The sequence below is a fragment of the Lytechinus variegatus genome, chromosome 3 (assembly GCF_018143015.1).
Source record: "Lytechinus variegatus isolate NC3 chromosome 3, Lvar_3.0, whole genome shotgun sequence".
NCBI lineage: Eukaryota > Metazoa > Echinodermata > Echinoidea > Temnopleuroida > Toxopneustidae > Lytechinus > Lytechinus variegatus.
Window position 1 is genome coordinate 31,007,337 of NC_054742.1, and position 144,179 is coordinate 31,151,515.

The 144,179-nt window shown below is 35.8% G+C and overlaps 5 protein-coding genes across 6 annotated transcripts in view; 3 read left to right on the top strand and 2 right to left on the bottom strand.

The window, feature by feature from the left end:
* Nucleotides 1-5,189: 5,189 nt before the first annotated feature.
* Nucleotides 5,190-34,721, bottom strand: LOC121410756 (fibrillin-1-like). The gene is made up of 11 exons (XM_041603040.1): nt 34,485-34,721; nt 33,955-34,112; nt 22,509-22,635; nt 20,652-20,815; nt 12,342-20,006; nt 11,747-11,907; nt 11,187-11,362; nt 7,574-7,983; nt 7,104-7,203; nt 6,605-6,815; nt 5,190-5,695 (listed from the first exon to the last, which is right to left on the bottom strand). The coding sequence occupies exons 1-11, from the start codon at nt 34,533-34,535 to the stop codon at nt 5,571-5,573; spliced, it is 9,348 nt and encodes a 3,115-aa protein (XP_041458974.1). The 5' UTR covers nt 34,536-34,721; the 3' UTR covers nt 5,190-5,570.
* Nucleotides 34,722-38,595: 3,874 nt separating this feature from the next.
* On the top strand, nt 38,596-61,545 carry LOC121410757 (methionine synthase reductase-like). 2 transcript variants are annotated; one of them, XM_041603042.1, is made up of 12 exons: nt 38,596-39,012; nt 50,489-50,666; nt 51,181-51,331; nt 53,425-53,542; nt 54,292-54,805; nt 55,585-55,728; nt 56,330-56,572; nt 56,971-57,194; nt 57,954-58,170; nt 58,615-58,838; nt 59,119-59,307; nt 60,068-61,545. In XM_041603042.1, the coding sequence occupies exons 2-12, from the start codon at nt 50,529-50,531 to the stop codon at nt 60,210-60,212; spliced, it is 2,307 nt and encodes a 768-aa protein (XP_041458976.1). In that variant the 5' UTR covers nt 38,596-39,012; nt 50,489-50,528; the 3' UTR covers nt 60,213-61,545. The 2 variants fall into 2 exon arrangements, with proteins under 2 accessions (XP_041458976.1, XP_041458975.1); XM_041603041.1 differs by lacking the exon at nt 38,596-39,012 and adding an exon at nt 41,066-41,140.
* Nucleotides 61,546-63,720: 2,175 nt separating this feature from the next.
* On the bottom strand, nt 63,721-77,024 carry LOC121412198 (sulfotransferase 4A1-like). Its single transcript, XM_041605107.1, has 7 exons — nt 76,920-77,024; nt 72,983-73,155; nt 69,522-69,790; nt 68,229-68,346; nt 67,273-67,370; nt 66,777-66,966; nt 63,721-64,234 (listed from the first exon to the last, which is right to left on the bottom strand). Exons 2-7 carry the CDS (start codon nt 73,152-73,154, stop codon nt 64,125-64,127), a joined length of 957 nt encoding a protein of 318 aa, XP_041461041.1. The 5' UTR covers nt 73,155; nt 76,920-77,024; the 3' UTR covers nt 63,721-64,124.
* A 9,840-nt stretch (nt 77,025-86,864) lies between these two features.
* Nucleotides 86,865-114,816, top strand: LOC121410758. The gene is made up of 4 exons (XM_041603043.1): nt 86,865-87,350; nt 110,626-110,981; nt 111,506-111,608; nt 113,260-114,816. Exons 2-4 carry the CDS (start codon nt 110,666-110,668, stop codon nt 113,891-113,893), a joined length of 1,053 nt encoding a protein of 350 aa, XP_041458977.1. The 5' UTR covers nt 86,865-87,350; nt 110,626-110,665; the 3' UTR covers nt 113,894-114,816.
* A 9,475-nt stretch (nt 114,817-124,291) lies between these two features.
* Nucleotides 124,292-144,179, top strand: part of LOC121410759 (pheromone-regulated protein PRM7-like) — a 43,017-nt gene continuing 23,129 nt past the window's right edge. Inside the window, exons 1-6 of the mRNA XM_041603044.1 lie at nt 124,292-124,598; nt 130,816-130,925; nt 135,485-135,613; nt 140,754-140,783; nt 142,585-142,602; nt 143,858-143,917. Of these exons, the coding sequence (XP_041458978.1) occupies nt 130,835-130,925; nt 135,485-135,613; nt 140,754-140,783; nt 142,585-142,602; nt 143,858-143,917 (328 nt within the window). The 5' untranslated portion in view covers nt 124,292-124,598; nt 130,816-130,834. The remainder of the gene's footprint in view (nt 124,599-130,815; nt 130,926-135,484; nt 135,614-140,753; nt 140,784-142,584; nt 142,603-143,857; nt 143,918-144,179) is intronic.

Below are 144,179 nucleotides of genomic sequence, written 5' to 3' on the forward strand. Positions count from 1 at the left end.
TGCATGGCGTAATGAGCCTAAATTTTTGAGGGGCACAATCTGACGCAGGTCAGGACAAAAGATCTCTGTTTTTTTTTTTACTTCTCAGAAAATAGGTGCCTAACAAAATTATCAAATTTTCTATCCCTTCAAATTATCCACCCTATACAGTGCGTATCAAAAAAAAGTTTACACTTTGAAAAAGCCCTGGGAATTAAAAAATATACAACACGTGGGTAATTTTTTCACATATAATCTTGGGTTTGGGTCTCATCTATCCAATGAAAGTAAAAGTTTTGACAGAATGTCACATTTGAGTGAGCACTGTCCATTTTTGTAAAGCTCGCAGAAATCTGTTTGCGCAGAAATGCTCGTTTTCACGCTGTGTCAAGGTGAAAGGGCAAAATCTAACTTACCCTGCGAAACATTTCTCATGCATTTTTCTAGCACTTTAAGTCAATTGAAATAAAACGGATACATTCAAGCATTTTGTAACACTTTTTCCATCAAAATTGAAATTTCAACACTTAGTAAGCACAACCTTTACCATTTTGTGCCAGCTGGATCTGAGGACGTAATTGAATCTGAACAAAAATTTATATCAGACATCTCCATCATTTTTTCACTAATTTTTTATCATTTAAAGTGGTTTTATATTTTATTTTTCATTTAATACTTGTTTCTCCACATTTTCCCCAAGCTTGACAATGATTAACAAAATAAAAATTAAGCCTAAACCATTTCATGTAAATCACAGCTCAGTGTAAAGCAAATATCGTCACGATGGAGTCGGTGTGTCGGGGAGTGGGGTGGGGCTCAATGCACTCTTCGAAGTGTTTTGGGCAAGGAAACGGGTTAAAAACATAAAAGATATCTTGAAATCAATTTACTAGCTAAATTTCATGTGCTTTTAGTGATTTAGGTATACTTTTATTCACATAACTATTTTAAAGTTCTGCGCAAATCATTTTTCACTAACTTTTTAAAAGTAAGTGGTGCTCACTCAAGCGGAAATATTTTTCGACAGTTATGTCATCATTGCTTAAATGGATCGGTACCAATGTTAAAATGTGGAAAATCTCCACGATATTACAAACATATAATTTTACAGGATTTTTTCTAAGTGTAAACTTTTTTTGATACGCACTGTAGAGCAAAATTGCCGAATATCGTCATTGAAAATGTAATATTTTGGTCTCATCTTCACCCCTCTCCTTTTCCTGTTTTAATCCCCCAACAACCTTTGTCAGATAATAAGCGCATGTTCCTGAACAGATTCTTCTTTTTTTCATGAAAGCTCAATATGTTCACTTTTCATTTACAATCATTATTATTGACTATTAAACTATATAGTTATATTTGTCGATGTCGCGATGAACTGGAACAAAATTTATTGTGATCCTTAATTAATGATTTTCAATTAATGTATCTAAATCAATTGAAATGAATTACATGAAACAATTTAGTGCAGCCATTTCCGGTCTCTTCCTCCCTGTATAATAATGTTTCTTCTCTTTTTTTTTAATGAAGTCACGGCGTTCACGAGAGGAAAACAGATCAAAATTCAGATTTGGGGGATGAAATGAAAACAAATTATCGATAATGAGATTCAAGATGGCCAAAATAGTACTTAAGCTGTCTAAGAATAGATGCTGTCTCGACTGTCCTCGCATTCTCGAATATCATCTGAAATGCTTTTCAAGGAAGGGATGCAACGCTCTCACGAGGTCAACGACCGATGGTGTAGTTTGATTTCTTGCCTTTCTTCAATTTCTGCACGATGACGTCATCCAGTGCTGCCATGGTTTTATAGAAATTTTATTGACTTTGTCAGTACTTGCAGTATTTGTCCTTTTTTAGCTTCAATCTTTCAGTTAAGAAGGGAACATCCTATTATACTTTGCCTGATATTTTTTCCTCAATTGTTGTTCATGATTTTTTTCCTTTTAACTTGTTGTTTTTGATGTTTTAATTGTTTCTTGTTATTTCGATGGATATAAATGTTGTACATAATTCAGCACACCACTCTTTTAGGATGAATATGCAAGTGTCCAGTTTGTGTCAAGTAGAAACGGATACAAATCAACACTGAATGATATAATTGATATACATCCCAAGTTTCTTAAACTGGCTGCTCCCTTTTTTTAGTATAGAACCATTGGTATATTTTTACAATATGACATTGCGAACATGAACTATTCCAAGAGATTTAAAGACGGCAAGAATTACTCCAATACATAAAGGAGGGTCATATGTTGTTGATAATCTGTTCTACCTGCCTGGTCTAAGATACTAGAAAAGGCAATCCACAATCAACTTTATGAATACTTGAATGAAAACAAATTGCTAACGAATTCTCAGTCAGGTTTTAGACCTTTGCATTCTACTACTACATGTCTAATTAACTGGAATTACAGACTATTATTTTGTTTGATAAAATGGATCAGGGGCGAATGGTCGGAGGTATTTTCCTCGATTTACGTAAAGCGTTTGATGTTATACCACACAATTTCATTCTTGGAAGACTGAAGTATTATGGAATTGAGGGTAACGAGTATGATGTCCCTCACTCACTATTTCTTTTGTTTTGTATTGTTTGAATCATACAATATTTCATTTTTTACAGATTTGACGATAATAACCAAGTTGACGGAAACATAAAATGTTAAGCAATGGTAATTACACATGTTCAGGGCGAAATAAAACTTTGTTTCACAGGACAATGAGGAGAAAATTAGAATATTTCATAATATACAAAAGAAATAGTGTGTGATGTCATCAGTTCCCTCATTTGCATACCGACCAGGGTGTGAATGTAACTATTTTGTGAATTTAAGCGAAATTTTAAAGTGTCATAACTTTCTTAATTTCCATCCGATTTTGATGAAATTTTTCAGTGTTGTGCTTGTTGGATTTTTCTCTTTTTATCCAAATCCACTTTTGGTTCGCGTGGACTTGTCTTTTAAACTGCAGGGCGCCTTTGGAAAGCAGTTTTGCATAACTGAAGAGGCCTACCCTGCAGTATAAAATAAATAAAACCAATAAATAAATAAATAAATAAATAAATTCCAATTAATTTTTGTGTCATAGTTAACGCGACATTTCAACGATAGTTTGTACGTTGTAATTTGAATGGATAAAAACACATAATAACAATTTCCTTCACTTCTTCACCATCAATTTTAATTACGATAACAGACAAGAGGTATTTTGACAAGAAAAATGAAGGATATTACTTTTGGAGCTGGGAAGAACTCGCCCATGAGAATGATGAATTCATGAATAATCTGGTTTAATGGCAATTATGAGTTTGAACTGAGCAACCGATATTCCGTTTTGATTTGTGGAGAGGTTACTAGCAAATGAATAACCGATGTTTTTTTGTCACATTATGTTAGTTTCTTTGTAAAGTCATAATAAGACTAAAGACCGCATACATGTAAATTTGGTTCTCTGGTTGCTTTTTTTCACTTTCCTGTAAATGCACCACCCGCATCCTTCTCTGTTTTACACCCAAACACCCTGTCTCTTCACCCCCCCCCCCTTGTACACTCTCCTTTTCCTTGCGGTCTCTCATTGTATTGAGTCCGGATATCTGCCTCATGCATTTATCGACTCTCCTTTCATCAATCTACAACACTTTCCCCTCTGATTAATCCCGTGATTAGTATGTGAAAAAATCTTTATCATGCATTTTCCTTGTTTGTATAAAGTCGTTCGGACGGCATCTGCTACGGCAACTGTTCAGATGAAAATATTTCTGTATTTGTGTTACGAAATGTTGGCCGTCAGTGATTTTATAAATGTTTATTGTCTGATCATTTGTCATCATTCGTTTGCCTATAAGCCAGTTCGTAGTTCCTTTCTGCGCATGATCAAAAGATTCTACGCATGATCAGAAGAAGGTCATTTCCACTAAAGTGACATGGTGCTTTAAAATCTAATGAGATAAGCACCAACTTTGATGTCTTGATTATTCATATATTCGTTTGAATTGTCGTTTTCATTTACATCCACAAAAAACAACAATGCTTCCACGAACGACTGGTATTTCAGTTTGTCAAGTACATTGTGCAACATGCTAAGATATGCATTCAAAGTAGGAATGCAACAAATACCTTCATTAAGTGTTCATTGGTTTGCTATTCTAGTCACCTGGTCTATTCAATTTCTTCATCCTGCTATGTAAGGCAAGCTTACGTAATATCGTGCTTTGAAATCTGCCTATCATGATGAAAGAAATGAAAGGTCATTTGACCAAAATTGCCCATGAAGTAACTACGAACTGGTCTATTCCTGTTGTCTTTTATCATTTTGATTTGCAACCTAAGCTCATCCAGTTAAAATCTGAGGCCTCGAGAAACTCAATAACGGTGTAATGTAGCCCCATTAAATGAATCGAGTCCTGCCCGGAGTCCTGCTCATGTCACGTACATACCGTCGTCCTTGATCACTGACTTTTAACGATATTCAACGATGAGGGAGCTACAGAGATTTTATTGGAAGGTAGGCCTATGCTATGCTTTAAAAAAACACGTAAATATGATGGGCAAATCTCTCTCCCCCCCTCTCTCTCTCTTAGTTATTTATAGGAATATTTTGTAAAAAGAGGCTGCATAGCCTGCACCAGACAACCTGTTTGTATGATTTTGGCTATATTTGTACTTTTTTAGGTAAAAAATTTGCTCAAGAAGTACGAAACAAAACATTATGTTGTACTCAATAGACATTGAAATAAACAGAATGAAATATATTTTGACGTTAATTTCCTCACTAGATGTTATTTCAATACAAATGCCTGTCGTTTTTTAAAGTTATAATAATAGCACAATATAGGATTTGGATAGGGCACGTATTAACCTTATTAGGTGCTCAAATTAATGATCTTATATAATGTAATAATGCCTTTCCTTTCCTTATAGATTGCATTACCTCCCATTTTTTAATGTTTTTTTTGTCAAGACGACAACGAATATCAGACTTCTGTTATTGAGCCAAAATATCTACCCTGAATACTTTCAGAATGATCATGATAATACTAATAACCATAACTCTATGCTAATAACCCAATTTCGCGAATGCGCACATGTCCACTTACAGGAATGCTCACGGAGTCGGACAATTCAATATAAATTCAACATAATGACATAATGATGAACCCTTTGGATTAAAAACAACGAAGAAAATAAAACCATGAACAGCTTAAGACCTTTATAGTAAAAAATTCTTCTTTATGTGAAAATATTTCTAAGGTAAAAGTAAAGTAAGAGAAATTAAATGTCGAAGAGGTAGTTCAACATGCTTTAACGTATCGAATCCTTTTCAATCAGTACTGATTTTGCAAGGACCATCATGGAGTTTGAGGTACATCAAGTGTATACATAAAAAAATCCTGAATTAAGACAACTGTCTAAAAAAAAGGCAAATAAACTAATTGCTATCAGATAGAGTAATACGACATCTTATTTGGGTCGATTGGTGGTTGAAGCATTATAACTAAACTAACATTCACTCTTGTTCCATAATAGACGGATATCCTATATTTATTATGATTTTTTTTATTACTGAGGTAGGAGATGGCCTATCAATCCTCATGGTATGGACTTGTTGGCCTTGACTGGAAGAATAACCATGGCAACGACGACGAAGGCAACAGCAACAACCAGTATACAGCCAGCTACGGCGAAGATTGTGAGTTTACTAACTTGATTCAGATCTGCAAATATAGAGAGGGAGAGAAAATATTCAGAGGGCTATTTCTAAAGCACATCATTGGCAGTAGGTGCGGTTTTACGTTTTAGAGTGTTGAAAAACAATGAATAATAATACCAAAAAAATCGGCGTTTGCTTCGCTTGTGAAAAAAATATTAATATAAGAAATTGTCCTTTCATTTATATGAGTACCAATTTCTTCTTTTTCATCTTTACTCGATTATGACTAACGACCCTCTTCTTTTCTCTTCTTTTTCCAGATTTATATCGCGAGCCTCTTCTTTAATTATTATTAGCGACCCCCTTACTACATCATAACTTGAGGTATTCTTATACTTTATTATTTATACTAGCAACACTTATGAATAATGATTTATGAAAAGCAAGCCTTTTCACGCGAACCCCTAGAGGTCTAAAAGTATATTGGGCCAACAATTTTCTTGCCCGAAGTATACACAACCGAAGGTGTGAAGCAAACAAAGTTATCCGTTCCTCTGCCATTTACATCTCTGAGATTTTTACCTCTGCCATTTTAACCTCTGCCTTTTTTTAACCCTTACCGTTTCACCAGGCACGTTACCCCATCCCATTTGGTAAAAAGTGAACACTTACATTTATTTCATGGAGAGAAGAAGCTGTCCCTTTTGTATACCATGTTGGTAATAGGGAAGAAGATACATTTTTAATGAAAATCTTTTGGTTTCTTCTTCCTTTGCTTGTCATTTAGGTAATTTTCAGTAGCAAGAATCCGTCTTATTCCTTTTTTTTTTTTTGGGGGGGAGGGTCAATGTATTCTCTTAGCAAGTTTGACAAACAATAGAATAAATTTTCTGGGACCAAAAATTGCGGCAAAGGGAAATCAGGGATCCGTCCTGGACCTAGAAAATGGGCGTTGTGAAACCAAGTTATATACCTGATCTTTCTGTGAGCGCAGCTGCTTCGTGCAAATCGGAATCACGACGAGCTCGAGTCGTCATTGGTCCATGAGAGAGTGACGCGGTCAATGATACAACAGCAGGGATAACATCACGACGACGTCGACCGCCACGCGTCAAACAACCCATTGAACAGCGGCTATTGTTGTCCAAGGTATTGCACACATGTGCTTGACAATGCAAGTAGACCTGTTAAGTAAAATATGAGTTAAATTTTAACATGAAATCCCTGAAAATAGAACTAAAACTTATATCTGGTACTTTGATAATTATAATAAGATAAGGTACACTGATCTTATTTGTCCGTCAGCATGAATATAAACATGTTTATGTATTTTTTGTTAATTCAAGTTCACGCAGCTATTGACACTTTGAGTAAAATCTGGTGCGGGTTCCAATGATAAGAAGTGTTAATGAATAGGAAAAACGACCTCTTCCCTATCTGTTTGAAATTACAATAAATCAGTCATAATTTACCTGCGGGAGACTATGTATGTAATAACCAGGTTTGACAGAAAATTTTCGGTCCTTATGATCATCAAAGGGCAGGAACTGCACAGAATCGTCCAAGGGGCATCTGTGATACAATCAAATGAAGAATAGGATATATAAACTACGTGTTTTTGATATGAAACGTTCATACTGATATATTTCGTTCTCTGTATTGTCTGTGACGCTTGTAATGTGACTAGAGCATTAAAAAGTACACATAGAGGAATACTGATTATATTTATGTTGACATCGTAAGTGAATTCAAACATGACTCCATAAGTAATTATCACAGTGTGACCAAATGCCACATAGAAGTGGTTAAAAACAACAATTCTATGTTGTTTAAAAAAAAATTACAACAAAAGGTTTTTTCTATTTGTAGCAAACCCAATGATAAGTACGAATACAAGATTAATCGAATGTCAAACTTGGAATAAGAATTGTAATCATCATACCCATCAGTTATTATATCGTGACGAATTGTAGCAGTTGACTCGGCAGATTGCGACATCCAACAAGACTCCAAGAATATGTCGAACCCGTCCACAGGCGCTAAGCTCACCTCAAAGAACAGTTTCTCTCCCACCTCGACCTCCAAGATGGTATCTTCCCCATTCTTCATGGGAACATTGAAATCCTGATCACGATACTGCCTGATCTCTAGTGAGAAGTTCCCCAGTCCGGTAAGCTCTTTGGTATTGTCCTCTGTGAGGAAACTGTCAATCTGACCCTTGGTGAGTAGCTCTCGGGTAAGAACACATTGTACGGGAACAGACTGTTGGTCACCGTGTAGGGCGGGGTCATGACCATGGTCACCCTTCGGGAAATACACGACGTTGTGGAATTTTAATGCCGTTAAAGTGGTCTGGGTGAAACAAAAGGAAGATGAAAAAGTGAAAAGAATTGAAAAAAGGAATGTACTTTTCAACAAAAATATTTTAAGATACATTGTCAGCAACAATTTATACAAGAGGCCAGGCGCGCCGGAACACTTTTAGTTTTTTGGGGGGGGCAAAATCCCGAAGGGGGCACGATATTTTTTTACAGCGTGAGATACCGAAGTGATCGAGCGGGAGAGGGTGTGGGACCCCCCCCCCTACGGTAAGGACTTTGTGTAAAAACTGAGTATAAAAGTTGCGTTTCTAAGAGCGTTCAAAAATAAATTTCTTGAAATTCAAACATAGAATTCACTACGAAAGACTATACTCACAATCTATGAGAACCTATGAAATCTACGCGCCAAACGATTGCTTCGGAATAAGTTTTTTTTTGTGTCTGATCAATTAAATTTCCTATATTAACTCAAAATAGCAGAAATTACATTTTTCATGCAATATCCTTTCAGTGATATTTATATGTACATTTACATAAACGGACGACACGAGAGAGCACAGTCATCATTAATTTCAAGTAATTCCTGTCAGAACAAGGAGCGCATTAAGCAGAAGAAGCGCAACAACAGAAACAAAATAAATTCTAATGAATGTCTTTTCAAGTTCAAAATGTCATACTGTTTTGACGTGGCAGACGTCAATAAGCACTTAAATACCCATTCTATGCAAATCATTTCTGACATCAGCTTTGGAGATAGTCCCTGATTATCCATGCATGGGCAATACATTTCATATTTTGTAACTGAAGGAAAAAGAAATATGTCAAGCTTAATTGTCTAATAATTTAAAACTTTTCTGAAAATCATTATAGTTTAAAACATTCATTACTCGATTTTTGTGTTTCCTTTTGCATGTTTTGTATGGCTGGGAAGCACTTTTAGATGACCCCTTCAAAATGTTCTTTTTTCTTTACATATTTTCTGGGGAAAATGTGACCATAACGGGAAATGATGATTATCAAATTCCAGGAAATATTCATTTATAAATAATCATGAACTGATTAAAGGGATGGTCCGGGCTGAAAATATGTATATCTTAATACATAGAGTAGAATTCACTGAGCAAAATGCCGAAAATTTCATCAAAATCGGATAACAATTAATAAAGTTATTGACGTTTAAAATTTAGCAATATTTTGTGAAAAACAGTCGTCATGAATATTAATTAGGTGGGCTGATGATGTCACATCTCCACTTTCTGTTTTCTTATGTTATTAGATAAAATCATATTTTTTCATTATTTCATTCTTGTGTGAATAATATGTCTCCCTTATATTGAAATAAGTTGCAGCAATAAATATCTAATGCACTAAATCGGATGTCAATCCAATTTTTGTAGTTCTTGGAGGAAAAAAAATGTGAATAAACCTATTTTCATATAATAAAATACAAAAGAACAAGTGAAGATGTGACATCATCAGCCCACCTAATGAATATACATGACGACTGTTTTCACAAAATATTGCTAAACTTTTTAAATTCAATAAATTTGTTATTTGTTATCCGATTTTGATGAAATTTTCAACATTTTGCTCAGTGAATTCTACTCTAACTATAAATACTTTCAGCCCGGACAATCTCTTTAACAAACTACCGCAGTTCATAATGTACATTATGTAACATTATTAGAAGAAAACAATTACATTCCAATAGCATACAGATATGGTTGTCGGTACACCATGTGGAGTTTTCGAAAAAGTGGATAGAGGAAGAAGTGAAATCGATAGGGGAGGAAGTGAACAGTTGATAGTCGAGTAATTTTTTGTTTAAATGCGCGTAGTCCTGAAAAAGACAGTAAACCTGAAAAGGTAGAAGAGGATTGAGTATTTGATAAATAAGTACTCCAGGGGAGTGTTTCATCAATATTTTCATCCGACAAGTTGTCAGATCTGACATCTTTCCATGATTTTGATTCGCTGTTCCTATGGTAACTGTCGGATAAAATGGGACTTGTCGGATAAAACGTCCGACAAGTCCTTTCATGAAACGCTCCCCTGCTCTGCACTCCATTCGCCGACTCAAGCTAGCGTCTTCTCATTTATCCAATAATCCAACTACTCAAGCCTCTTTAACTCTTTAACCTTTTCTGTTTTACAGTCATTTTCGGATTCCATATGTTGCTCGAGTAACTTGCGTTCACGCGCGTTAGTGATATCGGGTCCGGTCTGAGCGTTTCTGGGCGACCGCGCGTTTGTTAGACGACACAGCCAGCATTGCATTGGTGAACCATGCACTTTCAATTTGCCATTCGGTTTTAGTCTGAAATGTATTCATTAAAAGGTTAAACGTTATCACACTGTAATAAGATGGAAAAGGGGCTTCTCAAAGGTATGTTTCACAGAGGGACATGTTTGAGACGCGAGGCGTACTATGATTATGTAATTGCCCCGTCAGGGACGAAATTTTTTCATTTTTGACAATGGAAATGACAATTTTTAGGCAGAAAAGTGCCTTCATCGTTTACTTTTGTCCTTGAATAATAATTATTATTTTTCTTCAGGGGGGCACGTTGGGGGGGGGGCAAAATCTCGTTTTGCCCTCCCAAAATTTTATTTGGGGGGGGGGCAAGTGCCCCCCTGCCCCCCCCCCCCGCTTCCGGCGCCCTTGCAAGAGGCAATTATTGTGCTAAGTGGGAAAAGAGGAATATATATATTATTATTACTATCTCTTTACAATGAAATGGCTATTGGAATAACTTTCACCCTTTTGAAGTAACAATGTTCTCTTTTTTTCTGTCACAGCAATACGATTTCTTTGTGACCATCACAATGGCGACTCAGTGACATAAAAACTTTAACATTCTAAAATCTCTATCGTTTGAGTTTAACTTGGTGTGCCAGTATTTTTTTTTGGAACTGTTGCCCCAATAACACAAAACCTATTTTAGCATTTTTTTTCTCATCACAGAACATTTTTGTTTATTGAATCGGTAAGAATGTACAATGAATTGTAAAAATCAATCAAACAGTTTTGTATTGTGGGGCTCTGGATCCCATTCACAACTTTGCACCCTCGCCATCCCACCTAGTCTGATCTTTATTTTTCAGTCGAAATTTAGACAACAAAGATGCCATAAAACACTGAGTGGTTTTTAAACTCTTGCCCTATATACGTTTCGCCCCAATAAATACGCACAATGGAGCGTTATTTTACTTTTAAATAAGTTCGATACTAACCTCAACTTGAGTACCACATTGATCATACAATGTTGATAGTCGAGCCATGTTGTTTCCAAGAGGGTTTGCACGACAGGCCGGGTCTGTGAAACTGATAGACTGGGGAGAGTTGACACCGGGAATGTTTGTTGGAACAAAGACAGTCATAGAGCTTCCGGTACATCTGACAGACAGAGCTTTTAAAAGGCAAATTAGTTATAGAAACAGAACACTATATGAAACAGTTTTTTTTTACAATATACATGATATAACACAACTGTATTCGGATAATCGAAAGTATGTTTGCAACTATAAGATATAGAATACGGACTTATAAAAACACAATTAAATAGAAGGACTGCAAGAAAGGAAATGTCTTCTTAAGGGAAACACCGTGTACACAACCTGTTCTTTAAAGACAAATAACAAAAAACATAACCTCATCATAAAGGTATACCGCCAATGAAAATATCTAAAATATTTCAGTGCTTCTATGTTCAAGTAACATTTACATAAAATTTATGATGATAAGATATAGAAATCACTGGCCCCGCAACAACAAAATCATGTCTGAAACTTACCGACGTCACAAAATGGTCCAAAGAAACCAACAGGACACCTACATCGACCATCATCAGGTGAAGAAGGGTTACATTCCCCACCATTTTGGCAAGGGTCTGGATGGCAAGGATCCAGTAGCACTTCACAATTTTCACCTCCCATGCCTGGAGGACATGCGCATCTAAAACAGATATTTAAAAGAAAAAAATAAGATATTAGGAGTAGGATATGTGGTTTTGTGAATTCTACCAATATATATTCTATTCATGGAATAAAATCTAGGAATATTTTCCTTTTTAAGTCTATAATGTTTATGTTACACTTCTATGTTAATAACTGAGAAATCACGAACATTTGAAATCAATCTGAAAAAGAGTATTCCTAATGAACTTCATGTATGAAATATCATCAAAGCTCGATGTAATGATGAAGAGCATTGTCCTCTTCCCTTATAGATTGCATTTTGATTCGTTAAAAGATTTCCATTAAATCTTATAAGCAATAGCAAAGACCATAAATTATAAATATATGTATGTATATATATATATATATATATGTACGTATTTTCATTCATTACCAAGATTAACAAATTTGGGTACTATGAGATTTACTCACGTATATCGACCAGCGTCGTAGTTCACACAGGTTCCAGTTTGGCATGGTGAAGAGACACATGGATCTACAGGGATATCACACAGTTCTCCAATAAATCCTTGCTGACAGACACATTCGAAGGAGCCAGGTGTGTTTCGACAAACTTTGTGTTCTGGACAGACAGGACGATTCTGCATGCATTCATTCACATCCTGGTCACATTCATCTCCTTGATAACCCATTGGACATACACAAACGAAAATATGCTCTATTGGCTGGCAAGTACCACCATGATGACAAGGTTGGCTCTGACATGCGTTGACTCTCATCTCGCAATATATTCCAGTGAATCCCGGAGTGCATGCACACCTGAAACTATTATCACCTTCAATACATGTTGCACCATTTAAGCATGGATGATTTTGACATTCATTCTTGTTTATTTCACAGTTCCTACCTGTAAATCCTGGCATGCACTTGCATCTGTAATCATTATCTCCATCATAACACGTGGCCCCGTTTAAACATGGCTTTTCTCGACAGTCATTGTGGGCATTTACTTCGCAATACCGTCCTGCATATCCTGGCTTACACTCACAATGGACATCATCAATTCCGTCGTAGCAAGTTCCCCCATGAAGACAGGGATTGCTTGAACACTCATCTATATTTATTTCGCAATACATTCCACTATATCCAGGTTGGCATCTGCAGGAATAGTTGTCGATGCCATCGACACAAAGTGCCCCATTTCTACACATGTGGTTGATGCAGTCATTTCTATTGATGTCACAGTCCCTTCCTTCGAATCCAGGTGCACAATTGCAGGTGTACCTATCTGTTCCATCCACACAAGTTGCTCCATTTTTGCATGCGTCTGTGCTACAATCGTTGATGATAAATCCGCAGTCCGTTCCATAAAATCCAGATAAACAGTGACATTCATAACGGTCAGGCATGTCTGTGCAACTTGCGCCATTTTGACAAGGATGGCTATCGCATTCATCAATGTCAACTTCACAGTCCCTTCCAATGAAACCGGGGTTGCATTGACAAACGTAACCATTTATCTGATCCTGACAGGAACCCCCGTTTAGACAAGGATGTGAACCACACTCGTTTCGGTTGATTTCACAATTACGCCCTTCAAAACCCGGTGAACACTGGCAGTCATAGCCATCAATCCTATCCAGGCATGTCGATCCATGTCGGCATGGTATACTCATGCATTCATCAAAATTTATCTCACAGTTATTTCCAACAAATCCAGGTAGGCAATGACACATATACTGGCCTGCTAAGTCTATACAGGAACCATCATTCAAACAAGGACTGCTATTGCATTCGTTCATGTCAATTTCGCAGTTGCGCCCTTCAAACCCTACACTACAAACGCAGTCATAACCAGCAACCAAATCCATGCAGGTGGCACCATTCATGCAAGGGCGGCTGTGGCATTCATCAGCATTAATTTCACAGTACATCCCAATATAACCCGGCATACACTGACACATGTAACCACCGATTTGATCTATACAAATGGCACCATTCAGACATGGGTGACTTTCACATTCGTTAATTTCTGACTCACAAAACGAACCATAAAATCCTTGAGCACAGTGACATGAGAAACCACCAGCCATGTCACGACACGTGGCTCCGTTCATACATGGCATGCTTTGACATTCATCTACATTAATATGACAATTTTTTCCTGAAAATCCATATGTGCAATTACACCTGTAGTCATTTATCGCATCATGACAAATGCCTCCATTTTGGCATGGATGACTAACACATTCATTAAAATTTGTCTCACACATCATCCCAACAAACCCTAGTGGGCATGTACATCTAAATCTACCAGCTTCATCGGTACAGGTACCACCATTCCTACACGGATGACTTGCACATTCGTCAATATTGACTTCACAGTTTACTCCGACAAATCCACTTGGACAAATGCATTCGTACCTTGCCACTTGATCCACACATGTAGCACCATGGATACAAGGGTTGCTGAAACATTCGTTTTCCTCTATTTCACAGTTCATCCCTATATAACCAGGCATGCAGTTACACCAGTATCCACCAGGACCATCCATACAAGTTCCATTGTTCAAACACGGATGACTTGCACATTCATTGATATTTTGCTCACAGAGACGTCCCGCGAAACCATTGGGACACACACACATATAGGCATTGAAACTATCAACGCAGGTAGCACCGTTCTGGCAAGGCAAGCTGATGCATTCATCACGCTCAAGTTCACACATTTTACCGACATAACCGGGTGAGCAATGACACATGTAATCATTAACTTTGTCCTCGCATCTTGCGCCATTTTGACAAGGGTGACTCGCACATTCATTCATTTCAAATTCACAAAGTATTCCGTAGAAGCCAGGTGCACAGTGGCACATGTATCTGTCGATCTGATCCTGACAAGTTGCTCCATTTCTGCAAGGGTGACTTGCACATTCATCAATATTTTCCCCACAGTTTTTCCCTCTGAACCCTGGAGTGCAGTCACAATGGTAATCTGCTATCTGGTCTAAACATACACCACCATTCAAACATGGCATACTTTGGCACTCATGAATATTGTTATGGCATTTTTTACCATCGAAGCCAGGGGGGCAGAGGCATCCAAAATCAGCAACTTTATCAACACAAGTCGCCTCGTTCGCGCAAGGATTGCTCCTGCATTCGTCTCGATCAGTTTCACAGTTCCTCCCTTCAAAGCCAGGACTGCAAATGCAACGATAGCCATCAATACCATCTTCACACGTAGCTGCATTTAAGCACGGCGAGCTTATGCATTCATTTTTTTCTATTTCACAATTCATCCCAAAATAACCAGATGTGCAATTACAACGATAACCATTAACGCCATCCACGCATCTAGCTCCATTTTGGCATGGATGGCTCGAGCATTCGTTGCGATTTGTCTCACATTTATCACCAAAGAAACCAGGAATACAACTACACTCATAGTAAGCGAGTCGGTCTGTGCAGGTAGCACCGTTCAAACAAGGGTTACTTTCGCATTCGTTTATTTCTCTCTCACAGTCACGACCAACATACCCAGGGACACAGAGGCAGTGATAGCCAGCAACTTGGTCAACACAATGTGCACCATTTTGGCAAGGACGACTAGCACAGTCATCATGATCGAACTCGCAGTCACGACCATAGTAGCCAATCGGACAGTCACAACTGTAACTGTTCTCAAGATCCCTGCATGTCGCTCCGTTTTGACAAGGCATACTTATACATTCATCCCATTCAAATTGACATTCTTTTCCAAAGAATCCAGGTCGGCATAAGCATCTATATTCTTCAGTGCGATCTTCACAATAGGCACCATTCTGACAGGGTTGACTTAAACAATCGTCTATGTTAACTTCACAGTTTCTCCCCATGAACCCAGGCATACATTCGCATTCATAATCATTAAATTTGTCTTGGCACATTCCTCCATGTAGACATGGATGTGAGGCACATTCATTCTTTTCGAATTCGCAGTTTGACCCATCATATCCCGGTACACACTGACACCTAAAACCCCCTGCTACATCAACACATGTAGCATTATTCTGACATGGCAGACTGGAACACTCGTCAATATCAGTCTCACAATTTAAGCCGAAAAACCCTTCGGGACATACACACTCATAACCATCGACCCTATCAATGCACGTTCCCCTATTCAAGCATGGATCGCTCCAACATTCATTGATATTTGTTTCACAGTTACGACCACTGAATCCAGGCGAACAATTGCAAGTGTAATCATTTACAAGATCCGTACAAGTTCCTTCGTGTCTGCAAGGAGAACTTGAACATTCATCCCTTTCTATTTCACAGAAGACACCCATGAAACCGATCGGACAAACGCAGTGGTAACCGTTCGCTTGGTCAACACACGTTGCGCTATGTAGACAAGGTGAACTGTTACATTCATTTATGTTTATTTCACAATCTCTACCGTGAAAACCAGGCATGCAATCACATGTGTAGTTGTTAAGCAAATCTATGCATACACCGTCATTTTGACATGGCACACTGCTACATTCATCAATTTCACGACCACATTCCGGCCCTGTGTATCCCGGTGCACATTGACAACTGTACCCATTGACACCATCTACGCAGACGGCACCATTTCTGCACGGCTGACTTATGCATTCATCAATGTTTATCTCACACCTTATTCCATCATAACCATCCTGGCACAAGCAAGAAAATTCGTTTACTCCATCGAGACAAATCCCGCCATTTTCACAAGGAAAGCTTTGGCATTCATCTATATTAATTCTACAATTCTGTCCATCAAACCCAACAGAGCAATTACATCTATATCCGTTGTCCATATCTATGCAACGGCCACCATTATCACATGGGTGGCTGGCGCATTCATCAAAATTAATCTCACAAAGTGGTCCTTGGAAACCGGGAAGACATTGACATGAATAACTATCCAACATGTCTTTACAGAGAGCGCCGTTTCGGCATGGGTTACTAAGACACTCGTTGGTCTCGTTCTCACACCTATTTCCCTCGTACCCAGGAGTACATACACAAGTGAACTTGCCAATTTCATCGATACAGGTGGCTCCATTTTCACACACATTCACACGGCATTCATTGATTTCATATTCGCAATTTCTACCAACAAAGCCTGGTGTGCAAGCGCAACGATACTCGTCAAATCCATCAATGCATCGTGCTCCATTTAGGCACGGATTGCTTAAACACTCGTTTTTCTCGTACTCGCAGTTTGGTCCATCATACGGTGGTAGACAACAACAGGTGTAGCCATCAAATTGGTCTACACATTCCCCTCCGTTCTGACATGGATTACTACTGCACTCATTTATTTCAAGCTCGCAGTCTTTCCCTTCGTATCCGGAAAGACAGTTGCAAATATAGTCCCCAAGTAAATCTTGGCATTGTCCCCCATTTCGGCATGGATCACTTTCACATTCGTTTGTCTCCCTTTCGCAGTTGATTCCCTCGTATCCAGAACTGCACTGGCATCTGTATGCATCGATGACATCATCACATGTTGCTCCATTGTGGCATGGGTCACTAGCACATTCATTAGTTTCATTCTCACACCTATCGCCATAAAAACCTGGAACACAGAGGCATGAATAACCACCAGCTTCATCTACGCATGTGGCTCCATTCTCACACATATTGACAATACATTCATTAATCTCAAACTGACACCATCGACCAATGAATCCGCGCGGGCAATCGCAGATGAAACGATTCAGACTATCTCTGCATGATCCTCCATTTAGACAAGGTTCACTCTCACATTCATCTGTTTCGAGCTCGCAATTGTCTCCTTCGTATCCTGGTTCACAACAGCAGGTGTACCCTGCTAACTGATCGACACACTCAGCACCGTTCTGACATGGAGAGCTCCAGCATTCATCTATTTCCACCTGGCAGTCACCACCTTCATAGCCTTCGGTGCAGTTACAGAAGTAACCATTGACCTCGTCGAGGCATTGGGAGCCATACTGACATGGATCACTTACACATTCATTTACGTTGACTTCACAGTAATGCCCCTCAAAACCGGGAACGCAATCACATGTATAGTCAAGTAGTCCATCGACACATAGTGCATCATTCTCACAGAGGTTATTCTCACAGAAGTCGATATCAATTTCACAGTCACTCCCTTCATAACCCATCGGACATGAACAATCATATCTATTTAAATAGTCCGTGCAATTACCTCCGTTTTGACATGGATTACTGTCACATTCATTGATTTCATATTCACATTTGTCCCCACCATAACCAGAAGGACAGATACAAGTATAGCCATTAGCTCTATCATCACACGTGGCATTCTGCACGCAAGGATTACTAAAACATTCATCTATATCAACCTCACAGCTATCTCCTTCAAATCCAGCGGTACAGGAACATAAGTACCCATTAAGAATGTCCTGACATGTAGCACTATTTTGACAAGGCGCACTCTCGCATTCATTTATTTCCACCTCGCAGAAGGTTCCTATATACCCTTGGACACACGTGCACATAAAATCAGCCACCATGTCTATACATGTAGCTCCATTTTTACACTCTATGCTGGCACACTCGTTTATATCTATTTCACAGGTGTCGCCTTCATATCCAGGATTACAATCACATTCGAATCCATCTATCATATCTATACATTGTGAGTTATTAACTGAACATGGGTTACTCGCGCATTCGTCTATTTCATCCTGACAGAGAACACCCTCAAAGCCGGAAAGACAAGAACAATTATACCCCGCAACATGGTCATTGCAAGTAGCATTATTTTGACACGGCATACTCTCACATTCATTTATGTCTACTTCACAGAACAGTCCGTCAAAGCCTTCCCTGCAGTCGCATTCGTATCCAGCGATCCTATCTAAGCACACAGCTCCATTCTGGCAAGTATTGTTTGAACATTCGTCAATGTCGATCTCACAAAAGATGCCATCATACCCAGAAGTGCAATCGCAGAAGTAACCGGCAATGACATCTACACAGGTAGCTCCATCCTTACATTCGTTACCAACACAGTCATCAATATTGTCCTCACAGAGATCTCCTTCGAATCCATCAGTACAGATGCATGTAAATTCATCCACTCCATCCTCGCAAGTAGCGCCGTTAAGGCAAGGGACTGAAATGCATTCATTTATGTTTATTTCACAGTTGATACCATTAAACCCACCAGGACACACACAAATATAGCTATTCACAAGATCCTGACAGGTGGCACCGTTACTGCAGGGGTTGCTGTCACATTCTAGAATTTCACTGTCGCAGTTGACACCTTCATATCCGTCTGCACATGTGCACGTATACCCATTAATGATATCAGTGCAGGTACCACCATATTCACATGGTAAGCTTGCACACTCATCTGTTTCTGCTTCACAATCAACACCAAAGTATCCATCAGCACAGTTGCACTGATATTTGTTGATCTGGTCGATACAAGTTGCTCCATTTTGACAAGGACTGCTATCGCATTCATTGACTTCTGTCTCGCAGACTGTTCCTTCATAGCCACTGAGACAATCACATTGGTATGTAGCAAACAAGTCCTGACAAGTAGCACCATTGAGACATGGGTTACTAGCACATTCGTCGATTTCTTCACTGCATATTTCTCCCTCCCACCCATCCACACAGTCACATCTAAATTCACCAATCAGGTCGACACATGTAGCCTCGTTCACGCATGGGGAACTCTCACACTCGTTGATCTCTATTTCGCAGTTGGTCCCAATAAAACCAGACGCACAAGTACAGCTATACCCACTGGTAGCCAATTCCGTACAAGTTGCACCATTTTGGCAAGGAGAGCTGAGGCATTCAGATGCGATTTCACAAAATTCTCCGCTAAAGAAATCGAGACATGAACAGCTATATCCAAGGAATCTGTCTTCACACGTACCACCGTTTAAGCAGATAACGTTATTCGTAATACATTCATTTATTTCAGTGGTACAGTCCGAAGATGGGTCTTCATAGCCCTCGAGACATTCTTTGGATCCATCAGAATCACATGTGTAGTGGCCGCTATCCCCATCCGTATCCTGGCAATATATACCGCAAGAGATGCCATAGTAGTAGTTGTCACAATAAAAGGCATACTCAACTTCCAAACTAGAAAAGTGATAAGATAGAAAGAAAAAATACATCTGTCAATTTGATGTTTGTTTGGTTACTAGTTAATAATAATAATAGCCAATTTTTTTATAGCGCTTTTCCCAGAATGGATCAAAGCGCATTACAGCATATCATTACCCCGGTCATTGGATTCATTTCAATCCCGCACGAAAAGTACACAATTTCCATTCCCTGGGCAGTATTCCTTGCATCTATCGCAGCCTCATTATGGCGCTGGCAAATTCAAACATACAATATCTTTCGCATCCTACCGGGCACCCATTTAGCACCTGGGTCGAGAGTGACAAAGTGTGGATTAACGCCTTGCCAAAGGACGCTAGACCGCGGTGGGATTCAAACACACGACCCTCTGTTTACAAGGCGCGAGTCAGAACCACACTCCACTGCAGTTAATGCAGAAACACACACACACAATCATGATACGATATGCGCTACACATGAACTGTGTACTATCATTTCGTATTTAAACACATAGTCAAATTAAGTTTTCACAATTTCATAATCATTGTAATTCTTTCAACACAGAGACATGCTATATACATTGCCTTTTGCTATGTGCATTTTTTTTAAACAACCGCACAATTTCATTAACACAAATAAAAGGTTTTGTGGCCAACTTACCTTGTTTTCGAGATCGTTCTAGACCCGGCAACGAGTAAAGTTTCCACAATGGCGAAATCAACAGATGATTCTGGTGTACCCGAAATAATCGTTGTGTAGCTGTCTACCAAAGTTGTGTCATCATTGTCCACATCAACCACTGTGATGCGAAGTTCTACAGTACCCTTCGTAAAAATAGAAATTAAGTCTGACATTATTTATTACAAAAATAAGCAAACACAGGAAGCGACCCGTGTAAAATTAAGATTACCTGCAGGGGCAGCGGAGGCGGGGGAGGGGAGTGACCAAAAAAACTTCACCGGAGGAAAAATGTCCTTATTCACAATGGAAAATGCCTTTTTTCAAATAGAAATGTGCCCTTTTTCAAAATTAAATACTCTTTTTGAAGTAAAGCATGAAACAATTGAGGTTAGAAAATTACAATTTTTTGGCTCGCGTTTCGCGCTCGCATCAATTATAATTTGTCTTTATTAAGGTACTCACTCTGTTCCTGGTAACAGTGTTTAGAATATCCAGTTTTTCAGATGAGAAAATCACAATTTTCTTGCTCGCGCTTCGCATCCATAACTGTTAAGTAAGATACATATCATTTTTATACAAAAATGCCTAAAATGTCCAGTTTTCAGGTTGGAATATTACACATTTTTGGCTCGTGTTTTGCGCTCGCGCCATTTATTGTTTATTAAGGTAGTCATTCTGATCCTGGTTAATTAAAATGCCTAGATTGTCCAGTTTTTTTTGTTAGAATATCACAAATTTTCAGCTCCCGATTCGCACTCGCATTATTCGCTTGGTGAGGTATGTAGCCCGTATCCTATTCACGAGTCACTAAATACAGTCTTTAAAAGGTTCCTTTTCTGGTTAATATATTAGAAATTTCAGCTCACGCTTCGCGCTCGCGTTAATTCTTTAGTTAAATTCACGATCCTTTTTCTGCTAGGAATGTTTACTTTTCATGTCTTATTACATGAAATTTCTAAAAGTTTAAGCTCGTGATTCGCACTCGCAACATCTCGCAAGGATGTCCCTTTAACAATATATTTAGGTCCATAATTGACCAAAAGGCGAGTTTTACAACCTTGGATTTAAATTTCTTTCCAAAGCGTTCGCTAGCGAATAATAAAAACCTAAATACATGTATATATCAATCACAAATCACTTTAAATTTTTTTGCTCATCTTAATCACTACAAAACACACAACTTCTTCACACAGTTGATATTCTCATTGTGAAAATATCCGTTTGCAACAAAATGCCCTTTTTGGCATATAAGATCCCCTTTTTGCCCCTCCCCCTCCCCCAACGTAAATACGTTCCGCCGCCTCTGAATACTAGTAAATTTCCTGTGTCATTTATCTTATTTTAGTTCTATGCAAAAGATACATACTATAGATGTAACTTTGTTCCAAAGGAATGATTTTATATTACCAAATAATATTTTTATATTTTGTTTGTACAGTATATGCACTACATATTTTTTCATCATTGAATTAAATATACTAATTGGTTTGGCATGATCACCAACACAAAAAGTTTTTGTTGCATCGAAATCGAAATATTTTTTTGGTGAATATCTGAAAAAGTCAGTTAAAGGAAAGTTCTTCGATAGAAAATACTATTGAATGTCTTTGTCTACTTATGGTCGTCTAATTAAACCAAACCTCATGAGTAATGAGAAAAGCCGTTATTAGCTATCAGTTGAAAGTCCCAATGATTTCATTTCAGTATAACAAAATCATGCCAGACAATGAACTATTATCGATTAAATCCTAATCCATGCATATTGAATATCATCACCATAATATTGTTTCATGTGAATTATTCAAATCAAAATTATCCTTATGAACGAAAACTTACCGGCCAAGAACTGAAGGTTGAAAAGATAGGGTTGGTCGTATTGCCTATCAGGGAACTAAAATTTAGAGCTGAAATGTCTTCTCCTAGAAGGCCTGTATAAACATCCATGTAGGTACATGATCCAGAGCTGTTTGATAACAAAATGAAATGGATATAGGATGATGCTACCTAGTATAACTAACGGACACCCCCCCTATCCCACATAAAAAAAAACAGAGAGAAAACCTTTCCCTGAATATATCTCAGGTGATGTATGTTCTTTATTTTCCCTTTAGAAGGTCAAGACTTGTATTCATAGAGACCCAAATAGGAATTGTGGATATACTGTTGTTCTTGTATTTGCATCAAATTTACACAGTGGGTTTTCAAATTAATTTGTTAAACACATTTATGGCAATTATGATATTTCAAAAGTTAAACACATTTTATTATACTCAACTATACTGTCAAAAAATCCTTTAATTCTGCAAATGTTTATATTTCTACATGATTTATTTCTTTATCACGAGTGCATTCTCATTCCGACTCGAAAATGAATAGTTTCAGATAATTGGTATCAGAAAGTCAAATTGAGAGATCAGATACATTATTAAAGCATGTGAACGAAATATTTTGTAATCTTTTGGAGGAAATTAAGCGGAGATCAATTATAATTCTCACGAATGATGTTATATCAAGAATGATTTTGATTTAATATTTCATTTATCTTCAACCCCCATTACTTATTCCATAGTTATTATATCACTTAATAGCTGGCTGAGATAAGCTATTCCCTGCACATTTTAGCCGGAGCTTTAAAAAAGTCGTTCTCATTGTTGATAGTCTTGGATGATGAAGAATACGTTTATGAATTTTTTCTTCTTCTTCTTCTTCCCCCCTCCCCCATCGCCTTTTAAACCGTTTTTCATTTTCCTTCTTTGTTTCCTTTCCTTCCTTTCCACGTGTCCTTTCCTTTCCCCTATTTACACAAACTCAATCAGGAGACACTCTACCCCACCCACTTCTTATACGCAAATGCATGTCTCTGGTATCATTGATGCATACTTTGAACCCCGGGGGCACTTACTTTTTTTTGTTTTGTAATAATATTTATTAATCATTCAGTTCAAAATCAAAGTGATGGTACATTGTAAAATATTACAATTCAATATTAACATAACACTGATCACAAAAGACAAATAATGATCCATAGTACAAATAATCGTATAAATGTCATGCTATTAACATATTCATATACAGTGGATAAATTCAGTAACAAAAAAATAACCATTTATAACCAACATAAATTCACAAAATCATACAATAGTTATGCAGAAAATTGATTGCTCAACATTGATTAAACTGAATGAAATTTACAATAAAAAAACGGAAAAGGGTTCGAGTGCACACCCCCACAAACACACACACACACAGACAAGACACAAAACAATTAAACAGTAAAAAATAAAAAAAATAAAAGAAAAGTAGAAGGAAAGAAAGAAAGAGAGAGAGAAAAAAAAGTAGGGAAAAAAAAGAAAGAAAGAAAGAAAGGAAAAGAAGTAACATGCGAAGTAAGGAAAAGAGGATAGTTTAAATGACAGACAGACCAGCCAACCCCGCACGTGTGCAAACCGGGCAAAGCCATCATTTTCTCATCCTTCTTAATTGTTTTTAGGTGTTTCCACTTTTTATAGTGCTGTGCTAATGTTTTTCGCTCTATAGCAATTTTCTTTTCTTCTTCTTTAATTTTAAAAAGTTTTTCTTGTATCTCTTCAGCAGTTGGTAGTTTATGATTCCCCCTTCCGTGATATATTAAAAATTTGATGAGTAAAATGATATGATTTAATAATTGTCTATTTTCTGTTGTCTCTTCTAATCCAACATGGATATCCTTCCACTGTAAGCTTTTAAGAATCGGAAATTTTAATATATTGCTACACGATCTCCATAATACTTAAACCATTTCACATTCATAAAAAATATATCTATAAGTTTCTTCATCTTTACCGCAAAAAGAACATTCATTACTCGATACGAATCGAAACCTATATAAATGGTGGTTAACAAAGATAATATTGTATAATAATTTATATTGAAACTCTCTTAGCTTATTATCTAATGTGCAATTTCGATTTCTTTTTCAGACATGTTATATGACGATTCGAGATTGTAAAAACTGACAGGAGTGTCGGCAATCTTGTTTATACAGCCGTTTTGAACAAACTGACTCAAACTGGAAAACATTTTTAAAGAAAATAATTTCAATCTTCAAACCATCAACTATGGTACTATTTTTTAATTCGACTTTCCATTCCATAGGAACATGTGCAAATATTTAATTAATTGTTACTATTTCGTCGTCGTTTAGACCCATAGATCTAAAATATGTATTTGATTCAAGTTCACCATGTTCATCTACAATATGGTGCAATTTGTATGTTTTTTTATATTTTCATGAAAATACGCTTTTCCTGCATTTTCAATATACCTGTTATCGAAAAAAATTCATTACTTTTATTACTTATGTTCTTTTTGATGAACACAGTTATATCAAACCAAGTACTTAACATTTCCTGGTAGTACTTTGGAATTTTTATATTGATCATATCAGGTGTAAAATTACAGTAAAAAAATTAAATTACCAACTAATGGTATTAGCAGAAATTTGAAATATTTTTTCATTTCCTTTTGACCCACATCACTCTCTGTACCATTACAAAGAGTTTAATTCCCCCTTGTTTATATCCTAGATACAATGTGTTTCTTTTAATTTTATCTTTTCCTCGCCATAAAAAGTCGAAACAAATTTCTTCAATTTCTTTAAAAGTCCATTCCGGCATAGGCGTTAAAGAGCTTACATATATTGATTTAGAAAATGCATATGTTTTAAGCAGATGAATCTTTCCAAACAAAGTTAGATCTCTTTGTTTCCACCAATTTAATAAATTTCTAATTTTGCTTAATATTTCTTTATAATTCATTTCTTCAGCAACTTCAGGATTTAATGAAAAGACAATACCTAGAATTTTAACCATATCAACTTGTTTCCCAAAAGGGAAAGGGTGAGTAAGGCTAACAGAGGGTCCTAGAGGCAAAATAAACGTTTTATTTTTGTTCATCCTGAGTCCAGATGTCTTCTTAAAATTTTCAAGAATTCTAATCTATAAACTGAATCTAAATCTTCTACGAATATAGTCATATCATCAGCATAAAGTATTTGTTTAATTTCATTTCACCAAATCGAATACCCTTTACTAGATTATCATTACGAACACAATGCGTTAAACATTCTTTACAAAGTATAAAAGGTAAGGGGAGAGGGGATCTCCTTGTCTTAGCCCCCTCTCGATTGCAAAATAACCGGTCGATTTTCCCCATTAAAGACACAACTCAGCGAGTTGGTGTAAAGAACATTAACCCAGTTACTAAAAATCGGCCCAAAATCAACAATTTAAGCGCCTTTTGAAGAAAGGAATGTGAAATTTAGTCAAACGCCTTTTCAAAATCGATTGCAACTAAGTATCCTGGGGCGGTATTCTGAACATTGTCTTATCTTATCTCAGAAATATGACAAAATCGGTATTCTGGTGGATGTCATAACTTCTGTCACAAAAATTGTCATAAATTTCGTCTCTTCTCTTTAGCGCGCACCAAAAATACGCGGTTTTAATGCGCGTAATCCTTTTATATAAGCAAAAGATATGACAAAAGTTATGACAGGGGGTAGCAGTCATAAATTTTGTCATATCTTTTAGTACCAAATATCCCGATACCCTGCCGACTGAATGTCAAGCATATAACGATATCATTTAGATTAGATTGTGGTATTAGTTTCACTCATCATCCACTACAATTTTTAAAATTATTTTTTCATGCTACAATTAGTTAGGCCTTACATATTAATTTCTCCTTTTTTCTCTCTGTTTTCCTTATTTTTCTACTTTTCTAAAATCCTTCACAGCTCCCTGTCTCTCTTTGTAATTAAGCGCATCAATATTCGCGTAGTTGCGCGATGCCAGCAACAGAATTGGGGATACCCCCTACCTGTCACGGGGCATTTCTATTGGCTAGAAGGGCTCCCACTGGGAACTAACGATGATTTTGATTGGATTGCTTCCGAAAAGATGGGCGGGAACTTTGAGAGATATGACAGGGAAAAGACAATGTTTAGAATACCGATTTGTGACAATCATAGCGGTGTCACATCTCGGAAAGAAATGACAAAATTTATGACAAAAGTTATGACAGTGTTTCAGAATACCACCCCTGGTTTATTAAAATTTAATGTATGAAAATCATATCGTTTACTATTCTTACAGCATCGCCAATATTCCTATCATTTAAGTAACCTACTTGGTCGTCTGACACAATATTATCCAAAATGGTCTTAATTATTTTCAAAAGTATGTTGGTTAGGATTTTATAATCTACATTAAGCAAGGAAATTGGTATATAATTGCTAAATAACATTGGATCTTTACCTTCCGTATGTATAATTGTAATTATTGCTTGTTTTTGTGAAGGTGACAATTCTTTATATTTCATAGCATCACTAAAAGCATTTAAGACTAGGTCACCTATTACCTGCCAATATTTAATATAAAACTCGACATTTAAACCGTCATTTCCTGGTGATTTATTTGGTTGCATTTCTTTTAAAATTTCAACACAATCCCCCTGGTTTATTTTCACTTCGCAATGATTATTTTGGTTCTCGCTTAGTTTTGACAAGTTACTAGGAAAAAAACAATCACCAGGTCCTACCTCTCCTTTAGAATATAAAGAAGAATAAAATTCTTTGATTTCTTTTAAAATACTAGTTTCGTCATTAATTACATTTCCATTAACTTTAAGTTCTTTAATAAAACCCTTCCGACCATTTTAATCTACCAGTTGTTTAAAATATGCAGTTTCTCGTCCTCCACGTTCAAACCATGGGGCTCGAGATCTGATTTTTATGCCTTCATTTAAGTACGCATAAATTGTTTTTAGCTCACTTCTTTTTCTTGCCAAAAGATCAATCAAAATATCATTTGTGTTCGATGGTGTTTGCTGTAATTGAATCTCCTCTTCCAATTTCATAATTTCCTTTCTAACTTAACAACCTTCTCTTTTCTTTCTTTAGCTTTTTTCTTAGAATATTTTCTTGTGAAATTTCGAATTTCTATTTTAACATAATCCAACAGTATTTAAGTATCCATAATTTCTTCAAACAGCCGAAGTTCTAGACGAGTTATTTCCTCTATCATTATTTTAACATATTCTTCATCGTAACATAGGCTATTGTTGAATTTTCAGTATCCTCACTTACATTGGCAAGGGGATACCATGCACGACCCCACCCCCCCATTTTTTTTTGGTAATTACTGTACTTCCTTTTCCCAAATTGGGAAGAAATATCACCAATTTTGGACTATCTTTTGACTGGCGGAAGGATTAGGGATATTTTGCTGTTTGAGGTGATGAATCTGCTCCCCCGACGATGTCTTCAAACACGCCAATTTATTCTCAAAATGAGCCGGTCGAGGGACCCTTTTCTGGTCAGATATGAATTGCCAGATATAATTATATCCTATCCACTGGTAGTAAACATTCGACCCCGAATTTCATCCTTATTTTTTATGATTTTTTTTAAAGTGCCAATTTAACACACGAGTCTATGGGGAATGAATTAGGCCTGTGATACCTGTACTTGTTTAGGGTGTCAATTCATGGAACACTTGGCAAGTATCGTTTTGTTTATTTTTTGTTTACTTGTTAAGGGTAGAGTTTCAAACGCCAATACTTGTTAAGGGGTGCATTTTCAGAATATGGAAAATACGTGTTTAGGGTGCTTTTCGAGACCCCATGGTCGCGCATGGTATCCAGTCGTCAATAGAAGTACCCCCCCCCCCGGACTTTGAAGATACACTACGGGACTAAGATCACGAACTCCCCATTTAAAGCAAATATTTGCCCGTGTTCCTGTGAGTATGGTCTGAATTTCTGGTGGAAATTTTGATACAAATCGAATGATCGAATGATGTATGATGAATGACCACTCATGCTGTACATAATAACTCTACAAATTTTGCTACATTCCATGATGTTTGTACTGTAGAACAAACATCTCTAGGGTTATCTCACAGTTCTGACAAACTAGATTACAGGGGGCTATGGCGACAAACTTGAATTGGAAAATTTAATAATCATGTTGACATCTTGGATCTCTTGAATTATTTTACAATGTTTTTTTTATATCTAATCAAATGCAATTTTGTTTGGTTGAGGTTACCGCCATGCTGTTCATGAGAAATGCGATGATGTCTTAAAAGAGCATCAGTTTGTGGGTTGGATATAACGGTCAGGAAATGCCAAGCTAAATGACATTACACAAATTTCTGTTTAGATCAAACTATATCGTTTTATGTTGTGACTATTCTACACTCAGATGTAAGATGAAAATAAACTGGAAATATTTCGCATCGAATAATATCCCGATAACGAACCATTGGCAGTTGTTATAGAGGTTTCGCCTGCAGAGGTGTCCATACCGTATGATAAGCTCTATCAAGCCACTGTCCTGTATTGTTCCTTTCAGAAGAACAGCCCGACAGGCCGATCAACACACTTTCATCAATGGTCGAAGCTATGACCATGACGACTGGTAGCATAAGTCATGGGTGTCGATCGGTATTCTTGGTTGGGGGGGATGATTGACACAAATTTTCTTGTGGATGGGGATCTTTCAACATTACCCCCACTAAAATCACAAGTTAGGACATTTGGGAGTGGGTGATATGCATGGTGTTCTTGGAAATTCCTTCATTGTTGTAGTGTACTTTACTTTTATAATTTTTTTGAAAATTTAATTTGTGTTACAAGTAAGCCTATTCTAAACTCATGCGAAAGAAAAAAATGACAAAAATTGTCTGGACCATGTACAATTGTACATAGTGATCTGTTTATTGAGCATGATGTATACACAGGGGCGTCGATCCATTTTTCAGATGGGGGGGGGGGCAAAATCATGAATCAACGTTCCAAAGGCGCTCTATCACACAAAACAAACAAACTCACCCACACACATATAGGCCTATATATATAAATATATATATGACTCATGAGAAAGAGACACATATCTCCCCCTCACCAACAATGCGAGCGCGAAGCGCGAGCTGAAATTTTTTAGTATGACATGAAAACAGGAAAAATGTACCTGTTTAGGTTTGTTTGTAACTCATGAGGAGGATAGATACATGTATCTGACTAGAGAACGAGTTGAAATTTCTTTATATTCTGACCTGAAAGCTTGATATTTTATGCATTTTTGGTACCAATGATTAAGATGTTTGTCTAGAAGAACAATAGATGCGAGCGCAAAGTGCGAGCTGAAAATTTTGATATTTCGATCTGGAAAAAAATGACAGATTATTGGACGCTTTTAATAAAGAAGAAGATATATATCCAACAAAAGATTATTACAAATCGAAGCAGGAGTTCTTTTGAGGTTTAGAACTGAAAACGGGACATTCTACTCACTTATTTCATCAGGAAAAATATGGGTTTCTGGTACAGAAATGATGCGAGCGCGAAGCGCTAGCTGAAAATTTTTATATTCCAATCTGAAAAGCAGACATTTTGAGCACAATTTTATGAATCAAAATCGAGTGTGTATCTCAATCTCGCTTTCTGATTTCAGTGTAACATTACAATCTTATCAAATTTTTTAGTGGCACATGCAGAATTATTGAGGATCAACGCCTTTGTGTATACAACCCGACTGGCAGTATCTTTTTTCTTAATGCGCGATGATAAAATGCAGATTCGGACCAATTAAGACTAGCACAAATTTCAAACTGTATGGCTTCTCGTGCACCATCGGGCTTACCGCTTAGACGATTTATCTTGCCACCCTTTTACTCCTGTTTATTTTTCCACCCTTTTGAATTAATTGATTTATCAAAATTAATTTATTCGCCACTGGTGGGATGGAACACCCTATCAACAAAAGTTGTTTTTCGTTGGGGTCCTTTTATGCCATGTGTTAAAAAAATATCATATACATAAACATTTCATTCTTTTTCATCTTGAACCTCCACTCATCTGTTTAATAGTCCCCGAATAGTCCTGAAAAAGAATGTTTTTATTTAATAACAATATACACAAATTGTGAGGGAAACAAACTGATTGATGGCATACTATAATCATCATGATCAAACTTTACATTTTTTCATCATCATTATTATAATTTTTCTACCCTAAATTATTGGGGGGGGGATGATAATACAGGCCATCCCCCCCACTTGAAATATTGGGGGGGATATATCCCCCCCATCCCCCCCCCGTGATCGACACCCATGGCATAAGTGATTGTCACCAAGGTAATGACTGTATGTGAAGAAATACAAATGCCTTGTTCATCTGTCAAAAGACAAAATCTCACTCATTCCGAAGGGGGAAAAGAACAGCTAGGTCGACTGCAGAGATCAAAGAAACATGCGCACACAAACGAACACTACAGACACGGTGATGCAGATACAGCTTGACGCCTACCTGATAGAATACAACATAATCACCACCCCAAACACGATGTCATAACAACGATGTTGCTATTTGCCACCATCTTTATTATCCCCTTTTAACCGCCAGCTTTTTTGAAATACCTTCCTCCAGACACATTCGAATCTGTACAGCAAACATCTGTTGCGGAATGGGGAGTAGTTTTGGCTACGCATTTGCGTGACATCAACTTTTCAAGCAACTTCTTCGTGTACATTGCAGTGAACAACGAGTTTCGACAGTCTTGTTGGAAACTTCTCAGAAGGGAAGACAACTGATTAATTGTTAGGGTATCGCCATAAAAAGAGAACCTGGGTTACAATGTTAGGAAAGGGGTCCGCATGATACAATCGTACTTGCTTTACAAGTGTGTAATTTTATAAGTGACAATTAATGCATTTATTACATGCCTTATATTATTTCAGCAGCGGAATACTGGGCATCAATCTGGGGCATAGAGAGTGTTGGTTACACTTCGTAATTCCGAAGGTTCTTTATTCTGAATGTTCGTAATTCCGAAACACGTAAATTGCCTATACCTCGATGTTCGTTAATCCGAAAACGTAAAAGGGTTCGTTAATCCGAACAATTGTGGCGTTATTCCGAAGGTTCGATAATCCGAAAACGAAATAAGGTTCCATGTTCCGAAGGTTCGTTAATCCGAAAACGAAATAAGGTTCGTTGTTCCGAAGGTACTTTAATCAGAAAACGAAATAAGGCTCGTTGTTCCGAAGGTTCGTTAGTCCGAAAACGAAATAAGGTTCGTTAATCATTTCGTTTTTCGGACTCACGAACCTTCGGAATTACGAACCTCACTTCGTTTTCGGATTAACGAACCTTCGGAATTACGAACCTTATTTCGTTTTCGGACTAATGAACCTTCGGAATTACGAACCTTCGGAAATACGAACCTTCGGAATAACGAACCTTCGGAATATCCGAACCTTCGGAATAACGAAGCTTCGGAATTACGAATGTATGCGGAGAGCGTTATACCGTCAAGAAGAACATTCAATGCTTATACGTATATAGTAGAGCGGATAAGCTCCAAAAATCACAACAATTGTGCAAATTTTGACTAAAGCATGAAACTTTCACAAGTATTAGTATATGCCGTAAGATTTATTTTAAAGATGGGAAGTAAATTTTAAAATGCCTTTTCGACCGTTGCCATGGCAACGGATTTATTTCTCAAAAATGACATACATTCCCATGTAAATGGTAAATAAACATGATATAGATCTGATCTATACATCAAGCAACCAAAATATCTTTGTTTAACACTGTAAAATTAGGGGAAATTAAAGATAAATCATATTCTACAACGTTTTTTTATCAAAATTATTATTTTTCTTGGGAAAAACAAGCCGTTGCCATGGCAACAGACCAATTGGAACTATCTTGTTGATTTTGAATGTTTCTAAATTATATATATATTCAATTGGAAGCTTGAAAATTATCATTTGATTCATCTATATCATGTTTATTTACCATTTACATGGGAATGTATGTCATATTTGAATTGAATTGAATTGAATTGAATATTTGAGAAATTAATCCGTTGCCATGGCAACAGCCGAAAAAGGCATTTTAAAATTTATCTCCCATACTTAAAATAAATCTTACGGCATACTAATACTTGTGAAAATTTCATGCTTTAGTCAAAATTTGCACAATTGTTCGGCTAATCCGCTCTACTAATAAGGGTGGGGTGAACCATTAATTCATGTGGGTGTTTGACCTTAAACGAGGCGCATTCGTTTTTCCCCTTTTGTATCTTACCTTTGACTGTTTGAGGGAGAGGAAGGGGGGGATTAATTGAACCAATATGTAAAAGATAAGCTCATAGATATGTGGGAGGAGGCATCGGATCACGTCATTTGTAAAATTGAAAAACAAACTGATATTTCATTGATCCCGTTCTTGCTTCTGAAACTAGCTTGATTAAGATATTACGAGGGAGCAGTGCGAGCGAGAAAAATGTGTAATTCATAATAAAAACTTGCTGTAGGCATTTTATACCAGAAATGTATATATTTTTTAATTTGCTTTATGGAATCATAAGACATGCGCCATCATTTTATTTTACGGGCGAAGGAAAAATAATTATGTTTTTAGTTGTTAGATATATTTCATAATGAAATTACCATTCGATATTTTTCTCTGAATTATTTTAATGTTTTGAATTGTAATATTTTAATGTTTTTAAATTTAATATTTCAAAGTTTAATGGTCAAGAATCTTACTACCGAAATGTAATAATTACTCGTTTTATTTTATTCAATTTCATTTATTTTGTCAATATTTTTCTGGTATTGTTCAAAATGTCTAAGAACGATCTAAAAATTTTTAATACACAGTATAGGGGGCTAAAAGTGAGCATATCCTATTTTGGATAGGACATCGACAAATATATAAGTTATATGAGAATACAGATTGATAGCTAAAACATTGAATGAGTAGAACCACGGTTCAGAAATTATAGTGTAACTGCATAGGACAGACACAGATAGTGTTTTAACGATGATGGTACACAAGAGCGTACACGAGACCCATCGATTATTATACCTAATTGTATAAAAATGGAGATGCCTTGTCCGATTGGTCTAAGGCGCCTGGCTATACATAGATAGTCCGGGGTTCGATCCCCGGTCGCGCCACCTATGCCCGTGAGCAATGCATTTAATGTACGATGTTCATTTATCTTGCTTTCAAATAAATTGAAATGCTATATGCATTATTGGTAACTTGGTGTGCACTTGTTTGTTAAAAAAAATGCAAGAGGATATGTATATGTAGAAAAATATAATAATGCTAAGATAATAAACTTTATACACGACAGACATGCGGACAGGAGGGGCACCTATTAGACAAAGGAATTTTCTTCATTGTTGCTAAGTGATAAGACCTCGTCCAGTTAACTCACCTTGGGAAGTCATCGAGGCAGATCGTAAAACCGATGTCGCATCCACCACAGTCGATATCCGCCTCGTCACAGCAATCATTATTGAAATCTCTGGAATTACCAAAGTAATTTTTCAGATCCAATTTGAATGTTCCTGTTGCCAAAGTATCATTTACGACCTTCGACGTAAAGACATGAAGACAGCTGATAAATTTCACTTTTTATAGTAAAAACAGGGAATGAGCATTATCTGGCTGAAACTAAAATTGAATATAAGCTACGACCTCGATTATAAGTTTTCTAACTAGACTCTTGTTTTTTTTTTTTTTGGGGGGGGGGTGACTAGAGAGTTTGACTGTTGTACATCATTTACATGGCACGGGTGGGGGGGGGGCGTGAGAAAACATTGTTGGGATCGATTGTTAAACCCGATTTTTTAGTCTAAATATTATGTAATATGTCATTAAGGTTGAAAACTCAAAAGAAAGCAATTCTTTTGACACGTGCTACTTCATACTAAACACTATCCATCACGATTAACCAGAACTTACCAATGACATCAGAATCAGGATCGGGAGTACAAGTCGTTGTCTTAACTCCATGGCGCCGTGATTCAGAATGAAACTACCTAACTCCGGTGAGGGGTTTGATTCGACACCCACAGATGCCTCTTACGAAACTGCCACCCAGCTATGGGTTGGGTCGAAGATTCCATCTTAAGCATCTAAGATCTTATCTTTGTAAGCGGGAACATGATTAAATGATCTCTTAATCTGAAACGGATTTCTTATTTACTATTCATTTAGATGTTTGTATGGAGATTATATGGGTGTTAACGTTGAATAATTTTGAACTATTCCGGATTTTTTAATAATTTTATTTTATTCATTATTTTTTATTGGCAAACAATTTTCAAGTAATACTGCATATCTAATTCGATATTGCCGTGCCGGGATTCGAACTCCGGACTTCCAAGTGTGTAGTCAGGCGTCTTAAAGCACATAGCCACGACATATCCGTTCAATTTCACAAGTTGCCCCCCCCCCCCAAAAAAAAAAACAAATAATAATAATAATGATAAAAAAAAATGAAAAATAAATAAATGAATAAAATAATGATAAAAATAAAGAATAAAATAAAATAAAATAAACCAAAATAAATAAAATAAATGAATAAATGAAAAAATACGAATGGATGATGCCATGAATGAGATTATAGATCACTGTGCTCAATAAAAGAATTCTTGTGACGACTCCATTTAAAAAAAATTCCAAACATTTTGATTGGTTTCTTACAAATCGATGATAATTTTCAGAGTTACATAATCTTCAAGGCATGTTTTTTTATTTCTCTGGAACCAGGGGCCCGTTTCTCAACACCGTCATAAGTCTAACTTCTTGACTAAATCGGAGATAGTGAGCTACTTGTCCGCTAACCGTTTCACGAAGCCCTCTTTACCAAGATCGGGTACAACAACCTCACTAAATATTTATGACACCTCCGAACCTGTCCTAACTTCTTTCTTAATGACGTAGTGGCATCACGTGGGTAGACTATGACATGCAAAAGTGCTTAGAAATTTTAAAATTATAATCTTACGTAATCAATCATAGAGGTTGAAATTACATCACAAAACAAGTGGGATAATGCATTCAATGATAATTGTAATAAAAAATAAACTAGAAAAAAATGTTGTTAAACGCCACAAAACCATTCATTTTGAAATAGTAAAATGATTTAATCGATAAAGATTCTACCACGTCAGGCCATCCATAACTGAACTCGTATTTGTTGTTTTCAGACCCCTATTAACAGTTGGATAAATTCTATCTCTAATTTATGCATATAATTTGTCAAATATCGTATGTTTCGGTATCAATAATTAAAAATGTTTCGTTAAATTATATTTTGATGACGTTTAGAATCATAAAAGACCGTATAATTATCATCATTTTACAAAGAAAAAACCATTATGGTTTACTTTCGTAAACTATTGAAATTGGATATCCCGGGGGTACCCATCTCAACGTCCACAAGTGATTTTTTAGTCATGAAATGAATTATTCATAATTTAATTTTCTCTGCAATTGAATGCTCCAGTCTTCATGGTCTAGGTATGTATGATGCATAATTCACGTGTGCTATTATTTTGAAAAGATTTATTTCCCAATTTATCACAATATTTGCAATTTTGTCATAATTTTTAATTTTGAAAATTATGATATTTTGTGACTAAGGCTACGTCTCGTCTGCTCTTTTTACCGATAGTATCGATATCAAGGTATTCTAGTTAGGAAGCCTTTCGAGAAACAGGTTTAGTAAGATTGGAACTAACTCCGTGGTTGGTGGATAAAGATATGACTAACTTGTCCATGTGTTGAGAAACGGGCCCGGTAATGTAACTATCAGACATATAATAATAATAAAAAATAATAATAACAATATGTCCATTTATATACCGCGCAGTATACTATGTGCATATACTCAACTGCGCTTTGATCCTATCGGGTACCCAATTCACCTCACTTGGGTCGAGTGCAGCACAATGTGGATAAATTTCTTGCCGAAGGAAATTACTCCATGGCTGGGATTCGAACCCACCACCCTCTGTTTCAAAGTCCCGAGACTAATCTACTGGGCCAGAACGCTCCACTTATGATCATACATGAATTATATTTTAGCTGTATATTGGCCTCCTTTCAATTTCCTTGTGATTCTTCTTTGATTACCATTGATATCAAACATTATGGAGTTGGAGTCAAATAAAACCAATAATTTTTAAATGTAAATATATTTACGTATGTTTCATCTGTTTTTAAATTTGTGAATTTTAGTATTTTTCATTGATTTTTTTCATTATCTTTATGTAAATAATATCATTTATTTTGTAGCAACAGTTCCTGTGCATTTTTGATGATGAATGGATAGGAAACTGAAGTTTGCGTGTACCAGTTTGTGCAAAGTACTGAGTCTTGTTTGACTTAAAGATTTAAGGTGTGTTTCCATCTCCTGAGATCAAGTTGATATAATAATAGTAATATACTGGTCTTTGCCTTCTTGAAGGTGAGGATGATTTAACAAAGGTGTGAACAGGTAGTCCTTCTTGTCCATATGACCATTTCTCATTATGTTTACATGTATTTAGTTTCGCCTAATTGTTTTGGGAGCAAAACCGCGTCATCAATCCGATTGGGATAATGCCATGCAGTAGGTAGATGTGTCCAAAAAATGATCACGATGATAGACATTCTGAATTATTTTGATGGAGCTAGAACTTGATATAAATCAAACAAAAAAACATAAATCCAGTCACACACACTGTTCTTATTAAAAATGCAGGCCCCCTTTTTTAAATTCTGAATTCCTCTTGCATGCAATTTGCCCCTTTTCACCTCCGGTGCCCATTTGGATATGCTCTTATTTATTTCCCATAAATCCCTCTTTTTCTTTTCTAGTTTGCTCATTTTTTAATCTGTTAATGTTAGGTAATATATATATATATATATATATATATATATATATATATATACATATATATGTATAAATATATGTGTGTGTATATATATATATATATATATATATATATATATATATATATATATATATATATATATATATGAATAAACAATTATTTATTATTAACATTAATAGTCTTCAATACACTATTACGGCTTTAAGGAAGATGAGTTAAGAATAATCACTAAGTGTATTGTAGAAGATTTACAATCAATATTTTTCTGTATATTTCATAACCATGTTTAATGTTAGAGGTCAAGTCCACCCCAGGAATAGGCTGACTTGAATAAATAGAGAAAAATCAAGCTAGCATTGTGCTGAAAATTTCATCAAAATTGGACGTAAAATAAGAAAGTTATGACATTTTAAATTTTCACTTATTTTTCACAAAACAGTGATATGCACAACAGTTACTAGGTGACTCAGTCGATGATGTCCATCACTCATTGTTTCTTTTGTTTTTATTACTTTGTATTATATAATGTTATATAACATATTCTGTTTTATAGCTTTTACAATAAGGACCAACTTTACTGAACCATATAGTATTAAACAATGCTAATTCAACATGTTCAGGCCGGAGGAATTAATTGTTGTATCACTTATTAACAATGAGGAAAAAATTATAATATTTCATATTTTCATATAAGAAAATACAAAAGAAATAGTGAGTGGATGACGTCATAGTCTCCTCATTTGCATACCAGCCAAGATGGGCACTGTTCTGTGAAATTCAGCGAAACTTTAAAATGTCATAACGTTCTTATTTTACATCCGATTATGACGAAATTTTTAGTAACTGGGCGTTGTGGCGTGCGCCTGTAATCCAAGCTGTGGGGAAGTTACAAACTGATGCAGAGGTTCGAGCCCTGATCACGTCTTTCGGATGATGACGTTAAAGGTCGGACCCAGACGTAAATAATCATATCTGACTGATACACGTCTGACAAAACTCAAATACACACAAATTTTCAGTGTTATGCATGATGGATTTTTTCTTTTTTTATTCAAATCAACTTTTTGTTGGGTGGACAAGTTGTTCCTTTTAAAGCTTTTGTACAGTTTGTGTAATCAATGTGATATAGGCCTAAAATATGATTCCACAACAAAAAAAAACATGACAAAACACTAGTTATTAGGGTGTTTCCCAAAAATATTTGCAATCAATTGCAAATATATGATAACCGATGCTAATTTGACTTTTACCTACTGTTGCATGCAAGAAGCTGACCGTTGCTCAATGTCAATGTACTTGCAAATTTTTACTTACTTGCCAGATATGATTGGTTAAACCAAACCGTTTTGGAATTGCATGTATAGTTCCAGGCAGGAGTAATTTCGCAGGGAGTGCTTGGGAATGACGAGATCACATGGTAAGAATAAACTATAGGCCTAAATTCAGTTATGAAACATGTGATGACAAAGTAGGCCTATACTTCGACCGTACAGGGCTGTGCATGCCGAGATGCTGTGATGACGTCGCGTCGAGTGGATATTGCATAATCATAATTATATGACGTCATAGTAGTAAAAGCCATGAGTGAGTGTCTGAATCTCGAAACGGTAAGATCGAAATAGATTTATGAGGTTACATTTTTTTCCTCTATTCGTGATGATAACGTATCTATCTATAATTTTATGGTTATGTGTTTAGTTTCTATTTTGGTGAATTCAAGAAATTAGGGAAAGGCAAAACGCTACGTTCAAAGAAGGGAAGCGTAGCCAACGTCTAGTAATAGTAGTAGGCCTACTCCTATTCCCACCTATCGAAATCTGTGTTAGTGAACATATATGATATACATGTAGCGCGTTGGATTTTGCCATCGCATCGGAATCCCTTCCCATCGCCTCGGCCCTCACTCGCCCTCCGCACCAATAGACCACCCGCACTTATTCATCGGGTAAGACTTTCTTATGTCCCATCCACTAAAGTGAAAAAAAAGGCAAGAGTTCCATTACTAGAGAGTTGGCAGCCTTCTGTTGCGAGGATTTTTTTTATTTTTCTCCTTTTAGTCCTTTGTCCTTGGCATTAGGGGGTTAACAATGCAAAATCTCCCAACACTAAACAGGGCTCATCAATTTTTGTCTTTCTTTCTTTTATATATATATATATATATTTATATATATAAGAACTGGACCAAAATCAAGATTATTTTGTTTTGGCCTGAAATGCAAAAAAAAACAGTGGCTTACTTTGGTTGTCATGAGACTGAGACTCCCATCCCACTTACCTAGCCAGGAGGCTCCTAGAGAGTAAAAATCATTTACTAACGTATGCTTACCCTCCATGGATGATGGAGCCAGGGATTCCGTCCCATTCATGTGTGTGTACCGCGAAAAAACCTGAAACTTTCACCCCCCGAGATTTCTAATTTTGTTCTAAGAGATCTAGCCGTACATGTAAATCATGTAAATGGGATACAACTTTTGGGATGCAATTTCTGACATTTCTATGCTATCATTTTCATTTTTAAACAAGAATTTATTTTAAAGAATGAGAAAAATATGAAAAGACAGGGAGACTTGCTCGATGTTTACGCCACCATCTTGTTTCTCATTGTTCTTCACCAACGTTTTGGATGCTGCATCCGTAACGTACATTGACAAGTTAGGCCTAGATCTACATGTAATTGTAACATTACAATAACTTGCATGTACCTTTTTGTACAGACACAGTTCTTCTATTTGTATCACATTCCAAGAATGATATCTCACAGAGAGATTGGAGGTGCCTCTTTGGGAATTATAATGCAAAGCAAGGCACTACAATGTTTGCCTTAAAGGGGAAGTACACCCTAAAGAAAAGTTGTTTGAAAAATACAAGAAAAATAATGAGAAATAGGCATACTGGTGAAGGTTTGAGCACTATCCATCAATGACTTTTAAAAAGTTGTTACAATTTAAGTTTTTGGATTTGTGACAAGTGTGCAGCTGTCCCATATGCTACGTAATATGAAATTCATAAACTTTGATATTTTAACGTTTTTTTTTTTTTTTCTTCAGGAGCAGGTGTGAAGTAATTTTTCTGTTGATACATGTACTGAAGGTACAATGAATAACATTCAGTTTTTTGAGAAAATTAGATGTCACTGTTTTTTTTTTTTTTTTACTACATGATATATTGGATGCTGCTCACATATGACATCCCAAATAAAAAAAATTGAAATTCTAATTACTTTTTGAAATCTTTGATGGATTTTCTTTAAATCTTCATCAATAATTTTATCAATTTTTTTACTATGATCTTACACTTCAAGATCTGTCAAGCAAATTTGCATGTCATATGGTGTTTCTGAAATTGTTAGGATTAGGAAATTACTTGACTGACCCAAAACTGCCAGTCTAACACATGCATTTGTTTCCTATCACCTAGATTACTGTAATTCAATATTTTCCAACCTCCCTCATACGTACCTTGTTCCACTTCAACGGATTCAAAACTCTGCTGCTAGATAAGTCTATCTCGTTAGGAAATCTGAGCACATGACTCAATTCTGCATTCTTTTCATTGGCTCCCCATCCATCACTGTATCTCTTTCAAAGTTCTTCTCACCTACAAGATTCTCAATGGCCAATCACCAAAATATCTTACAGATGTCATTTCTTTACAATCTAGTACCCTGTCAAGACCTCTTCATTCATCATCTACATGTACAATGCAGTTAATTCCTGGACCTCAAACCTCTGCAAAGTATGGTGACCGCACTTTTTCTTCAATTGCCCATTCTCTTTGGAATAAGCTACATGTACATGTACCATCCTGCATTTATAATGCCAAGTCTGTGAATCAGTCCAAAACTGTACTCAAAACCTACCTGTTTATTGATTCACAGTTGTGGGTCGGTCAATTGGAGGTGCACACCAGTTTTGATTTTTTTTTATTAGTATACATGGTATACAGTAGTTGCATTAGCTGTCATTTTCCCCTGCCACATTTTTTTTCTTTAATTTCTTTTAATCCCAAGTACAAACCATAAACTGAACACAGTGCGCTTAGAAACACCAGTAGTGAGCGCCTTATAAATGTTATGTATTATTATTATAAACTTGTTGTTGGGGTGAACTTCCCCTTAATTTTCTTATTACGTTATTCAAAATTAAAAGGACGACAGTGTATCTCATTTTGTAGTTTTTGACATGGAGATTAACATGAAATAGTTCAATCCTGAAACTGAATTTAGTTAGTAAAAAAAGATACACCCAACCCGCCCACTTTGTCCACCTAGTGTATCAATTCATAATTTTATGCCCATTGCATACAACTTTTGCCATAAAAAATCTGGCAAACAAAATTATGCCATTGAAAATTACACAATAAAAAAACTCTGGATTTTTTTTTTTTGGCAAAAGTTATATGCAGCAGCCAGGCAGTTATTTTTCGTGCAATTTATGGGATGGAATTGCAGTACTGGTACTTACCAATTCATGTTGTAGCTGCGATTATTTAAGGACTGTGTTTAAGAACATTTTTTTAATTTATTATTTACTTTTATTTTAAGGACATATTTCTGTACTTTTGTGGTTGCATTAAAGCTCGAGGATAGTTTTGGTGAAGGATCATAAAATCCAGTTGTATGGGTCGTGGCTATTGAATAACAAGAACTGATCATAATGCAATATGAGAGTGGCAAAATTTCTACTTGAAAATGTCTAAATTTTAAATAAACTCAGAAAATGAAGTCATTATCCTCGGCTGAATTTCACCGACATCTTACTCAATCTACCTATTCGCAATGTTCAAAAAGGTCACTTTTCACAGCGCCCACTTTCGTCCATGACTGAGCATTTGTTTTTCACGTGACCGATATCTACTTTACTGGAAAACAAAATTCTTCCGCGCATCGTCTGCTATCGCTAAGCTACACAGAGTGCATGCAATGCTTTAGTATCCAAATTTCACCGCGAGTGAGCGCGGGAGCATGCCCGGAGAAACGCCGAGTAGCCACTGTCGTAAAGTTGGTTTGTATTGAGCCAGAGGAATTGGAGGGATATCTGTTGTAGATTTACCTTCGCTATGCTAATGCCATCACTCAGACTTACATATATATATATGTATTTATATACATATATATAGTGTACTTTGATATCCATAAAATAGTATCGTTGAGGTTCCTGAGAATATTTTGTAGAGATTATAAGACGACTACAATTTCTGCAATGGTTGGTCGAACAACCAAAACACAGGACACCGGATGCGATGCACAAATCGCAGCATTGTCTGACGATGTGTACGGCGGGCCGGCCGCTGACATTCACATCACACTCATTCACGCGAACACTTCTGACCGCATGTAATACGTGCTGCTGAAATCTGCATTCTCTTTCTTATCACATGTGACACACAGCCGCCTCTCGACCAAATTACTTTTTCTAGACTCTGTAAGCAGCTCTGCCATCACACATTTTTCTTCAAAGAACAATTTACATGACCGGCGTCGTCATGTGATTGCAATCTCAATAAAATTCAACAAATTTCTCCTTACTTCTATTGTCTTATTGCTGACAGTTCCCCGGGCAGTCCCCCCCCTAAATTTGAGATGGGGGAGGGGACGGTGCTCCCTAAAATTTTTGTTGATAACTTTTTTTTGCTTGTCAATTTTCTTTCATGCGTCCCTCCTAAATTCACGTGGACCCCCCTGAAACGTTTTGTGTCCCCCTAAAATTTAGGTTGATGAACTTTTTTTTTTGCTTGTCAAAAATTTTTGGTGATCCACTCCTAAAACTTAGGTTGACAACCATTTTTTTTTTTTGGGGGGGGGGGCTGTCAAATTTTTTACCTGTGCCCATCCCAAAATTTCAGCTGGACCTCCCCTAAATTGTTTGGCTTCCGCCGCCAAGGTGTATTTCCATCTAAATATGTAAAGCATTTTCAAGAAACAACATTTCAACTAAAGTAAAGAAAAAATGCACATTTTCGAAATGGCAATTATTGGGTCCTTGATCCGTAAACAACAAGAGACATCCTTTTTTATCATTATCTTATAAAGTGCTTTGCAGATTTTCGCCTGTATCTTTTGCTGACAAATCTATATGATCTTGGCCCAGGGCCGGCGCTAAGACTCAAACGTAATATTTTCACCTGCAGCCTACCCCCCCCCCCCGACCAGCAAATCGATACTTTTCTTTTGGGAGGTGGGTGCAAAGTTCCAATGCATATCTAACTGTATCACAATCCTGATCGTAAAGAATTCCATTACGAAAATATGTAAAGGTCACGATGGAGAAATAAGCTTTATGTATTACATATATACTGTACATCTCTTCTATTTTAGCATCTGACGTGGCGTACCTAGGATTTTCCAAGGAGGGGGGGGGGCAATTTGACAAGTAAAAAACAAAAAAAAAACGTCTTCAACTAAAATTAAAGGATTTCGTACAAGAAGAAAATTTGACAAGCAAAAAAAAAGAAAGAAAAAAGGTCTTCAATTTCAAAGGCACGGGCCACATGTGGCTCATCACGGATCAGTTGTGACTCGTCGGGGGGGGGCATGGGTTGTGACTCGTCAGGGGTTGGGTAGTCTGTCCCTCTGTAGGTACGCTAATTAATGTCTGCTAATGTCTCCAAGGTCTCGATCCCCCCAAAGAAAAATAATAATAATAAGATTACACTCGAAATTACCAGGAACTGATCGCTTCTCATCACCGACATGCTGTATAAATAGCACTGACCAAGTTCCCCCATCTATCTCTTACCCCGTTTTTTTTCTCTTTTTTTTTTTGGGGGGGACAGAATCATATGCCATTGTGATACTAAATCAGGTGCACATTACGTTCGGCATGGCTGGGGGGGGGGGGCCGATATAAAACAAGTCGGGAGTCAGTTGATTTTGATCGCGCTTCTTGCGCTAAATAGCCATATAAAATGACCTGAACATGGACATGGAAATTTATTTGACGACCGTTTATACAAGCTATAGGAATTCACGAAGAGCTAGCGTATCGCTGCTAGCACGAAGCGCGAGCTGATATTGTTTGTATTCCCCGGTTGTATTCAAACCTGACAATAGTACATTGGAGGAGGCCTACATGCAAGCTTGCTTTGCAATCATGCCGTAGAATCTGTATAATTAACAATTATGATAAGTAAACAATGCGAGAGCGAAGCGCGAGCTGTGTTTTTTCAAATAACTATTTATATTGACCCCCAAATCGAACGTTTGACATGTAGGTTTGTGATGAAAAGGATATAAAATCCAAGTACAAGTGCGAGCTCTAAGCGCGAGCTTGTTTGTTTTTTTCAGACTGGGGTGGCGAAATTACCGGGAGAGTGGAGCACTTGCCACCCTTTCCACTAAAAAATATATATTTTTTCAAATTGAAATGTGCCTTACAAAATTAATGCCCCGTTTGAAGTAAAACAAAATACATTTTAGGCTAGAAAATGACAAATTCTTGGCCGGCGCTTCGCGCTCGCACCGATTTTTGTTCGTGCAAGAATCATCCTGTTCATGGTTACATTTCGTGATAATTATTGATATTCCGATGTGAAACTGGATAATTTAAGTGCAGGCTATCGCGCTTTTATAAGATTTAGACCTAGAATTTGAACATTCTGAATATACATTTGTTTAATGGAACATTATGGAATACAAGTATACAATATGAACTTGGCAAATCAAAGAATGTGACCACGCAGCGTTAGCTTAAAATGCTGATATGTATAGACCATAAAATTGATATTTTACAGAGCACTTAAATTTGTAAATGATAAAAAATGAAAGCTCGTTGTCCGAGCTAAAATATGTTTTGTATATTGACTTCAAAAGTTGCTCCATATCAGCCTATTGAGCAGGATATTAATCTATTCGAACAGGCAATTCTTGCGCCAAGCGCAAGCAAAACTTTTATATGGTAACATGAAAGATTTGCAAGTCTCCTCACATTATTACATTCACTCGTCTTCCTCCTCTTATTTTCCTCTTCTGTCTTTCTTCTTTTCCCTTTTTGTTTTTCTTTCTCCCTTTTTTTGCTCTGTCAATTTTTTTCAGGGGGGGCACGTGCCCCCCAGGCCCCCTCCCCGTAGCTACACCACTTCGGGTCAGCGGTCCCTTCGCCCCTGGATTCGCCAATGCCCAATTCTGAATTATCCTGCATGTCTTCATTACAGAACATTTTCAGTTTATTTAATCCCATTCAATATCAAGTCTATTAATAATTGTCAATATACATGAACCTCTATGAAGGGGCTAGTTTTAGCGGCTTGTATTTCCGCTCAGAGTTTTAGAAAGATGCAAATTGGTCGCATCCCCTGCCATTATTTTTGACAGCGTAGGAGAACCCCTTTTCTTATCAATCATGGCAATGATTCTGGTGAATTAAGTTACCAAAGAACGATCGGTCAGAATAATTTATGTAATTAATGTTCAGTGATATCGAAGTTGAATGGCCATTTTCAAATTAATGAGCTTGCCTAACAGTTAGGCAAGCTCGTTAATTTAAAATGGCAATTCGTATAGGTTTCTTAGCTTATAGAATAGGAAGGAGAAAACAATATCATTTTGGATATTGAAACAAGGGGTAGAAATAAGTTTTTTACAAAAGAGGGGATGCAGGTGGCAATTTTCGTAGATTTAGCTATATCGTGCGGGACTCTCTGGAGAAGCATGTATACTCAAGAAACTAGCCTTGGTAAAAAAAAAAACCGGGAATAGATAGATAAATAAACAAATAAATAAATGAATGAATGAAAAAAATAAATGTAAGCCTATGTCTTCTATGAGCAACTGTAAAAATATACGGGGTGCGTCTCTGCCTGGATCCGCCAAAGATGATATGCCATGAGTGTCGATCGGTGGGGGGTTGGAGATGGGGAAATATACCCCAAAAGAATTCAGGTGGAGATGGCTTGTAAAATCGCACCCCCCCCCATTATTTTGAGGGCATCGAAAAAACAGTATATCTCCAGAAAAAAAATCGATCTTATAAAAATACATGAAATCAATAAAAAAAAATGTTTACACAGAAATACACAAAAGAAAGAAAAACAAATTTTGTTTTCCAATTCAGTTATTCTTTTTTTCTGAAGTTGACAAGTCTGTTTTGAAATAGTTACACATTTATCTGTAATGATAAGTGAACTTGCCGATATCTTCGGGTAATTTCATGAGCCATGAATAAATGCAAATGTTTAGGCCCTATCTTCATTCGATGGTGCAAAAGTAAAATTGTATTAACAACAAAAGCATTTTATATATGTTATCTGAATTCATAGGCGAATCTATAGGGGGCGAGGGGAACGATTCCCCCGCTCCTATTTGCGGAGCAAAAGAAGAAAACGGGGAAAAGTTAAAGAGAGGAGAAAAGAAAAGGAAAATAAAAGAAGGAAGACGAGTGAATAGATAAGACGATGGGAAGACTTAACAAAAATAAATCTTTTATGCCTCTATTTTCGATCGCGCGAAGCGCTCGTATTGCTTGTTCGATGACCCATATCTTGCTCAATAGGATGATATAGAACTAAAAATATCAAGTACTGAAGTCAATAAACAGAACATATCTCAGCTCGGACATCGAGCTTGAGCTTTCAATATTGCTATATAGTGCTTGAAATAGTGCTTAAATTACCCCTTGTTCAGAACGGAAGAAGAACAAATATTTTCAGCTCACGTTTCGCACTAATTTATTGAGATCGGTTAAATATTAAAATTTTTCAGCCCGCGGTTCGCGCTGGCATTATATATGTAGGAAGGAACCAAATTGCCCAGATTTCATGACTTAGAAAGCATGAATTGAGAGTTCTATTTTTAAGTCAGAATTTCATCTTTTTTCCGCTGCTCGCGCTTCGCGCTCGCATTTATCGTTTAGCTTTATATCCTGTCCTTTTCATGATTACAACAAGTTGTTAGAATTCCATTGTGCCAAAACGTCAACAAATTTCAGATGTATACCTATCCTGTTCATGATGAAAAAAATCAAACGCTCAGTGCTCTTTCTCACTTCATAAAAGATGACGTATGGAATATATAGGCGAGTATAAAGTCAGAGATCTTGTCATTATGAGCTACGTTTCGTTGACAAACCAAAATTACACTTTTATGTTGGTAATTTATTTTGATTATTTTTTCCTCGCTCTTTGCTTGGTCCGTATAAGAGGTTGAGGAGTAGCGATTTTGTAAGTCGTGTAGTTGAACAAAGTAATATTAAAAAAGAAAGTGTTTTTATAATGACCTATATAGTAAAAAGTATTATTTTAACATTATTTAAAATTTTGTTGCAATTTATCGATTGCAACACAACTTTTTGCTATTCTCTCATGAAAGCAGTCAGATGGACAATTCTGATAATATATTTCTCCCTTTTATAATGAGAGGCTGAAATTGCTTTTTATTATGTGAATGGATTGTTTGTAAAAAACAACAACGAATTTATACTGCAATGAAGTCTTGAAGTCATCCTTGTTGACAACGCGATCCAGTTATTCCCTTTCCTTCAGTTCTTTCTTTCTTTATCTATTTATCTATTAATCTCTATTTTCTTTCATTGCATTCTTTCTTCCTTTCTATCTCAATTTCCCCTCGTGCAGTTGTGACTTGAATGGGGCGGTCTTCCCTGCTTTATACAAGGCCCATTCCGTTTTTTTTTTCAATTTACTCGCTCGCGGATTCGCCGCGGCTGCGTGTGCTGGTCTATTTTCAGTTGGTATAATGCCAATTCGTCTAATTATGAACTGGTCTACTGGGGTCTACCATCATCAGTTCGTCCACTCACTGTTTTGTCTAATAACCAGTCAGGTCAAATACCCATCTAAAGTCCATATACCCCCGTATTTAGTCTAATAATTGGACTAAAGTGTGAATTGGTAGAAATGAATAAAAATAAAATGGGTATTAGACCAACTGGTTATGAAATGAATGAAAATAAAATGGGTATGAGGATAGACCAAATTGTTTATGAGACGATTTGGTCACTGTGATAGATGAAAAGACGATCGAAGTGGATTTGGCAACACGAATTGGCACTTTACCGCTGTGCTTTACGGTGGGTACAATTAAAAGAGGCGAGCGTGATCCCCCCCCCGAAAAAAGCCCCGCACAAATTAATGAAATAAGAGAAAAACCCAAAACATGAGGCCTATATGCGGGTCGCTCTTTGTAGAGAATGTAAATTCCTAAACATCATCCCTCATATTTGGAGATTTTTTTTTTTTTAGTAATCTTTTATTCTCTTCTCTCATAAAACACAATTGAACATAGTAAAATATAACGTTCATTACAAAGTTTGATTTGAACTTACAAATATTATGGTTACATTTGACAATTCTTAACAAAAATGAATTTAAACAATGTCATAAATAAATTCTAAATCAATTCAATTTGTTGTGTCTGATGTACATTCTTTTCTCTTACATTTTATATATACATAATACATATGTTAATTGAAGCGAAAAAAAGTACAGCCTAAAATCAAATTATTCACCATTTATCACAAAGAAAACTCTGTAAAGAAACCTGTAAGTTTATTAAAATATGGGATTTATGAGAGAAGAATTACTATTGATAATCGTCGGACCTTCCCGCACATGCATATGCATATAAAAGATCATGCATATAAAAGATAACACTTTTGCGATCCAAAATAAAGTCGTGTCATTTTTCTATCGCCAGTTATGAAACATGTCTATGTCTAATAATTGCATATCGTCATACATGTACATCGAATCCCCGGGACCCACAAAGTTTTTACTCATATAGTTAGTAGCTTGTGCTAATTCTAGGACGTATGTGAAAATCATCCATCAAAATATGGAAAATATACTAAACTCAAATGACACTATATACAGAACTTTATCAAGTTACTTTCCATTTCCACATTTGAAGCTTGGTATTATATAACCTCGATTTAATTATTTCTGCAGAGGACACGTATCGATGCATGTAGTGTAGGAACATAACCGTGCATATAACGCATACATAAAACCCATACTGTGTATATATATATGGCCTTTCCAGTAGACCGATGCATAATGCAAGCATTGAACTCTGCATGACCTCGTCTGGACGAGCAGTATATGACCTTATTACGTAAAGTTCATCTGCTCTCGAATCAACACAATTCCCATGCATAGTACACATATAGAGCTGTTACACATGAAAACAACTTCATGTAGTTTATGATTTCAGACACAATCCACCCAGTGATGGCTTGTTTCTAATTGTTTTAGCGAGTAAACACTCCCGTAAAAACATATCCAAATATAAATTGCCCCCGTCTTTTGGCAATTAGAGATCAGTTATTCAAATACACTCATTGTAGCATATCGTGGTTCCACTGTTTTTTAAATGGGATGATGAGGGTTTGTTTATCGTCGGGGTTTAGTCGTCGATTGGTAATGCATCTAACTTCCAAGGAATAGGAAATCAAGGTGCATTAGCTATAAGACTAAGTTCAGTTAGGTACGTATCGTTCAAGTATTTTCTTTTGTTCTTCTCTGCCGTTTGTTGTCACGTTATGCATCGGAATTATCATCGAATAAATAGTGCGTATACAGAAAGGGCTTAGCAAACCTGAGTGACTATAGACTGGACAACTCCTCTTTTCAGCGGACTACATTTTGCTCCCGCGTACGTAGCTCAAGCGGTGGTGCGTGTATACTGCAGAGCGCTAGCCATGCTAGCTGGAGGCCGAGGCAGTGCATGCAAAATAATGCATGGATTTCGGTGATAGAGGGAGGCAGCTCGCAACCAGCTTGCGGGAGATCGCGCGTCAGCTTGATAATTCTGGGATACCCGACAGGGTTAAATTACAAGGGAAATTGCAAAATTAACTATGTAAAACACCATTTCATTTCATGTCATCCACATCATGACTGTTTTAGGGCATAAGCATTCATATCATATAGAAATTAATTAGAATGGTGACAAGCAGATTTTGAGGATTTACCAAAACTATCCACCCTCTTTAAGAAAGAGCAATGTATGAGAACTGCACATTTTTTATCCTTCCTCGCAATTTGATTGATTATTCAGGGTAATAAAAATTTACAGTTAGATTTCACTTCTCATTTTTATTCCTTTTACTTTCTTTATTTATTTGTCAACAGACATTTGAAGAATCAGAGTGGAACCCACCTTTGTAAAAAAATGGGCAAGAAGCGATTTTTACTGTTATACGGATCAGAGACTGGCCAGTCCCAAGCTATAGCTGAAGAGATTAATGAGTTGTCTTCCAAACATGATTTGCACTCTGAAATTCATTGCCTGAGTCTCACAGAAAAGAAGGTACATTGCATGGCCATTCTTGTAAATCACATGCACATAAAGGCTGATCTATTCTTTTTGAAGTAAAAAAAAATAGGTGCATTTGTTTAGTGAGCTATTAAAGATTGACAAAGGCCTATAAACAATTTAAAAATTCAAGTGTATATATGTTTTTATTTGTAAGCATCAGAAGTTTGGGTTTAACTACAGAATACCTTGATATTTTTTCAAAGCACTTATTTCAGCATGCCCAGTTTATTTCATCAGTACAAGTGGAGACTATTATGCAGTTGTCTTTATCTCTGATATTTGTTTACTGTAATTACTGTATCATTTGCTTTGCTTTGTAAATATTTGAAAAGTTTTCATATTTTGACTGCAAGATATGCGAAAGACAAGACTGATATATGATGCAATGCGTAGTGTACGTGAAATTCATGTTTACACATAAGATTCTTTAGTCATCCAATGATGTACATATTATAGCTGCAATAATCAGATAATTCAGATTATTATCATTTCTTTTTCAACACAGTTCAGTCTTTCTAAAGAGACATGTATGGTTATGGTTGTCTCTACTACTGGTGAAGGAGAATGTCCAGAGACAGCTATGAAGTTCTGGAGACGCCTCCGAAAAACCACTCTTCCTCCAGACCATCTAGCTAATCTCAACTATGCCCTATTAGGTAAATACCATCACTAACACATTGAAGTTCTTTGTTTTATTGTTATTCATGTATCTACGCTCTAGGGGTATATATATATCCCTAGAAACTTTATGAAATGAGATTAAATTGTTCCAATGAAAAATCTTGAAATCTCGTAAGGAAATTCTCCTGGCTTGGAGCCCACCCTTAAACTCTCTCTTTCTCACACACGCACTCCGAGAGGGGGAGGGGTCAATTTGTTTCTGAAGTCATGACCTTTCTTGATAATGGGAATGCACACACCTGGCTTCTTCTTCTTTGTCTCCCAAAAAATTTCATTGGCCGTCGAAAGTCCAATCACATATCAGCTCAAGTGAGTTACTTGTGTGTGTATACTTTTTGTTTTAAGCATGCAGACAACATACATTGTGTATCTTTTTCGGAGCTCTTTCAGGTTTGTGTTTAAGTATGAATATGAATTAATCGTTGTTTATTTTTGACAAATTACCTTGATAACGTCATTTTTGTCTCACCTGCGAAGCAGAGTGAGACTATAGGCGCCGCTTTTCCGACGGCGGCGGCGTCAACATCAAATCTTAACCTGGGGTTAAGTTTTTGAAATGACATCATAACTTAGAAAGTATATGGACCTAGTTAATAAAACTTGGCCATAAGGTTAATCAAGTATTACTGAACATCCTATTAGAGTTTCATGTCACATGACCAAGGTCAAAGGTCATTTAGGGTCAATGAACTTAGACCATGTTGGGGATATCTGTTGAATTCCCATCATAACTTTGAAAGTTTATGGATCTGATTCATGAAACTTGGACTTAATAGTAATCAAGCATCACTGAACATTTTGTGCAAGTTTCAGGTCTCATGATTAAGGTCAAAGGTCATTTAGGGTCAATGAACTTTGGCCGAATTGGGGGTATCTGTTGAATTACCATCATAACTTTGAAAGTTTATTGGTCTAGTTCATTAAACTTGGACATTAGAGTAATCAAGTATCACTGAACATCTTGTGTGCGTTTCAGGTCACATGACCATGGTCAAAGGTCAATGAACTTTGGCCGAATTGGGTGAATCTGTTGAATTACCATCATAACTTTAAAGGTTATGGATCTGATTCATGAAACTTGTACATAAGAGTAATCAAGTATCACTGAACATCCTGTGCGAGTTTCAGGTCACATGATCAAGGTCAAAGGTCATGTAAGGTCAATGAACTTTGGCCATGTTGGGGTCTTTTGTTGAATCATATCTCTGTAAGTTTATTGGTCTAGTTCATAAAGAGTGGACATAAGAGTAACCATGTATCACTGAACATCTTGTGCGAGTTAGAGTAGTATTCAAAGTCAGCACTGCTGCTATATTGAACCGCGTGATGCAGGTGAGACGGCCAGAGGCATTCCACTTGTTAAACCTGTATTAAGTATTTAAAAACAACTATTATCATTGTTATCTTGTTATTTTGTTACTATTACTTGAGTATTCGAGTTATACCGAGTGTCTAATCGGGATCTACCAAACATTCCAACATCGTAAATTTTATTATTTGAATAGCGATCGGCAGCATTTGAACCATTTGATCAATCAATGTTTACTCCTAGGCCTAATATATAAAGGTGTGTATATGTATTGTTTCAAGCATATTTATTATTAACTTCTTCATGAGATAAACCTGTAAACCAGGAATATTTCATTAAAAATGTGGTAGTAAATTAAATAAATTTTGTGAAATAAAATAATTATTTTGTGGTTTTACTTAAAATTTTTATCAGCTAGGAAGTATTGTCATGTGTTGATGATATTTCAGAAAAAAATTGAAGTTAATTAGATGCATTGATATTCTTAGAAAAAAATAGGATGCCTGCTATTTTCTAAACCAAATATATCCAACTTACCTTTACTATGAAAAGCAAACCTTTTGATAGTTCTCACTTTCGGTATTCATGTCTTCTGATTTATTTGGCAGTAAGTGGGTAAAAATATTTAATATGAAAGGGTGAGGGCATTTATTTGTTTTTTTTTATGAGAAGAGAAGACATAAGATTTGAGATATCAAATAATGAAATAAATTATAAAATCATTATCATATATTGTTGCTTTGTTCTCCTTTTATTAAGCACTTGGGGACTCCAACTACAGTAACTTTTGCAGAAATGGGAAGAATTTTGATGAAAGATTTCAGCAGCTTGGCGCCAAGCATTTTTATCCTACAGGATATGCAGATGACGCGACAGGGTTTGTTTTTTAATTATTTCTATGAAGAATATGAGTTGATGTTCATTTCCATTTGTGCTGTAGTGAGTAGTTTTGTGTTTCACTAAGAAGTTTTCAGCTTTGATTTTTAATGGACTACCTAGGTATTTACTTAAGTATGCCAACTTTATGCCAAATCTCTTGTACCTAATGCTTTGTAAAAATTTTTTTTTTTATTCTTTACTCATTTAGATATTCCTTACAGTTGTAACTGGGCATTGAAAATTATTGAAATGAATAATTATTTATTCATGTAAAGGTACCATCAATAAGAGCAACTTTGGATATAATTGTGTACTCCATGAAGCAATCTTGTCTTACATTTTTTCTATGATTACTGATTCAAATTGATAATATTGGTTGTGTGTCTAACCAGATTTTAATTATTGTTTTAATTTTAATGATTAATTTCATGATGCAAAATTGAAGGAATACAAATGGTCTTGTTTGGACTTCTTTATGAAATTGTTGAAAATATGTTCAAATATATTGATACTTCCTTGATACCTCTTGTGTCAAGAAGGAACTGCTGAATTGTTTGATCAATGTTCATAAATCTCTTTATTTACATAGTCCTCAGGTGAGGACTTGAGGTTTGTATTCTTCTGGCTTCATGTAAAAACTAATTTTTCTGGCATCCAAATTTAATTAAATAAATGAATATGATTTCAGTATTAAATATCACTATTTTAATCTGTATGTGTGAATTATTTTTTGACTGTGTCATACAGGTTGGAGGTTGTAGTGGAACCATGGATAGAAGGACTTTGGAAAGCACTACACAAGGTGATAGATAACCAAGAGAATTCAGACTTGAGTGGAAATGTCCTTGCTGAAGTGAATGGGGAGGTCAATACAGACAATATGAAAGAAAATGCTGAAAATAATGCAAATGAAACTCAAAATGGTGTCCTTCAGATCACTGAGAAAGACCAAGCAAAAGTCCAGGCTAATGAACAATCTTCTACAGGCAATAACACAAGTGAAATGTCAGGCAAGCATGTGAATGACTCTGATTTACCAGCTGGCCCTGAAAATTCAAACAATACATTGCAGAAACCTACCTCACAGTCGAGCAAGACTGATCAATTGATTGCGGAGGGGGAGACAACAGATCGGACAAGGGAAGGACCCATGGTGGCTTCACTAACCCACTCGATTCCTCCTCTTAGTGAAAGTGGACTGACGATGCCAGTCTTGCCTCCCCCATTCCTCAAATTGGAATATGCCCATAATGAAACAATAGTGAGTATTATGTAAATCATAACACTTGTATAATCATGTTTTAAATCCTTGAGTGATAGTTTAATGTTGTGTTTGTGACAAAGCGTCTGAAGATCAATGGAAATGGTCCTACTTTATATTAAAAGAATAGTGAGGTTAATATTGGAATTATAGGTCATTATCATCTTTGACATTGTTTTGTCATATTCTGAATGTATAATCATGTTTTAAATCCTTGAGTGATAGTTTAATGTTGTGTTTGTGACAAAGCGTCTGAAGATCAATGGAAATGGTCCTACTTTATATTAAAAGAATAGTGAGGTTAATATTGGAATTATAGGTCATTATCATCTTTGACATTGTTTTGTCATATTCTGAATGGTACAAATGAAGATTTAAAGCAAGCATATCATTTTTTTGCTAACTACATTTTGTATATTATTTTTCTTTACATGTACATGAATATCACTTTATGGCCTTTTTCAGAGGTGTAATATGTATACTGAAATTTGTGGTGGTCTGTTAATGAATTCTACCAGTGTACATAGACATTTCTGTACATGATCATCATGAACATCACTATTACCAGTATTTTAAGAAACAAATTTGCTGGAAATGTTTTAGAATAATTTCTGTACAACAGCCAATCATATTTTTGAATCATAAATCATTTTAGGAAATGGATGTAGATTGTACAATATTTTCAGCCAGTAAATTGATATGTGCAAATATCAACAAAAAGTAAGAAAATTATTTGACTGTTGAATAACATATCATTAACTCTGACTTGTACTTTGAAGGACCTTGAATCTTTGCCAATACAAGGAGGAGCAGCTCTTCCATCAGCTCAATCTGGTGTCATCCAAGCAACCATTGTCAAGGCAACCCAGTTGACCAGGGATGATGCAGTCAAGAGGGCTTTAGACATAGAACTTGAGGTTTCTGTAAGTGGGCATGTGCTATACCACCTTTGAATTTTATCTTAATATCTTTAGTGTCATTGGTTGTGATTATCTTAAAGAAGGAACTTAAGATGTGCAACACAACGCCTGTGACATACATCTGTCTCGCACAGATCCATTAGAGCATCCCTTGCTTAAAGTAAGCATGTTAAGAGGTTGGGTTGCAAAACAAACCAATGCTGAAAAAGAAAGATCAAGTATGTGTTATTATCCCCAATAAGTGCAATTGTTCGTGTTGATGAATGAAATATGTCCTGGCATCAAGTGTTCCTTGGTATATTTTTATTATAGATAATGGGTTATTGTTTAAATTGTCATTGGATTTGACTTGAATATGGGGTTATTGTAAATTATAAGGTTTGGGTAGTTGATAAGTATTAGATGTTGACCGATGTTAGTAAAGAATTTTTGCTATGTGCAATACACATCTGTCATTCAGTTGGTGTGAGAGAAAAGAATTCACAAATTGGGAATTTCAGCAAACAGGATTCCTAATTGTGTCTGTACATATGTAAGTTACGAGTGCTTGTTTAATGGACAAAAAATAGTATAAAATATGCCTCTATTTTTTTCCATCTTTTAGGAAAATTCATTGAACTTCCAGCCAGGAGATTCCTTCGGTATAATCTGTCCAAATGGTGATCAGGAGGTTACAGAGCTCTTACATTATCTTAGGCTAACAGAGATGTCAGATGTGCCTTTCAGGATATCAGTACTAGAAGGTACAAAGAAGAAGAAAGCTTCTATTGCTGACTTCATTCCTCCGTTCAGCACCCTACGACATGTATTCACCACCTGCTGTGACATAAGGGCGCTACCAAAAAAGGTTTGTTTTCTTGATGTTATTTGTTCAAGACTCTTTTGTAAAGTTACACTTTGTAATTTAAAATGATTTCTACTAAATTGGCAGTTTTAGTACTATCACAATATCAGTGGGAACATGCAACCTGCTATTTGTCAAGTTTGTCTTAGACTGGCAAGAAAACCAATAAAAGCAAATGACGGCAAGTCCAGTTTACCGGTATACATGTGTAATGAAATTAACAGAATAGAACCAATGGTCTTATTTGGCTACCCACACTAAAAACCAAGGTCTGGCTCAGTACACCTTTAGTGAAGTTGCAGATGTTTGCTAAGTTTACTGTAGTTTTATCTTGTTATCAGTCTAGCTTTGCTTTTTATCGCCATTATCAGGACTTATATCACCAACTTTTCCCTCTCCAGGCATTCCTACGTACTCTGCTAGAACACACCAGTAACCCTAAGGAGAAGAGACGTCTCCAGGAGCTGTGTAGCAAACAGGGTCAAGGGGACTATGCAACTTTCTTACGTGCTCCAAGTCTCTCATTAATGGACATCCTTATTGCCTTCCCATCATGCAATCCTCCCATCGAGCGTATCCTGGAACACATGACCAGACTTCAGCCAAGGCCTTATTCAATATCAAGGTATTGTGTGATGATAAGTGTGATTAGTTTGTCAGGACTGACATGTTCAGAAATTTCAGACAATATAGGCCTGGATATCTTTATACATGAGTTTATTAGCATTGTTTCCTTTATGTATGCGAATTATGGAAAGATTCAATGTCACAGATAGATAGGATAGAAATTAGGTGTAGTCATCCCTTGCTATTATGATCCAAAATAATTGGCCTTGTCAAATATTTTTCCTGTTAAAAAAGTAGTAACATTAAACTTCCCAGCCATTTCTGTCAACTTAATTTTAAACTTGATTATCTCTTAAATGCTGAAAAAAAGGTGTCTGGATGGAAGTTTGCTGAGAAGTGCCATTTTAACAGTACCCCTTTAAAATTTGGTTGGAACAATTTTAGATACAAATGTTTGGGTAAAGTCCCTCAACATACATAGCATATGATACTGCACATCTCACAGACAGACAAATGCGTGCACACTAACATGCTGAATTGATCAGGCTCTGATAACTATGTTTAATTTGTAAGTCCTAACATCTCTGTCCTTTAAGTGATTTTTCTATTTCATCTGGAATCCAAGTAACAAGAAGAGAAATATATAGTTACAACCTTTTCAAGTAGATAATTTGTTGCTTTTTATCTTTCAAATTTCCAATAATTTGCTATCTGTACAAAATGATTGTAAGTTGACCTTTAGCCAATTAAATTCATGCTTCTTTTTGAAATAGCATCAGACGATTAATAATAAAAGTATATTTTCGTGTATATTCAGCTCACCACTGACAAGTCCGACCAGCTTCCATTTTGTTTTCAATGTCATTGACATACCTGAGGGAAATGGGCGGAGCCAAGCCAGGCAGGGGGTGTGTACTGGATGGTTGAGTCACCTAGCAACAAGGATACAGGGTCAATCATCTCCAAAAATTATCATACAGAACTTAGAAGAGAAAGTTGAAAAGCTTACATTGAAGGATGAAGCACCCAGCAAGGTAAATGGATTATATTATTCTATGATGATATCTGAAATTATTGATTCAAGGTTGGCATTGATTGGTTCTTTCTATAATTGGAATATTCCTTTTATTGTAATGCAGGGGTAACTGCCGCGAGCATATTTTGATATTTGAAGGCTCCCCCTTACATTGACTTTGATTGTATGGAAATAGCTATTCATATAAATATTCAAATGTCACTATAATATTGGAGTGTTACTGAGGTTTAAAATTATATTACAGTATTCTTAGTTCAGCTTGTCATTATCTCACATTTATATAGTCACCTTTTTAATGATTTAGGGCTAAAATGGAAGGAAATATGATTCAGCATTTGTTCACCACTATATTTTCATTTTGAAAAATCTCTCAAATCTCGGGATGATAACCTAATTTGAAATGATATTGCATTATTCTATCTTTGTTTTGTCATCATGTCAGGTTCAGATACCCATCTACTACAGGACTAATCAACATTTCCATCTGCCTTCTGACACCTCCACACCCCTCATCTTGATTGGTCCTGGTACGGGCGTGGCTCCGTTTGTAGGTTTCCTTGAGCATCGGAGTCACATGATGAAGGAAGCAGTAGAAGGGAGCATGACGTTTGGTCCTGTCTGGTTGTTCTTTGGTTGCAGGCATAAAGACCGGGATTACATTTACAGGTGTGTGAAAGGATATAAATCTGTTCTGTTTCTTGTTGCATTAGGCTAGGCATGACATCAGCCAGGCCACTTGTTACCCAGGAGAGAAACGGAGGCCCAGGGAATTTTTCACTTGTCTTGGATCAGTTATGCTCTCGCTTTGGGGAATCAAATTCCTGTTGATTATTGGCTTACTTTAAATGTAAAGATGTATTTTCCTATGCAAAAACATTAATATTGATCAGATCTTTGATCAATAAAAGTATGATAAAATTGATCATTCTCTTTCAATGACCAATAGGGAGAAGCTTGAAGAATTCCAGGAGACTGGTGTCCTGTCCCGTCTCTGTGTATCATTCTCCAGAGATGATCCTGTTCACGATGAGAGTGAAAAACAGATACCACGCTATGTCCAGGACAGCATGAGAATGTACAAGGAAGAGTTGACAGAGTTGCTTCTAGATAAAGGAGCCTATGTGTATGTGTGTGGGTAAGTAGATGATTTACATAAAATAAGAACCTTCCATGCTTTAGATGCACCTTTGACCATTCATTAGAGCAAAAACTGTACAGTTCGACCTCTCTTATCCGGACATGTTGGGATCAGCACCGATCCGGATAAGGGATTTATCCGGATCTGGGAGACCCAATATTAAATACATGCAGCAGCTGCCTCGATCCCCAATGGCACGCACGCTGTAGCTATACATTGTCTATTGTGGTGGGCGTACACACAGTATTCACTGCAGTGTGAATGCACATAATAGGCGGTATTTTTACAGAAATGAAATCGATCGAAGGCCAAAACTGTTGGATAATTTACCTGCTCAAATGATAGAGGTATACATCGAGCATGCCTCGAAAGAAAGAGAGTGACTTGCTGAAACTAAGTTTCATAATTAGATCATCGCAGCAGGTATCATGGTTCGCAATGTCAGCCATTGTTACACTGACTGTAGGCTCAAACATGATAGATGGCGCTGTCCATTTTAGGGTCTAGCGTTAGATAGCTAGCGAGACATACCGGTATGTGTTGTTTTCCTCGGGAAATAAAAAGAGAATGTGATGAAATGTTTGCGCTGCGCCCTGATTTACAGGAAAATTATCCTGCCTATGTTCTTTCAGTGACTTGGGTGAGATATTTTCATGAAAAATAATGTTATTGTAGGTAGACTATATTTCAAAATATATGTAATCAAAGTGAGTTTGTGCATAGGATTGACAACATATTTATTTCCACTCTTTATTAGGGATGCAAAAAATATGGCCAAGAACGTGTTGGAGACTTGGAAGGAGATTCTCAAAGAAAAGACTGGACAAGGAGACTATGACATGCTACAGCTCATTGCCAAGTTAAGAGAAGAGAAGAGGTACCTTGAGGATGTATGGACGTGAACTACATGTATAAGAATATGTTTTATTTTATGGTTTTTTTTTTGTGGAGAGGAATTAGGACTTATTCATTCATTGATTGTATTCCATCCATCAGAATAATATTCTCAAGGTAAATGTACATTACATTTGTGATGTACATGGTATATGCTGTATTTCATACTAGTAATTTACTATAGCTATGCTATTATTATATGTTTATATCACACATTATAAACATTAACTATATTAAGAAAGCCATGTTTTGTCTTGAAAATAGTTTTTCAAACTTGACAAACTTTAAGCCTCATCAGAGAAAAAAAAGGGGCAGGTTTAATTACAAGATAATTATCCATGATGCTATCCCAAATGCAGCTCTTCTCTCCCTTTTAATTAAAGGCTTATGCATTTCTTTCAACATCAAATCATGGTTTTAAATCAATAGGCCCTTATTCTGAACTCTGGTTTCAATGAAAAAATGTAAAATTCATGCCTAAATTATGATTAGCCAAAAGCTTAAAACAATTATATTCCACCTTATTGTCCTTTTTCTTATGTTTTGATAATGAAGAAAAGATTGAGGGCCAAGTATACTGATGAATTGAGCATCGACTGTTTACAACTTATTCCACATCTGGCTACCCTTACCTAAAATCCTAGATTTTGACCACTGTCTTTGTTTAAATTAAAGTCTCATTTACTAACCGTTACTTAGAATGATTTCATTTATTTTCATTGAATTAGGATTAAAAATGCCCCCCTCTGAGCATATCAAAACATGATTATACAAGGATTACCATCACACAATTTTGTTTAAAATCACAGAGATTAAATCATGTTATAATGTTGAATAGGTATGCAATATATATTTCAGTTCTTGCTGTAGCTGAGGCGTAAATTTTGACTGCACCAGTCAAGAGTCCATCTACCGGTGATTAATCCTCAACCTGATTTTCACATGCATGGCCTGAAATGGCTGACGGGGAGTTGGCAGGAAGAAAAGAGTTATACTGTAAGGGACTGGATGGTATTAGGTGAATAATTATGGTGATACTAACTTATTTCAAGTATAATTTCCTTCCTTTCTCCGCAGTTATCCTATGAGTAGGTAAAATCAGCTGGTTATAATGGTAAAGTTTTTTTTTTTTTTTTAATGCATAATAAACACATTGTAACACTTGTTATGATAGAAAGGAATTGGTTTATTTATTTCATATAATTATCTGTTTGTTATTCGCAGAACTTACAAAGGTGCTATTATTTTCTTTCTCTTTGAAAAAGAATACTTTGTGAAGGCTGTTTGGTCATGATTTTATATCATGCCAGAGTAATTGAGATTAAAATGTTGTTTCCATTTTACGAATTCTTTATCATTTATTATTGTGCTTGTCATTATTTTTCTTTCTTACCTAATTTACAATGAAATGCCTCTTATGGTTCCACCACGGCATCATTTTAATTATGGTTTTGACTGGTTGTCATTCAGTGACTGATACCAAACTGACACAGCTTTTTCGGCCAATCAAGAACAATTATTTCACTGTAATTTTCAGTGAATGACAACATGTCAGTAACATCTTGCATAAAATGGTGCTCAGGTAATTAGGTGTGAGGGATCTGAATTGATCACTAGACCTATCTACAATATCATGCAAATTTAAGTGTATCATCATTTCCACAGATTCCACTTATGGTGTAGGATTACAATCAAGTAAAGGCATTATAAATTCAAATTAATGATATTTTCAAGGAAAATTCAAAGGTAATAAATACTTTACATTCGTGACCTGCCACCCCAAATCTAACAATAAGTCAACCAAAATGAATATTGGGATTATTCACTTCCTAAGATTTTAAATGATATACTGGTATAATGTATTAAAATTGACCAACAATAGCCATTACAATTACTTGATTAAATGCAGAGGAAATTCAGCAAGAGCTTAAAAAATAAGGAGAAAACAAGGTTTGAAGTTTGGGTTCACTCAAGCAGAGGCGTCGATCCTTGGGGGGGCAGGGGGGCGATCATATCATTTTGCCCCCGAAAAAACAAGATTGTAATGTTCAGCAAGCGAGATTGAGATACACAACTCATTCTTTATTTAAAATCATGCTCAATATGTCCGCTTATCAGACTGGAATATAAAAATTTTCAACTCGCTCTTCGCGCTCGCGTCATTTCTGTAGCAAAAACCCATATTTTTCATGATTAAATAGGTGAATGTAAATGTCCTGTTTTCAGTTCTAGCCTCAAAAGAACTCCTGCTTCGATTTGCAGTAATCTTTTTTGGATATATATCTTGTTCTTTATAAAAAAAATGTCCATTAAACTGTCATTGTTTCAGATCTAAATATCAAAATTTTCAGCTTCGCGCTCGTTCTATTCTTTTAGATACCAATCTTAATAATTGGTAGAAAAAAATGCTTAGAATATCAAGCTTTCAGGTCACATTATAAAGAAATTTTAGCTCACTCTTGGCACTCGTACTATATGTGTAGTGAGATAGATATCCTCCTCATGAGTTACTATAAACAGGCACTCTTTTCCTGTCAGTATAATAAAAAAAATCAGCTCGCGCTTCGCGCTCACATTAATTTGTTGGTGAGCTGCATGTCTGTGTCTCATGAGTCATATATATATATATATATATATATATATATGTGTGTGGGTGTGTGTGTGGGGTGGGTGTGTGTGTGTGGGTGTTTTGTAAGATCGACCGCCTTTGGAACGTTAATGATTCCCCCCCCATCTCAACAAGTGGAATGCCTCTGGCCGTCTCACCTGCATCATGCAGTTCAATATAGCAGCAGTGTTGACTTTGAAAACTACTCTAACTCGCACAAGATGTTCAGTGATACATGGTTACTCTTATGTCCACTTTTTATGAACTAGACCAATAAACTTACAGAGATATGATGGTTATTCAACAAATACCCCCAATTCGGCCAGAGTTCATTGACCCTAATTGACCTTTGACCTTGATCATGAGACCTGAATCTTGCACAAAATGTTCAGTGATGCTTGATTGCTATTATGTCCAAGTTTCATGAATCGGATCCATAAACTTTTAAAGTTATGATGGGAATTCAACAGATACCCCCAATTCGGCCAAAGTTCATTGACCCTAAATGACCTATGACCTTGGTCATGTGACATAAAACTCATGCAGGATGTTCAGTGATACTTGATTAACCTTATGTCCAAGGTTCATGAACTAGGTCCATATATTTTCTAAGTTATGATGACATTTCAAAAAACTTAACCTCAGGTTAAGATTTTGATGTTGATTCCTCCAACATGGTCTAAGTTCATTGACCCTAAATGACCTTTGACCTTGGTCATGTGACATGAAACTCTAATAGGATGTTGAGTAATATTTGATTAACCTTATGATTAAGTTTCATGAACTAGGTCCATATACTTTCTAAGTTATGATGTCATTTCAAAAACTTAACCTCAGGTTAAGATTTGATGTTGACGCCGCCGTCGGAAAAGCGGCGCCTATAGTCTCACTCTGCTATGCAGGTGAGACAAAAATGGATCGACGCCCCTGCACTCAAGCATGAGATGTGCATACTGTGTAATCTCAGTGAAACTTCCAAGCAGTCTGAAAAATAGTGTCCAAGGAACTCTTGTATCTTTTCTTTTATTCAACTTCACTACTTCAAATTTTCACAGTATGAAAACGAAGGATTGCTCTTCCAGATAAGCTATTTTTTTATTTTTTTTAGACTAAATTACTATTTTGGCTATTTACAGAGAATTTTACCTGGCAGCTTATTAGTGGTTTTGGGATGGTAGGTCACATTTACAGTAATGTTTCTGTCTTTGAACAGTGCCTTAAATCACTTTCCACTATAACACTAGAAATTCTTACTGAAAAAAGTGCATCAGTTATATGATTATGAAAGACAGTTTGTGTTTGTTAAATGAAATTATTCAAATTTAAATTGCAAATCAGAGCCTGCAAACTTGTCTTGGTACCATTTGTTGAAGGCTTCATTCTGGGCCACTGTAAATCTTTCTTTCCAGGATCCAATCACACCTGGATATTGATACAAAAGTGGGAGAAAAAAAGATGAAGTTTCATTTGTAGAGATTGAACATATTTGCCCTCTTCTCCTCTTCTTCCAATCCCCTTTTTTAGGTGGTCTGTCATTTATGACAGATCACCTCTTAATTTCGTCAATTTCTTATTACTTTATTTATTTATTTTTAACGATTTTTTTGTCGCCAAGTTATCTCAAAATCGACTTGATCAATTTCATTGAATTTCATGTCATTTATAGGATCTGTCATGGACACGTGCAGTGAAGCTTTTCAAGGTCATCAGGTCATGATGACGTCATCTAGGCGCCATTTTGTAAAATCACATTATCAATCATATCTCCATTATCAATTATCAAAAATCAATTAAATTAACATCACATCAACTTCAGGTCAAAGGTCATCAGGTCATGTCATCAAAGGTCACCTGGAGGTCACTTTTTTACCAAACGAGAGTACGTTTCAGGTCATTTTAAGCATTTCAAAAATTTGCGCGCGCGCACGTATGCGCGCGCGTTTCCGCGCGTTACACCTTAACGAAACTCAGAAACACCGTTTTTTTTTACATCATTGCATTGATAATATAATTCTGAGCAATTTGATACCAAATTTAGCTCTCTACGACCATTAATGACGAAATTAACACCCGTTAAAGTCTGCAGCACGTGTGCGCGCGAGCTCTCACTATAGGCCATATATGGGCAAAAACATGCCTATTGAAAATTCACTGTAGCTCTTTAAATAGTCCATTGACCCCCAATTTTTTTTTCATATATCGATAGAGTATGAGTTGTAGATTTGATTTCATGTCATCAATGTCCCTAAATTATATCGTGACGTCATCAAAATGGCGCCTAAACTAAAACTTTCATTTTTTCAAAAATGACGTCATCAAATTTATGCAAATTTGGTTGTAACTTCTCGAATATAGATCGTTTTTCGCCCAGATTTCGATATGTTGTAGTTTAGAATGTACTCTTTCTCCTCAGTTAACATGAATATTCGTTTTGAGAAACGCATCATTGCGTAAAACAGCGATGAAAAGAGGCATGTCATTTTTCCTCATTTTGCGTGTAATCTCTATGGGACATGACTTTTTCTCAAAACCAGATTCGACATTCCTCTATTTCGTGAGCCATATCTCCATTTTTTCTGGTCAGTTTTCTTTAAGCTTTTAGTATGTTGTAGCTGAGATTCTAAGCTTTCGCGAGTGTGACCTTCATTTTTTGATCAGATGCCGGGATCATGCCTGTATTTCACTTGCAAAATTGGACTTGTAATTCTCAAAATTGCTTACGTGTATTCTCTATGGGGAATATCGTGGCTCAATGGATAACGCATTTGACTTGCTTTCTCGAGGGCGGAGGTTCGAGTCCTGGGGTGAACAAGATGATTTTTTTTTTCAATTTTTTTTTCTTTTTGCCACCTCTTACATGATCCTTTATGATAATTAAAAGGCATAAAAGTTTAAATTTAGCAAGATAAAACAGATTATAATTGCTTTTTTCATATCACATGTATTTTACGTGTAATCTCTATGGGACATGACTTTTTCTCAAAACTAGATTCGACATTCCTCTATTTCGTGATCCATATCTCCATTGTTTCATGTCAGTTTTCCCTGAGCTTTCGATATGTTGTAGCCGAGATTCTAAGCTTTCGGAAGTGTGCCCTCCATTTTTTGATCAGATGCCGGGATCATGCCCGTATTTCGCTTGCAAAATTGGAATTGTAATTCTCAAATTTGCTTACGTGTAATCTCTATGGGGAATATGCTAGCTCAATGGATAACGCATTTGACGTGTTCGTCCGTATTGCTGACGTGTAGGTCCGTGTTGCTGACGTGGTGGTCCGTGTAGCTGACGTGTAGGTCCGTGTAGCTGACGTGTAGGTCCGTGTTGCTGACGTATTGGTCCGTGTTGACGACGTGCTCTGCCGGCATGATCCGTGTAGATCCGTGTGAAGCTGCCGTGTTGATGCTGTGTTCACAGTCATCTGGGGCAAAACTATCCCGGACCTCCCCGGATCATGCCGGCATTGCCGTGTTGATCCGTGAGGTATAATCTTGTATGTATCTGTTTGAAGATGTATGTCTGACGATTGTCATCACCACATCAATAATCACATTTAGTAATGGTCAAAACTTATTCTTAGGATGTCTACGATCAAGATTATCAATGATATCTAAATGATTTATTTCATACATCAGCCGACACTGAATGACAAATCATGACAGACCACCTAATTCGTCCGCATGACGAATTAAATTCTAGTTTTTTTTTCTTTCTGTTTCTTCATCTTCTGTTTGTTGTAATTTCATACATCAAATTTAAAAAAAAGATGGTGAGATGTAAAAATCCTCAATAATGGCACATTTTGTGATGACGTGCATATAATTACTTTACTGGATTATTGTAAGCTAATGAAAGTTTGAATTCTCTAGAACTTTCTTCTTCATAAAATTTGATAAAAATTTTCAGTGTTCTGTCTGTGCAGTGTTATTTTCAGCGTAGAGGACCCGTGTGTATACGTAGACCTACCTTTCTGCATGAATGACATTTGACCTGCAGCTTTGGTCAAATATTTGCCTTTGTCTGAAGATTTCTCTATCTTGTCATAGGTCTTCTTCATCCCTTCAAAACCACTCCCTGTCACAACCTTCTCAAGGATCTCAGGTGAGAGAGGGCGCCCTAGGTGTTGTCCAACTCTTTGAGCTACATCTGCAGAATTCTAAAGAATGGTTGTGAAAGAAAAAAGCCTAAGTGAACAAAATCAAGGGAAATTAGCTTCTAATCTTGCCAGTGCGCAGATTCAGTAGAATGTTTATGTTCTCTTTTTCATGTTTTTTTTTTTTTGGGGGGGCACTGGAAATTTTTATTTACCCAAAGAAATGATCAGTTGGGCAATCTCATTTCTCTTTGCCCACCTATCTCCCAGAGTCTAAGGCCAGTCTGAGAATGCCGTGGAAGGGGTAGGGAAACAAAACATCCCATAAAATAAAGGAAAAGTAGGGGGAAAGAGCAGGATGATACGAACCATTTTCATTTCTTCAAATTTCAGAAAGAGAACGTTTTCTTCATTTCGCTTGTTCCAATATCCCATTACGTGATCAAACCAGGAGCCATATGAGAAGGCTGTAAGGTGGAAAAGGAGAAAGTGAGAAGGGAAAGGGAGATTGTGAAAGAGAACGGGTAGAAATAAAATACAGGTTAATACATTGAAATACTGTGAATAATAATAATACTCAGTTTTTATATAGCACAAGTAACAATAAAGCCTCTTAGTGCTGTAAAAAGATGGAATGGGAGAGAAAGAAAAGGACTATTGTCTTTTATTGTACCAATACTGACCATGGCTCAGAAATTGTTTGATGTCATGCCAAAGAAGTATCATTTTCCATTTTTTTAGAATGGCACTCGTCATTCAGATTGGGAAAGGATATTCTTATGCAGAGCCTCATTGTAGAACAGTTTCAAACTGAAGTGATTGCATAATCAAGTAATTCAAGTGTTATCATAATATTGATCATAGGCGGCTGAAGCGGGGGGGGGGGGGACGGGGGGACGTGTTCCCCCCCCCTAAATTTTGTTTTGATAACCCTTTTTTTTTTGCTTCTCAAAAAATTTTTGGTTAGCGACTCATAAAATTTAGGTTCAAAACCTTTTTTGGAGGAGCTTGTCAAATTTTTCACCTGTGTCCATCCCAAAATTTCAGGTGGACACCCCCTAAATTTTCTGGCTTCCGCCGCCAATGATATTGATTACTATTGTTATACTATTGAATTTAAGACCAAAGATCATTTGGATTGGTTGATTTACTAGTAGTAGTAGTCAATACAATTGTATGCTACTTGTTATGGCTGGTAATGGAATATAATGAAGTCAAGAAATACAGTATTCGAATCTAGTCCTTTGTAAGCTCTCATATACACACAATTGATTATATCATGACATAAATAATTTATTTTAAGGGGAAAGCGTGGGGAAACTTACCACCATTCATCATATCAATAATCATTTGGTTGAAGCCTCCTGGATAAGCAACAGTTTTCTCTGTGAATCTCATTGCTGAAGCAACCATGTCTTTAGGGTTACGAGCCACGTAGATAACCTAGGTATTGGTTTATGAAGAGTAGGCATTTAGCTATAAGCGGTTATTTTGAATAATTACACGAGGGTATTTTTGTCTCGCCCACCAGAGGTGAAGGCGAGACTTGGGATCCAAATGTCGTCCGTCCGTCACAAACCTGTAATGACACATAACTCCACAACCATAAGTCGCTTTTCAACCAAACTTGGATGGTGGATGGACTTGGGGGACCTGCATGTTATGCTGCAGTCTGAGGTCACATGGTAAGGTCAAAGGTCATTTTCAGGTCAACGTTAAAGTTTACATGCAAGACTCTTATGACACCTAACCCCGCAACCGTATGTCGCTTTTCAACCAAACTTGGATGGTAGATGGACTTGGGGGACGTGCATGTTATGCTGCAGTCGGAGGTCACATGATAAGGTCAAAGGTCATTTTCAGGTCAACGTTAAAGTTTACATGCAAGACTTGGATGGTAGATGGACTTGGGGGACCTGCATGTTATGCTGTAGTCGGAGGTCACATTATAAGGTCAAAGGTAATTTTCAGGTCAATGTTAAAGTTTACATACAAGACTCTCTTATGACACCTAACTCCACAACTGTAAGTCGCTTTTCAACCAAACTTGAATGGTAGATGGACTTGGGGAACCTGTATGTTATGCTGCAGTCTGAGGTCACATGGTAAGGTTAAAGGTCATTTTCAGGTCAACGTTAAAGTTTACATGCAAGACTCTCTTATGACACCTAACTCCGCAACCGTATGTCACTTTTCAACCAAACTTGGATGGTAGATGGACTTGGGGGACATGCATAGTATGCTGCAGTCAGAGGCCACATGGTAAGGTCAAAGGTCATTTTCAGGTCAACATTAAAGTTTACGTGCAAGGCTCTTATGACAAGTGTTATTCCATCCCAGTCATTTCACAATGAAATTTCGATATAATACTCTAGCGTGCCCTCACAAATCATGATATTTCTGGTTATTTTCATAAGTGGGCGAGACACAAAATTTTTTTGCCTTGTTGTAATCTTCTGTATTAAAATTTGATAAAGCATTAACCAAAATATTTCCTTTTCTTTGTGTAAAGAAAAATGTTCATTAACATCCTTTGACATAATTTCTATTGAATATTGATGGCCTTTCCTTATTTTTGACCCTGATGATACCTTGATGTCGTAATCTTGCTTTCTCACCTTAGCTTTCTTTTCAATATCCGGTGGAAGAAGCTGAAAGGGCAGATGACATGCTATCATTCTAGGTGAGGGGGCCTTCTTGATCACATCCATGAATGGTTTGGGTGATAATGTGGGCGGTGCTTCATCTCTCTGTTGCTGGGAGTCCACGGTCAGTGGGCGGTCCATGGTTAACATGGAAATGGTTGCTAGGTGGGTTGTTCGGTCGATCTTGGATGGATCACCATCTGCTAATATGAGTGATGTCATCTCCATGATGAAGTGGGTACCTATTAAACAAAACAGGAAATTGTTTATCAATCAACACCAGTGGCGTAACTACGGGGGGGCATGGGGGGGCACGTGCCCCCCCAATCGGCTGGCCAAAAAAAAAAAAAAACGGGGAAAAGGAGAAAAAGAGGGAAAAGGAAGAGAAACGTAGTGGGGAAAGAAGAAATTATTGTTCATTAAAATGATATATTATATTGTGTTATGTTATATTACGTAAGAAGCATTTTTTCATAACGTTATGAAACATTATTTGCTTAGGGCCTATGTCTTTATTGTTCCTGGTGCTCGCATAGACTGTTTAACGGGATATATGATCCTGTTGTACTAAAACCTCCCGTTTTCAAATCAATATACACCAAATATTTTTCCTCGCAATTCGAGTTATTATTGTTTTATGTAGTGACATTTGCTTATTTTCATGACTACCTAAAGTGATCGCCCTATTTTAAGGTCATAATATAAAACATTTCCTGTCCGTGCTTATGCTCGCATCAGTGGATTGGTGAGATGTCTGCTCCTCATGAATTCCTAAAATCTGTCCTTAAAATGTCAATTTTTCTGATCTGAATATCAAAATTTTTCAGCTCGCGCTTCGCGCTCGCATTATTTGGTTAGTGAAATACGTAAGGTCTTAGTGAATTCCTACAAAACAAGCCTTAGAATGCCTCTCTTAAGGTGAGAATTAAAAAAATTTTCAGCTCGCGCTTCGCGCTCGCAGTAGTTGATTAGTGAGATGCGTATGATAATCACGATACAATGACTACAAAAAGTGCTTCATGTGTTAAGATGTAATTCTAAGAAAATCAGCAAAGGATGGCACTAGCATTAGATGACTATGCTGAGATATTTGTACTCTAAATGGTTTCCTAAAATATAGTCCTTAAAATGTCCCTGTTTGGGTCAATAAATACAAAAATTTCAGCTCGCGCTTCGCGCTCGCATTGTTTAGCGAGACAGATCATGATTACAAAAATTTGCTTATAATGTCCTTTTTTAGGTCTGAATATCAAAAATTTTCAGCTCGCGCTTCGCGCTCGCATTATCTAGTCAGTGAGATACATATCTGTTTAATGGCACTACATGTCCTTTAAATATCTCTATTAGGTCAGTATACCTGGCAACTGAGCGCGCTTCGCGCGCTTCCTAAGTGACTCGAAATTTTTGCTGGTGCCCCCCCAATGCCGTGACCCACGGTACGCCACTGATCAACACATTACTGATTACTTGATGGCATAATATAGGTAACACAATTACATAAATTGAAAACCCAGGTCAGAGCATCTAAGAGTTCATTTTGGTAATCTTGCCGTTGCTTTGCCAGGGGTCACAGATTAGACTACATTGTGCATTATTGATATCTATCAGGCGCGTTTTCAGGAGTGGTATTCTGGAACACTGTCATAACTTTTGTCATAAATTTTGTCATTTCTCTCCGAGACGTGACACCGCTATGATTGTCAAAAAATCGGTATTCTGAAATTTGAACATTGTCTTTTCCATGTCATATCTCTCTAAGTTCCCGCCCATCATTTCGGAAGCAAACAAATCAAAATCATCGTTAGTCCCTAGTGGGAGTCCTTCTAACTAATAGGAAGGCCCTGTGGCAGTTAGGGCGTATCCCCAATACAGTTTTTTACTTTTTTATCTTTCTGCCAGAATTTGGACATTCTAAGCACTTTTTATAACCATGAACAGGGTTTCTAAACAGTTGGTGCGAGCATGAAGAGCGAGATGAATATTTTTGATATCCTGACATATAATATACACTTTTGGTAATCATTAACCGGATGGGCATCAAACTTTAAGCATTTGTTTCGAGCAAACGTGAGTTTAGCGCCCCCCCATGTGAAACATGAATTTGGCGCCCCTTTGGTCAAACGTCAAATTGGCGCCCCTATATCAAACATAAATTCGGTGCCCCCTATGTCGAACATCAATTTGGCACCCCTAGGTAAGATATGAATTTGCCCCTCTCCCCCCCCCCGGTTGAACATTAATGCGGCGAACCTATGATGAATATCAATTCGACGCCCCAATGTCGAACATCAATTCAGCACCCCCTAGGTCAGACATCAATTCGACGCTCCTTGGTCGGACATCGATACGGCGCCCCCTCCCCTAGGTTGAACATTAATTCGGCGCCCCTTCGTCAAACATCAATTCGACACCACCCTAGGTTAATCAATTCAGCGCCCTCAATCCCTCTTCTTTTTTTTCTAATCTCTTCCCCCCCTTTTTTTGGGGGGGGTCTTTTTAGTTTCTTCTCACCATCCTTTTTTCTCTCCCCTTGCTCTCCCTCTCTTTTCTTCCTCTTTTTGACGCCCCTTTTTTCGCCTACCCGGGGGCCCGGGCCCCGAAGGCCCCTTGGTAATGCGTGTATGTCTATGACAATAATGCCATATCATTAGAAAAGAGAGGAGAGGTACATTGTAAAAACAAATGATCTTAATTTTGACATGATCCAAAACATAACAGCAGACATTTTTAAATGACGAAGAGGGACTGAAGAATGAAATGGAGCACTTTGAGAATGCAAAGAAGAATATGTAAAGTTAGTAGTGAAGTGAACAGCGAAAATATAGAATATTTGAACTACATGTATATGCATATGAAGAAAATAAGCACTTATAAAATCATGACAAAAGATCAGAGAACAATAAAAAAATCTACACTCCGTGCTCTAAATTCGCAAGTAGAAAGCTACTGCACCAGAATTTGATTGTTTTCATGACATTCAGACATATAGAGAAAATGGCGATGGAATCTGAGTTCAAAGAATACTGAGATGGTATACTCTTCCTAGATAATCTTCAAGGATCATGAGATGTGCATGCTCTACTTGGTTTTCATCATTCTGTGATCCGTTGACAAGCAGGCTATCCTGTAAAATGCCACAGTCATACCGAGTCATACTGTAATGAAATCGACTCCGGGGAGCGTTTCATCAACATTTTCATCCGACAATTTGTAAGATCTCACACCTGAACTTGATTCTGATTGGCTTAGAAGCGCTGTTACTATGGTAACTAACTGTCGGATAAAATAGGACTTGATTGATCAAATCCTTTCATGAAACACTCCCCAGATCAAAGTTTTCATGTTATTTTCAATGACGTACTATTGGTCGGTTGGGATGGCTTCGTTTGTGTGAATGTCTAACATTACTGTTAGTTGTAGCACGATAAGATTACCTGATTTGGGATATGTGCATATCCAGACGTCATCTGATCTGACTTCGAATGTCTTGAGTTCATCTAGACTAGATTTAAGGACGACTCCAGGCATTGGAATACCTTCATACTCGAAGAAGTCAAACAGACCTGGCATGCCAGGATTTTTGGTCATACCAGCGGGTTCGGCCATTCTGAAATTAAATGATATAATAAAGATATAATTTAAGTTAACATTTCTGCTTTTCTTCAATAAATAATGAAGAAATGATTTTCTGATTGCAGCTTTTAAAATTGCTATGTCAGGGAACCAATATTGTTATACTAATTATGCTTGGAATTTAAGTCTTTACGATACACGTGCATATACAGTACATATCATTTTGAAACTCTAAATTTTGGGGAAAGATATCCAAACTTATTTGTTTATGTCATGGGCGGAAATCTGTCCCGAAAGGTAGGGGGACCACAGGGCCGGATCCAGCCTTCGCCAATAGGGGGGCCGGGACGAATTTTTTTTCAGCCATATGTTAATCCCAGATCGGCCGCCCAAAGATGATTTTTGTTTGTATCGTAATGACGGGGTAGTCTGTCACTTCTTAGCTTTATTCTTATTAATCAACATAAATATGGAATATCATAATTCTTATTAATGCGAGCGCGAAGCGCGAGCCAAAAAAATTGGTAGAAATTTTATGTATTTTTTCCTAAAATTTGAACATTCTGGGCAATGTTTGTTTAATCCTGAAAAAAATGTGTGTATGCAATTAAATAATTACTACGAACGCGAAGTGCGAGCAGAAATGACATGATGGAAAAAAGGAAAAGGTACCTGTTAAAGACTGCTTGCAGTTAGCCATAAAGACATTACTTATTTCAACAATTAATAATGAAAGCGAGAAGCGCGAGCCGATTTTTTTTGTTGAAATTTTTACTTAAAGAATGGCAATTCTAAGCACGGTTATTGTAACTTAAACATAATAGGTATATAACTAAACATTGATGCGAACGCGAAGCGCGAGCGGAAAATTGTGAGATTTAGACTTCAGAACGAGACACTCTATTCATGTTTTGTAAATCATGAAAAGGATTAGTTATTGGAGGTCTTCTTTACATTAATAATGCGAGTGCAAAGTGCAGCCAGAAAATATTTATATACGTTTAATTTGAACTGATCGAAAAGGTACTTGTTATGGACTGCTTGCACTTAGCCATGGAGACGTTACATATTTTAACAATCAAATAACGCTAGCGCGAATCGCGAGCTGAAAAAATTGACATTTCTACAAAAAAAAAGAATCGAAAAATTTAATCAATTTTTGAAATCGTGAACAGGGAAACTCTATTACTAAACAATTGATGTAAGCGAAACGCGAGCAAAAAATTACGAGATTTAGACCTAAAAACGGGACACTCTATTCATGTTTTGTAAATCATGAAAAGGATGAGTAATAGGGAATTTTTCTACATTAATAACGCGAGCAGAATTTTTTTGATATTGTGGTCTAAAACTGGATAATGATTTAAATTGAGAACCAGTTGAATATCTGAATAAACATGTGCGTGTTTCAGATTTAAACCTAGAATCTAGGCATTCTACACATCTTCTATCATGAATAACCAAAGCGAGCGCGAAGCGCGAGCTTAAACTATTTGATATTCCGATCTGAAAAAAGAGTAAATTTCACTGTGTAGGTAAATTGTGAGGTGGATATGGATCGCACTTATTAAAGAGCTGATATTTTTAATCATTATTTGAGTTTTGACATAGGACCGGGACAGCCTTAGGACAAGTAATATGAAAATGATAACTATCTTCCTACTCCTCTTGCTAAGCGCTAGATGAAACAAAAGGGACAATTTAATCATTAAATTAATATATTATTAATGCCTAATGAGGGTGAGAAATCTGATGATATTATGGCCAGAAAACTGGACATTTCAAGCACTTTAATGTTTCAACCATTAATGCGAGCGGAAATCGCGAGCCAAAGTCTTTGATAAACTGTCATGAAAATCAATATTAAGACAAACATAACTCGCCAATCAAAATGCGAGCGAGTAGCGCTATCTGATACGTTTTCACAATCAGACTTGAAAAGGGATATTTGTCACTAAATGGAAAAAACGAAAATAATTGGTAGGGGAAGGCGGGGTAAGTTGTGACACTTTTTGCATTTTGCATGTTAGAATTGATATGACTAGTACTATTGTAGAAATAAGTACCTTGCCTTTAAATTTGATTAATTGGGAAATGTTTTTCACCTACATATAACTTTCTACCCCCAAACTGAAAGTCATCGTGACCTTTGAAAAACCGATGTCAAATGGCTCAACTTGCCCCATATATGGGGTAAGTTGTGCCACCGTCTGGGGTAAGTTGAACCACAAAAACTACGTATAAATGTATGGGGGGAGAACCAGCATGTCAATTTTTTTGTTTAAAGTCTTTTCACTTGCTAATTCTCTATAAATACTAAAGTCCTTTAAAAGGAAAAGAGCAGTCATGTAAATTTGCTCCTTTCAGCCTGCATTTCAATCGATTTTTATGGTTTGTTTTTTTTTTAAGATACATTACCATAAGAATTACCATGGCTCAACTTGCCCCATGCTGTTTGGCTCAACTTACCCCAGTCCGAACTTAATGCGATAATTTTGTATCCACACATTTAATATGCATCCATCATATAAAAGACTATAACAAGAATGAAGATCCATACCTGGACTAACAATGTTGTTATCATGTCTTTACTACGTGTGTGTGTATAAAGCACTTATCTATTTCACACTTTTTTTTTACTTTTTGGGTTGAAAATCATACTTTTCCCTCTAAAAAACTACTTTTTGTTTCAAAGTGGAAAACAATGTGGTGGGGTTAGGGGTTATGCTATGGGTCATCAATACATGACACCACCACAATGTCTGACTCATTCATTATTGGCCTGGGGCTGGTGGCTCAACTTGCCCCTATGCTCAACTTACCCCGCCTTCTCCTACTTAATAAATCGAACTTTGCGGGCGCTCAGCGCGAGCAGGAAATATCAACATTCAGACCATAAAGCAGTCATTTTTACAGAGCACCTTTTAAAAATTAGTTTGTAAATAACACAATATTCTAGAAAATTCGATTTTGAAGATGAGATATGTAATGTATATTGACTTCCAAACTTGATATTTAAGCTCCATATTGAACAATCACCTAACAGGCAATGCGAGCGCGAAGCGCGAGCGAAAATTTTATATAGTCACATTAAGATTCTCTTTATTTTCCAAGTCTTCCCCTCATCTTATTTTATTCATTCTGGAAAATTTGACAACAAAAAAAAAAAAGAAAAAGGTTTTCACCCAAAATATAACTTTTAGTCCAAATTATTTCGAATGTGAATGATGTATTTTTCTCCATCATAAAAGATCCAAAATAGTAGGAGGGACATTTGATATTGTGTCCCCCTACTATTCGTGGTAGGGGGGACACGTCCCCCCTGGGATTTCCGCCCATGGTTTATGTTAATAGATGATCGATCTAAGTTTTTCCCTATTAGATTACCCTAAAAATGCCAGCACTGACCTTTTTTCCCCCAAAGTGGTCTGGGTCCAAATCAAACCTCCTATTGATCCTTGTATGTGCGTAATTCGTACAATAATTTATTTTTCATACGAATTCATTCAAACTAGTCACATTTATTGATATCCAAGAAACGTATATGCTTATTTAACAACAGTCTAAAGTCCTATTCTTATTTTCATAGCTGCATAACATACAGCGAAGGCTTCGTGTCTATTGTATTCATCGTTAGTTCTAAGACCGAGTCACGCCCACTTATGATTGCAAGTATGTCATTATGGGCATTGTGATTTGAAGGTCTTTCTGTAAGTATTTGGCAGAAATTCCAGAAATGTTTGAATATTAAGCGGAAGATATATCATGCTAACACAAAAAAGAATAATTGTTGCCTACCTGTTTGTAGATGTAGAACGCTTCCGAAGTCTGAACGGATCTGAGCTGAATATTTGTACTCAGATGTAGGCCTGTAGAGGTCGCCCGTTTGTGTTTGATTTATTTGCTTGATGGAGAGTATTATGTGATGTTACGCAATTATTCCAACAATCACAAGATAGCAAATGTGATGTACGATTGATCTTGAAGCTCGATATACATAGGAAGAAAAGAAGAAGGGTGCATTGTCTTAAGCAGCGGGGGGGGGGGGGCAAGGGGCAGTTGCCAGTTGCCCCCCCCCCCGAAATTTTGGAAACTTACATTTCTTCCTGAAAATATTCATAACATTCACCATAAGTAGGCATGAAATCATACAATTTCACTTCACCCATACAATTCAAAAGTGCTTCAATAGCAAGCTTGGTCGCCTCGCTCCCTCGCTTTAGAGTTTATTTTTAAAAAAAAAGTTTACTCATCCTGCCCCCCCCAACAAAAAAGTTTCTTCGTGAGGTTACTGGAAAAGAAGACGAAGAAAAGAGGGAGAAGAGAAGGAGGAGGAGGAAAGTAAGAAGAAGAAGGAGGAGGAGAAGAAGAAGAAGAAGAGGAGGAGGAGGAAGAAGAAGAGGTGGACGAATAATGATAATAATAATAATAATAACATCTGTAGGGCGCTTTATACTGGTGTTTCAAAGCGAAGAAGAAATATTAGTCCTTGTAACTTTTAGCACTCCTGCTGTTTCCAAATTCGATTTTTATTTTTTGCTATATGAAGTTTTGAAAGATCCATTGTGTTGATATTTTTTGTATAAAGTTTTTACTTTGATGTGTTCATGGGTATAAAAAACAGATATTTAAAAAAAAAAAAATTTTAACGTGAGGTACACTTCTTATTGCAAATTTAACATTTTGTTTGATTTTTTTAAAACCTATCGATCTACAGTAATAATAATAATGCTCAATTCTTGTATAGCGCATCACACATAGCATAGCATGTCCCTATGCGCTTAAAGAAGAAATAGTGAAAGGTATATAAGAATAAAGTAATCGAGATATTTAGATTGGACCATTAGTTCAAAGTTAGTTTTTTATGCATTGAAAAGATATGTTTTGAGGGATCTCCTGAATGTACATAAATCACTTTGATATCTTATTGAATTAGGTAAAGCATTCCAGAAGACAGCAGAGGCATGAGTAAAAGCACGCTCACCATATGACTTTGTAAAGACAGAGGGAACAACAAATAATGCTTTTGAGCTTGATCTAAGATTTCGGGATGGCTGGTAATATGAAACTAAATCGAGTAAATAGGACGGGGCAATTTTATAAAAACAGTTGTGTGCAAAAACTAGAAGTTCGAATACAATCCGGGAACGGACAGGGAGCCAATGTAATTCTCTGAGAACTGGTGTGGACTGAGCATAATCTTTTCTAGAGATGAGAGGTATGCACCTGTAAATCATGCTGGTGAACACTCCAAGAAGAGCGCCCTCGTATTAACAAATGGGTCTTTACGATTTGCGATATCAATCTGCGTAATTACACGTTCAAATCCCCTACTTCCACTCTTCTGAACTTCATAAAAAAGCATATTGCACAGAGTGTAAAAAGATTGCAGATTTATTTGAGAGACAAGCTTATACGGGGATGCCATCCCGGCTATTGGTCCCCTGAGCATCTTGCTAAATAGTCTCATGTAATAGAAAAGTGCGTCTCCGTCAGTGTAGAGTTTTTACTATACTTCAGGTAAAACCTCGCGTGAAATTAAAAAGTGTATTCACTAATGAGTTTGACCATGTAACGAATTTCCAATTTGCACTTCATTATGCGGCCAGTGAATTTCGTACTTTGTCATGATTATAAAATTTGCTCTAAAAATGTATTAGGTAACCAACGACATTCCCAACTGTATGTCGAGGTCTAATGAAGCCTTTTGTCATTCCATATTCTTTAGAAAAAAAATCAACTATATTTCCTGACAATATTTTATTTTATTACTTCTCCGGATTTTATTTCAAAATTTTCAACACAAAACTTAGATACAAACAAAACAATCAAAGATACATACGTGTTTGGTTTATTTTAAGGAGGAAGTATTTTTGGTATCAAAAGGTAAATCCCAACGTTCATACAATGAATGATATCCTTGATTTCTACGTTCAGACCTATGCAATCTTGCAGAATTAAAGAGTGTCGATTCCGGCTTGCAGCCTTACTAAGTGCTTTGATAAATATGTATTCAATAATTATTTCTCATTAATTCATGAGTTTTAGCTGAAGAGGAAAAATCCAGTCAATTAACGAAATCTAAAGAGATAATTGAAATAAAAGAATAAATAAAACTATTCATTAATAAGCTTTCTATTGTTTATTGAAAAATAGGGGATAATTTCTTTACTAATCAACTAATCAAATTCTTGCCCGGTTAGCTTTAAAAAATGAAGTTGGAGAAGTCGGAACCCATTTCCACCCTCTCACAATACCCCTTGTTGCAATATTTTCAATTATCTTTTTATCAACATTTAAACGTACATTTTTTTTTCAGAATGACCTTACTACAGAACAGATCTCTGACAGAATCTCGAAATTTTTAAAAAGCTTACTCGCTCACTAATAGGTCCATGCTAATACTCACTTGCGTTTTTTTTTTCAGAAATGGATCACTGAATTCAAACTCTCTCTCTCTCTACATTTCTCCTCCCTCTCTCTGCCAGCGTTCTGTAAATATACCTGGACGGTCAATCTGCCTCATTAGTATCCAGGGGAGGGATAGCTCTTTACCGCCTCCATTGGAATAAGAAAACACATTTCTGGAATTTAAGGCATCCGTTAACAACCCGTAGCAGCTTAAGGGAACAATGCAAACCTGCGTTCATTATTTATATTTGACGTTGATGAATATAAAAAAATGTCTCCTTACACTATTGATAAATATTGTAACCATGACAAGATTTATATGTATAATTCAAATGACGTAGACATTTATTTATATTTTCTTTATAAAAAGCAGGGTAGTCCCATTTAAGCTAGGGGCCTGCTTTAAAAGGGAGCCCTGCGATCATTCACAATTCGAACATTATACAATTACAATTATAACACACACAATTAGAATACACAATAAAAAAATAATACATATATGCACAATGAACAAATAACAACGCGGGAGGGATAAGGCATATGATACTATGACAAGAACTGCAGAAAAATTAATTAGTTTGCTTGGAATTTACGGAAGTTTCGTTCAAAGATACGAAGTGGAGCAGAGCACTTAATGGGTACTGGTAACAAGTTAAATGATTTTGCTGCTTTATAGGAGAACGATAGTTTTTTTTTTTATACTCGGTTCTTGGTTTTACGAGATACAATTGTTGTGATGAGATTGATTGTAGGATCAATAAATCATCGACAATAAATTATCATGGAAAACACACATTGATATTCTTTGTAGAGTGATCGCAAGAAACATTGGTGTCATCAACAAACTTAAAACATTTTTACCTCACAAAATACTTTTGACCCTCTACTCAACCCTCATCCTCCCTTATCTAAACTACGGAATTTTATCCTGGGGTAATTCACAATTAACACAAACTAATAGAATATTTTTGCTCCAAAAACGAATTGTTAGAATAATTGAAAATGCCCATTACCGTGCTCATACAAGCCCGTTATTAAAAAAAATAGAATACTGAAAATCCACGATCTCTATCTCCTTAACCTTGGAACTTTTATGTTCCAGCTATCAAAAAACGAATTACCCACCGCAATTACTTCACTCTTTACCAAAATCACAACATCAATATCATCCCCCTCTGACTAGAACCACACTCGCACAAAAAAACATCATTTACACAGGTCCGAAATACTGGAATGGTATTCATCAAAGCCTTAAACAAAATAGAAATATAAACACCTTAAAAAAACACCTAAAACTCTCATTCCTTAATGAGTACAATGTATGACACACACGAACTGCTTTATCTTTTCCACGATATTTGCCTCTCGACCCTATTTCTCTTTCCCTTCCCCTTTCCCTTTTCTGCTGGACACATAATCGTTTCTTTTTGTTTTGTTTTTTCCTCATTTTCATTTTCACATGCTAACTGTAATCTATAATTTGTCTAATCACCAAAATGTATCTGGAACAAAAAGAATTGTATATATTCCATCTATTTCCTACGAATTTGTTAATTAATTATTGAAGTATTCTTATGACACTTATTCTGTTTTGTACACTCATACATATGTATATATATATATATATATATGTTTGTCATGTTTATTATTAGAAAATGGAAGTGAAATAAACTAAACTGAAACTGAGGATAATGATTAGGTCTCATCAGAGGCATTGTTTGCAATAAATAACTAGGAGCAAGACCGTTTAAAGATACTTGGTACTTATATAATTCACTATGTTTTTAACAGATTGCAATTTCAGAGAGTGCAACATATTCTGGACTGGGGTATAATAGTCGACTCAGTGTAAAATGGCAGAGGCAAAAATGGCAGAGGTAAAAATGGCTGATGTAAAAAATGGCAGATGTAAAAATGGCAGAGGTAAAAATGGCAGATGTAAAATCGGCAGAGGTAAAAATGGCAGAGGTAAAAATGTCAGAGGTAAAAATGGCAGAGGTAAAAATGGCAAAGGTAAAAATGGCAGAATTATAAATAGTATATAGCAGTAACAATGACAGAGGTACTCATTTTAAAATCATATTGTATATCTTCTGCACCAAATTGATAATACTTGAGTTGGTATTTCTTTTTTTTCCCCTCAACATACATGCACGACCTTCTCATGTCAAATCGCTCTTCTAATAGTCAAAATTGAAGCACACTTTGGATCCCAAGTATTGCTACTTAATTCATTACAGGGGAAATTGTAAAAATGGCATAAAATAATTAAAATGATATTGATGAGGGTCTTAGGGAATCCGTCAAGGATTTAAAAAGCTATTAAAATTTTACATTTTAAGGGTGACGTCATTTAAGAGCAGTTTTTCCCATATATGGTGTCATAAAACATATCAATGAAAAGTCATTTTCTTAAAAAAATGAAAATGGTTTTTATTGTACCTTAAGTAATACAACAAACAAATCATTTCACATCCGCTCCTGAATTTTTTTTAGCAATCATGAACCACTGACTAAAAAAATTTTTTGATGCATAAAATACGGGGCAGCTGCTAGTATATGACGTCACATATATGAAAAAAAAATCAGACTGCTAATAACTTTCTTACTTCTTTGATTTATTTGTCAGGGTGAATTTACCCTAGTTTAAAACAGGTCGATAAGAATAGTACTTATAAATTTAAATCCCTGATTCGCTACACATTTCAAAATTCATGCGGTAACCATTACCATACTAGTTTAGGAACCTGACATCCACGTTGACAAGCTGCAATGAGGTATTGCTCTGAAAAACTGAACACTAATTTCTATTATTTATCATTTACATTAAACTATATACGTATCATATCAATATCTATTCGGATCCATTATGATGTTGAAATATGAAAAATTGCTTATATTACAAAACGTTTTGTTATTTTTCTATTATCCAAGTTATGCAAGTGGTTCAAAGAAATCCCGAACTTGTCTATTTCAGTGTGTTAATGGTAGCGCACATTGGTGTTTACATTAAAATTCGTTTGGTATCTGTGATGAAGTGCTGTTCTATTTTACGAACTGGCCAAGATAAATCATTTCATCACTCACTAATTGAAATCATTTTGGCATGAAAATGTTCGAGTTTAATCATATCAACGATAAAGTATAGACCTAAAAAGATGAAAACAATCCAAATAATATCTAATCAGTTCATATTAATACTCATTTCATCGATAGGGGTCCATTCAAGGTAAATAATTATGACTGATATTAACCGGAAAACGGAAAAGATTTAGTGTACTACTAATAATCATATTCTATGAGCGAGTTAAACAACCACAGACACACACACGCACACACACAAGCAATACTGTATGTTTTTTAAAAGATATTTGTTAAGCTTACTCAACCATAGATATCCAAGAAACTTATACAATACGCATATTATATGTCAGTGAAAATATGTAATTCTTCATTCTGAATTCGAATAGTCTTTATTTTTACACGCGTCCTTAAAGAAAAAAGAAAGGACCTGTAACCAACATAACTGTGATATCATTTTATAAGTGGATTTCTTTGAAGTATTTGTCGTATTTTTTTACATCCTATTATAAGTTCCCTCTTTGCCTTTTCTGAGAAAAAGCAAATAAATTATTTGTTTCCAAACCAAAAGTTAGTTTCCAGGAAAAATTGACATTCATGAGGAAATAAAAGGATTCGTGTAAATGATAAGGAATTGACCATTAGGATTTCCATGCTATTCAAAACATGGTATCTAGAATAATAAAAAGGGTTATACAATATTGTTTAGTTTCATCATTTTTTATGAAAATGGAAAACCCCGAACATATTTGTAGCATAAAGGACCCCTCAACGCTGTTGTATTATAAACTTAGTTAGTTGTCGCTCTGTTTCGACTTCAGAACTGTATCTCTTCAGAACTGTATCTCAGATATTAGAAACTGGATGACAGTTAATAAATTAAAGTTGAATGACTCAAAAACAGAATTCTTCATAGCGGCCTCTCCACACAGTCTACGCAATCTGCCAGATCTGAAGTTAACAGTCGGCGATATATCCATAAGCCCTTCTGTTACTGTTAAAAATCTTGGTGTAATTTTTGATAGAGAAATGTCAATGGTTGACCGTGTTTCTCAAATATGCACTACTGTAACTTTTCATTTAAGGAATATTTCTCGAATTAGAAGATATATTACTCAATCTGCCTGTAACAATGCAATTCGTTCTCTAGTTCTGTCCCGTTTAGATTACTGCAATGGTCTTCTCTCTAACATTCCTGTTACTCAAGTAGATCGCATTCAAAGGCTTCAAAATTGGGCAGCTCGAATAATTTATCAAGTAACAAGATTTCACTTCTCTAAACCACTCCTTGAATCGTTACACTGGCTTCCCATACGACATCGTATAGTTTTTAAGTTACTTTTGTTAGTTTTTAAGTCTCTCAATAAGCAGGCACCTTCATATCTGCGTGATTGTTTGACCCTATACATCCCTCGCAGGAATGTACGAGCCTCCAGTGACCCATTCCGTCTCACAGAAACTAGCTGGAGATAGGACTTTTACCATAACCGCTTCAAAATATTGGAATCGCTTACCTTTTACTCTTAGACAATCACCATCTGTTCCTTCATTTAAAAAGGGACTTAAAACCTTCCTTTTTTCCAATCCAGATTTTTAGGATTGTACGTTTTCATTTGTATAGTTGTAATAATCTCCTTTTCTTCTTGTAAGCGCTTTGGGCCATTCTGGGAAAAGCGCAGTATATAAATAATAATAATAATAATAATAATAATAAACTTGACTAATTTTTAAAAGAATCATTGTTAGAAGAAAATAAAACTTTTACATAATGTAAGAATAAAACAATATCACTTGTACATTTTTTATTTGTCAAACGTGGGAATCTCATAGCACAAAAGGTTCCACTTTTTATATAATTTATAAGGAATTAAGGATATTAAAGTAATAAAATCGATACAGGCCAACATTCAAAAGGGAATTTCCCTGATCAAAATTCATAAAATGAAAATATGGTTAATCATATAATCATTCATGTGCAGTGAATGATCACAATGTATTTCCTTGTCTCTATTATAAATCATTTATTCTCTTTCGATTCTGATGAATAACACATGCAGAACTACGTGTCATTTGGGGTTTTGAGAATTCAAGGTGGACTGAAATCCGGGCGGGGTCCTATAAATAGGCTTGTGTAATGGAAATTAATCTTGATACACACTTTCATTAAAAAAAATCCAAATGCATAATGAAGTGTGTTGAATATCTTATTGGTCATTCGAACCTTATCGGAGAATAAGAACGTTTGGGCAAATGAAAATGTAAATATTTGAACCTGGAGATTTTCTCCCTGTTTATAATATGAATATTTTAAAGAGTACACTTTACAAATTATCATTTCATTTAATAATTTATCATCAGACTATATGATCAAATGTTACTTTCTGGTTATGGATCCATGTAGGCACTGTGAGAAGTTTAAAACCCTCTCTGAATTCTGACGTAACATTATGATATTATTTCTAAAACAAATTGTGACATCCTGGTAGTAGCTCCGTCAAAAACGAAATAGATAATTTTCAGTCGCCTGCATGCACTTAGTTTGGTTATTCAATCATTCAATTCCGTTTTTGTTTCGATATTAAAAATAAACATCGCGGCTACAAGAATTTCGTTTTGCTCGATATTCTAATTAGGTGTTGTGATTTGCTCAGATATTATTCATATAGGCGTATAAAAAGACAAATGTGGCATAATATTTTTTTATATAGTAGACCTGTATGATAAAAAAAGAGATGTAGCTTCACTCAGTATTTCCTATACACCGGTGCACTTTTGTTCAATGAAGGCTTACGACTTATTAACTGCAAATTTTTTTTAAAAAAAGTTCAAGTTCAAAAATAATATTAATCTGAATTGCACATACCACCACTGGCGGATTCTGGGGGGGGGGGGGCACAATTAAAATTTGTAATGTAAAAATGCCCTTAAAACAGAAGTGTGCCCCCTCCCCTTTGACAGTGAAGGCTTTTTTTGTTGTTGTTGTCAAATTTTTTCGTGGGCGAAATGTCCTTAGTTTTTGTTAAAAACCTTTTTTCTTTTTTTTTCTTTTTTGCTTGTCAATTTTTTCTTTGGGAAAATGTGCGTCTCCTTTTGGCAAAAATCCCGTATCCACCCCTGCATACCACTTTTATAAATTGAAAAAATAACACTCTAAATTCCAAGAATTTAAATCCAGATCAGCTGTGAATAATGTTAATTAGGTTAGGATTTAAACATAAAGCTAAAAGATTTCAATTTAAATAATTTGAGATTTAAAAGTTAATCCTATAAGATTAAAAATGAATAAAACAATTGGCTGGTCACCATTCACAACCGATCTGCCAAGACACAGGACCTATTCTTATTAACATAATATTCGTTTATAGGTCCGAAAATTAGAAATGCACCAACTTTGAATAACTTTAAGACAAAACTTAAGAACAAAAAAACTTACGTCTGGTCCCTAAATTTTTGTGCTTTGCTTTATAGTTTTAGTTGTGGGATGACGATTTATTTTCTGTTTCAAATGATATACTAGTATTTCATATATAGTTGCCCCCATTATGTTTTCCCCTTGTTTTGTATTGTACCCTGTTTAGATAAGTTTTTTTCATGTACTATGTATTTATTGTTTATGTCACGGTGCACTCATCACAAGCTGTTCTTTCGGAGTTGCTACCTCTATTGTTTAGTTTCGTGTTTTTATTTAAATGCTTTTATCGTTGGAAATAAATGTACTTTCATTCATTCTAAATCCTTGGAATTTAGAGTGGATAATGACATTCAAAACAACTTCGTGAGAACTCGGAACTGGAATGAGCCACTGTAAAGGGAATTGTATTGAAATGATTATATTAATATTAATGTTAATTTTCAATGTAACATTATGTAACACATATGACATTGGCGTCGTGTAACACAGGGATTAGTATAAAATCACCCATTTTGATATTTGCTCTCGCGTCTAAACATTACAGGCTTATAGTTTTGTGCTTTGTTTTATAGTTTTAGTTGTGTGATGATTGGTTAAAAGAAATACCAGACTAAATTATTATCACATTCTTGGTTTGATGATTAGATAATGTGATTACACAGTCATGTTTCGTCGAAACATGTGTAATCACATTCGATATTCTGAGAAATTATGTTTGATGTTTAAAAAGCATCTACTGTCAATTCGTTTTGACATGGCAGCTATGTACACAGTAGGGTGCTTCGCATTATGCACGCAGGCGCGCTGTTGAACGAAAAATTGGCGTTCATTCCGAGTTCTATATCTGTGTGTGTTCGCAGTATTTGCATCGTTGGTTCAATGCAGACGGCAACGCAGACGGCAGCGCACGGAACGAAAGCGAACAGAAGGGGAATATAGGAAAATATAACCCGCTCAATACATTCTAGAGGAAACATTCTCTTGACGTCAGTTCACTGTGTGATTTTTTTAGGGTGACGGAAAAATTCGAAAATGTCAAGCTTAAATGTTTGGAATGCTCGCACGAAATAAAACACCCACGTACCGTTTTTTTTCACCTATTTCTAAATTTTTCATTTGAAAGGTTTAGTCGAAACAACTAGTGTGCCTGGCTTTCGTCTGTTCAAATGGGAATATAGTGGCGCCCTGCCAATCGAAACAAAGATGTGATTGGACCGAGGAGTCTTGTGTTGCATAATTTTGCCCGAGGGAATTTAAATACGGACGTGTGACCGGCCTGAGCTACCATCTATCTACTAATTTCCCTTGAACAGCTTTTCAATCAAGTGAGTACGAATGTTAATTATTTTACTGACTGCATATGTTTAACGAAGGTCGACTGTGTGTTGATGGGTCGTGCCGTTACTAATGCGCTTTGTTTACACGAACTGAAAAGCGATACCGCTTGGCTGGGGATGCCCGTATCATTCGAGGGGCTGAGGCATCCCTTTTCATTTTTCTTTCTCTCGTTGTCATTTTCATATCGCGCAGACAGATGACATTACAGACTGACAGGCGAGTTAAGAAAGCATAGTAATGTAAATACACCGTGTAGGCTATCGCATGCCTATGTTTGAGGCCGAGGTGATGACAATGCCATTATGGGAGCTGCCGGGGGGAGCTGTGTGTACTGAATATATGTTGTTTAATAAATGGCAGCGTATATGCAAGATCCCTATGAAGCACGAGTTAAAACAGAACATCTCCTGCATGCATTATACCTTTGCCTGTCAGTATATGCCTTTACTTTATACAGGACCAGCAACATAGTTGTATATGGTAAATATAAGCAAATGAAAATCTTAAAATCATTTCAAAATACGTAGGCCTACATTTTTAATGATTTTAATAGGCATACAAAGATACTGTTACTATGGGATATTGATAACAACCGATGTAACGTGGATCTCATATAAAATGATCCTTGCTTGATCTGAGGTGGGTTTGAAACATTGAGTACGGAATTTCTTGCGCTTCCAAAGGAAATAATATTGTCACCATGTGTTTTAGGTAACAATAAGTGGTGATTTTTACACAATGATCTTTAATTAGTCAGTCTTCATGTGGATTCCCATCCTCTGAATAAACTTCTGCACAAAATGCCAAACTATCGATTGCGGATAAAATCTTTCACACTAACGCATGATATTTAATGATCCATGCCGTCATTCATTCGTCCATTATCTGATTATACCACATTATGTACGCCGTAGGCTCTATCACTATTCTTCCGTTATCCCATTAAACACCTATGCTTTCACGGCACAGGAGACCAAAGCGGGACCAAAGTTCTTCTTTTAAACAGTCATTTGTTACACATTACTTATTGACGAAAGCGCAATGCAATCGGGGATCTATTTATTCTTTGCTCTCTTTTCTGCTTGGATTAATGTCTGATTATGGTGTATCAAGGATCTATGGATGCATGCCATTGTTATGATGCAACACAATAATGTTACTGTTATGGGCATTGATGTAGGTGAAGTGAGGGGGGGGGGTGGTAAATCAATATAAATGAAAATTAAGAGGCTTAATAGACAAAGAAAATCTCAATCGTTGGTATTCATAGACCTCCCGCCATGTATCAATCGCGAAGCCAGACGAATGATTTGACTGCATTATAGTGAATCTTCTTTTCAGCCGTTATATACGCTTGTCCTTTCTTCCATTCATTATATCATGATTATATCATAATGGAGTAAAGACCCGGTTAAAGCATTAAAAAGGTTCCAAAACTGAGATATTCATTACTCCTAGTGGAATGTCTTATTATTTTGCTCCACAACAGAAGTTGAATGTTATTTACCATTCATTACTTCAATGGGTATATTCATTAACATTTTAATATTTCCATTACATTAGCCCCAACCAAAGTGAGTCTTCTTTCACTCTCCCCTCAGATGTTGTTTTATTTTTTTTTGTGGTATACAAATCGAATGGAACAACAATACGAGTCTCGAACTGAAATTTTAAAAAATCGATCTTATTCTCTTGTGTTCTAGAATCCCTCCCTCTCAATTCGAGCTTTCACTACAATGTCTACAACCAGATATATGCAATTCACACCTGCCACGTACGATCCCTATACAATTCGTCTACTATTTCACACATGAGCTACTTTTCATGATGGATTAAATTGACCAGTTTCGAGTCTATTCGTCAACACGAAATTCCTCTGTAATTGTAACTCTCCCCTCTGAGTATTAAGTAGTCTGCGTTCGCTTGATGGAGATTCATTTTAGTACATGTCAGTCAAAGCGAAGTTTAATTCATGGGTCAGATTACTACGAAAAAAAATCACCCTGGCAACCGAGTAGTTGCGCAAACATCACTCAGTGAAATGAAGCATACCATGCCCAAGTGAATTATTAATCGGTGGTTTGAAATGTACATAGAGTGTGGCTGGGTTATGGGCGGGGCGGGACAGACAAACACGAGTAACTGCATTACTAATCCAGACTTTGCTGCTACTTCCGAGTGCGGCCTTTCAACGCCATATTCGTGATGACCCCGTTTTAAGGTCATTCCATAGTCCCAGATAAAAAGAAGGGGGTTGGCACTGTACAGAGAAATAGCCACTATGATCGGTGAATACTTGCAGATGCTAATTGTTCACTATTCTTATCTTGATATAAATCTTCTTGCTTTCTTTTATGATTCAATTTGGCTTCTAGACTTACACTGACATACATTTCGCCAATTATTAATGGCCCTGATAATTATTTTTCTTGGTGTGACGACAGGGGTAGAAAATTACAATTTCATTACAGAATGAAGTTTGCCAGCATTTATACGCAATGGTACCCCTGAGCGCTCCCCTATTGATTATGGTCTTATGACCTTCACACCCAGACCAAACCGACTGAGACTTTAATCGAATTTTGATATGATCCATTAACGTATTCTGTCTCTTGTTGTGACCGAGGTATGATGAATGTTTTAAGCAAACTAATTTAAAGTACATGGCGATCCCAGCATTTACCGTGAACTTAATGCATCCAAGCCTGTAATTTCATACATCCTTGCATCCTTCGGCAAAGCAATATAAGGCTCCATGTTACCAATTTAGGAGTAAATTGGGAGTATTAATCACCTTCCTATGCCTTTGTGTGTCTCATTCTCAGACCAATGAGCGATGATTGTTAGGATTTACATCATCAATAGTACATCGATGCGTATATAATGTTCTGTTAAATTTCTCGGCTTAATCGCCATCAACCAAAAGCTTCCATTTCGCAATTTAGCATAGAAACCCAGAAAACACATTTTGTCGATAGATATTCAAGCATTGATTGGAGATAAAACAGTTTCTATCTTTTCTAGACCTATTTATAATCATGTACGACCAAAAGCACGACTGACCATATGATTTGTTTTACAATATGTTTTTCTAGAATTGCACTGTGAAGACCCTATATGTTATTCCATTTCAAATCACAATAATGATCATCAACGGAAAGCAGAGTTTAACTGGGGTATTAATATGGCTTTGTTGCCATAATCATGTCTCCAATGTCCGGTTTTGGGTTCATTACAATGTGTTTTTTTTAATACGTGAATAACATTATTAACAGGAAGCAAAATATTATGTAAAAACCCTATCCATTACTGATTTATTGCACCATTGTTGATTCTGGATCTAGGTGTAGAGCCTAGCCTATCGTAGAAGGACATGCAATTTCTTGTTTTATCAGACAATACAAAACAACACCCACTATAAGGATGATACCGTATATTCCTTTCATTCTATCAATTTAGCTTCCTCGTTCTTTTTTCCTCGAACCACCCATGGGTGACTATTTTGAGTTTGTTTGTGGCATAATATGACGTTTCCCTTTATCTTCATTTGCTTCTTTTTCGAAAACACTTGGTTTGGTCTATTCGTGGGTCTATTATACTTCAATGATAAAGAGAAAAATAGAGAGAGAGAGAGAGTGAGAGAGAAAGGTATGCCTTATCCGTGGATGCACAAATAGGGACATACATTAAAAAAATATATGAAGCATTCCTTTTCAAATTTGAAGATCGAGTGGGAATTCACTGCAAAGATACACGCTAAGAAATAGTGGATCAATTTTGAACCCTAGCGAATGGTACAATAGCCAATAGCAGTGCTAATAATTATGTCAATTATTATGCACTTTTAAAAAGCAAACGAAAATTTCTAGGTGCAAATAGTGATAAAAAGGTACAGATTTGCATTTTTCAAAAGTTGAGATAATCCCACAATATGGATTTCTGTTTGTTCCTGGCAGCTGTGATTGAACTATGATTCTTCAGAGTTTTTCACGACCGCGAAGGACGACCATCTTTAATCGGTTACTGTACAAATAAAAAACGGGGGGGGGGGGGCTTGTCCCCCACCAAATCGAAGTCCATGTTTTCAACACAATGCTAAAGCAAATAGTAATATGGTACATGCCTTTCTAAGTCCAAATCATCATCGAGATAGTTATACGAGATGGTACACTGAATCATGACCGTTTGCATCATAAGCTGTGTAAGGGGCGGGAAACCCCTCCACCAGAAATTAAAGACAAAAGGATAATACTACATTGGAAACCCATTTACCTATTTAGAAAACTATTGTTTTGTACATATTGTAATGAACCATTAATGCTTACACATCAGTGTTGATACATCAGAGTATTTTCTTTATCATGGCTTTATCATGTCATATCTTGATGCATGGGTGAATAATTTTTTATTAAAGTTGAAAATATTTCAACTTTATGAGCAACACTGTATTTTATTAGCAATTTGACATACTGATCGAGTGTACAAAGTAAATGGCAACTGGTAAAAGGTTAGACTTCGTTCACGTAGTCAACCAAGCATTGATGCAGAACGCCATCAGGGCTCATAATTCGCCCATAAAATGAATACTTTGTATATCGACCAATTCGGTTTAGATGTTTTTTCATGGTAATTTCTAACAGAGGGTTTCTAGTATATAATACATAACAAATGATAATGTAAGTATTGACATAGCAACGCACCTGGCTCATTGCATAACCCGTTAAGAGTGCTTTTATTTTTTCTTTGGAAGCCCCTCGTTATGGCCGCCACAAGTTGTAGTGATCTGAAGTCGGATTCATTTGTACAAAACTATTATCACCTCTGTATTTTTTTATTTATTTTTTATTTATTATTTATCTATCTATTTATTCATGCATGTTCACAATTTACAATGTAAAAGAATACACAGATAATATATAAATATATACATGTATGTGAAACACAAGTAAATAATGAACATACAAAGGTGTTGCAACATAAGCTAAAAGCTTGATTGGTTTAACACCTTTAAACTGGTTTTGCATCCAAGAAAACAAAATGAAAATGTAAGAATATGGAAGAGAGGGATGAAAGAGAAGAATGTAAAAGTGATAGACTGCCGAGATATAACAATTAAGTTTCAAATTATTATGAATATATAGTAATTCAACAAAGTTAACAAAATATAGAAAGCATAACTTCTAGAGTAAGTTATGAAAAATTCAATGGAAAAAAATAAAATGGAGGGAAAGCTAATTTCGAAATGATGGGTATGAACATGAAAGAATACTGTCTTTGAACATTTCGTGAACTCGCTTTCTACAGCTTCTCTTGTCATGACTGTACCTGCCAATGTCCTCACCTCACTCCTTATACGTTGCACCATTAGTTGGCATTTTTTTTAATCATACAGAGTTCAATTTCTGTTGATGTTGATAGATTTTCTCTCCCCATGCCAGATTTCTTGTCCTTGCCAAATTTCCTTCCCCGAAAGTTCCTGTCAATCCTTCCAATGTTAGTTTCATAATTATGTACTTTACAAATTCACATTCCATTTTGAGGCAGAGTTGAGTTATGTATAGGCACTGGAACCCAGAACCTATTATCCCAAGAAGCGTATAATTATTGTGCTGTAACTGATGATATGCTCTATATATACCCATGGAATTTATAGTTCCCTCTAATGTCGTGGTCATTGTCAACGAACATTCATTTTTACTGTACAGACTCCAAATGGAAAGCCGATGATTTCAAGAGTACTATTTTTTGTATAATTTAGTCACAAGATGCGAATTTTGGCTCATTGCTATTACAATATTTGATTTCTCGCACTTTCTGTCACATTTTCCTGGGATCGACTCACGATTCCAAGAGTACGAGAAGCTATGGATGAATATGTTATCTTCTGGAAGTTCCAGACTCAGGTGTTTTAGTGATGATCTCTTCTGTCTATGTATTTTTTAAATAGGAATTTGTCCGTCCTGGGAATGAGTTTGTCACTGATGGTAATACAAATTATTTTTTTAAATTGTAGATAATTCATGTCCATGCAAACTATGCAAATACATTTCACATCAATGAAGTTGAAGAAATGTTTATCCCACAGTGCTTTCCAATTTGATTTTTTTTATTAATAGAAGATGAAGTAGTTCTTGTCTAGACCCTGTGATACAGCACAATGTTTGCAGTGAAACACAAGTAAATAATGAACATACAAAGGTGTTGCAACATAAGCTAAAAGCTTGATTGGTTTAACACCTTTAAACTGGTTTTGCATCCAAGAAAACAAAATGAAAATGTAAGAATATGGAAGAGAGGGATGAAAGAGAAGAATGTAAAAGTGATAGACTGCTGAGATATAACAATTAAGTTTCAAATTATTATGAATATATAGTAATTCAACAAAGTTAACAAAATAAAGAAAGCATAACTTCTAGAGTAAGTTATGAAAAATTCAATGGAAAAAAAAAATAAAATGGAGGGAAAGCTAATTTCGAAATGATGGATATGAACATGAAAGAATACATTTGACATTGTGAAGAGCCTAATTAGTGGTGGGACTGTGAAAATAAAAAATGCATAAAAATCCATATTTTATCGTTCGAAATAGACATGAAATGAAATAAACCGAAAATTTGCTTTGCCCAATTAATCGTGGGCCCGGCAGCCGATGTGCAGCGCCAGATCAACATCATATATGCCCACAACAACGTCATTGCTGTCCATAAAAAGGAACATCGGCCCAAGTACTGAGCCTTCAAGCACTCCTCACAGAATAATGGTTAGTGGTGTAGATGTTCCATCGACCATGGACCTAAATAATAGGTCCATGCATCGACAAACTTAGATCTATCCCATATGAAAGCAATGATCCAACCATCGATCCTGCTGCATATATACTGGATATATTCCAATTTGTGTGTTACATTGTCCAGGACTTTATAAAAGTCGAGAAAGAAACGCACCTGTGTTAGATTGTTTGTCGATATTGTTATGATGCAATTTTTGATGGACTCCACAAGCTACATGAAGTAATAGCTCTTTCCTGAATCACAGCCGATTTTGGTTGATGGAATTAACTACTTCCGACAATTGGTAAATATACAGGGGGAGGTTCGCGACCTCATGCATACTTTCCAACATGTCCTTGTCATTGTATCCCAGAAATCATGAAATGAAATAAATCTGTCGTTTAATTTCTTCTCTGTTATCTAATACACAAAACTAACATGCCTGTTCATTACCCGCAACCGTGGTAATCACTTATCAGTCAAAGTGCCATAAGTACTTTTTATTTGAAGATTCATGCAAATGGGACGAATTATATCGTATATTTTCCAAGCAGGGTCTTTGTCACACCCACATTATTGTTATGTTGTTGTTAACTTGTTGTTAATACTCGTATCTTCTTATACCTTCAACATTTCATTTATTTGCTTTCATTTTTTAAATTCAATGTAAATAACCTTGAAATCAAATCACATATTCACTTATTGATATTATTAAAAACTGCCGTTTGGGAGTGGATGTGCTCTATTTTGTTTCTATAGGTCGAGTCCATTCCTTACTTTTGCAAAAAAGTGAAAGAGGACGGGCAAAGATCGGAAATGTCTATCCCTCGAGTTCCCATCTCGTGGGGAAGAACTCGAGATATAATCTTGTGGGTGGTGTGAAAAATACAACTGTCATAAGCATTGATATGCCCTATTACTCTGAAGAATAATGGCCGAACCCGGAGCAATGTTGAAAGTAATGTCGAAGCCATATGCCAGAACAGGCTCTTCTCCTTTAACAATATTTTCCTCAAAGATTTTGATCAGTAATTTATATATAGGAAGAATTTTACTTCCTGTAAACATTTTCACATCTCACCATTTGGGTTAGCATGGCTCAATGTGGATGATATCCTTTGACGTCATCATTTGTAATTAAAGATTTTATTGTATTACATTTACTTACAATTTTTGCCAGCTACAGTACAGGCAAGATGAATATTTTAGGCGTGTTTACCCCCACACCGTCCCAGTTCTGACTTATTTAAAAACCAGAAACATTAGATAACTTGCAGCAATCTGTATTGCATTCCTATGGAATGTCAGCGAACTTGTGACGGTTTCATAGAAATTGCCCCTTGTATATCTAGGAAGCTCGTGTTTTTTTTTTTTTGGGGGGGGGGTTCACTTTGTAAATAATCCTTTTCGTTGAAAAAAAAGGATCGCTCAGCACTAGAGATAGAATGTGTAGTAATTTGTCTCATCGAAAAATTTTCAAGCAAAAAATAAATAAATATGAAAGCACTCAAACTGGCGAAATTTCCCTATTGTTTGATATTTGGGACCCACACACATTCCGAATAGTCTGTACAGCCCTGGGTTTAGGCCATGTATAGGCCTATCCGTGGAAACCGATGAAGCGGAACGGCGGATACTACAATCTCTCACAAACCGTCCAATCAGGAGGGTACGAAACATATATTTGTCCTTTAGTATGAATATGAAAAGAGGCCGATTGGTTTTTTGGAAAACTGGGTCAGTGAGATATGAATATCATCATCTCCAAGGTTGGCGGGTCTGGTAAATCCATTTGATGATAAAGTCCTCTGTCAAACTTGACAATCCATGATCGTTAGTTAACCCTCAACTCCTCAATGGACTACAGGCATGGCATATGGAACACCAAGCTCCCGTATTCGATTTCTTGTATATCTACATCTTATCCTCCTTATTTAAAATTATGACAATGATGATGTTGTACAAAATTTAACTAAGATATCAAAGGATACCTAGAAAATTGTGATGACTTGATACTCGGTAGACTGATATACAGCCCCGTGTCCTCATACCGCAGCGTCACTCGTCGGTTTTGGTGTGCCTGCGCTCTCCCTTTATAGGTTGTGGCTTCGAATCACATAAAATTTAGTATATCTAAACTACCACAATGTAATAAAATACTATAAAAAATAAGAGGGAGATTTAAAATCGAATATTCTAATTTTATCCTCAAATACCTCAGTTAACATGAAATTTCATCATCGTTTATTGATATTTCTCCAGAACCTACACGGGTCTATAACATACAGTAGTTTTTTTTTTCTATCAAACTGTAAAATAATACAAGTGTAACAGTATCTGTAGTATTATCAATCTTTGATTAATATTCAGATTTTCTATCAAAGCAGGGAGTGTTCTGAACCATGCTGTTAGATCGGGATATTGTTTATGTGTGTGTGTGTGCTATTTATGCCTAATACCTACATAGGTGACATAACCGGTCAGACAATCAAGTCCTATGCTCAGTCCATGTACTTGATAGAATTATAAATATGACTTTTGCCGATGGGACAATGAGACAGAACTGAAATTCACAAGTTCAGGAGTATTGAAAGGGACTGTCAGGGAAAAGTCTTCAAGCAATTGATGTAATCATTGATGATGGCGTACATGGAGCAGGCAGTTGGGAGTGGATGGAGAGAACGCAAATCTATGTCATCTTCATCCTCGCATCACATTCTGGAAACATGAAGATGATGAGCACTTGAGATTTCAAATCCCTACATCCCCACGTTTCCGTGGCCTCTTCCCCTCTTCCTGATCCTACTTCATCCTAAATGTAAATCGTTTCATCCTTAGACAAGCACAGAAACAAATCTCTACTCGACTCCTTCTTCAAGTGATACCTTGACAGCCTCTTCTCCATCATAAACTCCTTCCATATTTTTGAAAAATGGTGGCAAGGTCAAGAGTTGACACTACGGTTATTCCTCGAAGCCATTTGGAGAATTTTAAATGTCTGCTTTTGTTTTTCTTTCTTACGAGGGCTGGAACTTGACTCAAGTGCAGTTTCTGACACCACAAGTTCACCACATAATTTTAAGAAGGATAAATAAGCCTTCGCTTGAAGTGTTTATTTCCACGCAGTAATGATATATTTCATATGGGTTGTATATCTTTGCAAATAATGCCAAACATATTTAGTTTTTATTTGTCTTTTTTAATTTGGTTGTAGATAATGATGATTAAGCATGATTGACTGTTAACATATATACTGTCATTGAAAGTGAATGAATGAATAAGTAAATGACATTTTATTTACGGTTGTTTCTTATAAAATCGAATTCAGTTATTCCATCTGAAATCTTTCTTGCATGATTTGACCATTCAATAAAATTGGATAAAATCAATATAAAAGAATTAGAATTGAGTAATGGTCATTATTACTACAACTTAACATGTGAATACCAACTGCGACCTTTTCAACTTCATTAAAAATAATATATCAACTTGTCTGAAACAGAGTATCCATAAAAATAATGAGTATAGCCTTTGGTTTCATATTTTGGTTCAAAGGGCGAGGTTGTGCTGGAGCATGAGATTACTTTATCCGATTACAATTTGTAGATTTATTGTTACCAAAATGTACAAGACAACGGAGGGTAAGTTTAAAGGTGTTCTAAAGGTTTACAAAACTTAATTTGAACAGATAAAGGGTCTTTCATCCGTGAATCTTGAATCATCATTGAAATGATTGCAATTCCCGCCCTTTCACATAGTAAAAAATCGTAATTTTGATAATGATTCCAGTGAAAAATAAGGCTAATTATGAATTTTTAGCACGTGTGAAACCAAACAAGATAATCACGAATGCTAATCACAATCACGAATTCAAATTCTACTCCGGAGGTGAACTCCAGTTTAGTTTCATTCAAATTACGGTATGAATTTTCCATGTAAAAGGTCCGATAATTCTAAAGACGAATTACAATCATCATTACAATGGGCCTTTTCACACGTGAATCTTGATTCATCATTGTAATCATGTAATGATGATTGCTATTGTAATCGTGACTGTGATTAGCGTTCGTGATTCTAATCATGTTCTAGTTTGGTTTCACACATGCTAAATATTCGTCATTAGCCACTACGATTGTTTTACTGTGTGAAAGGGCGGAATGGTGATTCAAGATTCATGTATGAAAAGGACCTTCATCTTTTTCCTTATTCCTAGGGACACTTGTCTATCCACGTCCATGCATATTCAGTAAGCTCATTATATAATCTCCCCTATATGATTATATACATTTTGTGGTTCAGTTGGTTTTATCTGAGTCTGGACAAGTAACCACCAGTCCAATTACCCATCACAGTGATCCTACTTTCAGATACAGGCCTATACTAATCTGGATGGTTCATAACCAAGAGGTCCAATATTCATATCGTCAAACCTTGGATCAGAGAATTGTAGGCCTAAACATTTCTTATCCAAGTGTTTGAAATTTATGGTAAATTCCGTACAGGTAAAAGTAACTTTTCGTGAAAATGTAATTTTGTCAATCGAAGAGGGGTGGGGGGATCGCAATAGTACTTTTCTTGGTGGAGTTGTACAGGGTTGGTACTTTGGAGACTATGCCTATGATGCGTTGAAATTTTGGTGAAATCATATCAAAGATCTGAATGAAAGTACACTGGAGGTATACGGGGTACCAACAGTACATGTATGAACAATCGATATATCTGGTAGATTTACTTCGTACCATTCTCCATACTGAAATGCCTTCACGCCATCATATTGGATCATGATTTACGATCTAAAAAATTCCCCAAGTTTACGTTACTCATCTATGTCAGTTAAGATTATTACTACCTAGTTACAATGATTGCATCTTCCATTGCTCACTTTAAGATAACCTTATCGTTCTGTCTGAGTTCTCATTGTAATACTTCATACTAGGGGATCGTTTCATCAACATTTTTGTCCACCAAATTGTCAGATCTGTCAACTTTCCTTGATTTTGATTGGCTGAGAGGCACTGTTAAATGGTACTTGCCGGAAAAAAAAGTCCAAGTCCTTTCATGAAATGCTCCCTTGATCTGATGTAGGATGTCGGTTAAGGTTGCGCCTGTTATGCTGAGGAACCGGTGTGGTTACCGTTATAATTGTCATAAATCTTAAATCAATAACATTCAGTTGTGACCAATTTTACTCATCAGTTTTTATTCATTTTCTTCCCACGCCCTTTACATTACCAAAGGTAGTGGTAAATCAAAGTATTGTGACCACACCCTACACTGCACTCTTTTAGGTTACAATTATTTTATTGTGCTATCTTCTGATAAAACGTGATGTATAATGAAATAGATATTAGGTGGGGTTTTACAACAGAATAACGTTGATAACTCGAAATATTTTATGAAACGAATTCCAAGATTGTTCAAATTCAACCAGTAGGGTATAGATCTATCCACTCGTCCTTTCTAGTAGCAACAGCATTGCAAGTTCTAAATTATGTCATGTATATGTGGTATTCTGTTTTGATTTTTTTTATATAGTTTGACCACAGGGCTTTATGGTTTTACTAAATTCTATCCAATGAATTGTTAGTGATATCAGTAACGAATTCCCTTCTCTTTCAAAGCCCATGGTTTGCCAGTTTAGCTAAACATGAACCATGTTCTCAGGAGAGAGAGAGCTATTTGTCACACAGTCATTTTCAATAAGATGAATGACTTCACCTCTGAGGTGTAGACATAGTGGGTATTATGTTCCCCTTTTAATGTCTTGCTATTCCCGCATAGAATATACAAGGTAAAGTTTACTCTCGTTGATTTAAGCTAAACAAGTGAAGATTTAATTTGTCATTATGGCAGCCATAGTATCCAACCAAACCCTTGATAGCGCCTCACAGGTGAGAGGTATTATCAGGGAGGTCTACGGCACGTATTTGAACCGGTGTACATGACCTGGCCGGGAGTATTAACCTGAAACAGGATCGGAGGGGTAACAGAAACCCGAACCTTTCTCATAACACCTTTAGGACAAGCATTGAAGGTCATGGGCAGGTCTAGATTTTAATAGGCATTTCCCCCTGTTAACCCCGGTCTCACAGACTACACCAGCGGTTGGTACTTTGATTTGTAGTGGCCATTAGTCTTAGGGTTGAGTAGAGCATCAGCATACTGTGTTCAATTCTTTGCCGCATCACCAATGTCGTTCGGTCGGCTCTGGGCTCTCGATACATTGCCTTTCTTTGAGTGCTCTTAGAATCCATAGGCACTGTGATTTCAGGAGCAACAATCTACAGACAGTAGAGCGATTCTCTGTGTAAACCTTATGAATCTAAAAGTGTATTGCTTTTTTTTTTAGTTTCCTCAAGTCAAGCCTTTGTTTAGTTTGGTGGTTGTTGGATTCCCAAATGGATTTTTCTTAAAACAAAGTTTGGTGCATGACCTTAATTTTGGGATGATGTGTCCAATATAATGCACTGTAGATTATGTTTTAACTTAATGTAAAACATAATAGGATTACGATTAACATTGTCCTGCATAACGCAAGTTTATCTAAGCATGGAGGCATAAACGTTTTTTCTAAACATGTTAAAAGGAATAAATCTTGTCCATTGTAAAATGAATATCAATGAACAAACGGGAAATATGAGCAAATTAACAATAATTGATTGAGTAGATCACAGCAAATTGTAAATGAAACCTTACTAATTTTATTTTGTTAGATTAGAAATGAAGAAGTATGTTATGATTATTAATCACGATATGAATAAGCCTCATCGCCAATCGCCAAAAGATTAAACTGTCCATTCACAGATTCACTGTCGACATTACTCTTTGGGTGTGACAGAGGTGTATCGGTCAACATCCGATTATGATGACGTCATTGCCCGGATATACTCGAGATTCAAGACGAATTTTCCTCTTGTGGCTTCGATATTGGGCGGATGGATGTAGTGTTCTTATTTCAATTTTAATTGGAATATTGTCTGAATTGTGTTATTGGTGGAGAAGATGATGTTGTTTAATGGTGTGCGGATAAATATACTATCTGCATTTCCGTGTATGCTAATGCTCAGAGCACACATCAATTTTCGTTTTCTTCAATAACTTTCACCATCGTCATGATCGTTTACAAATTGAATATAATTATCTTGATGATCTTATACGTAAGTGGGAATATTTATAGATTTTCAGAGCATCTATGTAAAGCCCGGATATAAAGACTTTGAAAAAGGATTATTCTGAAATACGTTTAAATTGTCACAGACTGGCGAATGGGGATGGGGGTAATTCTTCTTTCAAATTCAAATTAAAAATTCAAATGCGAGTTTATTTCCAATAAAAAATATAGCACAAAATCTTTCTATGTAATGATTACATTTCAATGATGTAAACATTAAATATTTTCATAAACAAATATATAATGCATAATTAGAAATATATGAGTATCTGTGGAAACTTCTCTGTATGTTTTTTCCTTCATATGGGGATAAACCAGTCTTGTTGGTAAAAAATGAATGTAATAGAAAACGAACGTTTATTTACTTGGCGCGAATAGCAGCAAAATATGATTTCCGCAAATACTCGTGATCACGATATTAAATTATCTACCAGTTTCATTCTAAATGCAATAATTTAAGATCATACATGATTCACAGATAATAAATTTTCATGCACGTAAATCATTTACAATATATTGGTCCGCACCCAACCTGCATGGCAAATTGAACTTCAGATTTATGGTTTGGTTTGCGTGATGCAACATGGTTGAAATTAAAACGAAAGCGAGATTCTGACAATGTGGTCGTCTAAGCGAAAGAATTCATTTTAAAGACGTAACTCATTTCCAAGTTGTAACGTTGTATACTCTGTTGGAAAATTTATCCTTAAAATAAAAGAAGTTCCTGCAGCAGAGTCTCGAGAACACCTGTAATCTTACCAGATTGCGTAATCTTACAGGAAATTGGTATTTGGTGTATGGCATCTTACAAATTTCCTTGAATAAAACAGTCTTTTCACCTTTTTGAACAGACCTGTTCTGTTAAATTGCAGAAAAAAATCATGTTTTATGAATTTACAGAATGATTCTGTAATTGCTTTCTGCAAAATCTTCTATTTCTCTGTAAAATCACGGGTTTTTTAACAGTGTATTCGGTGATTTTGACAGAAAAAACATGAAATATTAAAAATTACACATGATAATATGTTTAAGATTGATTATATTAACATGAATGAATATGGATATTTTTGTCAATGACTCATTAGATAAAAAGGCAAGTAAATTACGGGATAAATGAATGAATAAATATTTTTATAGGGGGCAATACGACCTAAAGGTTATAACTGTACAACATTATAGACATGATAGAGTCATACAAGCTGGAAGTCTCTTTTTGATACTCTAATTGTCTCCCATTTTCCTTTCCCTTCCCTACTTGAAAAAAAAATATCATAGGGGGCGGTCTGCTCCTGCCAGAGTCATTCTGTATGTATGGCTCTGCCCCTCGCTCCTCTGTATAGCTCCTCCTCTGTCTAGTTCATAAATTAACTCTCCCCAAAATATATGTTGGTAGCTTTGCACTCCTCTAATTGAATCATCTCTGTACGAACACCTTTTCTGTTTCTTTTCTTTAATTTTCAGGCGCGAAACTGAACTTCTTTGCTTGCTGCAGGGGAAGAATGCTCACGAATTAGTCTTTCGTTGACACGGTAGTCACACCCTCTAACATTACCTCATTTGCCAAAACACGCTAAACCCGGGATCGTTTGACCACAGCACCGACGAAATTAAATTGTTTTCACCTATCCCGATGTATGCAAATTTTTCCAAGGCACCTTTTTTCTTTGCGAAATGCATTATGGTTGAGAGGGGGTTCAAGTATTTGTGGAGCACTCGAACTACTTCCCACACCCTAATTACAACCAAGGTTTGTGGGGTCCCCTTATAACTCAGGTGATAATTGTTATACCTTGACAAGCGCACTCACCACCAGAATACCTATTCATGGCTATTTTCAAGGGGCAATATAGAAATTGATATCATGTACGGTTATGCTTACTCGACCTACTTCTCACATGTATTATATATTATATACTAGTAATATGATATTATATTTATGTTATATTATATTATATAATATATAAAATCAGATACCATATATATTTTTAGGATAACGCCTATCCGATTTATTTATTTCTTTTCTTTATTCATTTATTTATTTTCTATATTCACATAATAAGACATTGATGTAAGCATTCTGAACAAAAGTGATAGACTCATACAGGATCCAAATAAATTTCGTATTATTAATTTTGTTTTGGTTAAGATATTCCATTCATTTGTTACCTATTCGACGTTATGGTAATTTTCATCACCAAAATTTAATGTCTGACTCCCGAAATACCCAACATTTGGTATTATGCAATGACAATTTCCACGAACGTTACAAGGTCATATCAATGTGAAGTTGATTGGAAGCAATGTATTGCAATTAACATTTGATGTGAATTAGATCTAGAAAATATAATGATGCAAAATGAAGAACAGTAAAACAAAAGAAAATCAGACAACTTATTACACCCTTCCTTTAATTTACTATGAATAGGCCTCATTTACATTCTGCCTTCATGCGAAACCATAAAGAAATTGATTGCTTTGTAATTACACAGCCCTCCAAATGTGGGATTTTCTAAAAATATCTTTCTGTATTAAAAGAATCTATGATACTCATTTGTAATATCCGGTTCGTTCGAGATATGATTGTAATTCCATTATTGATTTTAAAAAGTTCAAACAATGCATACAAGAATATTTTAAACATTTCCGAACATCAGGACTTTCTGTATCATCTTCAAAATCTACCTTGAAATCACTCACAGCTTGAGATTGGGACCACAATCTCTCTTCTGGAAATTTCGGATCACCTTCTTTATTGAGCACACCTTTGGTACAGATGTTTGAAGAGAGAGAACAGGGTTTGTCAGAGGGTCACAATTCAATAATTCATAATAAACACTCCCTATTGAGAGGAAGGTTCATGGGAATCAACTTGATTCCACCCAAGGGATATGATTTCCCTTTGAGTGAAATAATGAACCGAATTGGCGAAGAGAAATAAGAACTACGATACTAATTTATAAACGACCTTTTGGTTAAATGCGAATTGTGGACATGTTTTGTGGAAAGTATTTTAATTTCCTTGATCTTAAACACGATGCAGAGAGTGATTCCTATTGAACTTGAATGTTAATCATTGCTTACTCGTATTTTTCTTTTGAATGTGAAAATGAAACAATATGATGAAATTCGTTTGAATTAACATTCTTTGGAAACATGATGGCCGATCTATATAACTGACCGAATTTAGCTAATTTCTTCTAACAAAATAGTAAGGAATTTACTTCAATATTTTTTTCTATTTACTCCCTCCCCTTCCTCCTATCACACATCTAATTATTTCCCTCTCCTTGTCATCATAATTTCTCAAAGCTATGATACCAACATGCTAAAATCAAACTAATCAGAGATATTTTAATTATGGAACTCTTGTTGAAATAGTCACCAGGGAGTGGAGAAAGTCTGCAAAATGTATGCGGGCATGCCAGGATTCGATGACTGGGGCTAAGCGCTTGACGTCATTCCGATAACGATCTATAAACATGATGAAAGCGGAATACTATTTTCGTCAAACTTTGCTTTTGAGATGGGAAAAGATAAAGCATGACCAATGATGTACCCTGTGGACCAATAAGCTGATCTGATATGATCAATCTGTACCAATATTTTGTTTGCATGAAATTAATGTTCGATTCTCCTCCAAATCAGAGAAAATATTCAAAGGCATATCAATCCGAGTGTCGCGGCTCATTCCCTTCCTTGTCCTACACTGCAAAAACTCCGGTGTTGATTTAACACCAGCTCGGAGACACCAGAGATGTATTGAAACAATACTAGTTTGGAATCAAACCGATGCCGTTTTGATACTAACTGGTGTTGTACAAACACCTATTTGGTGTTAGACTAATGCCAAACCGATGTTGTTTAACACTTCTGGTGTGGACATATATAGATTCCGGGCTGGTTTTAAATCAACACCGGAGTTTTTGCAGTGTACAAACAAATCGGGTGCCGGACTCGTATACAAGTTTGTTAATAGATGTCATTAAGATTTATTAAGTATAGAATTTCTATTTAAATTGTGACACTGTGTCAGGATCAATTTTTTGCTCAAGAACTTTGGATCGTTAAATGAAATATGTGACACATCGGTGAAATCAATCTTGGCTTCTTAAAAACATGCCATCAACCAGTTTAGCATTCTGACACGTCTGGGTGTTTGTTTGCGAGTTTGTTACAATTTTTATTTCAAGGCGTAATGCAGTAGGCGTCAACATCGTCACTGGTAATTTCATCTTTCAATGAAAGGTCATTTTGGCTGGTTAAACAGAATAAAAGGTTGAGTTTGGAGTCAAGGATTATGAAGAGTAACTTCTAAGTTGAACGATGGATGGAGTGTGAACTAATCACGACTCATTTCACACCCCCTCCAGGGAAGGTCTGGAAGGTCAATGACCCCTCCCATCAACTCTCACATGTCAAGTTTGGAAGTTTAATCTGAAGCAATGGACGAAAAAATGGGAGTAATTTTTCATAAAATTTGGTTTCTTGTATTGTTGAAGGTTTTAAAGCTTGTATGATGAATACCCCTCTTTTTTTTTACCGGAAAGACTTCACAACACAGGATGTATTCCACATTTTATGATAAATTCACTGCGTGTTTGTAGCAACATTCACATAGGGTTTGTATTTTTGTCACTATAAAACACCCATTATTATTATTATTATAATTACACTATTTTAGACTCTTGCTTATTAGAGTATTTATCATAGATATAAGAATGGATTATTGGCAAATTATGCATGAATGTCTAGGCCTACTTGGAGTTTGGCAAATTAAAACATACTCCAATGAATCAATATTCTATGTACAATGCAAGGATTGGACGTTTTCGACAACCCATAAAACATGTACAGAGGTGAGCCTTCCATATAGTTCTCTCTTTCTGGGTATATCCTCCCCACTGATTTGGTCATAACGAGGACGTGGTTAGTCATCATTCTCAGAACAGCTCTTACTGTGAATCTCTGTATTAGACGAATGCGGTTACCCATGACCCTTCCCTCATCATATTAAAGAGAATGATGAAGTTCCGATTGAAAATTCTTGAGATTATCAAAAATTTCCCTTGAAGTGGGTGCCCCGAGTGCCCCAAACATAAAATGAAAAACGATTTTGTTCGCCAAAATGGTTTAGACCAAATATTCATGTTACACATTTCATGTGATCCATAGTCACAGTCTGATTCAGAGGCCAATCTTAAAAAAGTAGGAATGCAGAGAAGCAAAAATAATGACTGCATGGCTCTAGCAGACACATTTGCTTTAAACACACAGTAGTAACCAATGGCTAAATTATAAAATCGTTTTGCTTTGCATCAAAATAGTGACGTTACCGGTCACAGGTTGCCGTCTGTAACGAGTATCCCTTGCAAACAGAAAAGATTTAGATTCCTTACTGGTATACAGATAGGGGGGCATGGATCCACAAAAAAATTACGACTAAGAAAAAAAAAGGAATAAAAAGAAAAGGGGGAAATGTGAAATATGATACTATTTAATAAGCATTATATAAAAAGGATTTTTTTTTAATTTTAAAAAGGTCTTTTTCTTCTTGCCCGCTTGTAGCTTTTTATGATTTTTTTTCTTATACACCATGTCTTGTCCCTCATTTTTTTTGACTCATTACGCATTACGCATTGTTTTAGCTATTATAAAATCCCAGAGAAATGGCTTAAATTTGGTCATGGGTCAATTTATAATTTTTTCATCCATTCCACTGCTTTAGTTCAAGAAATAATTCATACGCTGTCGGTTATAAACATAATATGATTTTCAAGATGATTTTTAATTTTCCAATAATCCGAATCATTTGCACAAGACAGGTTAATGGACATGTATATGATGACGCGCAATTCATATAATACACAATGCAGACAATGTTAGATGAACGCATATAATGAGTTTGTCATTGTGTGAATAATGAAAATCAAACAATAAAAACGTGAGATGGCTATAGGTAGAGGTAGACCAATGGCTGCGTATTCACATCGCTTTTGTTATGCAGTTACACATGCCTTGGCATACCACATGGAATATTTTGAGTAGTATTAGCAAGTTGTACGACATTGTACAAATTATAGTACACAGCAAAAACTGCGGTGTTAACCGGTGTACATAGAGGACCACACCAGTTATTTTACACCGATGTTAATTGGTGGTGTTAGTTTTACACGTATAGGTGTTATTACAACACCTATATGGTTGTTACATTTACACTCTTTGGTGTTATGTTCAATCTCTAGGGTGATAGTTTAACACCTCAGGGTGTGGTGCTCTATTAACACCAATTGGTGTCAGTTTTTACACCACAGTTTTTACAGTATATTGATGATGAAATGATCATTGAAATGAACATAGAATTTTTTTTTGTCAATGAAAAAATCTTGAGAAAACATTCAAACCCGATATTTACCAAGGAACATACAAGTTTGGACTGAAGTCCATGTACTCCGTCTCAAGATTGTGACTGTTGCACGCTCATTCTGTCTATTACCATGGTTACTGGGCGCTATTTGCATCTTGATTATCATTTGATCAAATCAAGGACTGCATGGGAAGGTATAGCTGGGCACCGTTGCATTAAAGATACTATAGTAACTTTGCCATCTTATGGTAACTAACATGGTAACGATTATCACTAGCCAATCAGAATTAAGGATTCCATGCAAGTTAACAGTGGATGGTAACTTTTATGCAACGGGGCCCAGATCAAGGTCATGTGATGGTGTTGTAAAACGAACTCAAAGATCCTCCAATGGTATAGATGTCACAGTCGTTTGTTACAGCATAGCGATGGTGCCAAAGGAGGAATCTTTGCGCAAGGCATTTGTCAATCGTTTAGGAACAGAAATAAGCATTGTTAGCAACTTTCGCCATCTGAGACATTTTGACTTTTTGAATCTCTTCAGAACCATTTGCCATGAAAAAGAATGAATGTGACATCACACCTCTCAATAATTTTTATCATGCCACATGGCGCGTTCTAAGTAGGTCCAGTGACGGATGCATTCCGATACACCAGCAGAAAAAACCCCATTGCGTTAACATAACGAACGACTTCAGTAAGTCAGCATATGGAAATATTCGGACTGAGGTGGATTGATGCAAGCTTTGTGAAATGATATATGAAAGGCTGTATCGGGACTGTTCAACACAAAGTTCAAACTCAGTATCAAGGTCTTGGCAATTTTCGACTCCCTGCAATGAATGAGATATTAAAAGAAAAATTGGTAAATAAATAGTTGAGCATCAGCACTGCTGTATCCTATGTTTATAAAATGTGACTTGCTGAAAGTTTCGGTGTCATGTATCTATAGATATCCAGCTGTCCTGTCAGAACGAATATGATGCAAATAGTTTCTTCAGAGGTTGAAATGTCCACAAATTTCAGACGTTGTAGCAGTCTGTTAAGAGATGTTCCGCTTATTGGAACAGTAATGAGAGTGATGAAATAATAACAAAGTTGCAAAGAAACCAAAATTAAAGTGAGACAGCTATCTTATTTCAGTTTTATAGGCTGTATGTTATTTGGCGATGCAAAAAAGGAAAAAGAAAACTGTAGAAAAGTATATAAAAAAAAAGGAATTGAAAAAAATGAGATCAATACTCATACTCAATAATCATTATTGCCCGTAATCAAATGACGCTTAAATTATCTCGATTTAAAGACAATATACAAAATATATTTCTACTTGTGCTTTAATCTTTTATTACTTTATTAAGCGAGATATTCACTATTTTCATGAATACAAAAGGTGTTTGAGTGTCCCGTATCCAGGTCATAGTCTGAAAATAAATCGGGTGGCGTCTCTCGCTCTCATTGTTTGTTTTTTTTTTACTGTAATCACGAATTCGCTTCGTGATTTTTTTTCACATTTCAAACAGTGCTTAGTACCTTACATCTCGGGTCTGTATTTAACAAAACTTTAAGCTCACTCTTCAGTAAGATACGGATCCTTTGTATGAGTTGAAAAAAAAAATGTTTAAACTTTCCCGTTTTCAGGTTTGAATATTAACAATTTTCTAAGACCAGTAAGGCCCCCATTCCACATAACGGAGACCATTGAAAGACCACTGAAAGACTTAAAATTGGTGAGGTCTTACAACGGTCTTTAGGATCACTGAAATTTGTCATCTCTGTGGAATGGCTCAGAAAGACCCCTCAAAGAACTGAAAGACTAATGGGTATTTCTTGTCTTACTGGTCTTAGATTAGTCCTATATAGAGATCTTTCAACGGTCATTCAGAGATCTTTTATGCAACAAGTGATCTTACAGAATTCTTTCCATGCATTTTGCCTGGTCTTTCAATGGTCTTTCAATGATCCTTCAATGATCTCTCATGAGTCTTACAGTGATCTCCGCAAAAATCTTAAGACTGCCGAAAGATCATTGAAAGCCTATAAACACCGTTGAAAGTTCGTCGAAAGACCGCTGAAAGAATGCTGAAAGACCACTGAAAGACCATTTTCCTGTAAGACTGTTTTGAACCGTTTCAAAAAGTTTTTGAGCCCATGAAGACCACGAAGACCACTGAAAGATTGACCAGGACTCGTGTAAGATCTCAAAGACCATTGTAGGTTCATTGAGAGACCTCTGAAAGATGAAAAATGTCATGGTCTTTCAGCGGTCTTGTAAAGAAATATCCATCAGTCTCTCAAAGTTCTTTGAGGGGTCTTTCTGAGCAATTCCACAGAGATGACAAATTTCAGTTATCTTGAAGACCGCTGTAAGACCTCACAAATTTTTAGTCTTTCAGTGGTCTTTCAATGGTCTCCGTTCTGTGGAGTGGAGGCCTTGCAGCAGTCTTTCAGAGTCTTGCTCTGTGGAATGGTATTAAATTCCTAATCTTCTTGTAAAATAAAACTAAAATATATTTAAATTTCAGTGTGTTTTCCCCGCCACGTCCACCCCCCGAAAAAGAAAACGGATTGGAGCTCTTTTGGCAGCTAATTGGGAAAAATATTTATTTTTTCTTCCCCCCCCCCCATAGGACAATGCTGGATCCATCCCTATGAATTATGTTAGTTTTGCATAGTTAGTTATAAAATCAGTTTTACCTGAAAGCTCATCAGCAATTACAGTCTTCACCCAACATAATTTATATCTCACTTTTTATTGTTTATTTCTTTGAAAGTGTATACTGGTAAGTAGTCATAGACGTTAGATTGTTTGACCACACAAAAGGATACGCCTACTCCTCGTTTACATCTGATTTGCGTTTATCAAATAAAATGAAACGTTACCATCTTATATCCTGTATCATCTCCTGCCGAGATACAATCACCTCTGTCTATTATCTTTCTCTTTTATTCTGTTGCAGTGTTGAAATTTCTGTCAGTGCGGGAGTCAGGTCAAAGAGCATGATGAACTCTGGAGGTCGTGAGTGCTGGCGGGGAGTCTCGGCAGAGCGTCTTCAACCTCAAACTTGCAAATGCGGTGGCCGGGATCCACCGCCCTTTAATTTGGTCTTTCCAGTTTCGGCGGGTGCAGAATTCTCAACTGTAGCGCCCCCAACGTGGGCCAACAATACTCTGTTTCCACTGCAGACGACAATGCTGCCGACGGGAGTGTGGAGAACGGGTGAAGGGGCCAGTGGCGGTGGTGATGCAGCAACTATTTCTTCATCAGCCGCACCATCAGGAGGGAACTCAGCAGCATGGCACAACTTACATCCGAGTAAGCAATCGTAATGGATAATGATTGTACAGTAGATAGTCCTTGGACATTAATAAGAAATATCCTGGCCCACACAAGGTACCTTTAGAATAGTTCTGTACACTAACTACCGAGGCGTGGATGGTGTATTTAGGATGTTTTTAAGGTACCGGATATGGTTGTTTATAAAAATGATCGAAAGAAAATTGTGATGAGTTTATTTTTGTATAAGAAAGTGATGTTGACTCTTGTTATTTGACAGGTTGTCATCATCTCAAAGCAGTGGCCTTTGACTGCACACTTATGGCCATGAATGAAACTGTAAGTTTGATGGATATAAATACACAGTCACGGAAATGTCATTTGATTGGGATCTACCCCCACTCACGACCTTTTGATATACGAAAGGTTTTTTCACCGAAACCCAATCATTAGAAGGAATGATAAATTTAAGAATGATCAATATCGTTAATAATGAACATTTTTAATCAAAAAGTTCGCTTCGTTTTAATTGCATTTTCTCCAATCTCTTTTTATACATGCAGGATCTGTGGCACTGCTGATAGGAGCAAGTTTCATGCTTATCGTTATCATCCTCTTCCTTGGCTGCCTTTTGTTTTGCTTCACGAGAAAGAAGAAAAAGAAACGGTAATATTATAGCAATGAGTATAATAACCATCAGACTTTGGTTTGGTTTTATTTACCGCATAAAAATCACAACTTAATACATTGCACAATATATGAGTATAAATATGAATATCACTTATTGACCAAAGTGTTTCACATCATTACTGACCAGGTTCTAAATTAGCATGGACCTATTTTAAGAAGCAGTTTTCTTTCACAATGACATATGCTGATAGTAGTTTGTGGACACTATTTTATAGTGGATAGAGTTTTGCTTATGAAGCAGGAGAGGGAGGCTTCTGGATTCAAAACCACTGGCCAGGTTATTTTCTCATTCTGACCACTAAAATACGTTGAAAAGGGGACATTGACTCTTGTGTCGATGTCTATGTATGAATTTACAGTTACGTTGATATCCGAAGAAATCAAAAAAAAAGAAAAAAAAAAACATTCAAGCAGACCTGAGAAAACGTTCTTTATTCTACAATCACGAAAATTTACCCCCCTTTTTTTGGTAAGCTGAATCTATCATGCTGCATCAGCAACAGCGCCAGCTACGACAGCTACAACGCGACGGTCTGACAAGCAATCGAAAGCTTACCAACACCGTAAATTTTCGTGATTGTGAAATAAAGAACATTTCCTCATTTCTGTACACCAATCAGATGAGCCCTTTCAGTCATTTATACAAACCATTTTTGCAGGTGAACCGTCTTGTTTCTGCCAAGAGGCAATGAATGGTAAAAAAAAGGACTTGAAGCTAAGTCTTCATCAGAAACTACACATACAGTAAAATAAAGTTTATATAGTGACCTCATTCTATATAACCTCAAACACTCACTTGTTCCGAACTCTGGAACCTGTTCATTATTGCTTCAAAATGTCGAAAACATGAAATATTATTTACCATAATTAGGTAAAAGGATGAACTTGAAGGAATCACTTAATCACAGTGCTAATACGAGTTAGTATAAGCTGCATACATTGTGTGTTTAAGTGGTATTATGGTTCGATAACAATCTGCCGTTGGCGGCATCAGATCATCACCTAAGAAAGTGGCAAGACCTGTTCATCATCATCATCATGTTAAGAGGTGATGTAATCCTGCTGACCTTGATCTCTTCATCTGAAATGAGTCCTCCATCTCCATACAATGTGTTATTACACATCGTATTGTTAACCGACATGACTCGTCAGCTCCGCTCGTCGATTTTTCGTGAAAGGTGGAAGAATGGATCGCAGAGAACTGTATGTTGGCTCAGCTGGTAGAGCGTCCGTCTCACAACCGGAAGGTCGGGAGTTCAAACCCCGGCTGCGTCAGACCGAAAGACGTTGAAAGATGGGAGCTGCGTCTACCCTGTTTGGTGTTCAACGATTAAAAGGATAGGGCCCCGTCGATATGGCACTGCCCACGAGTATTTCATTTCTACTTCGAACAATAAAATATGGAATTTAATTTTCATTTTTTTCATATCCTCGTTTTGGTTGTAAAGAATGCTTATACATACCTTGTCTAATGGATTTATAAAAACAAAGATAATATAAGTACTGTTAGACGATAATAGGATTAACCTACGGTCCTTTTCAAATTTTATATCAGTAAATATGCTTACATGTATGTACGTTAAATGTATTTATCACCCAACCCTCTCGCTCTGTCTCTCTTCTTCAGACATGATGACATTCGAAGATCCAGGCCTGATGGATGTGAAGCTGACCGAGGCCCTTGCGACTTACCTACTGTCAACGACCAACCGAAGAACAAAAACGAATTTCCTCTATTGCAGATAGATCAACCAACACACCCCAACCATGAAATACCACCAACACGAGACGTGTCATCGGGCACCGATTCACCATTCGTGGTCAGAAATTTCCCTATGTTGAGAACAGTCAAATCTGCCGTTGTCGGCATCAGATCATCACCGAAGAAAGTGGCAAGACCTGTCAGCCGACATGACTCATCAGCTCCGCTCGTCGAACATCAAGCCTCAATTTTTCGTGATAGGTGGAAGAATGGATCGCAGAGAAATGGTAAAGACGACATGGACGATAACCGTTTATCAACAGACATTGATAATTCTGATCTGCGATATCCCGAGCGAAGAGATCGCTTGATGACGCTGAATGAGAATGATGTAGGTGTACCAAATGGCAAGCTACCCACCAAGGTAGAAACACTACCATCCAGGATGTATCCTGCACAGAGCATCATGGGAAGTCCGTCTCGAAAGAGTCCCAATAAGAGACCTGATTCATCAACACCTTTATTTGATAGCGATTCAATATCAAGTTCTGAAGCATGACAAAGAATTAAGCTACCACTTCGAATGTCATAGTACACCTTGAAGGCCTTCTATGACTCTTCGTGAAAAGATACTGCAATAATTATGTTGATTTTTTAAAGAATAAGTTCTGTTGGAAAATTAAGATCGTCCTTTTCGATGTCAATATACATCCTAACAAGACATCTGAAATTATTTAGGATAAGAAATGCAATATGTTTCATTATTAAACAATATCTTCCTTACTTCTGTAAAGAAAGTTTGAATAAATAACTTTAACACCTTTCCGTCAGGAGGAGTCTAAAGTTTCTACATGATGGCGGCAGGTCTTTTAGAGAAAGTGACCAGAGAAGACTTCCATATCTCACTTTATTTATATCCCTGGCTGTACGGAGCTCTTCCGGGGCAGTAGTCTCCTCCAAAATGTTCTTGTTACAAAATTCCACCCCAAGGTGTGCACTAGGAAAGTGTTTAATCAACATTTGTTGTCTGACAGGTTGTCAGATCGGACAACTTTCCTTGGTTTGACTGACTGAGAAGCAAAGTGTCTAAGTAATAGTTATTGGCGGATAGAGTAGATTTTGTCAGATAAAACATCTGAAAAGTCCTTTCATTTAACGCTCCTCCGACAAATACCACTGCGTTATCAACGAGGTCACTTCGCTTTGTTATGATCACTATGGAACATTTTACGTAATTTTGCCTGTTAGAAAAAATAGCGTACGACAATGCTTACATCAAAATTTAGTCATAATGATTCTAGACTTCACAGATTAAAGATCGTTTAGAATCACCTCATTTATTCGTATTTATCAACAGAGTTCATAAATATTTCAGCCGTATTTTTCAGGTACATGTCTGATCATGAGACTGAAGTAAAAAAAAAAAAATCAGAATCAATCGAAAAGCAGCACGAGAAACCTTGAAACCTTTCTAATTGAGGTGAATACAGATAAAATGAAATGAAATGCAAATCTGAAATGAACTCAACATAACGAAGTAGATTTGTTACATTACTATTGTGTCTGGGCCCTTATCTTTTTTCGCCTTCAGCAGCTTATCTTTGAAAGGTTAATGTAGTTCTCAGTGTGAAATTGATAAATATGTTTTACTTCTATTGAAGAGATGTTATGAAAAAAAATACCATTATAAACTTTTATAATCAGATTTCCAAAATGGAAAAGACATCAGACATCAAGGTTCTCTTTCTCTTTGGTATCCGATCGCGTGGTTTCTACATAATATTTTTGGAGTAAGAACTTCTATCTGCAAAAATAAAATGTACATACTTCATGTGCAATCTCACTCGGCCTTTAGATGATAAGTGAGTGTCAACTTTTTGTTATTGCTTTTTCTTTAATTTTCTGTCAAGTTTACAAAGGGAATCCGAACAGGGCAGAATACTAGAACATTCTCGTGCTAATTATTTAGAAAGTATTTGAATAATTTGTTAAGAAACTAATACCGAACTGTTGAAACAATTTCGACACACTGTATTCGTAATAGCACAATGGCGTTATTCAAAGTACCCTTGTCTGTCTTGCATGCGGGAATAGTTTGCATTTCACATAACAACATAATCGACCAAATTCTTGTATTTAGCGTTCTCGTGATTTTTTCTGTTCTGATACGTAAAGTCCCTAATATTAACGGGTAACCATAATATCAGGAACTTCCTGAAACAGAGAGGTAAACTTCCTGCTATAAGATCCGAGAACAGTGATGAAAGCTAAAGGTCAAGTCCACCTCAGAAAAATGTTGATTTGAATCAATAGAGAAAAATCAGACAAGCACAATGCTGAAAATTTCATCAAAATCGGATGTAAAATAAGAAAGTTATGACATTTCAAAGTTTCGCTTATTTTTAACAAAATAGTTGTATGAACGAGCCAGTTACATCCAAATGAGAGAGTCGATGATGTCACTCACTCACTATTTCTTTTGTTTTTTTATTGTTTGAATTATACAATATTTCAATTTTTACGAATTTGACGATTAGGACCTCCTTGCCTGAAGCACAAAATGTTAAAATAATGGAATTCCACGTGTTCAGGGAGGAATGAAACTTCATTTCATATGACAATGACGAGAAAACAAAAATATTTCATATAATAAAATACAAAAAAAAATAGTGAGTGAGTGATGTCATCAACTCTCTCATTTGGATATAACTGGCTCGTTCATATAACTATTTTGTTGAAAATAAGCGAAACTTTAAAATGCCATAACTTTCTTATTTTACATCCGATTTTGATGAAATTTTCAGTGTTATGCTTGTTGAATTTTTCTCTTTTTATTCAAATCAAGTTTTTGTTAGAGGGGAATTGTCCTTTAACCATCTCTTTCGGATATTCCTCTTGCGCATGCATGCAGGATGATGGTTTTCATGGCATTATTTTGAGACTAATATTGTGTTGGTTCTTTCCATTTTGATCTGTGATCAGAACGTGGGGATGCATCATGCAGCCCAAGTGTATATTTCATGTGGGGAATATTTGCATGTTAAACATGGCACGTATGAGCTGGGGCGAGCATTCTTGACCATGTTGACTTGGTTTTTATAAGTACCGTTGTAAAGAACTAATGGCGCAGTCAAATTTTCCCTTCTGAGGCGAGTCGAAAAGAACCGTTTGAACATTTTTTGTGTACCACCTACATGATAGGTGGTTTGGATAAAAATGAATTAACAGCTGTTTTCGACTCACCGTACGGCCGCCGTAGGGGAAATGTGACTGCAGCATCATAGACTCCTAAGGCCCGAATTCACAAAGGTGGTTTTGAAAACCCACGGTTGAGTCCATGGTTTATGTAGATTTCCTGTATAAATTACGCTTAATTTAGCGCGTGTCGGGCGCATATGTAAGAAATGTCCAATGCTAATGCGCGCTTTTGTCACAGTGCGCCAAATTGACGCCTGTTACCATGGTTAAATACGCTATTTTATTCATGAGTCCACTGTTTTCATTCATGTGTCCACTCTTCAAACAGTGGACTCATGAATAAAATAGCGTATCTAACCATGCAGATACGCGCTAAATTAAGCGTAATTTATACAGGAAATATGCATAAACCATGGACTCAACCGTGGGTTTTCAAAACCACCTTTGTGAATTCGGACCGAACTGTTTTGTAAAGTCCTTATGGTATCAGAGAAAATATTTCTTTCATTATGCTGTCATGTGCCTGCATTGTTCATCAATATACATGGAATCTTAAATCATTAAAACAGGTATCGGTTTTTCACCTAACATACCTTTTTACATTTTATTGCCTTCACACTTTTTCTGGGAAAAAAAATCATCTCTAGCTAAACCAAAGAAATCATACCCATGATAATTGAATACCTCAATATCGCCTTGAAAGTGTTCATGGTTATGTGTTGAATTACGGTTATGAAAAAAAATCCCAATTTCACTGACTAGTAACCTCGACATGTTCAATGTTGAAAAAAAATCCAAAATTATATTATAATCAACCATTAAATCTTGACACATTTCGACTTAACGTATTACAATCAGAGAGACATTGGTTTGAATCCCAGTCATGTTTTCCTTCAGCAAGATATTTACAAACATTGTGCTGCACTCAACCCAGGTGAAGTGAAAGAGTACCAGGCAGGAATGATTCCTTGAATGCGCCAAGCGCCTTCCCCAGCTGGAGCTATAGCCGGGGTTCATTATCTAATGCGCCATTGAATAGGCAAATAGATAATCGGTGCCTCATAGAATAATGATACATATATATTAGTAGTACACCCGGAGAAAATATTGCTTCGTTATTTCAGTCACTACAGTGTATATACTGCAACCAATCTGGTGTTTACATATTGTATTTACATTATCATAATAATAATGATAATAATATTCACTTCTTGTAATGAAAGCACACATCACGTACTATAACTTCAATTTGCATAACGTATCAGAAAAAAAACCTTTATGCAAGCCTTTAGAAGATTTGCAGGCCTATTATTAATATATTTAGAATCGCTCTAAATCATCAAGTTATTACATTGATCAGTTTCATTACCCACTGGGTAGGCTGGGTATTTAATTTCATTGAAACTGAAATATATCTTAATTTAAAATAATCATATTGCCCTCTTCTAAAGACTAGGGCCAATATGATTCTGTTACAGGCAATATATTTGATGTTCCCCTCAAGGCCAGTTATAAATGTTTACCTAGTTTGCTTTCATTTTCATGTCTTTATAGGGAATACAAATAGTACATGTAAATCGCCACTTCATTCGAATGACTCGCTTTTCTCTATACGAAGTTTTTGAACACTTTACAGGCTCATCTTGATAGTGGAAATGGGCCTATACCAATATATGTTGGCTGTGAAAAAAAGGATGATTGACACTTTAATTAACTAATAATATTGCGTTTTGATCAAAGCCATTATGACGAATAGCAACTTTTATCAAAGATGTAATATCGTGTGTATGATTTTTTTTTTGCTTTGTAAATAGTTGTCACTATTTATTACTAAATCATAATTGTCTATGTTTAGAAAGTTTTGTTTTCTATTAAAAAACAGTCAAGAGAAATAATAATTATCTAGCTTATTTGCAATTATTGTGAAAAAATGTGCCTTTATAAACCATGTTTGATAATACCCAAGTTTAAATCCTTGTTTGATTCTTTATTGTCTCCTTTGCTATTTTGAACGATTACGTAATATCGATCGTAAAGTAAATCACACGGCTGTGTTTCAAGGTTTCAAAGACCCGATCGAGTTCAAATCTTTGTTGGGTCTCAGCGATTTTCGTCAATCATAAAAAAGGACATCTTTAAAAACGCAAGTACATGAAACGCTAAATAAGATGCGTTTTGAAAGGTCATTCTGCAGAATCACATACGTTGAAAGGTCAAGTCTACTTACCAAAACAATAAGTTGATTTGAATGAAAAGACAAAAATCAAGCAAGTTTAACGCTCAAAATTTCATCAAATGCAGACGTAAAGTAAGAAAGTTATGACCATTAGAAAGTTTGCTCAATATCCGACAAAACAATTATTACATGTGTATGCATATCTTGGTCTTTATGCAAATGAGGAAATAGATGACGTCACCCTTACTATTTCTGTTAAATGTTATTATTACGAAATTGTGAGATATGTGAAACAAAGATTAATTCCTCCCTGAACGTGTGGAATTAGCATTGTTTAATATTTTATGGTTCATTCAAGTTGGTCCTTATTGTCAAATCTGTAAAAAATGAAATATTGTATAATTCAAACAATAAAAAACAAAAGAAATAGTGAGTGAGGGACATCATCGACTGTCTAATTTGTCTTTGGGTTGTGCATATCACTGTTTCGTGAAAAATAAACGAGAATTTAAAATGTCATAACTTTCTTATTTTACATCCGATTTTGATGAAATTTTCAGCGTTATGCTAGTTTGAATTTCTCTATTTATTCAAATCTACTTTCTTTCTGGGATGGACTTGAACTTTAAATATCATAACTGTTTTATGAAATGAAGCGAAACTTTAAAATGTCATAACTTTCTTATTTTACATCCGATTTTGATGAAATTTTCTGTGTTATGCTTGATGAATTTTTCTCTTTTTCTCGCTAAGCCATATTCAAATCAAGTTTTTGTTGGGGTGGACTTGTCCTTTATGATTCGGCTGAGCCCAGCCCAACATAAGTGTTAAACATTTTTCTTCGGCGAACCTACTCTCGTTTATTCATTTGGTACACATCAAGTAAACCTATACTGGGTCAAATTCGCTTATACACGAAGAAAGGTGTTTGAACTTCTAGCCTCTATACTGTGCTAGTGAAATTATTAGCGATTCACGTTTGTGATGCTAGCATAAAATTTCGCGTGTCTTTACTACAACATTGCATGCAGTATCTCTTTTTTGGACTCATTGTGTATTGTCCCTGTCACCTGAAAATGTCAAGTTATTTTCTTGGCGGTTTTCAAAAAATTATTATTTATCTAGTTGTTTTCTCTTACATTTCTCTGTATTATTCTTCTTTTGCCACCCCTCTCTCAGTCTCTGCAAAACATAAACATGAAAATCACAAAAAATAAAATATTTTTATCTGAAAGGGTTTCGATTATGAAACGTTTTACTTATTCTCCAAAGATTGAAATATGCAAATGATTCAATTCATACATTTCTGGGATTCAAGTACGGAGATATAACAATACACGCGATTAAAAAAAATATCGAATTTGCTATCTGGCTTGTTAAGATAGACTATGTTTACAAGATTGCTTGTATAGATTTTAGTGATAAAAAAAACTCTTGAAATTATTGCTCCTCTGGTATAAGGAATAGGTATATCTATAGCGTGCTCTAAGGGCTCCAAAACGTATAAGAATTATTGCAAATAAATGATTATCTTTATCATTGGCCTTAAGCTATTAATGGCAAGCTTTGTTTGCCATCAACATATTTCTTTTGATTCGTACTCCGGACTTAAAATGATCATGTCTTGATATTATTCATTTTAATAAAAAATTGCAGCGATGAATATCTAATGCATTCAATCAGTTGTCAATCCAATATTTTCAATTCTTGGGGAACAAAATTTGACTAAAAATAATTTCATATAGTAAGATACAAAAGAAAAAGTTGGAATATGATATAATCAATTTGCTCATGGAATATTCATGAAAACACAGAAATATTCCACCGAAAAAATGCAAATCTTTTAAATGTCATAACTTCGAGATTCCTTGTGCAATTTTGATCTTTTCTTTATATAATCAAACCCATAGGCGGCGGAAGCGGGGGGGGGGACGTGTCACCCCCAAAATTTTAGGTGGGGGGGACGGTCCCCCTAATTTTTTTTTCTTTTTTTTTGTTTGTCAATTTCTTTCCAGCGTCCCCCCCCTAAAGTCACGTGGACCCCCCTGAAACGTGCTGTCCCCCTAAACTTTACGTTGATGACCTTTTTTTTGATAACCTTGTTTGTGAGCGCTTGTCCAATGTTTTACCTGTGTCCATCCCAAAATTTCAGGTGGACACCCCCTGAATTTTTTTGCTTCCGCCGCCAATGGTCAAACCATTTCATTTTCAGCCTTAAGAAGCCCTTGAACATGTTTAAGAGTGAAGAGACGAATAAAACTGAAGAGGGAGGAGAATACAGTATGTGAAGTCAAAATTGGGAAAAGGAGTTTTTACGAGGGTTATATGCATGTTTGTTTGTTTGTGCGTGTGTGCGTCATGCGCGCGTGCGTGGTAGAGAAGGGGAGAGAGAGCGAGCTCTAGGATGAAGGTGAGGGGGAGGGGACCCGCTTGTTGCGCATGAGTGAACGAAATGAAATCAACAACTGATAGAAGACCCAATCTATCGTGCAGTGGCAAACCAAGGCAAAATATTTCAATGGCGTTGCAATAGTGACTTCATGAATCACTAAGCCATCTTTCTGAATATTTGGGAAAGTGTCAGGAGAGCTTGCCAAAAACTCTACATTTAGTATCAATTCAATGAACATATTTTAAGTCTGTCATAGATTTGGTAGCTTGTTACCATCTTTAAAAAAAGGATATACCAGCAAAAGATGTAAAATGTATTAGAATACAAGGAAATCAAACAGGCAAAAATATCCAAGGAAATGTGATATCAAGTGCCGTTATTATGATATACTTCCATTAAATAGGCCGTTTCCTGCATGAACTTGACTAAGATGCGTGTCAATATGAATAATGAAAAAGGGGACGGGGAGAAATGTTTTTGTATTTTTTTGTATTTTTTTGTTTGCTTTTTATTGAAATTCAAATGGAAGCATGACGCTATATTTTTTAATCCCCCTCCTTCGTTCCCCAACCCCTTACGCTGTGCCGAGTGGAATGCTGGGTTCGTTTCATAAAGAGTTACAAATATTGTAAATTTACAATTGACGTATTTACAATGGTAACCGTGATTGTGATTGGCTGCTGAGAACCCCGTTGCATAAAACTTACCATTATGGTTACTTTGCCATCCAATTATTGTAACTTGCATTGAATCCTTGATTCTTATTGGCTGTTGAGCAGCGTTACCATGGTAGTTAGTAAACAGGGGCCTCACCAAAAATAGGGCAATGGGGCAACTGCAATTAGGCTACCCTGTGATATTTCAAGTTAATGAAACAAATGGAGCGATAAAAAAGGAATTAAGCAAAGAGTAAATTATTTTGGAAAGAACCTGGCGCTCTCTGAGTAGCCTGCAAGCGCAGACCCATATTTGACACTGTACCAAGGATAGGGTAGAGAATACTCTCCAAACCCCCTTATATGTCTGAAAGCATCCATGTATCATGAGTGAATCTAGCCTCTTACTTCAGACTCTGCACGATGAACGATGCTAAAATAAGATGTCTGTCTTTGCAGACTAACCGCTTAGTGTAAGGGAAAACCCCTGATATTCCAACGGACTACCTTTTAAATGGGCGTTTCCTCTTGACCCTTGATTGAGGCATACCTCATTTGAAAAATATACACGAGAGCTGTGCACACTTCCTCACTCCTTCACATTTGCGTGTGCATATGGCTGGCTGGTAGATAGACTTTCAAATCAGCGTTGGAAATCAATAATAATTTATATTTTTGGTGCGAAATGATTGCTGATTTATAAACAGCATTTGTATCGCTGTCAAAGTGTGTGGGGGGAGGAGTGTACCCCCGACAGTGGCGTAGACAGGTCCTTAGACCTGGGGGGATGATCCCTAGCTGGGTCATATATATATATACATATATATATATATATATATATATTATATATATTTCTACATATATATATATATATATATATATATATATATATATATATATATATATATATATATATATATATATATATATATATATATATATATATATATATATATATATATATATATATATAATTAATATATAAATATAAAGAATGAAGGAGATAACGTACTCGATAAAAACAAAATATCATGGGCCAAAGCAGACGAGTTAAAGATAACAAAGTAACACGATCTGCCTCATGGATTATCTCGTGTGTCTTTTAATCACTTTGCTTTCAGCAATAAACAGGGCATCCAGTAATAAACAAACTTCCTTGCACATTTTTCATGGCAGTAATCTTTTGTTTGATTAATGACAATGAGTAAAGTTGATCATAAGAGAAATGTCATTTGTCGGATGACTAGTTTCATCTTGGTCATGACAGTCCTGCTAAACATGATCTAGAATAACTAGTATTCCTTATTTTACTAGTATAGTAGTATACTCTTTTAAAAGTAGCGATATTGTTAATGATCAAACGAATGAATCAACAACTAAAGGAATAAACAAATAAACAGCCAAATAACTAAAAAAATATTAATTACAATTATAGTAATAGGGGTAAAATAAAAAAGCTCAACATTATATTTCTTATCCACGTGCAGATATGCGGACACTAAAATGATAAGCACACTATAGCTCTGTTTAAAATCACCATGATTACAAAGGCTTGATTGAATTAAGTATGGAAATGAAATAAACCTCACCGGGTTGTCGGAAGTAAACTGTATAGATAAATTTTATCGCGTAAATGCGCGAGATGATTATGTTTTTTGTCAAAGGTCCGACAATGAGCACGCTGAGGGTCGAGTTAGGCTTGTTCTGTGATCTTAGACCATAAATTAATCTTATCCATGGATTGATTCAATCTGCCTTCGTGAATTAAGGCATGTCTATATATTGGATGATTCTACCTTCTTTGAAAAGCGCAAAGTACTCTGAAAAAAATTAGTGAAATAGTTCACTCTTTAAGGAGTGAATATATGAGAGTGAATATTGAGTGAAAAAACCCTCGGATATCACTGAGGCCATCCAAAATTTGCACTTTCATTCCAAAATCATTCATTTACTAATTCGCTCCTTAGAGACTGAAAATTTTCACCTTTCTTTGCAAAGTAGGGGTTGAGGACATGGCCAGCTGGGAAAAGGGTCAGTGTATGTGTATAGGTAATTTCTTATTAATTCGTTTGAACAGTGTTAATGTGTTATGAAAGCAATTGCTCTGAAAGGGAGTGATTAAGCGACACTTTCTTAAATCTGTAATGAAATATTTTGAACTTATCTCCTTTGCAAATACATAATTATTATAAGGAAATGTACTTGGTGAAACTCTGAATAACGATCCTTAAATGTATATGACGACGCAAGGCAATTGTTATTACTTAAAACTTGCAAGTTGTAAATGCATATAAGATGATTGACTCTGAATAAAAGTCCAATTTTGATCATGTTTGTCATTGCTGTACGTTATGATTATTACTGCTATTATTATTGATTGATTTTAACTAGCATTCATTGCTTTATTACTGTATAGTTTTGCTTCTTCCCCCACAGAAACCTGGGGGGGATGATTGTACACACCATCCCCCCCACCTAAAATTCTGGGGGGGATGCATCCCCCCATCCCCCCCGCTATCTACGCCCCTGACCCCCGACATGTATGTATAGGCCTAGTTATTAAAGACCGAAGTTCAGTTTGCTCTTAGCATTAGTGTTTGCATTTCTCGTCTGAATAAAGGTGGAAGAAGATAACAGTTAAGAGCTTTACCATCGGTGATTGGAGACATGTACGCGGAAGACATTACTTTGCAAGAATGAGTAGGGGGAACACTGTGGAGTGTACCATACAACCGTGATATTTTATGCTTCATAGCAATATGCAGAGCCAATGCCCGCCATTGAATTCACGCGGAAAAAAGGCCTAACCTGTTTTCATCTATAGTGGATACCTGTGAGTAATGTAAGTATAACCAGGAATCCCGTCTCCATTTATCTAGCACTTGTTTTCATGGATCGACTATACTCGAGTAGTAGGTCCATGTTTTCACGTATAGATGCACATGATCATGTGTTGCCTACGATATTGAGTTGAGAGTTTTGTACACACACGCTAGTCAACCAAGAGTGCCCGCAGCTTGAATGGTTTGATGCATGCATCAGTGCAGCTATTACATATTTTCGAAGCATGGACGAGAAAAAAAGAAAGTCAATCAGTTATCCATACGAGCTAATAGTGTGTACGTATCAAGTGATAAAGAATAAATGTCAAATAGTCCATGGAGTCCATCATTATGAGATAGCAGGGATATTTGGATATGGGGAGGGGTGGGGTAAGACAACCTCAAGATGACGTCATATCCCTTTTTACGGCTTTTACAACTTGTCTGTCTGTGGGTCTGTGTATAATGCATATTTGATAAGTCTCCCAAATGTATTAATGTTATTTTTATTAGTAGACATATTTAATAATATTAGTAATAGTAGCAGCATTAGTAGAAGTAGTAGTAGTAGTACTAGAAGTAGAAGAAAAAGAAGAAGAAATAGTAGTAGTAGTAGTACTAGTAGTAGAAGTAGTAGAAGAAGAAGAAGTAGAAGTAGTAGTAGTACTAGTAGTAGAAGTAGAAGAAGAAGAAGAAGAAGAAGTAGTAGTAGTAGTAGTATATATAGAAGTAGTAATCGTAGTACTAGTAGTAGATGTAGAAGAAGAAGTAGTAGTAGTAGTAGTAGTAGTTGTTGTAGTAGTAGTAGTCGTAGTCGTAGTAGTAGAAGTAGAAGAAGAAGAAGAAGAAGAAGTAGTAGTAGTAGTAGTAGTAGTAGAAGTATTAGTAGTAGCAGAAGTAGAAGAAGTAGAAGAAGAAGTAGTAGTTGTAGTAGTAGTAGTAGTAGTAGTAATATTAGTAGTAGTAGTAATAGTAGTAGATACTAGTAGTAGAAGAAGTAGTAGAAGGTCGTTTATTTCAGTGATCATAGTATAGCCCGTAGCCTGAAATACATTCAGTGTCCAAGCTATACAACCATAGAAATAAATAAGGAAATAAATACAAAGAAAGAAAGAGAATAGACATGTGTGGAGAAGAATAAAAGAACAAAACATGAAAGATATAGGAGTGCGATTGTACAATAAAGTATGATTGGCAATGATTTGAAACTAGTTTGGTCTTTACTCCAAAATCAAGCTTGCTATCATCAGCAATTGTTACATTAGTATAATTTGAGTCTTAAATTTAAAAGATACTTCAAATTCACACTTTCAGAAAAAGAGCGAAAATAATGCGATGTGTTTCAAAATCGGATCGTGGACTAGTCCTAAGTTGTGCGGCGGCCTTGAGATAGAATACGGCAATTTTTTTTAATCGAAATTTGAAGGGAAAGACCTCTCCCCCTCTGAATCACCAACCATTAAGGAAACAAGGTAATGAAATACAAATTTTGTTCTTGTAACGATAATCATGATAATATTGAATCACAGAGTGGATCGAAATCTATAAATGCAAAATGCATGGTTCAGTATGAAATGCCCACATAATATCATCACGTCGTAGAATTTTGTGTCTGGTTTTGAAGGCGTGTGCCGTATTCGGCTTCTTCCCAACAGTCACATCAAAGTCCGCTCTTAAAGTTGAATTAAGAAGGGGGTGAGTTTCCATAAATATGGGTTCCACACATAATATAAAGTATATATCAGTTGTTCAAACAAATAGCATGTCACAAAAATCTTCTGCCTTCTCGATATTTTGCTTTGAAAGTCTATGAAATTAGCCACCTGTCAGAGCCCGAGAGACGAGTGTACAGAAAAATCACTCTGAGTGTGACGTCACCGGAGGGAATTTAGTGTAAGAGGTGCCTGGGTGTAATACAGAAATGCTATGCAGAGAGAGAAAGATGATTTTACAATTTTTTGTCAAAGCAACTCAAGTCAAACAAATAGGAATCATATGTACAAATCTTTACTTTACCTGTATAAAGAACAGTATGAATAACTATCATGAACTCTTAAATCATGATGAAAGATTGAAAACAGTGAGTTATTGAATGATATTTTCACTATTTCTCATTTATTTTATCACGATGTTCCATCAAGTGAGTAGCTGGAAAGTAATTCCGGCGGCTAGCTCAGCTCTGCGCGCGCTGCATGCCTATATGCTATATACAATACACTCAAGTACACCCAGGCATTGAGTGTACTGCACTGTAGTGGGGTAGTGTTCTGGTATGTCGACCCCCAGACCATCCCCATATATATCTCTATGGTCGAACCGCAGTTCATGACCATGCAGCAATCCCCTGACGTCTTTTTCTTCTTTCCTTTTGTCTTTGACTCCATTTTTATATCCTGTGGATCATTTCCACTCATGGCTCATTCCACAGAACAATCTTGAATCAACTTACTATTCTTCTCGGCCTCCCGAGTTGTTTTCTACATGTATATTTAATTACGCTAGAGGTCACCGTCACACATACAAATGCAATTCGCAAGTGAGTTGAAGACAGCATGAAAGGTATGCGGTCCGGCAGCTCGACAGCTAGCTGCGCCGGAGCGGGTGGCCGGTCGGCACAAAGCAATTCCGCAACCAACTGTGTTTTTTGCAAGAGCCGCGTCACACGCGGATAAATATATCATGATAACACGTCTGCTACGTTATCGACTGGTGAGAAGATCTTGGTCAAATTTCATATTATTCGCCTTGAAATTATTCCTTTAGGGTCTATGGTATCATTATGAGGGAATTTACATATTTGGAATAATAGTATGGCCATAAATATAATTTTAATCATTTCCTTTTTGCAAGTTCTCCGGCTCGCAGATACAACTTCAACTGCAGTTTATTCAATTGTTTCGCCACGGACACAGTCCGGAACGAAAACAAGGCATTAAAATCGTCTAAAATTGCTACAAAGAAGAACAGTTTTAACAATGTAGGGTCATATTATTGACAATATGTCTTATGATAATTATTACTTCCTTTCAACATCGTTCACATAAAATCAATAGCGATAAAATGAAGTTTTGACACAAAAGTAAATATGAAGGCGTACGTGCATAGTACACAAAACAGCACTGCCTTGTTTACTACGATACCCCCGGTGACGTCACAGTCAAAGAACACCCGTCTCGGTAGGCATTGCAGGAGCGAACTCGAGGAAAATGAGTAGCGATAAATCGTTCAAATTCACTATTTTGAAAAAAGAAAATGGGGGGTCGAATCACCTCTTAGTGTTTGGTGGGTTGTAAGGTTGCTATTAATGTAAATATCTCAATATTTTGAATCGTCTTCTTAATTCAACTTTAAAGGAGCGGCTTTGATTTCACACTGACGATAAGTTGATTTTGTTAAAAGGAGGAAAATTATAGAAAAAAATCCCTCCAAAATGACTTATTTATGAATTATGAAAGTGTTGATTTTGTGACGTCACAGACGAAAAGCTCCTCATCTTTTGATATAAATCCCACAAAAGGCAATTATTAAAAAAAAATGAAAGTGATTTTATTTGTACCATGAATATATTATCAGACACATCATTTCATATCCCATTCTATAAGCAGATAAGAAAAATATTATATTCATGGTTCAGGGGATAACAGATTGACTGTTCATAGCCAATCTTAAACGTTTTTTTATGAATTTGTATTACATTCATCATTATCATAAATGATAATCATTTGATCATGCAATGCATATTTTGCTCATGATTTTTTATGTATTTTTGATCGTGAATAAAACCAAACCAAACTTACTAAAAATTATAATTTATGGTACATGTGCGGGGAGCTGCTCGCATATCACGTCAAAAATGAAAAACTTTTAAGTTCACAAATTTATTACTCTTTACTTGATTTTCATCAAACATTCACCAATCTTTCTCTCTAGTTTTATTCTTCTCCTTTTTAAACCAAATTTCGTCAGGATAAACTTCTCCTTGAGCTCTTTCCCAAGGAGGTCAGGGCCTAAAAATATATAGTTGAGGAAATAATGTATCGGTTACTTATCCAATTCTTGTGTTAAATTTTATAATCATGATAATAAAATACCAGGTGTACAGCACCCCCCACCACCACCACGAAAAGCTTGTTTGAGCTCTCACTCAAGCAAAAATATTCACTTGATAATTATTTGAACACGCTAAGACCCATTCATCAAAAACTCGTTTTCAATATGTCGATGAATAAACGGAACATAAAGTCATGAGAACATGATAAAATAGAACATTCTATGCTGTAAAAATAATAATAAAACTCGAAATTGAAATTGAAATATTATTATATTGTTATAGAATATTGTTATTAGGGACTCTGTATAGTCCTATTTACTATATTCTTCAAACTTCCTGATACACTCATTATTCTACCAATCGTCTTGATCACATTAAGGGTCTCGACTCTCCTTCCCTCTATAAGCTTTACTTATCAAAACATTTAATGATTTTATTTTCTTTGTTGTGTTTACGTTAAAATCATGATTTACGGCACGAATCCATATCATATTTTTTTTAAAAGGAAATTAGATTATTAAAACAATTCAATTTACATTATGCTTAAGATGGGCTTTGATTTTCCTTTTCATTTGAATCTTTATGATATATGGCGATTTTTTTCCTTTTCCACTAATTGTATATGTTTAAAACCAACAAAAAGGAGGATACTAGACGTTGGTTTACAACCCTAGTATTTCCTCAAGTGGTGTTTAGGGACCGACTCAACTTTCGAAATTAATTTCATGTGACTCATGTATAAATGTAGTGAAAAAATATAATTCTATGAATTTGTAATAGGAGCAATTGGAATAATCCACTGAGCTTACAGAAATCGGTGATGAGACTATGGACAAGGAAACAAGACAACACAGTAGTCAATGCATGGACCTATTGGGTATCTTATATATGACTGGTTTATCATTTGTATTTCTTTTTTTCACAGTTTGTTGAATAGGCTAAAATATTCCAATTAAACAAAGAGAAATCAGATTGACCCCCATCTCGTATTAGAAAGACAAGGGAGGAATCGAAGGCGATTTCTTAATGTTGATGATGATAGTGATGGATGATGATGATGGTGGTGGTGATGATGATCGTGGTGGTGATGATGATAGTGGTTGTGGTGGTGGTGGTGGTGATGATGATAGTGGTTGTGGTGGTGGTGGTGGTGGTGGTGATGATGATGATGACGAAAGTGGTGGTAGCAGTGGTGATGATGATTATGATGACGATGGAAGTAGTGATGGTGCACGGTGATAGTGATTGTGGATGGTGATGGAAATGATGTTGCAAGTGATGGCCGTGGTGATGGTTGTTATTAACTTCGTATTATTAACACCTAAACGGTTATTCTACTGCAAAATATTTAATTCATTTTTGTATTTTGCTCAGCGTTGGGATGCTGTAAAGGACGTATTTTTTCTTCAAGAATTGCCATTATTCATACACATTATTTCGTTTTTTGTGAGCTTTATGAAAGAAACGTAAATGGGAATGTTTTGAAAATATTTTCAAAATATAATCAAAATATTTTCAAAATATTCAATTAATTCAATTGAATTGAATTAATTGATTTTTTTGAAAATATCGTTTAAAATTGTTTAATTTCGTTCAACTTATGCTTTGTGTTCAATAAATTCGTATTTAGACTGTAATAATTACCCAGCTCACGGATATCTTCGATAAGATTTATTTTAAATCTTAATCTTAATTAAATATGAGGTAAGACGATATGCCATTATCTTTATCTTTGTCACTTCTTTTTCAATTTTGATCTGTTCAAGCATGGATGTCTAAACGTAAAGATCCATAGTATGAATTAGGCAATATTTAATACACAGCAAAAACTGTGGTGTTAACCGGTGTACATAGAGGACCACACCAATTATTTTACACCGGTGTTAAATTGGTGGTGTTAGTTTTACACCTATAGGTGTTATTATAACACATTTTGTTGTTACATTTACACTCTTTGGTGTTATGTTTAATCTCTGGGGTGTAATTTTAACACCTCAGGGTGTGGTCATCTATTAACACCAATTGGTGTCAGTTTTAACACCGCAGTTTTCAGTGTATAGTTCTAACCTTGCATTATGAAATAAGAATGGCAAGGGAATTCTTATTATTTGTATAATGACACTAATTGTGTTTGTTGTTGCTTTGTTGCTATTACCATCTTTATTATCTCCCATTTACGTTTGCAGATATAGAATTGGACCAAACATGGAGCCTTGTCTTACTCTCGATTCAAACTATACGTGTACTCAACCCCCTCCTAAATTCAATATCACACGTCCTAACTTCTGCCAAACAGGTATGGCATGTGTTTATTAAATCAGTATTTGTGATAATTGGAGAACAAATTTACATCAAATTTTATTTCATCTTCTCTGATCCTCAAGTTCATCTTTATTGATTTCCACACTTGAAAATAAATACACACCAACACTCTAAATGAGATGTATTAAGACTAAGCATGAAAATAATCCCCACAATATTACGCAAAATTGTTGCCTTTTAAATGCACCACTGTCTAAATCATTGTGAAAAGTTACATATTAATTTGATGTGCTACGAAGAGAAGTGATGGCATCAGGGATAATGTAATACGCAAGCTTTTAAAAAAAATTGACTGATGCAACTTATGAATGAAACGAAATAACTTGCTATAAGAACAATTGCATTATTTTTTTTAACCTTACACTTTATGGTTGTTATTTTAAGATTGGCTTCTACTTGAATGAGTTGATATTATAAAACTTTTTTGTGTGAAGCTGATACCTCTAGATAAAGCCCAATTCACATCATCAAAAAATAAATCCTGAAATAAATTTCAATCGAGGATTACAAATATTGGTCAGTTGCGTTATAAAAAGAGGCCCTGAAAAATTGAGACGTGTATTTGTCCATATACAATTTCCTCAAACAGGGTTCAATAAAAAAAGCCGTGATTTTCATGTTCGTGCTGGTTTGACAAGCCATTTGATATATAACATGATATAGATACCTTTATAATATCTGACTGAAACAAGAAACCATGGTTAGCTACGTACGTCACAGGAAGTTATGTTCTTAGATATGGGCAGTATAATTATATATACATGTAGTTACATGTATCCAGACTATGATTATACCCATCACTACAAATTGAAGATTTCCATCTTTTCTGTGAATTATCTTTAAATTTGTTTCCCTCTAATTAGGTGTAACGAACTGACCTTTGAATTATCCAAATGATAAATGTACAAAACATACAACAGTTTTCTGCCAAAGTGAACACAAAATAGATGTATTCCCATTTACCTATTTTGTTTATGTGTTGTTCAGATTTTCATGTAAGGTCTACTACATTTTGGGCCAACCAATTTCTGATGTCACTTTGCATATACAACGTCTATTTCACCTGAATTTGAAAAAGGGTATAGACCAAAGGTTCTTATAATTATTATGCATTGAATCGCCCGTTAAGTCCGAAATACGAGAGGGAATTTTCCGTTTATCTTTTTCGCATAAAAAATATAATTAATCACATTCACTGCATCATATGCATCATGCATTCTGGTCACTGCAGTGCATGTGCTATTTTCTCACACCATATCGAATGGCTACTGAATTTTAAGCATGGGATATACTATTTTCTAGTATCAATTCAATTTTTTTCACTGTAAAGGTGCTGCAAAAACCTTCCAGGCATGTGACAGCCCATTTCTTTTAGCGCTTATCTTAAATTATTTCACTATTATTAAATTTTAACTGAAAAAATTGTTTGCCCCAATGTATGTTTGCATTTCATCTGCCACGTTCCATTAATTTGGTGAATTCTATTAGAATTTATTTTTGTCGGATACTCAGTATTACATATTTTTTCTCTATCTTACTGATAATTATTGTTATTATCATTATTGTGTTTTATTAGTATTATTATTATGTTCATTCAAGTAAAAAGCGAAAATAACCGATTATGATAGAAATTATATAATCGATGATGAAGGGAATGATAATTTGTTCATAATACTTGCTTTGATCTCTATTTAATTAAAGAATAAGAGGTTTATTATGCAATTCGTATAAGACTACGATGTACCAAGTATTAAACCTTGGTATACTTTGTTAAAAAGATATTCATTATTGATCCTAAAAAGTGTAAATTACGATTTCCTTTATCTTAACACATTCTGTAAGTATGATGAAATGATTTGTTCATCAGAATTTGTTCATATAAAATGATTTTCTATTTTTCTTAATAAGTTTGACTATCCGAGCTTTCAATTGATTTTTTTTTAATTTTACTATGTTTTGTTTATGTAAATGTTCGCATTTTTTGTTTTTATGTCATGCATGGTCTATATGTAAAACAGTATGTCAATTACTACTGGGGCTACCCTGCTGAAATAAAACTAACTAAATAAGTAAATAATAAACTAACCAACTAACTAAATAACTTACTAACCAACTAACTAAGTGACTAAGTAAACAAATAAACAAATGAATAAATGTGATATTTTTGTGTTCTTTCTGTTACTTCTTCAGTCGAGTGTTTTCTGTAGTTTGTTCTTTGAATTGTCTTTGTTGAATGATTACTGTTGCACCTTAATAATGATTTTCAACGTATTTCTGTATACTAAATAATTGTTATCAGGAATATGCACCGAATGAGCTGATTACATCTCAGACACCTTATTTTTTAATTTTTTTTTATTTCATTGAAGTGTATAAACGCTATTTAAAATAAAGTATGTCGTTCAAGCCCGTCACTATATAACAACTATTGCTTAAAGTTTTAAAGAAGCTGTTTAAACTTTTAAACAAGTTTTTTAAAAGAACTAGGTCAAAATATTTTTTGAATAAAACTTTTAACATTTGTTGTAAAAGTGACGGGCCTATACATTATAAACAGCGTGTTTACATACTCCAAGTAACGAATATTGTTACTGCGAAAATCTCACAAATTAAGCAAGTAGTCAATGCAGCTTTAATAATAAAATTTAAATTTCAAAAGCAATAAAATGAGGCTGACATCATTTAGCTTTTTTCATTTCCAAGATAATGCATACAACTGCATGGAAATAATGTAAAATAAGTCACAACTTTGCATTCTTTATTAGATTTCGATGAAGATTAATTAATGTTTTGCTTATTGGGCTTGTGTTTTCCTTTAAACTGGAATAGACTAGAAGAATGTAGGACAATTTGTAATTTATTGATCGGATTATCCAAATAATCTAGGATTTCCTCATAGTCTTTGATGAAAAATTTACCTTACAGAAATTTATGTAATAACTATTTACATCATGTAATAACTATAACACTAACGCGACGGGAAAGTAAATAACATATGACACTACATGATCACTGCATGTGTAACATCTCTCTAAATTCTATTTTATCAACCAATAATATTTAAAGTTGGTTAAAAAACATTCGATTAAATAACAGCAGACCGTGTGCATGCAAAGCCTACCCTCGCCTAGATTAATCCATAATAATGTTGAAAAAAATGGGCTTATTTCGAAAGGGTGGGTGCTGTCGCGTTAGGGTGCGTCAACGCGAACGCGAAGATTCGTCCAAAGCCCCCCGGTTTGGCCGAAAGGGTGCGTTGGGAGCGCCGCATCGCGTCGCGTTCACTGGAACGCGCCCTTTCGTCCAAAGCCCCCCCGGTTTGGACGAAAGGGTGTGTTTAATAATAAATATTTATAAGAAAGCTGAACAAACAAAAAAGACGAGTGATATGTGAAACTTGCATAGGAACATAAATCATCATATGGCACAAACATTCTTTTTAAGGTAAAAAAAAAACAATGACGGCATGCTGCATGAGGATTTTTCGGTGGAAATGTTTTATGGTGTAATATTGATACATGTAAAAATTATGACTGATTTCAAGGTTCTTTCAAATAAAAAAAGTAACTTACCTTCAATTTTATACTTTGCAGGTGTGTACTTATTACAAAGGAAAACATTCGTATACCTGGAGATATTTGGTGTCCCCCAAATTATAAAACTTACGGCAGATGTGTCCTGGAAGGGCAAGGCCAAAATTGATGTCGGGTCAGCATTCACAACGTTTAACTCTTCAGACCCTACCTTACTATATTTTACACTTGAGACCCTGCCTCAGTATATTTTGTGAGATGTATCTTTTGTGTATGTGTGCGTGTTGTGTGTATAATAATAATAATAATAATATGTGCGTGTTGTTTGTATAATAATAATAACAATAATACTTATAATAATAAAAGTAATAACAATAATAATAATACTTATAATAATGATAATAATAATAATTTTCACCCCAAAGAGTGAATTTATGGAAATGAATTTGGAGTGAAAAATTGGCGCCAAGTGGCTTATTGCAAGGGTGGGTATCTGATTTTATTATCATTATTATTTTTATTATCATTATTATTATTATTATTATTATTATCATTATTATTCTTAGTTGGACTTTTCTTTCTTTTCCTCAAATTGTCAATGCTTTAAATGATTGAAAATCCACTATTTTACGTGCATGTTGGCAATGTTTGACAAAATACCTTATATTCAGCTTTCTCATAAATATTTGTATTTATTTATTCATTATTATTAAACACGTCGTTTCGTCCAAACCGGGGGGGGGGGGGGCTTTGGACGAAAGGGCGCGTTCCAGTGAACACGACGCGACGTGGCGCTCCCAACGCACCCTTTCGGCCAAACCGGGGGGCTTTGGACGAATCTTCGCGTTCTCGTTGACGCACCCTAACGCGACAGCACCCACCCTTTCGACATAAGCCGAAAAATTGAAACTTCTCTGTTAGCTTTACAGACTTATTTCAATGAAAATATTATAACTTGAAACATAAGAGAAAGGAAAATGTTTTATGTTCTGAATACCAGCACCGCCAACAACCGAAGAGCCAGTGTCATCAACCCTTACATCAACCGTGATATCAACGGCCTCAGATATAATTTCTACCGTTATTACGAATGCTTCGTCAACTCTTACCCAATCAAGTATTACCCCAGGTAAAACAAGTGAAGATTATCATTATCCTGATTACATAGACAATTCTGATTTCAAAATGGATGCATATCAGAACTTTGAAGTTCGTTGATTAATAGTAGTATATTTGAAAAATGTTTTCCCCGTTCAGAAATTTGACGAAAAAGTGTCAAAATATATTTTTTAGGGAAGCGGCAAATGCTCTGACAACAATTGCTCATGCAACACATGCTCCTGCGATAATTTCTCCAACGACATTTGTTCTGCGTCAAATGAGGACAAATCCCAAATAGGCTGCATAATTATATTTGCTCCGCCGACATGTGTTTTACCGATATTTGCTCAACCAAAAACTACCCCATGGACGTAGTATACGAATTCTGCTTTATTCGATTCAATATTATTGACATGCAATACATATTTGCAAAATCTGAGGTGTTATACCGTGTATGTGTTGTGCAGTTATTCTCATTAAATATTGCATACAATTATTAAAACATAATTCATGGCTGATGATAAAAGTCGGGTTTTCATTGCTGTATATGAGTTTGTCTTAACATTATTTCTGTTTTCTCCCCTTCATTTACTCTCCCCTTCAATATCCTTTATCACATCCGCTCTGTATACATGTATTTTAATTTCTTCATTAAAAATTGGGGTTATATTTCATACATGCATGCTATCTCCTAAATCAACCTTCTTTTCAGCTACAAGTGACCCCCCCCCCGCAAGTGACTTCTTTCCAAATGTCCTGGTGGCTAGATAGGAAAACTTTGCATATTTCAGAAAGGAGAGCACCTTGAAATGGGATTGAAAACTTGCTCCCAATGTGACATTGATAAACGTTCAAATTCATCTTCTAACATGTTTTAACCATGTCGATATTATACTCGGAAATGGGCAATCGACATGAAAACGGGTAAGATCGTGGATCATCAATGGTATATTAAGCATTACCCCCCCCCCCTAGCTCCCCTCCCCTCCACCACCACATCGTCCATGCGCCTTCTGTGTTGGAACAATTTTATCAACGTAACAGGTGTTGGTGGAAGAGCAAATTAAATATCTCGTATAGCTAATCGCGTATAGCTATGAATTTTCGCAAATATTAATTTTTATGTTTTTATGGGCATAGAGCAAATTTCGGCGGAGCAAAATTAAAGTTAGCGGAACTTGTCTGCGGAGAAATAGTCGGTGAAACAAATACATACATGTATAGGCGATGCATTTATCGCTGGGTGTAAAATAAGGAAGTTACGACATTTTTTTTTCAATTTTAGTTTTCAAAACAGTTATGCACATTCTGACACGAGGGAATTAATGATGTTACTCCTTTACTTTTCTTCTCTATTTTATTTCATGTAATATTAAATATTTCAATTTTGTATCTGCTTTGATGATAAAGAAGTACCCAATTTAAAATGTTCATTGAAAATTAAAGTTTAATATTTTGGAGGTAAAATGAAAATATTTTTTATTAAATAGAATATGAGTCATGACGCAATTGGCTCTCTTGAATTTTATTGTAGGATATGGAAAAAATGAAATGAAATGAAATATCATCAAATTATTTTCTTTCTTCAAAAGTACCAAGTAGCATTACTGGTTCCAATCATGTTTGATGTTGTTTGACAACCCTTAGGACTTTAAAATCATCCTAATTTATGTCATTTTTTTAGGGAAGGCAGAAGTTCCTGATTAAGTCGATAATTATTGAATATTTGTATTAAAAATAATAAAATCATAATCAAACTGTGTAGCGTCATTCATTTTCACTCACTCATTTGCTTACTCAATGTAGTATTGCTTATGTCTTCAAATTCTATGTAGTTTTCATCCACCAACGCGAACGTTTTAGATATACATGCATATCATTATTAGTGTAATGTGCTTGTATGTGATTTTATTATTTAAATGAGCAGTTATTTCATATACATAAAAAAACACGATGATAACAATATCATGTACAGAAAAATAGACAATAACAGTTAAAACAATCATTAAAACGTTATTACGAGCGGGTTCCATTCATACATACTTTCCCTTTCTTTCAGAACCCCTGAAATAAAAGATTCATATCGATATATATCCGGCTGCAAGAGTTTCAATTTGAGATACATGAACAACGTACATGTCAATTACTGGTATTCGGTGAGGCAAATTACTACACAAGTTTGTATCACACGGGGCTGGTTTTGATATTTGTTTAAAGCTTCATATCTTCATAGTGCTTTCCAACAGTCTGTCTCCTAATAAAGAAATTAAGATAAGTCACGTGCCATACATTGTAGTTCATAGATCGGTTTAGTAAAGTCATGCTGTAATTCATCATGGATTATTTAAGTGTAATTGTGTGCGAGATCTGTAATTGTATACCATATTTCCTTATATGTACTTCCTCATACTATGTATACAAATGCTTTGAATTATATTGTACTGTAGGGGCGGCACCACGTGGGTAGAGGGCGACCGTTGCACTTGACATTTCAAGAAGGGGAGGGGGGGGGTTGTTGCACCCACAAATGTAATAACGCCCACAAATGTAATAACACTTTACCCACAAATGTACTAATTTTTGATCGCCCACAAATGTAATAATGACTTTACCCACAAATGTAATAAATTTGAAAGGATTTTTGGCGAATCCGTTCTAAACTAAAATCCTATAGTAATGCGTTCATATAGCACAAAAGTGCAAAGTCTTTTTTTCAGACCGGGTTAATAAAAGATCAAAGTACAAGTCCAAAGTCTTTCTTCCAGACCCGGTTGTTTCAAAAATTATAATATAGATCCAAAGTCTTTTTTCCAGACACGGTTGTTTAAAAAATATAATAAAAGTCCAAAGTCTTTTTTTCCAGACCCGGTTATTTCAAAATTTATAATATAAGTCCAGTCCAAACTAAGATACGATAATGATATTCCTGTGGAAAAAATGGGAATCGAGCTTAGTCTTTTCTCCAGACCCAGTTAATTAAACTGGTGGAATTAATGTCTTTGTTGTTGTTTGTGAATATATGCACTAAGAGTAAATTGAGAATCAAGCGTAGTCTTTTCTCCAGACCCGGTTACCTGTTATTTAAACATTATGAATAACAGTTTAAAAACAGTATAAAGGCCCCCATAATCTTACTAATGCTGGATATATAGCGTAGTCTTTCAGCCCGACCATTTTTTCTTAAAAAAAACGCTAATAGTAAGAATTTAAAAAATAAAAGTTTAAGACCAAACAAACCTTCAACATAAGAACCTGTTTTAAAAGAGGTTTAGAGTGTTGTCTTTATTCCAGACCTAAAACAGTTACGAAAAAAAATCTTCTAACATGAGACCTTATATTCTTATTCTCGTGGAATAACACGAGTTTTTAAACGTACTCTTTCCTCCAGACCCGGCTATTAAAAAAAAGTAACTGAAAAACTTCGAATCTAAGACCAAATTTCCAAAGTTTCACCCAGTAAAAATATGTCTTTTTAAAATAATACTACTACCCCTACAAAACATTGTAATAACGCGTGGGTAAAGCAGACATCCTTTCTGCAGACTTGGTTACTATTTGAAAAATAAAATAGTTTTTACAAATATTCTAAAACGAATACCCAATAATCTAATTACTGTGGAACAACATGAAGACCGATTGTCGAAGATCGACTTTCCTCCAGACACAATTATTTCAGGAATAAAAAATCAATAAAACTCAACCCCCAACAACGAATCTAAGAACCAACAATCCTCCAAATTAAGACCATGCATGTAGAAAAGCACACGTTTAGAGCGTTGTCTTTATTCCAGACCCGGTGATTTAAAAATGATTTAAACAATCCTAAAAACAAAAGACTCATATTCTCGTGGAATAACACGAGTATTATGCTTAGTCTTTCGTCTGGACCCGGTTATTTAAAAGATAAAGAAATATTGAAAAAAAAATGACAGATGAGACCAATCTTCAAAATTAAACCCACTTAAAATGCTTGGGCTTAGAGTGTTGTCTTTACCCCTCACCGACGTATATCATAACTTTTGAAACGACCGGGTCTGAAAAAAAGACTTTAGACTTGCATCATTATTTTTGAATTAACTGGGTCTGGAAAAAAGACTTTGGACGTATATTATAATTTTGAAACAACCGGGTCTGGTAAAAAGACTTTGGACGTATATTATAATTTTGAAAAACCGGGTCTGGAAAAAGACTTGGACTTGTACTGTAATATTTCATTAACCGGGTCTGGAAAGAAGACTTTGAACTTTTGTGCTATATGAACGCATTACTATGGGATATTAGTTTAGAACGAATTCGCCAAAAATCACTTCAAATTTATTACATTTGTAGATAAAGTCATTATTACATTTGTGGGTAAAGTGCATTATTACATTTGTGGGTAAAGTGTTATTACATTTGTGGGCGTTATTACATTTGTGGGTAAAGTGTTATTACATTTGTGGGCGTTATTACATTTGTGGGCGATTATTACATTTGTGGGTGTAACAGGGGGTAAAGGTGATAAAATCAGAGAAAAAAAGGCCAGGAAGTTGATGATAATTGAGAGGGGCCTGGGCCGTGTCACTCCATAAAGTTCTGTAATTCCACTGAGAGAAATATAGCATCATCTTTAGGTCGCCTTGCCTAGCTTAGCTACCCCTCCCCTCCGCTCTCCGCCTCCCCGTCAAAATATCATAGCGTCGCCCCTTCTGGGTTCCATTCCATTCTGCTGTATGTACTTGTTTCTTGAAATAATGTTATTTCTTCTAAGATGTCCTTATGTATCAAATTTAAGGACTTTTGATGTTTATCATTGTACCACATTGTTGTTACGAGCACTGTCATCTTGTTGCTTCGTTAATCTACCAATATTTTCTGTGTCCTTTTCATGTTTGTCCTTTGCTTTAATTTGTCTTTTGATGTTTTTTTTTTATTTTACTCACATGGCTCAAATTGAAACCAATTGCTAACTATTTGTAAGTGGGATTGAACAAAGTTCGTATGTTGTACATTTTATTATTATTATTTACGACTAGGATGTCACCTTCGTCAAAGCAAATGCAGTTATAATTATGAAAGTAAAGTTTCCATGAATTACAATTTTAATATTCCTTGCCTTTTTGGGCGATTGGTGATACAATTAATTTGTTGTATATATCTTCGTTTTCATCGTTCTCCTTCTATCACAGGTTCTACCACAAGTCCTTCAACAAGCACATGTAAGTCCTCACTTATTATTTTCTTTGAAATATATCTTCAAAAACGACCATATTGAAAACGTGTCAATTTGTCCAGATAGAATATATTTCGCCATCTCATAAAGTTTAAAAAAGCGTCTGTAATTAAAGATAGGCCTACTGATCTGTACGGGTAAGTCCTATGTGTGCTCCACTTGTTTGAATTTATACCTAAAGTTATTTTTTTATTTCATTACAATCTCTTACCAAATTCTTCTTTTCCTGTTTCAGTCTCTATATTATAATTAGCTGTTGTTTTGGAAGACCGATGCCTCTGTATAGTTGTGTTAATAGAGTTAAATGTATAATGATGATCCATATAAGTCGCTGAATACCTTAATGGAAAAAAAATCTTATTTCTGAAATTTACCGAATACCTACCTGTATGCAGCAACATTCCGAACCTCATACAGGAAGATATATGATGATAAAATAAATAATCAGCAACAGTGACTCTTTTAACCCTATCTAGGCCGGGGTATTTTGGGAGTTCATATGGCCGGGGGGGGGGGGGCCTCCCCCCTTAAGATCTCGGCCGTCGACCGCGTGATCGCGTTGAAAATTGGCATGCGGGTTGCCTGGGACATAATCTACAAGATTGTATAGTGATTTATTTCATGCGAATTACTATTAAGTGTTTATGCTAATTTATGCGTAATTAGTATGCGAAATCATACTTTTTCCTCTAACTCCCTAAAAAATGCTCCAAATGTACTAATTTTTGGTATAGAAACTCTTTGTGGTGTTCTTAGCAAGTTTACATGAAAAAAATTGCGATATCAAATCTTTTTTCTTATGTATTATATTGTTTTTTGCAATTTCTTATGTATTTCTTTGTTTTTTGACCTTTTGTTTTTCATTGTTTTTTCAATGAAATTCGTTTGGGACTCGTTGTGATCATAAAAAGCATAAAATAAATACATTTAGACCAGCAAAACTAAAAATAATGATGCATTTAGGAATTTTGGTTGAAAACACAATTTGCATTGACTTTGTACACGAAATCACGTTTTTGAGCAATTTTTGGTCTGACATGCACTTACATAATGTTCAGTAATTTCGAAACCACGTACCCGGGTGACGCAAAATTGGTCTCAAAAGTTGCGCAAGACTTGAAAGTAAAAAGTCAGCGGGCGGCGCAGTCAAAAAATTTCGCGCTGCGAAAATATCGCGCGATTCGTTGAGGAATAGATAGGGTTAAGTCATTTTCCACATGATAATGAACATTAGTTATTAAATTTCCATTAGGTTTAGTACTATACTTAAAGTCTTTAGTACAAGGGAATTAATATATTTCAATTATGCAACCGTTTCCCACAACTCCTTAAAGAAAAAAAAGATTGGTTTAGTTAAATAAGAGTTTAAGAAGATTCAATTAACCCAGTAAGTATTGCATTATGGATGTATTAAGGGATACAAAAAAAGTGTTGAAATCTAATGTTCAAAATAAGTATTAGCAAATAGCAATTTTCTGGAGCTCGGGCCACGACTTTACTCGATGTGAAGGTTTTAGATGATTTAATATTAATGTGATACTTCTATTCAAACTGGCCGCATAAGACAGTGTTGTCACAAGGACACTGATCTTTACAGATAAGTCCTCCATTTTCTTCATGGCACAAATTCCACAAAGTTATTCAGAATTATGTTTTTCTTTTGTTATTGACCAACAACAATATGTTCATGTTTCGTTTTTTTGTCTTAGAATAATGTCGACAATCACCCTATATCTTGTTAAAACTAACTTTTGCGTTATTTCTTAAATCTATTTTTATGCCTGCAGTAACAACCGAATCAATTGGTAAGTTGCACGAACAATGAGAAACGAGAACACAATGTCTTTGCGATAATCAACGTTATTTTGATTGTAAATAAAGAGCCTTTTTTAATAGGATGAAATTGTAATTTGTCAACAAATTTTCGGCATTACTCTGACTTTCATTACAGATCGTGCATACGATCTTAAACAAATAGTAATGACAAAAACTAATTCCTTGTTAAGTTTATTTTGTAATTTCTATGTATTCCGTCCCTCTGATCGTAAAAGTATTCAAGGAAGCCACCAATCCATGTCACCTATGCAACCGTTCCCCGCATTTCATAATTAGCTACGACATGATTGAGGGCCTGTTTTAAAGGGGTGGTCCCGGCTGAATATATTTATATCTCAATAAATAGAGTGAAATTCACAAAGCAAAATGCTGAAAATTTGATCAAAATCTGATAACAAATAACAAAGTTAATGAATGAAAAAAATACGGTGAAACAGTTCTAGGCACGTCTTAATGAATATTTATTAGGTGGGCTGATGATGTCATATCCCCTACTTGTTCTTTTGTATTCTACTATATGAAGTTAGGTTTATTAAAAAAAAATGTTCTACTAAGGATTGACAACTGATAAAATGCATTATTTATTTTGCAATTTATTTCATCATAATGGAGACATTGACAAATCATTTACACATTAATTTCATGAAAAAATATGATTATGATTTTATGTAATAACGTAAGAAAAAGGAAAGTGGGGATGTGACATCATTAGCCCACCTCATGAATATTCATGAAGACATGCCTAGTTTTTTCACCGGAATAATGCAAATTTTTACAATTCAATTACTTTGCTATATATTTGTTATCCGATTTTGATCAAATTTTCAGCATTTTGCTCTGTTATTTTTACTCTATTTATTGAGATATAAATATCTTCAGACGGGAGTATCCGTTTAAGACCACTGAAGACAGTAGACGAGCTCCCAAAACAAACTTGAATATTTTAGTGCTATTAATATAGCTCGGACGACTGTACTGTCCTTGATCTGCTGGTTAGTGTATAAACATGATAAAATGTTTTTCTTTCCTTAATTTATTTGAAAGATATTCAGAATGGGCTTGGTTATGCATGAGTTTGATTAAACCTTACAAACTATAATGTTTATAAAAACATGCTTTCTGAGAAACGGGTATTTCTGGTCACTTGTATTTGCCACTATCTTTGTTTTAAACAACTTTTACTAATTGACAATAATGTCAATATGTGTTGATTTCCTCCAACAGAATCAACAACGTCTGTGGTTACGCCTTCTAATTGTACAACCGACCCCTGTACTACGCATGGTAAGCAAAAAATATTGCACATTGGTATTCGAGCTATCTGCTCGCATTCAGTTTGGTCCCCCCCCCCAAAAAAAAAAAAAAAACAGTGTGCACATACAATGTACCTTTTTTTCTAGTTATTTAATAAAATTTTACTCCATCAAATATCCAGGCCTAATTATTCCTGATATGGTTACAATTAACCTTGACTTTAAAGACCGTTTTTACTGAAACTTATTCTTGTTGAAACCTCTTGAATTTAACTTTAATGTTGCTGAAATTG

What these genes read in the sequence shown, in the direction of transcription:
- LOC121410756 (XM_041603040.1), bottom strand. Translation starts at nt 34,535, where the DNA reads ATGGAGTTAAGACAACGACTTGTACTCCCGATCCTGATTCTGATGTCA. An exon ending in TGCCTCGATGACTTCCCAAG is followed by an intron (nt 22,636 to 33,954) that starts GTGAGTTAACTG and finishes GTTATCAAACAG; the next exon opens with CTCTGGATCATGTACCTACA. An exon ending in AATGTGGTACTCAAGTTGAG is followed by an intron (nt 7,984 to 11,186) that starts GTTAGTATCGAA and finishes TGTTTCACCCAG; the next exon opens with ACCACTTTAACGGCATTAAA.
- LOC121410757 (XM_041603041.1), top strand. Translation starts at nt 41,106, where the DNA reads ATGCAGTTAATTCCTGGACCTCAAACCTCTGCAAA. An exon ending in ATGCCCATAATGAAACAATA is followed by an intron (nt 54,806 to 55,584) that starts GTGAGTATTATG and finishes TGTACTTTGAAG; the next exon opens with GACCTTGAATCTTTGCCAAT. An exon ending in ACATAGAACTTGAGGTTTCT is followed by an intron (nt 55,729 to 56,329) that starts GTAAGTGGGCAT and finishes TCCATCTTTTAG; the next exon opens with GAAAATTCATTGAACTTCCA.
- LOC121412198 (XM_041605107.1), bottom strand. Translation starts at nt 73,154, where the DNA reads ATGGCCGAACCCGCTGGTATGACCAAAAATCCTGGCATGCCAGGTCTG. An exon ending in AATTTGAAGAAATGAAAATG is followed by an intron (nt 66,967 to 67,272) that starts GTTCGTATCATC and finishes ACCATTCTTTAG; the next exon opens with AATTCTGCAGATGTAGCTCA. An exon ending in AATGTCATTCATGCAGAAAG is followed by an intron (nt 64,235 to 66,776) that starts GTAGGTCTACGT and finishes ATCAATATCCAG; the next exon opens with GTGTGATTGGATCCTGGAAA.
- LOC121410758 (XM_041603043.1), top strand. Translation starts at nt 110,666, where the DNA reads ATGATGAACTCTGGAGGTCGTGAGTGCTGGCGGGGAGTCTCGGCAGAG. An exon ending in ATGGCACAACTTACATCCGA is followed by an intron (nt 110,982 to 111,505) that starts GTAAGCAATCGT and finishes TTATACATGCAG; the next exon opens with GATCTGTGGCACTGCTGATA. An exon ending in AGAAAGAAGAAAAAGAAACG is followed by an intron (nt 111,609 to 113,259) that starts GTAATATTATAG and finishes TCTCTTCTTCAG; the next exon opens with ACATGATGACATTCGAAGAT.